The 133,524-nt window shown below is 39.6% G+C and overlaps 1 protein-coding gene across 2 annotated transcripts; it reads left to right on the forward strand.

The window, feature by feature from the left end:
• Positions 1–4,323: 4,323 nt before the first annotated feature.
• Positions 4,324–73,489, forward strand: slc38a4 (solute carrier family 38 member 4). 2 transcript variants are annotated; one of them, XM_041780741.1, is made up of 16 exons: positions 4,324–4,450; positions 34,770–34,977; positions 36,684–36,780; positions 37,848–37,963; positions 40,190–40,263; positions 41,270–41,362; positions 43,583–43,664; positions 43,751–43,833; positions 44,562–44,620; positions 45,931–46,191; positions 47,102–47,181; positions 48,813–48,913; positions 49,991–50,115; positions 66,631–66,775; positions 68,214–68,311; positions 68,504–73,489. In XM_041780741.1, exons 2-16 carry the CDS (start codon positions 34,853–34,855, stop codon positions 68,606–68,608), a joined length of 1,644 nt encoding a protein of 547 aa, XP_041636675.1. In that variant the 5' UTR covers positions 4,324–4,450; positions 34,770–34,852; the 3' UTR covers positions 68,609–73,489. The 2 variants fall into 2 exon arrangements, with proteins under 2 accessions (XP_041636675.1, XP_041636676.1); XM_041780742.1 differs by lacking the exon at positions 4,324–4,450 and adding an exon at positions 27,004–27,130.
• Positions 73,490–133,524: the final 60,035 nt, after the last annotated feature.

Consider the following 133,524-nt stretch of genomic DNA (forward strand, 5'->3'; position numbering starts at 1 on the left):
CCTGACCCACCAGTGGAGAACCACTGCCGTAAACAACACACAATACACCTTAAAAATGAGGCACATGCTACAGGTTAAAACAGCATTAAACTCATCGGTGGAATGGCATTTCTCTCTGTAGATCCCACTGAACAGTGCATGCTTTAAATAAGCTCAGTTTATTTTTTCAATGATGGCAATGGTCCAAAGCTCAGATATGATTTGCACTCTTTCTCCAACTCTCCTGCTATACTTTGAGAAGCTTTTCATTGGACCACACAGAAATGAAACACAGTTAAATCAAACTGCCAGTGGATGTGAATTAGATTATGAACATGGTTGGATGTCTTTATGCCTCATGAGAGATGCATGCTGGGATTGGCTCCAGTCTTTAAGCCTTCACGGGATAAGCAGGTTTAAATAATAGATGAATGGATGGAGGCTGTTTAAGCAATTAAGAGCCTAGTGAGCAGCGTGCTTAGCCCTGAAACATACTGTATATATACTGCACTGACAGTAGAGCTCTATCATCTGTTTGAACATCCTACAGGATATGAGGTCTGCTGTAGCGAGGTAAAAACTGTGGGTGGATGTCAAGATACCAGCTTCTTTTTTCCAGCTTTAAAAACAGGAGGAGAGATCATGCAGAGTGAAAGATGGAAGACAGAAGAAAAGGGTGTAGCCATTTTTGTAGAGATGATTTTGATTCTCAGCCATCCAATGAAGACTTATGCTCGGTATTACTTGTTTGGTGGGACGGCATAAGGAAAGGAAAACTTGCTTAAAAGTTTGAAGATAATTCTCTTTTCACAGCGATACATTTTTAGTGATTTTCCTTTCTGTATATGTTACTAGGAGATAAGTATTTATTTCTTCATGTTTTGTAATGACATGTGGGGTTCACCACATGTTTAAAATGGCACAGAAATGACTAACCATACAAATTCCTGTTTGGCAAATGGATTCTGGCAGCTCTCTCTCTGGAACAATCCTTGGGCACAGAGAAAGTGATGTGTTTTCAATGTGCGGTTTGTCTTGAGTAAACACAAGAGGAGCTGTGGTTTGAAAAGCACAAATATCCTGTGACTGAACAGACAAAGACCGGAGGGCCGACTAAAATCAAAGAAAATATCGTAGGACCACACATACGGTTTGATTAAGGGAACTCTGGGAAGTTTATAAATGTGGGAAACAGAGCGGGAAGGATTGCCCATGCTAAACCAGCATTCATAACTTATTTAGAAAAAAAAAAAAACTACTCCCCTTGGATGATTTTATTGAATGATTCAATCATGGTTAGTGCTAGTGCTTGTGCTAGAGTGGGGATCACCTGAGTGCAGTGAAGGTGTCTCAAGTTATTGTAGTATAAGGACACCTAGATCAGAAAGGTCCAGTCACTGGTAGTAAGTAGTAGGTGGGTAGTATTCCTGGCTACCATTACACCATGAAGTCAAAAGACCACCCCAAGCAACTCAGAGAAAAGTTTTTTGAAAAGTACAAGTAAGGGGATAGATAATAACCTATTTCAAAGGTAGTGAATATCTCCTGGAGTTCAGTTAAATCCATCAACAAGAAATGGAATCTGCCTAGATCAGGCCATCCTCACAAACTTAGTGACCATGCAAGAAGGAGACTAGTGAGAGAGACCACCAAGACACCAATGACTACTCTGCAGGAGTTACAAGCCTCAGCAGCTGAGATGGGAGAGACTCTGCAGACAACAACTGTTGCCCGGGTTCTTCACCAGTCAAAGATTTATGGGAGAGTGGCAAAGAGAAAGCTTCTGTTAAAGAAAACTCATTATATCTAGAGTTCACCAAAAGGTATAGGAGACTTCATTGTCTAGTGGAAGAGAGTTCACATCACCACAAACACACCATCCCCACTGTGAAGCAAAGTGATGGCAGCATAATGCTGTGGGGATGCTTCTCAGCAGCTGGCCCTGAAAGGCTTGTAAAGGTAAAGGTTAAAATGAATGCTGCAAAATACAGGAAAATCCAGGAGGAAAATCTTATTCAGTCTAAAGAGAACCCCAGCTTGGAAGAAGACTGATTTTCCAGCAAGACAAGGACCCGAAGCATACAGCAAAAGCTACACAGAAATGGTTTAAAGACAACACGTAGAATGTTCTTGAGTGGCCAAATCAAAGCCAAGACCTCAGTCCAATAGAGAGTTTGGCTGGACTTGAAAAGGGCTGCTACGAGGTGTAATTGTACTGCAAGCCTGTAGACGAACAAACAACCAGTAGAAAGGTTATCTTGGATGTAGCTATAGCGGCAATAAAAGAACCACACCAAAAGCTTGAGCAGTTTTGCAAAGAAGAATGGACTAAAATTGCAGTGCCCAGATGTGCAACCCTTATTGAGACGTATCCACACAGACTTAGTGCTGTGATTGCAGCCAAAGGTGCATCTACTTAGGCCCCGTCCACATGGAGATGAATTCAGGAGTATATGCAAAAGTTTTTTTGTCGTATCGGTGTTTCAACCACATGGAAATGGCATTTTGGTTGGCTGTAAACGCCACATTTTTGAAACCGGGTCCCAGAGTGAACATATCTGTAAACGCTTACCGTTTTGTCTCCATGTGGACAGCCAACCGCATCTTTCTTGAAACGATTATATCATACATAGCATAGCACACTTACTCTGCATGTGCTGTCGAACTAAAACAACAATGGCGGATTACAGGGTTGTGATCATGCTGCAGAAGCTATTGAGCTTATTTTGGCTTTTACATCAAAATCTGATGCTCCTTTACCACCACCGAGAACAGCATACACCAGACGTTCTTAAATCCACTGTGGATTTACGGAAAACGGGACATGAAGGGGGTGAATATTTATGCAGTCACTTATTTTTCATTCAGTATTTTTGTCAGGAGTTTCTTTTTTTTGGGGGGGTCAAAAATAGCCATATTATATCAACGATGACTGATTCATAAAATCAGCAAAAGGTGAAACATCCAAGGAGGCACTGAAACACAGTATGAACTTTGTACTGCAAAGCTTTGTTCTATTTAAATTAATAGACACAAATAGCTAACTGTTATCATCTTCATCTAGCTGTGGTCATTTTGAGAGAGCACTATGGATTTTGCATCAATTGCACCCACTTTCTCCTCCAACTCATTTAGCATATTGGCTTATGACCTCAAAGCTCAAACATGCCCATAAATCTGCTCCTTTTTTGGGTCTGTTTGTGGAGCACTCCATCCTAATGGAGCTTAATTCTTTCCACATGAAGGTGATGAGCTGGGAGATGACATTTCTTATTAGGAGTCTAGATTAAACAAATGTGATTTTAGTAGCACAGTTTCATAACAAAGTTCCTCCATGGATCAAGCTAAGGTATCTTGTCCAGATAAGATGCAACTAATATAAAATCATAACTTTCATGTGGCGTCACTCACTCATGGACCTGTATCAAATACACGAGTGAACACCAAGTCAGGAATCACTAGAGCCCTGCACAGGACTGGACAGAGAGGCTGCAGCCTAAGAAAAGCTCCAGTTCTGCAGAAGAGACACCTTCAAGCCAATGAGATTTTCCTTGGTAAATGCATTTAAATAAACAAAATAAAACAAATACTTCAAAGTGTGTCTCAAGGACTCAAGTATAAGGTCTGAATTACATATAAATGTCATTAAAAATCAAATGTAATTGTAATTGATTGGGCTGTTTTTTTCATAAATATCAGCATATTAGATATTGGCAAGAATCCAGCATTGTGCATCCCTACTAAAATTGTGTTATTTTGAGGAGATTGAGTATTAAATCGCCATACTGTTCTAAGCTTTTCTGTACAAAGTATTTTTTATGCTGGCCACATGACTTAAACATATGCATTGCTTGAACAGGCAAACAGTTTCTTCAAAACACTACATAAAAAATCTCTTATGAAAACGCTGCTGATTTCCCTCCCTACTTTCCCTTTAAATTATAACTGCGGCGCACGCGGAGTGTGAGCCTCCTTTCTTTCCCTACAACGTGGCCAGGCGGAATGTAAACAAAGGATCCCAGTCAGTACACGCGCACTATCATTAAATAAACCCGCCTTTTTTATCAGCGAGGCTGCAAAAACACCCCTGAAGCATGAATAAATATGCATACTGATTATTTTAGCTTATGGTAATTCATTTAAGTGAAAAAGTGGAAACAATTAAACCAAATTAAACCGCTTTCAACGTCAATTTGGCGCTATTAAAGCCATTTCCCTGTTTTAAGCGCTTGTTTGGTCGTTGAGTGCCTAAATGAGGGGGGTTGGGGGGGTTTGACGGAGGGAATCACGAGCCCCCCAGCAGTGCTCGGCGTTGTAACACGACGCTCGTGGAGTTGCCATCATCACATGGCAGATGGAAATTTCCACTCAGACTCCTTGCTTGTTAAATGGGAAGGGTCTCCAACTCTTGTCTTCACTAGTGCGCCTCCTCCTCCGCCTGCAGCAGCTGTCCACCACCCTCAAACACTCGGTAAGACCCTTACTGTTACTTTTACTGTTTATTCCTACCTGTGTTAGCTAATGCTGTCAATGCCTGCCACTATATTTGCCGCCTTTTACTAGCTTAATTCTGAGTATTAATTGCATTTGGAAGAACCGACTTGGGGGTTTTATAGCCGAGTTGGGAAATTTAACAAATTAAAAGCACATTTATTTCAGCTTGAGTTCAGTACTTTGAAAAGACTTCCCTGTGCTTTTAAGTACTTTTCTTTAAATAAACATTTATTACTGATATACTGAAGAGAGGGAGCAACAGTAGCCGTGTGCAGAGGGTGTTGCCTGCAGTCAATAGGAAGCAGCGTGAAGCGCCAAACACGCGTCTTTATTTATCCAAGAGCCTTATTTTGGCATAAGGTGATAATTTAGTGTCTGACTCCTGCTGTAAAAATACACGTTTCCCTCTCAAGGCACCAGTTGATCATATGTGCTGAAACTACTCTTTTGCATGTTGTGTATTTTGTATGTGCTTGTGCTGCTTTTCCGCCTTTACTGAGAGAAAACAAAGGCGGCTATTTCCAGTTTGCATCTTTTTTTGCTCGTTGGTGTTTGCTCCTAGTATGAGCAAGGTTGAAATAAAAAGAAGTAATTGAGATTTTTTTACTTTAAAGGCAAAAGCAGGGGACATATATGACTGTAAGGCTGATATTGATCATGGTTTATGTAACAGCAGACAGCAGCATGTTGAGGGTGGCCTGCAGTGCTCATTCAAGGCTAATAAATATGTTATGACTGCAATCACAGACTCAAACAGTTGCTACAACCTAGGGTTGGGCAATAAAGACCAGAATTACCTTGATATTTTTTTCAAATGAATGGTGATACCTTATATTTAGCTCAGTACTTTCTTGTTTAAATGTATAACAAATGGTCGTCACAATACCTGAATTACAAACCCGAGTTAAACTCAAGGAAAATAGACGGCAACAAAAATACAAGTCCTAGATGCCTACTGTTGGCTTTTTTTCTTTTTTTATTGATAAAATTGCAGAAAAACTCCTTCATGCTGTCTAAAATGCTGGGATTTATTTCACATCCAACACGGAAACAACCCATAAATAGTGTTTGTGTAGGACAGAACCTTTTAAAGAAGTCTTGGGGGGATGACTGTGCAAATATTCTGTCTCATTTATTACCACCCAAACAGCAACAAAACATACAAAGCTATAGGCGGGGACTAAACTAGATAGACCATGCTTAACAGAGGAGCCTGTTGGTAAATCAAACTTTCTAAAGCTGGTTGGAAGAATGGTATCTTTCCTACCAAGAAAAGCTTTAAGAAAGGATTTTTTTTTTTTTTGCCGCTATAGCTACATCCAAGATAGTCTCTTCACCGATTGTTTGTTCTTCTACAGGCTTGAAATACTACTTAACCTTTTCAAGTCCAGCCACAAATTCTCTGTTGGATTGAGGTCTTGGCTTTGACTTGGCCACCCCAGAACATTCACCTTGTTGTCTTCAAACCATTTCTGTGTAGCCTTTGCTGTATGCTTCAGGTCATTGTCTTGCTGGAAAATAAATCTTCTCCCAAGCGGTAGTTCTCTTGCAGACGGAATAAGATTGTCCTCCTGGACTTTCCTTTATTTTCCCGCATTCATTTTACCCTCTACCTTTACAAGCCTTCCAGGGCCGGCTGCTGAGAAGCATCCCCACAGCATTATGCTGCCATCACTTTGCTTCACAGTTGGGATGGTGTGTTCGGTAGTGTCTTGTCTGATGGGCAAAAACCACCATTTTGGTCTCATTGGACCAAAGAACTTTCTTCCACTTGACCATGGAGTCTCCTACATGCCTCTTGGTGAACTCTAATTGGAATTTAATGAGTTTTCTTTAACAGAAGCTTTCTCTTTGCCACTCTCCTCCTCTGAATGCTAGGGGATGAACAGTGCCTTGGATTTTTTAAAATCCATCCTCTGACGTATACTTTTCTTAAACCTTTTCTCTGAGTTGCTTGGTGTGTACTTTTGTTTTCATGGTGTAATGGTAGCTAGGAATACTGATTAACCGGTGACTGAAGACTCCTTTCTTCTGCATCTTCTTATTTGATATAATCCTTCTAAATGTTTATGTCATCCCTCTTATTTTCTTTTCCAATTCTGGAACAGTTGAAACATCCGTGGAATTCCCTGGTAAACAGACCACTATCTTGCAGTCTTTAAGGGGGATTTCCCTAAATGTGACCCTTCCTGGAAACTTTCCATACATCTGCCCACTTGTTGACACTCTCACTGCTATGATGCTTTATGCTCATCCTTGTCATAACTCCACTTTTAAAGCCAAACATTTTAAGCCACACAGCCTAATCCGGGCCTTAAACCCTGGAATGACTAAAAACAAAGTCTGGAGTCAGAGGGGAGACTATCTCCGCTTAGGCTTATTTCAACAGTGAGGTCGGTTTCTTTCATGGCTCCTCTGGCGGCTAAAAATACTCAGTTGCCACACAGTGACTGTGCGTGAACACTTTCAACCCCCCTCAGGTCCTCTGTGCACCTCAGTTATGTAACTGTCAAAACTGAAGAAATGTCCTTCCTTTAATGAGGCAACGCCCACATCTTTGTCTTATGGGTTCTAAAGTATCCACAGTTGTAATAACATCCATGACTTAGGTGATGGATAAGAGTTTAAAGTGCACAATCATAGTGAATTAGTAAACCATGCTCACAGAGATGAATGCTCTTTAAAGTAATGCACAGGAAAGAGAGACGTGTGTGGTTTGCTTCAAGCAGCCTGTGTTAAAAGATTTGAGATGAATTTGCTCTGATACAAGCAAAAAGTCAGACTGACAATGAAGAATGGACGTCAGGTATTATCATAGAGGCAAACTGCAATATGTTGTTTATATGTCAGTAGCTTTTAATCAGTGTTTAGTGTTAACAAATTAAGATATCAGAAAAAGGGTCAGATCACCCCTAGCTTAAGATAAGGTGTTTTTGATCGACTCTGAGTCAGTTCTAACAATTTATCTTCAGAAAGTTAATGTCAACAAGACGGCTTACATTGGCCTCCATAGACAGCCGGTTACAGCTCAGAGCCACAAGGGACCGTTTGCAAATTGTAATAGAGAAAATGTGATTTTAAAAAATACTTCACTCTGGATAGTTGTCAGAAAACCACTTGATGTAGAATTGATCACATGTTTTTTTAAATATATTTCCTGGTTTGGAAAAATATGGTTTTACATCATTTTGAAAATTTTTTATAGATAATTTTCAATAAGATCCCTTTAAGGACTTAAATGTGTCACAATATCTTGATTAGAAGCAATGAACTGCCCGCTGATTTATGAACAGCAGGAAACTTAAACACCCCTTTATGTACTTGTTGGGGCTGTTAGTGGGAGCAAAAATTACAACCAATTAAAGGCCAGAATTTGGTTGTAGTTGCTCACAATTTTGAAACAGGAATAAAGCATTACAGCAGCATGGTAAGAGCCATTAACTGGTGGCAGGTGGCTGTTACTGTTTAGACGGAGCATTTTGCTGGTAAGCCTGAAATGAGTGAACAACAGAATTAAGTTCATCGACTAGTAATTCTGGTGATAACGGCCAAGGAATTGGGCGTTTAATTAACTGTTGCATGCCTGTCTTACTGACATTTTTGGTATTTTTCTAATGCTGCTTCTTGTTTGTGTTGTGTGATGTGATTTTTATTTTTCTCTCAACATTGCTTCGGATCTGTCTTGAGCGGAGGTGTCAAACTCAATCACAGCAGGAGCCGAGATCTGAATTTAGGTCTGACCAGAAGGGCCCAACGGGGTAAACATTTAACCACTGACTCTAAACCTTATTTTCACAGGTAATTAATTAAGGGGGAGAGAAACTGATTATAAATGATGTTAAGATTTTTTTAATAAAGTCAAAATGATAAGTTTAAAGGCACAGAATCTGAGATAAAAAGTCAAAATTAGTTCAAAGGGTCAGAACACAAAATCAAAAGTCCAAAAAAAATAATTCAAAAGGCAATTATAAGATAGAAAGTAAAAATGCATGGGTTTAAAGGTCAAAATGTGAGATAAAATCCCAAATCATGTATGTAAATTCCAAATATGAGATAAAATTACAAATCATGACTTTAAAAGGTCAAAATGTTGGATTAAAAATCAAAGTTAGGAGTTGAGAGAGTAAAAATATGAGATAAAAAACAAAAATTTGGCTTTAAAAGGTCAAGATATGACTTGAAATTTAAGATTGTGAATGTTAAAGGTCACAACATGAGATAATATTCTAAATTGTGAATTTAAAAAGTCAAAATGTGGGATTAAAAACAAAGTTTTGACTTGAAATTTGACTTGAAATTGGAATCTTAAAGTTCACAATATGAGATAAGAAGTCAAAATCCTCAGTTTAAGTCAGAATTTTGAGATGCAAATTGAAAATATTAAATGAAAAAACTAATTAATTCCTCTCCCTCATTCCTTACTTTCTATCTCATTATTGTACTCTTTACATTTCACATTTTTAAGACTTAACAAAGGGTATTTTAAATCTTCAAGGCTAAAATTCCATACTTTACTAGTACTACTATACTGGAGGAAATCTGCAGACATCAGACCTGCAGACCAGTTCTAATTAAAATATGATATGATCTTGCAGGCCGGGTAAAACTGCCCTGAGCTTGACACCCCTGCTTGAGTATTTTGTGTACTTTTTTTTAACACTGGCTTAATGCTGCTTCATGATTTGTCCTGCCTGCATGCTTTTTTTTACATTGCCTTCACTGCTTCATGCTATGCACGAATGCATGCTTTATGTGACTAGGACTACTTCCCCGCCCACTCCAATGATGAAATATTAGATCTATACATAGATTTTAGCCAGTTTCAGTGCAGGGCGTTGCTTGCACTCACTTTTCTCGTTTCTTTAAGCTTCGCCTTAATTCAAGAATTTCTCCATGGATACATAACACTGTCTGGTATCGATGGCAGGCTCCTGAATCAAATTAAAATCATGTTGTGATAGATTTTGTGACATTGGAAAATATCTCCTGGTCAAAAGAATCAATATTTTATCATGTTGAGCCAAGCAAGCCATATATTATCAAACCTCCCAAGAAGTAAAGTTTATAATAAACAGTCAACACTGAAGCAGCAAAAAGTAGTGAAACAGGCTTTATGCTCTATGTATCCTACCCAGAATGCAACTAAACAGCAGAGTTAAATGCTCGTGTCTATAGTACTCCACATTCTGAATTTGTAAATCTGGGTTTTCCGTTAAGATTCTTAAGTCTAAAATGTGTCCAAGTCTCCTCCAGAGGCCTAAAAGACATTCCTCTGTTGATGCAGGGTGATGACTGAGACAAATGGCAAGTAAGTGGACCATCGCTGATCTCAAAAACTGTAGGGTGCCCCCTTCTTTTGCCTCAAATTACTTGTCCTTCACCCCGGGACTTTTACATAACTTTCTTAATGCTTAGGTGAGGGGCACCAGCAGCACGCCTGTCATCAGGCTCTGGGTTCTCGCTCCTGATTGGCTGCGCGGAGAGCTGAATGACACATGTAGGTCAGACCCTGCTGAGCAGCTGCAGGTCTGGATTGCTGCGGGTCGCTGGCTGATGTAACTTAGAGTGTGAATGAGCCAACGAGCAGAGAGCCAGATGCAGAGTCAGTTTCAAAGGAGTGGGTATCGCTAACACAAAGGCGGATTGAAACTCGGACACAAAGGAGAGAGGCAGTTGGCAGTTTTCCAAAACACTGTCAACACGTTGAATTGAAATCTGAGAAGGTGGTACATGGTTCAGCTTAAGTCTGGGCCTATTTTTACCAGCAGGATTGCATAATTTATTAACATGGGATGTACACTGGTACTGAGCATGATGGCACATACATTAAGGGTACTGGAGTTGATTGCCACTGGGAAAAGTCCACTTTTTCTTGCCACACATGGTGGTCAGAGGTCAGAGGTTGGCCGCAGGGGTTCAATGTCCTGCTGAAGATCCTATAAACATGGGGGGATGTTTGCCGACACAGCTGCTTGACCACCTTGTTCACTACACTGAACATTTACAACTTGTTATTGCTGTAGCACACTGGGGGTCCCGCTGCTTTCTGACTTTGAAAAAATATTATAAACCAGGGATGCTCCGATCATGCTCCTTTGATCAATGAGTAAGGTCACAGATCATATCTAGTGTTTGTTACAGCAGCTGTGATTGGGCAGTCTACTTAGCTTTGCAGTGCACTGAGACTTCCTACAGGTGGCAGTGTAACCTGATGAAAGGAGCTCAAAAGTCATCCTTATAGCCCAAGAGATCAATGCTTGTGTATCCAGTAATGGGGAAAGCTTGTCAGCGCCAATATTCGTTACCTTATTTGTGTATATTTACATGTTTTTAGATATGCTGTTATTTGTTGGTGTATTTGCCAGTAAAGTAATAAATACAATCACAATATGAATCATACTGAAAAACTGACCAATCATTGAAATATAGCTTGCAGTACCTGGTTGCATCTATTATTTAATTGTCTTTCCAACGTGGTGGCATGTCCAATCAACCAGTGCCAAAATGCTCCACAATGGGCCCCTGGTTCATCAAAGCATGCAGGGTTTCTGGTCAGTGATGCAACAGAAAATGAGGGGAGTCCCACATTGTTTAGTAAATGAACACAAAGAAGAGAGGTACATTTGTTATGAATCATTCTTCAGAGCTGAATTGATTCAAATGATGCATTCATGGATAAAAGTTTAATTCAACCTTAAAGAGATTACAGGAAGGGCTGTGGATTCTGAAAGTGAAATTGCTGAGGCAAGTTTTGAACTTTCTTAAACCTTCACAATTACAAAAGACAGCTACAATTGGTTAAAAACCATGTAATGCCATGTTTATTTGAAAACCATTCATTGAAAATAGAATTCTTCTTTATTGTAAATTCTGTGTTAGACCACATGAATTTGAGAACAGCAGCCGTGCTCAAAACTCATCAAAAAGTGCTGACCAACTCCCGCACACTGTTTTAATTGCATACATTTTTCACATGTGCAACTTCAGGTAACCTACCAAGAAAATTCATGAGTTGCATGTTCACACTTGTCCCTAACAGCAGGTTTTTCCTGCAGTTTGCCTGTCAGTCAGTGGAGGAGTGGGGGAGGGTGATATACCAGCGGGTAGCAGGGAAAAATTCAGGGTGAAAACTCACCAACATTTCGCTGGACTCAACAATCATGGATTTTGACATGTGCTGCCTTTGTTGAAACTTTCAAGCCAATTTTTAAGCTCAGGCTACGCTCGCGGTAACCTCCCTCTCCAACTTGCTGCATTCACACATGCTGCTCCAGATAAATTTAAGACATTTTCAGGAGTTCTGTGCATGTGTGAATGAAGCTTAGGGCTAAAATGTGTTGGTCATATCACTTTTACTGCTATTCTTTATAAGTTTAAATTCTGGTGTTGTGACAAACTGAAAGATGAAACAGAGTTCTGTATTGTTCTAGCCAGGGTATCAGTCGTCATTGTAAGTTTACATGACCAGGCAGATCAATACTACCTGATAAGAAGATAACAGTGAGGCTCTGCAGGAGCAAGTTCACAAACAAGGTTAGGACACGGCATGCTTATGAAGAGGCCAGAATAGTGTTTACCAAAGCCACCTGGCCTTTTATGTCACATGACGAGGCAGTTTCAGTCAATAGGTTTTCTGTCTTTGCTTCTGAGAACACTGTGATTTGTTTTTTGAACTAAAGTTTTCAAAGAAATCTTCTTTTCCCTTTTAAATTATCCTGGAATTACAAGGTATTAGATTTGTGCATTAATCAGATATCCTCATTCAGACCAAAGTCAGTGAATTTATCACAGATTTAAGACAGGAAACTGAAGAAATAGTTTTGATTGTGGGTTCTTTCGGTCATAAGAAATAACATGGCATTTCAAGTACAAAATCATGTCTGTTTTTAATGCAGTGTCGCCTGACGGCCCAGAGATCACAAGCATCAAATATTGACCTTCAGCCTTGTGCACAGAGACTTCTCCTTATTTCTGACTGTTTATATGATTTCATGAACTGTAGATGATGGGTTATTCAAAGTCTCTACAGTTTTATGTTAAGGAACATTTTTTGAATTGTTCCACAAAATTAAGACGCATTTTGTTGCAAATTGGTGAACCTCTGCCCCCATCTGGGACACCCTCTTAAATGCTCCTTTTATACCCACTCAGGTTACTGCCCTGTTGTCAATTATTGACAATTGATTGCAAAATGCTCCTCCAGCTGTTTTTCATTAGTACAACTTCCTTTTCCAGCCTTTGTTGCCTGTCCCTACTTTTATGTGATATGTTGCTGCTGTCAAATTCAAGATGAGCGCCCCAACTTTTTTGGAATTACGGTCGTACCAACTATGACATTCAGCGTCATCGTTACTTTGTTATATTTTGTGTTTCATCCTGCTATAAAATGAGTTCAACAGAGCTATGTACGGTGGGTCAAAGGACCCTAAAAGGTCACAATGCTCCCTGTAAGACCCCGTCATGGCTGCAATGTCAGCGGTTCAACGTAACCCAACCAATCATTGTTGCCACTGAAGCATGTCATGTAGAACAGATTTACAGCCGCTGCAGTCACTACTTTGACTTATGTGGCTACTGTGCTACGTCATAATATGTAGCACTTGAATCCTTGGGTGGCAAATGTTGGAGCTGCAGTGAAACGACCACATCATAGAGACGATAGTTAAACACATCTGGTTTAAAGTGAGCCCACGCTCCTCCAGATGATCCTCCTGTCTGTGCTTCATATGGAAGTGATTTAATATATGTGGCACTGTGAGACAACTCACTTTCTGTTCCAAGAAATAAATAGGTCATTTCTGTACAGAGGTTTGATTTAAAAAAAAAAGCCTAATATATCCGATTGATTCCAATTTTGAAGGAATCCAAAACACCCAGGCTACAAATTCTGATAGAGCAGCATCTTTTGATAATGTGGGTCAAAGTTTCGATGCCTAAAAAGTCTGAGGTCTACTATTGGCTTGTTTTCAACTGCAGCATATTTCTGATTTTCCAGTTGAACTCTTGGCTCAAAAGTATGCACACGTGGAGTCTTTGCAAATGTGTCAGACAGGGTCGTCAGTTTTCTCCTGACTGGTCCCATAGGCAAGTTTTAACACCTTATATTCCTGTCTGTCAGGCTATTTGATATAAAAAGTTGGCAAAGTATGACTGTTGCTCTGTGGTGTAATTATGTCTTTTTTTTAGAACTTCTATTGCAGTCTATGCTACTTCTACATACTCAATTCCTAAACTGAAGGAAAAAAAGTCATAGAAATTGGTGTCTTTAGTTACCAATCACTTCAAGACAACACTGCAGAGTATCAAACATGACCATGTCCCAACTTTTTTGAAATGTGTTACCGGCACAAAAGTCTAAATGGACCCTCAGCTTGTAACAAAACAGTGTTTGTCCATCTATTTATTTGTTAACATTTGACACGGTGTCCCAACTTTTTTGTAAATTGGACTTTATTCATGTGTCTGTATCTTAAATAATCACTTTTTTTTGGATGAGTCGCATTTATCTTGTGGACTCACAGGCCACCATAGAAGCTATGCCAGGCTGTACTTGGTGCAAAGCAGAGCTAAATGCTAATATTAGCATGCTCATATATTACAGTGCTAGCACTTTGATGTCAAGCATGTTTGTTGTCCATGTTCACAGTCCTAGTTGAGCAGGTGAGCATACTAGTGTTAGCCAATCAGTTTAAATGTTGTGGAAGCAAAGCGTGCCTACATGTAGCTCATGCATGTGGAAGTTGACACGCAAAGGGCTGGAGTCTGGTCTTACTAGCACTGCTAATATTAGCCATAGGGATGCATGATATTAGATATTCGATACGGCAATATTTCCAAACTAATTTCAGCCACCCCAGACAACCATGTTAACCTGATGGTACACCTTTTGCTGCCATTTAAGGCCAATTTATGATTTATGCTGCCTATATGGACAGCTTACAACTGGTTGTAAATACTGGCAGAAGTGTTTATACCTGCTGATACCACTATTTAATTTTAGATTCTAATATTTGCCACATTAATCAGCATACTAATATGACAGTGTTTATCCGCTTGTAGTTCAGTTTTCAGTTATCCAGCCAATATTTACAAATTCACTTCAGCCAATACCAGTAGGTTCTTTGCAGTTGCGTGATCCGGATATTGCGCAAATGTTCATTGGGGGTCAGAACATGGGGGACAGCCATTAGGCATGAATGGGAACAGAAAAAGTTAAGGCTCTAAGTCAGTGGTTCTCAACCTCTTCAGCCCAGGACCCCCAAAATCTAGGTGCCAGAGACCGGGGACCCCCACTGTACCTGGAGGTGGTTGAACACAGTCAGGCACATTCAAGAATAGTTATGTGGAGACAAGGCTGCCCATAAGGAGGGATAAAGTGGAAGGTTTCTGGGATCCAGCCAAACTGGGGGCCCATGGAGGTCAGCAAAATCATGGTCCATTTGAAAGTTAAACTAAAAATAAACTAATTTTTGTTAAAAACAGATTTAAAATGGGTAAAAGATTGCTTAAATTAATGAATAATGGCAAAAAATGGTGGAAAATGAGTTGTAATTGGATTTTTTTAAAGAACATAAATGGGTTTAAAGAGGAAAAAATTAGATAAAAGTGGCCAAACAATAACCAAAAATGGATTAAATTGGCAAGAATGGGTACAAAACATGGTAAAAATTGATCAAAAAGTGGCTGAGATGGCTTTGCAGTGCAAAAAATTGAGGGAAATAAGGTGTGTGTGTGTGACACCTCTCATCAAGGCTTTTTCAAATTCCTGCCCGCTGCTGTTTCTCCTGAAGTTTTTATAAACTTGTTCTCTTCATTTGTAGTAGTTTAAGAATTATGAACTTCTTACTTCTGCACTTCAGATACTTTGCGTAGTCGTAAACAGCTCAAAACATTTCTGCTGCTGCGTGACGTCGTCTGTAAAGAAACTATATGGATACTGATATATGAATGTAGTTTAGACCAAAACCTTTAGTCCCAAAAACACACAAGCTGAGCCGCTCAGCTGTTAGCACTGCCTCAACTCCATATACTTATTTGAACATGATGCTGATATTAACAGACAATATAGGCTGAAATTTACTGCTGATATTGGCAGAAATGTTGATATGGATAATTAACTTTCTAAGCCAATTTCATGCAAACAATATTGTGTATAGCCAATTAAATTTGGACTAAGAAAGTCAACTAACAGCATCCCTACCTGGCTTGATCTCCCTCCCGTTCTGCCTCTGTTTCTACCTTTGATCCCTGGCAATGTGTAAAGGGCTCATGGATCATCATGCTGCTAGCATGGCTTATAAAACTATGAGGAACTTCAAGAGGAAGCCTTTGCTCAACTTGAAACAGGAAATGAGAATTACAATTTTAACTCTTCTGTGTTTGTGATAACTTAATGTTTAAACACTTGAAATGCAACAAGTCAGACAGAGAGCTCAGAGAGCTTTAAAGAGCTCAGTGATCCAGCACATGCTTTTAGGCTGAGCCTGGAAAGGAAAGATTTATGGAGGTATGAAACATGAGCACCAATGATAAGGCTGCAGAACTCCTCAGAGAAATCCCTGACAGGATAACTCCTTTTCTCTCCCACCCTCATTCTGTTAAGTCTACTTATGAGAACATGGAATTTCAGAAAACAGACAAAGGGATTGTCATAGTACCAGAGTTTCTTAGTTTAACTTCAAAATGATGATAGTGAAAACCTAGTAGAGGTGAATGGATTGGTTGTAAATTAGACCAGTAGTCACAAGATTTCAGTTTCCCATGAACAGCTGCATTTCTAGCTCCAGTGTGCTTCATTACATTTGCATTTTTGGCTTATAGTTGAGGACTGTGATTGCAAGCTGCAGCTCCCATGTTGTTGGTATGAGAGCCAGTGTAAAAGAAGCATGCCTTCAGATGTTACCCTAATTTTCTAAACACTCAATAATGGCTATATGAATTAGATCCTGGCTCTAAAACTGTAAATGCAATAATCTCTTTCAAAAGTTAGACATAGCAAAGTTATGCAAGCATCAGCCTCTACAAATAACAATGACATGTAGTCACATGTGTCACGTCATTTAACAGTCGCCTACATGCAAAGAAGTTCATGGAGCTGATAGATTTTACACGCAGGGGACAGAAATATCTGCTGGCTCAGACTTGTGAAATTCTTTCAGATGCCATGGTGCTTCAAAGCATTCATTACATGCAAAATGTAGCTTTGAATCAGCAGACTGTTGCTTTGTCCTTTAACATGAGTCCTATAGAGAAGTCGAATGGTTATATAAGCAGATTTTGCCTCTAGTTCCCATATATGAGAGAGCTGCAGTAACTCTGACTCAGTGGATAACTTCACTCATGATGCAAATGTTTCAAACATTAAAAACAACAACAGTCCACCAGAAAATTACCAAAAGACCCCCAGCAGGGATCACTCTGCCCAAGGGCATGATGGGGAACTTCACCCATACATCCACCCAGATTTGACATTGCAGTGGGTGTCACTTACATCAGTTGACTCTTTACAGAATTGAGCTATCACTTCTGGATCAACACTGTCCAATAACTCTGACACTGAAGACCACATGAGTTCTACAGAGAGGTCTAATGGTTATTTAAGCAGATTTCATCTGGCCAGTCATTCAACAGCAGTCACTGTGTGGTGTTTGCAGACAGTCACATGGGATGGGAGAGGTAAATTAGAGGTTTTTGAATTCCTGTTCTTAATGATCGTTAACTGAGAAGCTGGGCTGCCTGTCTGCACCATGAGAATAAAGGCAGAGTGCTACTAGACGCGAATAGAGTAGTCCAGATCACAAGAGTCTACTGTGTAGTCAGATTTGATTATAAGCCATGATGGCATAATCTTTCAAGGTAGACTTACCACAAGCTACCTGAATGTGAAACGATGATATACAGTCATGAACAAGACATAAAATTATATTTTATCCTCTTCATTTTAAGAAAAAACCCACAATCTCGAGCAAGTCAAGCTCACCTTTACATGTGAATCTTACTTGTATTGCTGCTACAATTGAATATAATGCTAATTTCTTGACAAAAGGCAGGTTTAAACATGGAAACAACAATATATGGTCAGCTGGTTTAGTGACAGGACACACTACCGCCTCCTTAATGCCAAATTATGACCCAAATTTCTTTGATTTTTTTTCCATCGTAATAAAGTATTTTAAATGAAAAATGCCAGAATTTGGACTTCAGATGAAATACAAGATCTGATGGAACAAGAGATGGAGGCATGCCCTTCAAAAATACAGCAAATCATAGAAATTTGCCTCTTTTTTCCAAGCACACATCAGCCAACTGCAAAAATGGCTTCCTAACCCATCAGTTGAGAATGAAGGATGTAGAAGACACAATCAAGTATGTAATTAATAGAGGTGGACGACTATTGAGCTCAAGTAAAAGTACAGTTACTCTGGTTACATTTTTCTTAAGTATCAGTGCTGGTCTATAAATCTACTCAAGTAAAAGTAAAATGTATTTAATTTGAAGTTTATTCTACGAACTGAGTAGCTACAGAGGAGTTGTACAGTCAAATTAAAACTTTCCTTATTGGAAAGAACAACAACAGAATAGATCTCTGAACAGGTAAAGTCACATTTCTACAACAAATTTTAATACACAGCAAGATTTACAGTGTTAAATTCGTTTAGAATTAAATGTAACACTATAAAAGTGTGTATTGATCCACACTTTATTTACATAGGTAAACTACACTTTTGAAAGTGTTAAATATTGTACAATGTGACAGAGCTACAGTAAGTCTAGCTCAGTTGATAACTTCACTAATGGTGAAAATGTGTCGAACATCAAAAATAAGAATCCACTTGGAAAAATTACCAAAAGATTCCAATTTTATTGTCCAATTTTGATAATATCATAGGGCCCAACAATATGGCCAGTACCATCAACAGACTTCAGATACTTTTTTAGAAACCAGTGGATGACATCACTGCGTCCATGTTTATTAAGTCTTATTTTCTATAGTCTTTATTTGATTGTTAAATAAACAACTACGGATCCCATTTAATGAAATAAAAAGTGAAAAAGAGGTGCATTGTTTAGTATTATAATTTAGCAGGTACTCCATTAACCTCCTCTATGTATGGTACACAGTGCAGTAGTTAAGCAACAATTAAAGCAGCCTTTTTAAACTTAAACAGGGTTAGCAGCATTTCTAAAAGTCCTCCTTCAGGCTCTATAACTGTCAGAGTGATGTTGATGCTGTGAGATAACTCAGCAGTTGTATGCTTTAAATAGTGAAAGTGTTTGAGCTGTAGTCTGGTTGGGTTTGGTTTTAGATGAGATTTGTGTGTGATTGCTTTAGTGTGAAGTTTACAGTGTCACGTAACAGGTGTTTTGGTCAAAAGAAAAGGGTAATGACCCCATGATCTATGACGTAAATATCCCCCTTGACCTTGTGTTTACCTGCTGATGTCAACACTTTGTTGTTGTCTGGCATCAGGAATAACCACATTTATGTCCCCTCCATAGAAACTAGTTTGATGCTAAAAAAGAAGATGAGGAAGACATTTTTTACAGAGTTAGAGAATGGTTTTCAACTGAAGATTTTTATGACGTCTCACTGAACTTCAAACAAACGTCACAGAGGTCTAGTGAACCAGTTTCCTCAATGATCAGGGGCTCTAAACTGGGTTAGAGTGAAATAAGCAAACAGTCTTACATCATCTCTGATGGTTATTGGAACATTACTAAACCCTCTGACAGAACCGAACAGAAAACGCCGGCAGATTTTCACTGCTCTGGAACTTTCTTTGGAAAATTGATCTGGGGATGAATTGAACTTTTCATAACAGTCCAAATGTTTAGTCAGGCTTCTGCAGGAGGTGGACACAGTCAGGAAGATGACACAGTTTTACCAACACCCTCCTTCTGAAAAGGGGAGTTTAGGGCACCGATTAAGGGAAAACCTGACCCCCATTCAGAAAAGAGTGTTAGAAGAACACTTTAAGAACAACGGACACTAAAAAGCTGTTTAAGTTTGACTAACTGACATTTAAGTCTTTTTAAGAAAGGCCTTTAATGCTGAAATTAATTTGGATGAGGCAGATACACCCTGGTAGACAAGTGACTAGCCAGAATTAGACAAACTAGAGATTTCTGTTGCAAAGAAAGACATGATAAGCAAATAGTGATAATATTTATAATGGTGATGTTCTTGGGCAAGTAAGTACACACCTGATTAAACCAGAGGGATCTGGCTGTAGACCGGAGATCTCATATCACATCTGCCAGACAGAAATACAGACTAAAGTTTTCTAAATTGAATTGGATTTAACTTTAGGTTAGGTTAGAGTAAGGGTTAAGGTTGGGTTAGGATACGAAAAGTTAAATGCAAAACCTAATTATGTTTAATAGGTTTAAATAAAGTCAAGTAAACAGTCTGCTCTTCCTCAATGAAACATTCTAATGTAAGTAACGTAGATAACACAGCTACATAGATAACAGAGCAAAAGCTTGTTAAGCTCACAGATATTCATGCAAATGATGCTAAGAAGCTAATGTTAGCGACATAGGCTACTTAGTGTCATGTAGCTATGTAGCTTTGCAGCTTATGGCCCTAAATTAGATTTAACTACTTTTGCCAAAGCTCACGTTACTAAAACTAACTTAGCTACATTGGCTTACTTGGCGATCTTAGCTATGTAAGTATGTTTGCTTTAGCTAAAGCTAACAAAGCAAAAACAAGAAATCATGTATCTACATCTGAAATTGGTTTATACATAATTTACCCCCAGATTAGACCTTTGGTTTTATTTATGAAATGTTTCTTAGTCTGTAATGTTTTCAGTGTGGTTATTTCATGAATTTCTGCAGCCAGAATGTCTTGGATTAAAGACAAATTGTAACTGCATTAAGTTAACTAAAGCCAAGAAAACGCACAGGAAGCTATTAAAAATGCACATTAAATTAAAATGCGACCAGAGCAGCAGTTGGAAAACATTGCCATGCTGACATAAAATAAGTACCTTTGGCCTCCAACTTCTAATCAGTTCATCCTTGAATCCAAATGTAGTTTTGAGTCAAATTTGACAAAAATCTCTCAAAGAATTCTTGGGTATTGTGCTCACAAGATTTTAAGTCACAATGAATTGAACTCTGCACCTCCGAAAAGTATTAAATCCGTTCTTGACTCGGAGTGGACACTGGTGCAAAGAAGGAAGATAATCCTCCAAAGCATTCTAGAGATATCACATTCATAAGAGTAGCCTGGAAAGACACGTACATACGGACGAACAACTCCAAAACACAATTCCTAGCGCTCAGACTATCCTCAGTATAGAGGCAAAACATCAGGAAGTAAATTATGAAATAAGAATGTTTCCTTTTTTCTTCTGCTACCCTCTAATTCACAAACATACAGAGGTTAAATAAACCCCAAACTGAGCTGCAGAGCCAACAGCGTCTCATTTCCTCTGTGCTTTTTGCTTGTTTTAAAGGATCCCATGCTGACTTTCTGGGTAAAATTCTAAATGAAGCTCATATGATTGTTAAGGAAATAACCGTTTAACGTTTCCTCCCCTCAGCGGGACCCTTCAAGTCTTTTTGTTCTCATGTGTGCTTCCTTTGACCTCAAACGGTGAGCTCCTCTCACTTCTTTGGCTGACTGCTGTTCCACTCAGAAGTTAAAGACCTTCTGACCCCCGACCCCCCAAGCTAACCCTGGTCCTTTTTTGGTGTGTGGCAGGATTGGCTCACAGCTTTCTAGTCACAGGTTATTGGCCAAGTATGTGTTTTAAGCCCCACACAAACTTTAATGACCATGATGCCATTTAAGGAATGTCCCTGCAGCAGCAGAGGGGATCATGGCGACGAGTTTATGATTCTGGGAATTTAGCTCTCCCTGCTAACGTCAGGCAGGGTCATTTTCACAAGCACTTCCTGTACGCAGAGTCACAGCTTTCATGTGGCTTCCTTTTTTCCCTTTAAGTACCAACAGCAAGTTCATTAAGAAGGTTAAACTTCAACTCTTTGATTATTTAGTTCTGACGGGGTCCTCTAAAAGTTACGCTTTGTTAGCTAGCAGATTGGTTTGATGCAGCTAAGATACTAATAATTTATTCTCTTCTTACAGATAAAATTATTAACTTTAAAGAATTTATTATTCCTCCAATCAATAAATTAGAATTCATGAATCATAAATCTCTCTCAATGTTCAAAAAATCTTGGTATGACAGGTGGTGGCTAAGGTTAGCATATGTTAGCAAACTTAAGAAAATAATTACACTACTAATATCAGATCAGTTTTCTCTTTTTATGTCTGTTAATATAAATGTTTCAAAGCATCAATAATCCAAACTATGTTTTTTAATGGCATGAATGATTGATTTAACTGACAAGCATCTTATCCTGAAGATGTTGGTGTACCATGAAATAGCTGTAATATTGGTGTTTTCTGGACTTAATGGGAAACTGTAAGTACAAAAACTGAAAATTTAGTTTGATAAAGAAGGAAAGACCTCCTCAATCATGCTTATAATCACTGGTACTTTACTGTCAAAGGTATTTCCTTCATAGAGCACTTATTGAAATACTTGCAAATTTAAATAGAAGCCCTAGAAAATTATTGGTGGGCATCCCAATACTTTTACATTTGTCATGTATATTTTTAAAATTATTATGGTTAAAAAGTGCACGTATATTGTTCCTTGCTCCTATATGGTGAAAAAAAAATCCATAAAGTGTATATTAAGATGTTAGGAATGGAAAATAAACACATAGAGTCTAATAAGTATTTACTAGCATGTTAAAGGGCCATTTAAATACAAAATATTAATTTATAAAACATAGTGAGGTTGTTTTTAGATTCTGACCTCTTTTACATGCAAGACATTACTGGCTTCAGAAAACTGTAAATAATGGAGATACCAGTTTTATCTTATAATTCCAGCAGGACACCTATAATGATCACAAATGTTAAATTACTCAGTGAATTTTGGCAGTGATGAGGCTTACATTAAAATAAAAACTGATTTATGCAATGTAAGTATTATAACAATGTTCCACTTTCGTAAAACTGACTAAAATAATATATATTTCACTATTATAACACTTATTTTCTCTATAATGCCACCAGAAAAAAAAGTAATATATTATATGTCTAATTACGCAGAAAAAAGGCTCACAGTAAAGATTAAAACTCATATGATGCACATAAGTATAATTAAACTGTTAAAATGATATAAAACTGATTGAAAATGACACCTGTTTTACTATATATACCTTGAAGATGTCTATAGATCGGTTAAATTTACCACTAAGTCAATCTACAAATATGTGGCAACATCTAACTACATGACTTGGTACTGTTATTCTACATTTTAATGAGCTATTCATTAAGGAAATACAAGTATGGCTTCTCAGATGCCATGTTTTAACATTGATACCATTTTACACCCCTAAATGGGCATGCTCCAAATATGGTTCTCCCATTTTTCACACAATAATGTCAGTAATTGCTTTTTCACCTGTTTAATGTGAGTTTTATTATTTGACCATGGTTAGTTATGATTATAGGACCGTTTGTTTGGGACAAAAAGAGATATTAAACTGCTTTTTCAAGTTCTGGAGTAAACAGGAAGTTGGAGACACTCTGGGCCACTGCTGATTGGCTGAGAATAATCATTCTGCTTCTGCTGTATCACAGAGAGTTGGGGGAGGCCGTGAAGGAAGTTGACTGAAATCACTGTATATGGTTCCTTGCCCAATAAAGGGTTAAATACCCTGTGGTTTAATGATGCTATCTAAAGATCTAAAAAATCTTTTTCTTTCTCTGATATTATGAGATGAAAATAAGAATGTCTCATTTAAGTCTGCTGTAATGCTTCTGAGGCACTTTTTGAAACTTTTAACAGATACAAAAAATATACAAAATATCTATGGGACACATGATATGGAGCCTACTCTAAATTGGCTGTAGGTGTGAGTGTGGGCGTGCCTCATTGTCTATCTCTATATGTCAGCCCTGCGATGGACTGACGACCAGTCCAGGGTGTACCCAACCTCTCGCCCAGTGACAGCTGGGATAGGTTCCAGCCCCCCCACAACCCCCAACGGGATAAGTGATATAGAAAATGGATGGATGGATGGATATGGAGCCTAACAGTCTGGTTCTAGAAGAAAAAAAAAACAATTTTTCCACAGTAAATAAGATTATCAGCCATAACTTGGACTTATGACAAACTACCAGAGTGTGAACATCATGGACATTTGTGGGAAATGACACTTTTCCTGATGCACTGGTTTCAGTCATTTAAAATGATTTAACAGAAATAATCAATTTTACTGATTTAAAATCTCACAGGAGCTTTAAAAACATTACCAAAAGATTTCAGAGTCATGTTAACCATTCAGAACTTCTCAGCAGCTGATTTGTGAAAAAAAAGGTCTTTGTTGCTCACATGCTGCATGCTTGTGTTCCTCCACTTAGAGAGCATTTCGAAGTAGACAGATAAAGACTCATCCCTGACACGAGTAGACCTTGGGCACAGCGACATCCCCGAGGCTGTCCTCTGATTGGTCAGCCAGCGGCACAGCCTCCTTGTGGAACCACTGACAGTTGCCCACAGACTCTCCTGAACATCTGCATGTGTGGAGCTGCATGTGCAAACAGTAGTGCATGTGCTTTTGTTGGTACAGAGGAGGGAGTACAATGAGTGACAATAGAAAATGTTGTTTTAAACGTGGGAGATGGGAGTGTGTGATCAGTCTGCTGGGGCACATAGGGTCAGCATGCAGTATTTAGTAGCACTGGTGAACTATGACATCAGTCTAAGGGGGAAATGGTACAGTTGAAATTACTGGTTTCTTTTCACCTTTTTCCACCAATAATAGATATATCTTTCTACTTTATATGTTTTTATTTATAGCCGTATGAATTTAGGGTTTACGTTGTTTGTTATAGTCTTTTAAAGTTTAAATTTTCTTAGTTCTGAGAAAACTCCAAGTCACATCTCTTCTATGTTTACTAGAGCCAGGCATTATGGACCAAAAATCCAATCTCAGTATTTTGTACTAAACACTATCAAATATATCTTGATTTTTCTGTAAAGAAATAAGAAATGGCCAACATAATACCAAAATCAGAACTTTTGATATGACTTTATGAAAAAAGACTAAAAATATCTAACCTGTTTGAGACCACAGCAACAAGAAATGAAGTCCTAGAAACCCAATATTGGGCAATTTTGCATACATGCTGTCTAAATTGTACAAAAAACATTGGCAACCCCTCTGTAATTTGAGGCTTAAAATAGTCACCATTATTTTAATGATAATTGGTATCAATAAGTGCAGAATATCAAGAATCTTCATGCACTTTGTTTCTAAAAGAACAGGATCATCATATCAGTTGCACAAATACGTTGGCAACATTTAAAAGTGGATTAACCACAAGGAGTGAGGGTTTAGAGTTTGTCTTTATTTAGTTTTCAAAAATTGCGGGCAGATACATTGGCAATACTTGGAATAGTTGGAGGAACTGGCTAGGAGTGGAAGAAACCCTTGTGTTTTGCCATTTCCACTCACTGTTCTGAAAGTTGCCAACAGATTTGTACAATTAGACAGTGTACAGGAGTCTATCTGTAATATCTGATGATTTGAGAAAAATGCACATATATGTTGGCAGCATTTTAAAAGTGGGCAGAATTGGTGGGGATCCCTACTTCTTAGCAGTTCTGCTCCCCCAACTATTCCAAATATTGCCAATGTATTTGTGCAGTTTAGACATTGTTCTGGAATTTGCCTGCAATTTTTGATATTTAAAAAAATGTACAGATACATTCATGACATTTGTAAAAGTGGTTGAAACTTGAAGTGCATGCACTTGCTCCTTTGCATCAATGTATTTGTGCATTTTGGACAATGGGCAGAAGTTTGCCAGCAATTTTGGTAAGTAATAAAAATGCACAAATATGCTGGCAATTTGAAAAGTCAGAGCAACTGGCAAGAAGGGAGGGTTTTCCATGCTGCTTACCAGTTCTGTCCTATTTATAAGTGTAAACCCTTGCTTTTTGCCATTTTAACACCCCCCCCTTCCAAATGTTGTCAATGTATTTGTGCAATTAAGTAAAATTCCTGCACATCATGTGCAGAAATTTTACTGCAATTCTTTATATGTGATTAAAATTGTACAAGAATGCTGGCAATGTTTTGGAAAGTGAAAGCAAGTGGCGAGAAGTGAGGGTGTAGCTGTTCTGACCAATTTTTTACAAAAGTTGGCAACATATTTTTGCAATGAAGACAGTGGGTAAGAGTTTTTTTTCTTTATTTGATAACCAAAGAAAATGCACAAATAGATTTGGCAATATTAATAAAAGTGAATGGAACTTCCAAGAAGACCAAACCCTCGCTTGTCACCAGTTCCACCTGCAATCCCAAATGTTGGCAATGTATTTGTGCAGTTTTTGTAATGTAATAAATTGCACAAATAAGCTCGCAATTTTGAAAGGTCGGAGCAACTGGCAAGAAGGGAGGGTCTGCCATGTTGCTTACCAGTTCTGTCCTATTTATAAGTGTAAGCCCTCACTTGTTGCTATTTCAACCCACCCTTCCAAATGTTGTCAATGTATTTGTGCAATTAAGATGATGTGCAGGATTTTTCCTGCAGTTTTTTTATATGTAATTAAAATTGCACAAGTGTGCTCGCAGTGTTTTGGAAAATGAAAGCAAATGGCAAGAAATGGGAGTTTACCAGTTTTGTCCAATTTTTACACAATTTGCCAACATATTCATATTTCTTTATTTGATAATCAAAGGAATCGCACAAGTAGATTTGGCAATATTAATAGAAGTGAATGAAACTTGCAAAAAGTGCAAACCCTCGCTTTTACCAGTTCCAACTGCAATTCCAAATGTTGTTAATGTATTTGTGCAATTTTTGTAATGTAATTAATTGCAGGCAATATTTTGAAAAGAGAAAGCAACTGGTGAGAATTGATGGTTTGCCCTGCTTTTTACCATTTCCGCCCAATTTCTTCAGATGTTGCCAACATATTTTTGCAATTTAGACCGTGTGCAAGAATTTGATTCTTTTTTGAAATAATCAAAGTTTCCTGATATTAGATGTCTAGGACTTGTGTTTTTGTTGCCAAAGACGACAATCAATCAGACATTCAGACTGAACATTTCATAGAGATCATCTTTGGATCAATAAGTATTTACGTGTTAGTGTTTCCTACTGTGAACAATCATTTTAAATCAATATAAACTGTATTGATATTCACAATTTGATTTTACCCTTTATCTCATTTGAAAATAGTTAGAACTCCTCATGTTGTCCGGCCCTACCATGTACTGCTTTGGCCTTCACGGTCACTAGTGTTGCCTCAGATGTGTGTTTGTGCCTGATTTTCTGTGTATGTATTGGGAGAGTTACAAGGGTGCTTATGACCATGCTCAAAGAAGGTGGGATCTTAGTGAACCATGCCCATCCTCATTGGTTGCCAGAGGCCCTCCCTCGTCCCTTTTAAAAGCCTGCTTTCTCACCTGAGTTACAAAAGAGCTTCAGCTTCTCAGCCACTCACTTGTCCATCATCTCTATCTCACTATAAACACAAACATTCCAAAAGAATATAAGGGACAGGCAATCCTGGAACAAAACCTGGAACACCTTTAAGGAACTCTAGATAAAGTAAGTACATGCTTTCTCTGCATAGAAGCTGTTATTTAAATTTATGCAGGACAAGAAAAAAAATATGAACCTAAAATTAAATCTGCTAAAGGGATTGTCAAAAAAGAAATAGGTGAAGTTTTTGATGCAAAAGCCTTCTCTTGACTTCAGTTTGCAAGCAGCTGCAGGGTGTGTTAGAGGAACACACAGTTTCTTATTCAGTCACAAGTCAAGTAGAGTGAGTTTCTGCTCTTGGCCGTGCTAGAAGGAATTTCTCTCTCAGGTGGTGGCTGATGCAAGACTTTGTTTGGATGAAGGATGTAGAGTGTAACCATGAAGGGTTTAAGACTGATGTGTTGGAAATCAAGTTTGAAAATGGTCTTTAACTTTAGAAAATGCAGAAATTACTTGCATGTCTGAGCCTCTTTTTGTTCTTTTTAGTGCCTGATTCAATGTTTGATACATTATGTAACACTGGACTGTTTTGAAAAGAAACAGCAAGAAAGAAAGTAAGAAATCAATTCAAAACTTTAACTACAACTTTTTTTAAGATTGTGGTTCTAAACGTTATGTATTCGTGATGAAGTTAAGTACTTTTGGTGTGCTGTTGTGGGATACCTGACAAAACTGCAAACAGCAAAAAGTCCAATCACAAAAAAGTTGGGCTTTTCCTGTTTTCTTATTTCAACTTTTCCTGTTTTTATGTTGGTTGTGAAAATCCTTCTAATTCTCTTTTGACCCATGTTTGCAAAGCAGACTAGTCGCTTTGCACGTTTGTACACGTTTGTATCGTCCATTTTAGCAGAGATTAAGGTGGATTTTGACATGGCAATTGCCTTTATTCATATTCTTCTAATGCAAAGTTAAATAAAATTGATGCTGGCTACTTCAAATAAAACTGGGTATCTTTTTCCAAGACTGCTACACTTGCATATCAAGATGGGGTCAGAAAATAGACAAGACGTGCAGCCTTGAGCACAAAGAATGAAAATTATTACAAAATAAAGTAGCTTTCAAGCTTGTTTTGTACTCTAGCATTGAATCCATGCTAATCATGAGCATAAAATATTTATGCGCTGGTGTGTTTTCATAGCCTGGGAATACTCAGACTGAATGCTAGTTGGTAGTGCGATTGTGCTTTTTATATCACTGGTTTCTTTTTCTGCCACATTCTCCACTTATTTTTGTACGGTAAACCATGGCGACAGAGACTGGTTTTTGAGCTGATAAATATTAAGCAGAGGTAGACTCTACAAAAAGTATTGCAAAGAAGAAAAGAAGAAGCATTAGCGCTGGAATGTTGTAAATGCGGGAAATATGATGCTACCCAGTGGGCCAATCGCAGGCTTGCAGTATGCATCATTTCAATGCGTATTAACAGTTTTGAGTCAGTGCATTTTGGGCTAGTACATAGGCTTCTGCATTGAGTCATTGCAAAAGTATACATCAAGCAACCAGAGAACGACTCAAACATGTGGAATCCTGGTTCCTAGGCCTGGTTTGTCCTTCTACGTCAAATCTGCATATAAGTGACCTACAGTGTTTACAGCACTACATACTAGTGTGTCTGTGTTTCCGTGTCTCTGCAATGCTTTGCCCAAACACTACTCAGCAAAGGGCCAGGCAGTTGATCACAATTAATATTAGGTTGCATTGCTGCAACTTTCAAATGGCCTGAAATGTTTCACAAAATTCTAGTTTGATGCATTTCTTGTGGCCAAGATGTTATACAATTTTTTTTCTACAATAGTTGGTAAAAGTTGTACTTTTCTTGTTTTCGTATATACTTGACTTTTAAAAAATGAGAAAAAATTATTGCCTAACAAATTGTATCCAGTTTGCATGGAGCCAAAATAATTGCAGTGAGATACTTTCACAGAAATGTTCAGCCTTCATCTACCAAATACTGTCGTCACTCTAATATGGACTGATTTATTGCTTGTTTGTTGAGAAATGCAATAGATGAGGAACTTGAAATATAATCACATATTAAATAACAATCTTGGAGGAAAAATTGCAATTTGATTATTTTTCCAAATTGTTCTGCCCTAATCAGCAGTGTGATTTTTCTGCCATTTCCTGGTGCACTCGCCACATTTCTCAGTTGTTTGTGCAAGATGAACCCTGGCAGCTGAAACCGTGCATATTCTACCGTGGTTGGATCTGATAAATATTTTTGCAGCAGTTGATTGCTGCAGAAATATCGTCAGAGGAGATGGAAAGTATGACCGCTGGTTCAGCAGAGGGAGATGACTGGAATTTTTGCACTCATTTGGCCAGTGAGAGGCATGAATATGAAAATGTGTGTCTGACATTTTTGGATGCTGGCTGTAGATTTGACCACTTGTATGAACTATCTGTGGTCCTTTATCTCACTCAAGAGTACACACGAAGACATTCTCAGACACTGGCAGTCCCCCAGTGCTACCTAGTGGACCAATCACAGGGCTTGTAGCCTGCCTTGTTTTTCAGGCACATTACATTCTGAGGAGATGCATGACGATTTGTGCCTATGGTTCAGGGTTATGTGAATTATGGCATATGTTGCATGAATAAATTCAAAAATATTAAGTATAAGTGTATGAGATTGAAAAAAATGCAGTTTTCCTGGGAAAAATAGCCCTAATTCACAGTTAAACTAAAGTTTTTTCCATACATTTATCTACTAAGGCTCTCTGGAAAAAAGAGTACCAGTTCTCCTACAAAACACATTCCAAATGTACAGTTTTTGGTATCTTTTTAACACTGATTTTAAAGAGCTAAAAGAAGTTTAAATGAAGAAATTTCATGAAATTTCCTGGAGGAGTTGAATAGCCTTGTGCCATTGCTTCAGTGAAATGGCTGCAGAAGTTGAACTTCTTGTGGCTGTTCTGACTCACACTTAGCATCACAATGGGCAGCAGAAAACTCAGGTGTGAACAAATCCCAGGACACTTAGAGCAGACAATGGCATCTAAATGCTCCGACCACTTACGTAAGTGATCAGTGACTTGGTCGTTGGAGTGCAGTGCTCACTTGGCCTCTGTAATGTGATTTTACATTTGTGTCTAGCCGTTGCGTTAGCATTTCAGCTTTCGTGAGAACTGGTTTTTATTTAGAATGCAAATGGTCACAGCAGGCTGACTGTACGACTGAATGGTCGCTTGCTAATTTTTTTGCTAGTTTCTTCCTAGAGGCAAGCAGAGAAAGCTCCAAACAAAAGTTTGTCCTGAATTTGCTTTCCTGCATTGATTAGTGATGTAGTGTGAGCTGCTAGATCTTTTAGTATGAAACCACGTAGGACAGGGTGATATTACATGAAAACCGATACACAACTTATGTTTGCGTATTTTGGTTTGTTTGGTATGTTGGGCTTTGCAAATCAATAATGAATGGTTGCCACAGACTTTGCTAAGATTCTATTTTGTTCTATCAACAAAAATCCTGGATTAAATACTATAAATAAAGTTGTAATTCCCCATCCAGAGCAAATATTTCAAATAGATGATGTGGTGGTTCTTAAGCTTATTGATGGTATTTTTACTGTCTTTCTCATCAAGTATAAACTACACTGATATTAGTGATATTGCCTAACCTGTTTTGTAAATTGAAAATCTATCACTGTATCCTAAAATCTCGATATATTCCCCAGCTCTAATACCACATCAAAGCTTTGTGTGTCCTTGGTGGCGCGCTGCCATACGTGTGTGCTTCTGTGTTATGGCTGTAGCAACGGCAGCATTAAACTAGGGAGCTGGTGAAGTTAACAAAGTCAGACAGGTTAATCCTCTTGGCGATGAAAAGTGAAAACCATTCTTCGTTTCACTCTCGCCACAGAGCAGACAGCGACACACAGAGATTCGGGTGTATTGGTGTGTGTGATGTGGTTTTGACGGTGATGTAGCCTCTTAATCTCTGTTGGCTCAAAGAAGTCGGGTTTTACTTCCGAAGAGTGGGATCACAGGCCAAAAGACAGCGTATCGATGACTTAGATCATGTTTAAAGGAAGTTTTTGTCTTGTGAGTGAAACTGCATGAGGGTGGAGAGTTTTGACACCTTTGGCTTGGTTTGTAGCTGAAGATTTTGCAGCTAATGGAAATTTTTCTCTACCTGGATAGTGGCATGTTCACTGTAAACATTGTGACGCAAAGATCCTGCTGTGAAATAACATGCTACATCAGGATCAGCTCCCACCAGTACCTTTACTCCAGCCCCTCCTAACTGCACACGCTTTGTTTTCTGAGACACAAATATTACTGAGAAAGCATGTGTGGAGTCACAGAGTAAAATTTAAAAGCCACCACTGTTCATTGTGTTTGGCAAAGTCACTCATACTGTAAGTCCTGATGTCGCCAGTCATTTCAACAACAGTTAAACCGTGAAACTACAACATATCTGCACATCAGACACAATATGTGATAAAAAATGTGAGGTGTAATTTAAATTTTGTTAATTTGTTAATTCAGGATAATTGGTATTCGAAGATAAAAGCTGAAAAAAGTGAATTAATTCAATTGGTGGACATGAAGCTTTGCACTGATATTTACTCCAGATATACCAGCTATAAAACTGGTTTTGCATTCTGTAGAAAATAACTACTTAAAAGTCATCTAAAATTATTTAAAGAACAAAAAAATTCTAAGAGCTGATGAACTGTACACCTGAGGTTAGCTTGATGCTAAAACATTAAGAAGTGAAATCTATTGGGTAACACTTTATTTAGTGGGCTCTTACTATCTAGCAATTTCTCAAGAATAAGGTAGTAACTGCCTGGTAATAAGTTGGCCTTTTACCAAGTAACTTGATAAAATGAAGGAAGCATTGCTAGTGGTGATGTATTAATTATTAAACAATTCCTTGTAATATTGTGGCGATTCTCTGGTTGAGAAGTTAGTATTTTCCCCGGACCCTCAAAATCTCACCCTAACCCACGTAATATTGTTGTAATTCTCTTGTCATTAGGTGGTGTCTTACCAAGTTATCTCTTAGAAATAAGATGATGATTTTCTATACAACTTGCTTGAAAAATTTGTTTTTTTTGGCCAACTCAATTAAAATGAGTCCTTCCTGAATCACTTCAAAGTAATTTTTGGGTTAGGGTAGAGGGCTGGGTTAAAATACCACAAAATTTCCAGAGAATGCCCACAATGTTATTAGAAATTAGTTCATAATTAATATATTATCATGTGGTAAATACTTCCTTAATATACAATATATAAAACTGGTAAAAATGCCAACTTATTACAATGCAATTCCCCCTGTATTCTTGAGAAATTACTAGCTAGTTGACCTCTTACAGTGGAATTCCTAGGTTATTGGGGTCCATTAAAATAAAGTGTTACCATAGATTTTAAATGGCTCATTTGCATAAAAATGTTTAGTAAACTGGATTATTTCTTATGTTGAGTGCAGTGAGTGTTTATGATGTAGTCGTGTTGTAAGAAGATGAAGAAAGTGTTGAAACAGCAGCATACAATGCTCCTTTTTTGAGATGTGGCACACTAAAATTATGCTCTTCTACCTGCACTGTGGCTGTCAGACAGTAAGTAGGTAGCTGTAGAAATTTTTCAAAGGTTGGGCTTAGTGAAACAGGGCTTAAAGAGAGCTGAAAGTAAACACGACTCCAAATGAATGGTAGTGTTCCTCCATAAATGCTAGATGTGTGTACAAACAACATTGCCAAGGGCATGTTTTATTTCTGCTGCCTTGTGTTTTGGATTTTCTCAGTAGTCGTGCTCCAGAGGAGAGATTTTCTCCCCTCCTGGAGACATAACATAAACAACCACACAGTGGATATCATTCTGCCTTTTTCCTTCATACGCCAGAACATACGCACAAGGCAGAGCACAGGGGAGAACATATAACCACCACTGTTGTTGGTCAGTAAATTACACCTCCATCGCTGCAGGAAGAGTTTCTCATACTCTTAAATGAATCATAAACCTAACAGTGATCTTACCTATTTACACACTCCTAAAGCATGTGTGAGAGACTTGACCTTGAATTTACCTTGGTAGCCTACATGTATGCCCAGTATGTCAGCTACATGAAGAAGAGTATAATCCCCTCAAGCAAGAGGGTGATAGTGCTTATATTCTGTGATCTGCAAAACTGCTTTAGCAGAATTTCTGTTCGTCACTACGTTCGCCACTTTTTTGTTGATTTTGTGAGTATATTGCGTTACCTGTAGAGGCAAAAAGTGCCACTTCCAGCAGGGAAAGTCTCACTTTGTGTTACAACAAACTTGCGAGGATTTCAGGGGCAGCCATTTAGGGATTTACAAAATTTAAAGAGTGCATACATTCAGACTACTTTGAGTCTTTACATGACATGCTAATCTCAGCATGCAAACCTGAAAAATGTCAAAGGTCTGTTGCATAAAGACTGAATAGAGGTAGTAGCTGGCCTGGCTTAGTCATTTTGACATAAATACACCTACTGGCAGAAAAGACAGAGCCAAATGTCAGTGGTTTCTCTTTATTTTAGACTTTAGACTGTTGTGCATTTTTGATATCTCCTATTTATTTGGCATTACTAGGACCTGGTAAGTATGATATCTAAAAATTCTATCTGAACAAGTAGTTTTAGAAAAAAAAGTTCTAATATGAGGACAGTGGGTCTGTTTCACTGTATAACACATTAAAGACACCATTGTGTAACACAATATGGGCAATTCTACCAAATTAGTGCAAGAAAAGAGTTGGGTTCTTGGTGTTTCCTCATTTGAGATTTTGTTCTTTAAACTTTGCATTTTAAAACTATGTGGGCTGCATTTCAGAGTTACGTATTAACCCCATAGTTTTCTTATATGGCGCTGTTGTAGTGATTTTATGCTCTGCTGTGGTTTATACATGTTGTTTTTATTGTATTGTTTGTCAGTGAATGATGCCTGGGATCTTTCCTTCCACACTATGAAAAAGCGATGAACAAATATGGCTATTTGTGGCATTGAAATATCTTTTCCAGTGTCTTAGCTCTTAACTCAGTGATGATTGCCACTGATGGAATATGTAAGCTTGTTTCCCCATGCACCACTGTTGGTTTTTACTTCAATGTCAGTGGGTGAGGCTGAGTAAACGAACTAGATATGAACGAGGCAGTCTGTTGATGGAGGCAGTCAGGAGGCCTCATGAACTCGATGCATCCTTGACCTGCTTTCAGGGTTTGTTGACTTAAGTCGTCAACCTCTATGTATGCCAACACTGGTTGTCATAATTCAAAATTGTCTCAAATGTGGCATCAGTGTTATTTTAATGATTACTGTATTTTAAAGTGGTTGGAATCAAAGACTGATGTTGAGACCATAAATCAAGCTGGTGTAAAACGGACAATGGCCATAAAGCTAACATTGGCGCCAATGTTGTATCAGCTTTCCTCTTCAAGGCAACATGACAAATAGTCCCTAAGTTCCAGGAAATGGGATGGACTGGTTTGCTGGCTGGAGGGCCCCATGTCTCTGAAGTGTTCTTCATGAAGGCTGAAAGGCTCCATAGAGGCAGATAAGGCCAGACAATACATGTTCCTGGCTGGAAATGTGCATTCCAACGGTGAACTTGACATTTAGTGAAATTTGAATACTTTGGGAAGTCACCACTGTCGTTTCAGACCAAAATAGACAACTTCAAAAACATCTGAGTCACTGAAACTTACCGCTAATGTTTCCTCTGGTTTTTTTTTACAGGCAACAAAGGTCTTGAAGAATTCCTTTAAACTCTGTAAAGCCTGAAAAAAGCGTCCTTGTCTCTCACATTACTGAACGCCACCATGCCAGGAGTCGTGGATCGCATGGAGCTGAGGAAAGTCTCCACAGAGGCCGATGACGACAGCACGGACAGCCTGGATGACCGCTACACGGAGCCAATCGACTCTGAGAAAGCAACCATCGACAGGTCAGCAAATGTGAAGTCAAGGTTAAGAGATAGCACTGCCCAACATTATATACCATGGTAGTTCGATTTCAACACAGCTCATTTTTACACAAGACAAACTCAATAGTCATCTTCATTTCTGCAGTTGAGGCTTTAATTTATGCCAGAGAATGGAGCACATCTTATAACCCACTTAGCCCTGAAGAGTCAATGCTTACTTAGCAAACACATTCAACCTGTCTTCACACATTAACTGGGTTAATTATATGCATGCAAACAGCGTTTGTTAGGGGGGCTAACGGCTAAAGCACAGTGACTTGAGCAGCTTTTTCCTTGCATTAAACTTGCATTAACTTTTGGCAACCATAGGTGCGATATCAGTATGTCTTCATTGACAACAACCAATCAGACTCTTGCCCATACATCATTTCCATGGCTCTTTTTCTTATCATGGCTTATATGCTGCCACAAGCTAAGAGACTAGCAATGCTTCTTTAAAAACTTTTCTACCTTATTTTATTGTAAACATGAGGGATGCATGATGTTGGATTTTTGCTTATATCCTGTATGCCAATATTTCCTAACTCATTAAAGCCAACGCCAAGCACCAAGTGCCTCCTGTGCAAAGAGGGGTTTCTTCATGGCTGTGGAAATGAAGATTTACACATTACAAATTGTAAACTGTGTTATGCATAAGATGCAAGGCTAATTAAAGCTGGTATAAGATCAGGCACTTGCATTGAAAAACTTAAGGGAAAGGGACAGAAGCGCTGTGCATACCAAGAAAGCAGCATATACATTTGGACAGTACAATTTAAATAAGTAAGTAAAATAAAGCCGTTTTTACACATAAGCTAAAACCAACTGGAAGAGAAGCACCATTTATAACCTTTATGTGTCTAAACTCTAACAGTCTATTTTTTTTGGATAAAAATGCAAACGAAAAGCAGCACTGACTATAAAAATGCACGACTACCTTAAATTACAGAGATGCTGATTCGCATGGGATTAGCATTACCAGTGGACCTATGTGTGCACTGATATATGGTAGGCAGTTTGACCTGGAAATTTTACCCCACAAATCACAGACATGTTCCTTTCACACAGGATTAAAACACAGACTTCTTGCATGATTATAACAAATTACCACAGGTCCCTAGGTAATACTAGTCCTGTGCGATTGGGCATTAGATAAGAATTGTTTCCCATCATCAGTATGGACAGTATGGATTATATACTGATTGAATTTTAAACATACTGGGAAAAAAGGCTGTTTATTGTTGTTGGCAATCAAAATTCAGCTATCAGTTTGTAATTTTGAATTTGATTAGCCCTAGGTGATTTCAGACATTGCAAGAACTAGAGGAATAGTTTTGTCATCATTATGAAACGACCAGCATTATTCTGGGATAACAGGATGATAAGATCAAGAGAAAATGACTAAAATGTACTTGTTATGGGGAAATAGAAAAGGTAAAATGCATAAATGTTTCAGGCTTTCATACAATGAGACTGGGATGTTTTCTGTTTTGTTAAACTGGAAAATAAATATTTGAAATGGGACAAAAGCCTGAACTCTAAGAAACTTCCTAGAATAGTTTTGGCATTGTTTCAGTTCTTTGTCCTAATTTCCATTCACTTTTTAGGGTTTATACTCTAGTTCTTTGTTGTTCCTTTCATCCTCTGAATGTAATTTAAAACTTATTGCTGTGTTTTTGTCTTTACAGTCAGTTTCTTGACGACAACGATGATGGAGAAAGCCAGAAGTTCCTGGCAAACGGGATGATGAAGAAGAAGAAATTTGAGGAATACCATGAAGAATATGTAAGTGGACTTAAAAACAAATTACTGTGAGCTAGAGTAAAAGGTTATAAAGCACACTGGGTTTGTTTTTTAGATAAATACAAGATACTAATGCTCTAATGGAAGGATAAACACTCAGTGAAGAGACCCCTAATCTCAGTCACTCTCTTACGTGCTGCTGATTAGTTACATAACCCATAAGCACCGCCTTCTTCTAAAGACCAAGAATCTGTACATAAAAGCTCTGGGTAGTGACAATGCTGATGCCCTACCGCATGGCCCCTTAAGACACAGCTATGTAGAGTGATGAGGTGTAAAAACATTACATGAGTCGTCAAGTGGGAAACTCCCTTCACAGATGTTTCATCAAGTCCTCCCATGTCGCCTCAGGGAGGGTGGACAATGAGCCCCGGCATCCTTGAGCCTTCTCCCCCTCCATAAACACTCACTGCCTGTCGTACCAACAAAGACCTTCTTTATCTTACCACCCCTGACAAAAAAAAACAACTCAAAAGAGAGGCGTTTAGCTGATACAAGTAGATTATTTTCAGTCAGATATGATCATAAAGTTCATTTAAAAATACTATTGGACATTATGTAATAACAATATGTGATGTGGACTAAGTTACACAAGCTGATTGAGTAATATTTGCAAAATAAATAAACAGTCATGGTATTCAGACTTTGTAAGTGATGTCTCAGAAAGTATTTGAATTAATGTTTTGTCTTAGTCACCAGCGCCCTATATTTAGAAGAGTGTATTTGGCAGTCCTGCCACATGATGGAGCTTGTGAGCTGCAGTAAGGATTATTTAAGGATGGAATGATGCCATTTTATTTAAATTAACAATATGGACAGTATTTGAATGCATTACTTTTTCTACACTTCTTTAACTCCTTAGTTATAGCTTGTGCAAGTACTTTAAATAGAAACTGGGGTGTTTTTGGTTTGCTGCACACTGCCAGATGTTTGCAATGCAAGGGAGAACCTACAGCAGATACATTTCAGATCACAGTTATCTGTACATTTTAGGTGAAAGGGAGTTTGGTCAATTTATCTTCCTTCCTCTGTTTTTTCTCTCTGTACAGCATCCCGGTCACACTTCCTTCGGGATGTCCGTATTCAACTTGAGCAATGCCATCATGGGCAGTGGCATCCTGGGCCTGTCCTACGCCATGGCTAACACTGGCATTGTTCTCTTTACGTAAGTACTGCTGCAGGAGAAACCATCGTGATCCACGTGCATTTCAGGGTGTGTGAAAGAAAATACAGGACAGGACAGGCAGGACTCTGTCACAACTTTTACTTTGGGATTTATTACACACAGAGCATATTTGTTCTCAGGGCTTTTGACCTGTCAAAACTTACTACCAATATTAGCTTTGCTAGGGTTTCAGTTGCACAATCACAATCAAATAAATGTCTGTTAAAGTTTAATTAATGATAAAATTTTTGCAAAAGCTCAAGTCATGGAAGACTGCTCAAAAATGAAGCAAGTGCACTGCACTCTGCAAACAACTTCACTGCAAGGGTGAAGAAAATGTTGAGTAGAGTTGCATCATACTGGGTGGAACCTGTTTGAAAGAACGCCATGACGTGTAAATTAGGTCACAGATACAGAACAGGTGATGAGTGAAAACCTCTTTCCATGATGATGATAAAACAGGACAGTCTGTTTATCATGCTTTAAAAGTTGATAAACTACATACCAAGATTAATGGCCCAGTTATTTAGTAAACAAAACACAGAAGAGATTTGTATTTCTCAAGTGAATGCCGTACACTTTAAAATTGCCTTTGCAATCTCCTAGTATAATGGCCTTACTAATTAAGACATGCATCTTTTATTCAGTCAAGTACAGATCATAAACTCATGTCTGATGTTTGTACCACAACAAAAGGCTTGAAAACTCTTAAAGGTTTATAGACTAATGTATATCTGAATTATGGATAGAGCTCTCACTGACATAAAGCTAAATAAGCTTTGGCTACAGAACTTTCTGCTTTGGCGACCCATTGACATTCACTCCTGAGAACAGTAGTAGCCCAGGCAGCATATACGTGAATAAAAGGGGATGATCGTAATATAAAAGACTTCAGCCATGCCCGCTGATCTGTTTTAACTCTAGATGCTTACATCAGAGATTTACTTTTATCAATTAGCACTGAACAAGGAGAAGAACAGGTAGTTGCTCTGTGAGCTTGCATTCAGCACAGTATGGCTGCTAAATGCTAATCCATGCTCTTACAATAACGCCAACATGCTAATGTTTGTTTAGCTTTATAATGTAGAGTTAAGGCCCAAAAACATCCATTATACGCTTGTCCTAAAAACATTGTGCTCACCCTGACATAGCTGTACATGCATGCTAATTTTAGCTAAAAGCTAATATTATCATGCTACCGCTACATTTACATTGCTAGGGTCATTTGAGGACTAAATGTCCACCAGCTAAATTTAGGGTGTTACTTTGATCTGTTGGCACCAAACAAGAAGAGTAACTACTAAGAATTATGATCAATTTTTGCAGGTACTCGTTCCTGAATGGAAGAATTTGACAAATTAGACTGGTGTTTTTATGTCCCAGTGTTACAGGGGGTCCGTGAATGTGTGAGCCAAATTTAATCAAATAGTCGCATTACCACTTTGAACTGAGAGCCGCTCTGCCAGAGAAATGTTTGACCTCTTGCCCCCTGTCCCCTGAGTTCCTCTGGCATCTATCACTCAGCTCTGTCTGTCTGGTACATAGACTACGCATTAGCAGCATTCATGGGTGACTACCAACATTCAGCACCCTCAGTGTCACCCTACACCCACCCCCTGCTGTCTACAATCTCTGCTGCATGGCACTTTATAAGCATAAAAGAAAGTAAAGGTGTCACTGAAAAATCAAACTAGAGATGCAAAAGTAATCTTTGCCTCAAATAAAAATGAACTGCGTGAAATTATGTGTGTACACTTTAAAAGTCCCGCTCTTTTCCAGTGTCGCTGTGTAGACAAACTTCATGTTATCTTAAGAATGCAACAGGCAGATGCCTTGTCATAGCGTTGATGTTACATGGCACAGGTCATGCTAGAACCACAAAATAGTCACATGTCTCCTTCAACAACCTTCCCTTCAAACACTCAATAACAGAACTCACGCACATGCCCAGCAGCTGCAGCTATTTTTGGGCAGAGAAATAATTCAAAGCTGCCACATCAAACATGAAATGTATTTTTTGCTGAATCTTCCCTCTTCTCATCTCATCCACTGGTCAACATGGCCATCTTGACTTTTCTTGTCTTTTTTCCACACATCTTTTATATTCTTTAGTTTCAAATGATCAAAAAAACACCAAAGCTCACTACCTATCAATGTTTATTATTTCTGATGACAGTTTTCTCCATCGTTGCATTGATATCTGACCACTGCTCTCCCTCTGTGCAGAATCCTTCTCATCGGTGTGGCCATCCTCTCCCTGTATTCAGTGCATCTGCTCCTCATGACAGCTAAAGAAGGAGGTTGTTATTTAATTTTCTAATTTTCAGGGAGGAAAAACAATGTACATTTTTGAAAACTTGGTGTTAAAAGCCTTCAATTTTTTGTTATTTTTCTCATAAAATGTGGTTTAACTTCACTGTTCTGACACCTTTGGCTGGTGCCCCAAGAACATGTATGTAAAAGTGATTTTTTTAAAGGGGTTTGAGACCAGTTGTCTTAGTTCTCAAATTTTGCTCCTCATTGTGGGGTAGTAAAGATCTGGCGTGGTGCAAGGCAACTAAAATAATGATATCATAGTTACTGGATAGTTTATTCAAAGGTCTGTTCATAAATGCTGTTGAAGATATGTTTCCTTACTCAGATATATCAGACTACTTAGTCAGTCATATTTGTAATTCAAGTTAAAAGGAAAGCAATTCAAATTGGTATTCATTTTGACAGAAATTTACCACCTTTTTCATACTTTCTTGTAAAAACAAGCACAGATGTTAGGAAAAGGGCTTGAACCAATGCACAATCAAACTGGAAAAATATCAGACTAAGAGATTTCTGTACTGATGCACCCACCTAGTGGTCATTGTTGTTCTTATACATACATACAGGTTATATGTGATTAAATCTTGTGGCAGTTTAACATTATATTTCTCAACAATTGCTAACAGACTCTACCATCCTTCTTAAGGGGTTTTATTTTCAATGACCACTATATTCATGAATTAGCAATATACAAAAAATAGCACCAACTGAAGGAATACAAAGAATTTCTGCTTTTTATATGCACTGTTCCACTGTCTTTTCTGTAGTTAGTCATATTTCATTCCTAATTATTTATTTTTATAAGTCTTGATGACTCACATTATTTTAATCATTATTTAACAAGGGCATTACTTGATTTGAAAGAATGAAAAACAAAAGTATCTGAAGAAAAAAATGTACTTTCCAATTTTTTATGCATGTTTTATGGACTCTTCATTCTGTAGTATCAGTGCTGTTTACTAATCGTGCATCACGTCTCTTATCTGACAGGATCTCTCATCTATGAAAAGCTGGGAGAGAGAGCATTTGGTTGGCCTGGCAAAATCGCAGCATTTGGATCAATTATTCTGCAGAATATTGGAGGTAAGCATGACTTTTTTGTGGGTTTTTTAAATTTATCTTGTCTGTTTATGTGGTTTTCTTAAATTATTGATCAGTTCTAAACTGTATGAGAAATAAATTTGGTAAAATCCAGTGTATAAGACACACTGTGAATACTTATTATTCATCTTAAAAGTCATTGGTGCAGCAGACTTACTAGTATAAAGCGCTGAGATGGGCCGTCATGACCACAAGAGCATTCGCCATTTTTATGCATGCACAAGCCCTGACATGGTTGAGAATTCACTTACATACATGTGTACTGCAGGCATCTGAGATACTGCATGCTGAGATACATAGCAACACCAACCTAAGCAGCCTGTTCTTGTGCCACTTGTAACCCTTTATAGCAGCGGTTCACATTGTTCAAGCCTCAGGACCCACCAACAGCTGCTCAGTTAAACACTGCAACCAAAGTTTCTAATATTTTTCACTCAATCACACTTACTTAATGAAAAATAGTACAGTTAAGACCTCAGACACAAGAGAGACATAAACATATCAAAGAGACAGGACAAAACAAGCATGTTTTCAAAAAAGTTTCATGGACTTTTTGGTGCAGTTTTTTCCAGGTACACCTTCATGACCCTCATGTGTCTACTTTTGGGTCCTGACCCTCCAGTTGAGAATCACTTCTTTATAGGATACTCATTGAAATACTTGAATATTCAAAATCTAAGCCCTAGAACATTATTGGTAGGCATCTCAGTATTTTTTAAACTTGTGTCATTTATCAATATGTTGTCATTTTCATGGTGAAAATCAAGGCCAAGAAAGTGACCATATATGGTTCCTTGCCAAAAGTTCCATAAAGTGTCAGTAATTGAAAAATAATGTAGAATCTAATGAGTATTTATGTGCATATAAATTAAGTTATTTAAGTTATTGAAACATAAAATATTAATTTTACAAGACATGGTGATGTTGTCTTTAGTTTCTGACCTCTTTTAGAGTCAGGACATGACTAGCTTCAGAATATTGTGTAAGTAATGATGGTGCCATCAGTTTATTTTATAATTCCAACAGCAGACTTATAATAAACATACATACTAAGTTACTAAGTGAATTTAAGCAGTGATCAGACTCACAATAAAAATAAAACAGATTTATGCCATTCCATTTTTGATAAAACTGTTGTAAAACTGACTTAAACCACTATATTTCACTAGTTAGACCACTTATTGTCTTTATAATTCCACCAGTAATCGTAAAAAGATAAAAAATATCAAACGTCGAAATTAATTTAAGCAGAAATAAGGCTCACAGTAAAAAAAATGAAACACGATATTAACCATATAAATATTGTAAAAATGTTAAAGTACTTTTCATATCTTGAAAAATTCTATAAATTTGTCAAATTTACAACTGGATCACTATTTTTTACAGACTTATGGCAACATCCAACTTAACTACAGAGTGCTATTATCCTGCATTATACTGATTTGCAGTATTTGTGAAGAAAATGCCCTTAGTTATACAACATTTCACACCCCTAAATGGGCGTATGTCCAAATATGGTTCCCCCATTTTTGACACTAAATTGCTGTAATCGCCAAAGTCCTATGCAAAGAAACCTGTCATGGCAGTAAGCACTCCTATTCACCTTTATACTGTTTGAGTTTTATCAACTTATCATGGTCAGTAATGATTCTTGGGCCATTTTTTGGGGGACCAAAAGAGATGCTCTGGGCCACTGCTGATTGGTCATATGCTGTGATGTCACTTTCTGTAACACTGATTGGCTGAGAAAAACCATACTGGTTCTACTCTATCACAGAGAGTTGTAGGAGGCTTTAGAGAAAGTTGACCTATATGGTTCCTTGGCACATAAATGGGTTACATTTCTTCTTAATTAGATCAGAACCCTGCATGTAAAGAAAACTGAGGTGTACTGATAAGTAAATAACACTTGTGAAGTGCTGTTTGGTTGAAAAGGCTCTTTAATTACTGTATTACATCTAGCAGAGGTGCAAACTCTCCTTGGCATAAACAGTTGGTAGTAAAAGAGCAACAGAGCTGCACAGAAATTTCACATTTTATACTATAATACAACAGAATTGTCGTAAAGGATAACTCCTTCACTTGGAAAGCCCTGAAAGAGACTGAGGCTCGTATACCAGTGTTACTTATGATCAGGATTTTAAAGTAAGAAAAACTTTCAATTTCTTATCTTTTCTTATTTATGTCTTTTCTGTTTTACAGCTATGTCAAGCTACCTCTTCATTGTCAAGTATGAGCTCCCTGAAGTGATCCGAGCCTTCTTGGGCTTAGAAAAAATCTCTGGGTGAGTTTGCATCCTTTTAGAGATAAATATTTATGCTTTCAAGCTTAATTATATAACAGTTGTAACCTTATTTTTTATGTTTTCAGTGAATGGTACCTGGATGGAAACTACCTGGTTGTGTTTGTATCAGTTGGAATCATTCTGCCTTTGTCCCTTCTTAAAAACCTGGGTAAGGACTCTCAAACGTTAGCTGCTTTGAACTTTATAAACTGTACTTGGAGAACATTATTGAGTCTTAAGAGGAATGTTCCACGTCAGTTCCTACCCTCAGAGGACAATTTTGTTCAGCATTTCACACCAGTGTTCTTGCAGCTGTCTCCAATCAATTCCACCAAACCAAAACGTTAAACTAAGCATGCTCTTAGTCAGCTTCAGCAATTAGCAGTTAGTGTAATGCAACACTGCCATCAGACCTTTAGTCAGCTCCAGCTCTCTATTTATGAGAGCATGAGTCAGATCCCCCTTGGCTGGCTCAACTCCATTGAAGCTGCATGCCGAGCCCACTGCTCAGATTATGTAATTAAGACTTTAAGACCAAAAATCAACTAGTTAAAAACCTCAGTATCTGAGTTTTATTTGATAATATCAGCAAAAGCTATGAGTTGAGTCTCTTTTCGTTGAGTATTAAACTGGGTCACCATTCCTTCCAGACATTAGAGGCTTCTGTCACACTTTATCTCATGTCTGAACTCTTGCTCTGGCTTAATTTCTTTGGTCTATTTAAGGAACTGGGTTATGACCTATAACACGATGTGATCCACACTAAGAATAGACTTCAGATTGAAATGATGCCAGTATTAAAAAGAACAGAGTCAAATGCTGCAGAGCAAGAATAGAAACTAAAACATAGCATTACATCAGGATCTGTCATGTTATAACTGACTGTCATCTCTTTAGGCTACCTTGGCTACACCAGCGGATTCTCCCTTTCCTGCATGGTCTTCTTTCTTGGTGTGGTGAGTTCAGTTTTACTAGATCTATCTAAAATTATTGAGAAAACTGTTGGATAAGGACCTAGTACTGTGCAAAAAAGTGGACCTGGTCCTGAGAGAGACATGGTTTATTGGCAATCTTGGGTAAAAGATTGCCTTTTACCCTGTTTCAACAATGCATTACCAGGATTTTGATACATTTTGGGTATTCAAACACCAAGTAGTAATCCTTACTACTTTTTTTGGACAAACCTCAATGCAAAATGAAAACTCTTTGATATCCCGGCAACAAAACCAACAGCAAAGGCACCAAAACAAAATCAACAAAACCCCACAGTGGAAAAACTCAAATAAAAACACAACCACATGACCGCATTAGAACCTAGACATCACAAGACACCTTAAAAAAGAGAGACATCATATGATTTCATAGGAAGCCAGGCAACATAGGAACCCAGCTGAGACCAAGAGGACCAAAGGTGTAACTGGATGTAAACAATTAGACACAGACAAATAAGAGCGATGAAAACAATAAAGGAAAGGTAGAAGCAATAAAATGGGAAAAGTGACATAATAGAATAAAATCAGACACAGTTAAACATATAAATAAAGGGGAAGAAAAAGTAAACAGGCAATGGGAAACAACAAGAGGTACAAGCAATAAAAACAGAGAAACACAATAGTGTAAATAAAGACAATCAAAGGAAATAAAAACAATATAAATGGTTGATATGATTTAGCTTTTTTGACCAAAAGAAAATTACAAAAAAAAACTCTTTAATGTCAAAGTGAAAACAGATTTCTACAAAGTAATTCCAATTAAATAAAAATATGTAATATAAAAAAAGTGGTTGCATAAGTATTCACCCCTTTTAACGTGACTGACTTAATTCAGCAGAGGGTTAGCCAATTTGTGCTAGTAGTCTCAAAATAAGTGAAATGAGGATCACCTTAGTCCAGTGAATGTGTCCCAAATGACTATAGTGTAAAGATGCCTGTGTCTGGAAGAATCAGTCACTTGTTAATCAGTATTCCCGGCTACCATTACACCATGAAAACAAAAGAACACTCCAAGAAACTCAGAGAAAAGGTTATTGAAAATTATCGGTAGAGAGGGATCCAAAATTATTTCTAAGGCACTGAGCAGCCGAGAGTTTAGTTAAATGCACTGTCAAGTAATGGAAGGAGAGGGATCTAAATGGCCAAAATGGATCATCTATGCAATTATGATGCTCAAGGCCCATGTCATTAGAATATATTATCTGACCTATTCATTGGCCGAGTTTTACTTTTAATACACAACTTTAAAGACTAAAGGTGTTGTTCTCTTCCAGGTGATCTATAAGAAAACCCAGCTGCCCTGTCCTCTTCCTTTCTTCTACCACCACTCGTCAAACCTCAGCATGAACACCTCCGACATGTCGGGGTTGTACCATCCGCTGAACAACTCGGCACAGATGGATTTCTCCCGAGCCGATGTTTCTCCGGCTGTCGTCGGCAGCAGCGACGCCCATCACGCCAGCACTGTCCACTACGAGCCTCACCCTGACGATGAGGAGATGTGCACACCCAAATATTTTGTCTTCAACTCACAGGTATGATGGAGATGGTGGCATGTAATGATCGGCTTCTATAGAGGGTTAACCTCTATTTACTTGAAGGCTTTTGTCCAGCTTGCAAGGCTGAGTTTCATGTGTAAACACAGACTCTGTTTAAGGGTGTGATCTTGTGGTGTTTTAGAAGGTGTGTACTGATTGGGGTGGTGGTTTCCAACACAAAATCTTGGCTGCAAGACCAAGAAACAAAACCAGGGAGAGTGTTTTTTTTTTGCCAAGACAAACCGTTGAACGAAGCGATCATAACCACAGTGTTCATTTGCACAATAAAAAAGACTGCTGTTACTACACGTGGTCTCTTACAACCTACAAATCCATCAGAAAAAGAATGCCAGGCATTCGCAGAGACATGTTTGGCCAGGGTGTAGTTTTAAGGGTGTGTTAGTTAAAGGATTTGGTCTTGAGCTTAAAAAAAAAGAAACAAGTGAATGACACATAGCAGAGAAACATATAAAACATGCAAAGTGACAACTGGCTTCTCAGGTTCAGTTTTTTTAACAACAAATTGTGAGTTACGACTGAGATTAATTTCAACTCTGCAGAGAATTACTGCAGTCCTATATTTTGTGCTATGCCTATACTACAGGATGCATACTGACTGCATTGAACCAGTTTTGACAGTTCTTTAAAATTATTTGTTTTTAATGAGGGGAAAAACCTGCAGATATCGCAGCAAAAACGTTTGCTGAATGCCACCACCACCTGCCAAACCTTAAATCAGATTAGCGCTGACTAATAAAACATAAAAAAGAGAAAATATAATATTAGCATGTTGAGTAACTGTGAGAAAGCATTTAAGCAGTTGCTATTAAGTCAGCTGTGCTGGACTAAACACGTTTTATTGCTTACTGTCAATTTGTGCTAAACGCTTTGTTTCTTTCTACCTCAGACTGCGTACACTGTTCCCATTCTTGCCTTTGCATTTGTGTGCCACCCTGAAGTCCTTCCCATCTACAGCGAGCTGAAAGAGTAAGTTCTCCTCTGCATATTTTTGCGTCAAGACTGCATAATTGTCACCACTTCTTCGAATAAACTTGGGTATTTATCTTTCCATTACTGGAACATCATTAAGATAAAAGCCATGCAAATAATCGGTAATGTGCATAGGTTTGTGGACATCAGCATTTTGTTGCCATTCATGTCACAAAGTTAACGTAGAATCCAGTGTGTAACCTGCACCTTTGATGCCTATTTTTTTCATCTAAAAATCTGTCTGTGGCTTATATGCTGGGGTGACTTATACGCCAGTATAAAGTGCAAAGAACTGCCCAAAGTATTGGATGAAGTCTGAGTAACATCACCATTCAGTCCTGTTGGATCCATCTTTTCAAATCAATTTGTGGCAGGCACTATGATAAAAATGCTGTCTCAAAATGACACGTGCCATTCAGAGTTAAATAACTTTTGAACTATAAATCATAACCTTCTGTTGTGTTGTTCTAATGACACTATCCATACCTTCGCAGCTCTTACAGAATTTGTTCTTGCAAGCCTGGAACTTGGTTGACTTTCCAGGGTCTCTAAAGATTAAATTTACACCAGTAACCTGATATTCAATGTCTTTTTATTCAGTTATAATCCATTTTTTGATCGTTCCTGCAGCTAGGCAGTTAGCCTGTCACCATATTGTCTGTTTGTGTCCCAGAATGCACTGGGACTGGGCTGTGACAACCAATAGCAGGCTGTTCTGCCGTCATTACATGACGTGTGTCAAGCCACAGGGCTGAGGAGAACAGCGTGGCCGGTGAATGTGGAAATTGCGGGTCAGCCTCATGGCTAACAGCTACAACATGGTGGCTTGTAGCCACATCAGCTATGATCCTAATTATGCATAACCGGTATCCTCTTTTCTTTAACCAGACTGTAAACGTGCTTGTTACTACTGTAAAAATAGTCATTTTAACATGGGGTGTGTTTGTGACTTCCATTGTTACTGCAGACAGTTTTAAGATTGCAGTCAAGTAACTGAGCTTTTTTAAACTTCTGCATTGGCTTTATTATGCTGCACTCCAGCTCAGCTCAGCAACAAAAGCTGACTCTTTTTCAGCTTCCAAATTGTTCCATTTTGACTTTTATTAAATCAGCCAAATATAGCAATTTCATATCAAACTGTGGTTGATATGTAGGCATGTATTCTTCTTAAATTTTCCATTTTACTTGCATAACCTGTAAGTCAAAGTGATTTATGTTGTACCTTGTTGTGCCTTTGGCCAAGCATCTGAGAGGAGATCTTCCCTTTTATCCATTTTTATGTTGTGTATCAAATATCAACAAAAGGGTGGAATAAAGGAAACCAGGGAGCTGACTAACACATCACCTCTTTTCCCCATGACACTCTCCTGATAACATAATGGAAATGACTGTGCAACATTTCAGGGGAAAATAGTCCATATCCAATGGAGATGAGTCACTGGAAGATGTAAACCTTCAGCAGAGCTCCTAGGGTTTATGTCTGGACATGTCCATGAGTGGCAGGGACGTAAAAGGGGCTTAAATCTGCCAAAATGCATTAAGAGTTTTACTGCAAGTCTCAAGTGTGACATCTAATCTATATAAAGCAATTTAATCTTTCTAAAAGTGATGTTTGTGTTCTTTTACAGCCGCACCAGGAGGAAGATGCAGAACGTCTCAAACCTGTCGATCATGACAATGCTCGTCATGTACATGCTGTCGGCGCTGTTTGGCTACCTCACCTTTTATGGTAAGAGAAATGAGACACAAAAGGAGTAGATTTAAAGTTAAGCAAAGCTAAAATTACCTCAGTTTTGTTTCCTATATACTCGTACAAAAGCAAGCATTTGTAAAGACAAGATATTTGACACTAGTACTTGAAAAGGTCTTGTGTTTTTTTTAATCAACACCCTGCTTTTAGCACTAGACAACTGTTCTTACATTGGGTCTAACTTTGTAATGATAAAGTTCATTCAATCATTGACTCTTTAATTTTTATAAATGGCTTTTTATACTTAGAACCATCATGTGGGTGAATTTTGCCCTATAAGAAAGTTTTTTTCACATCAGCAAATAAACTACATAAACTATAGGTGTTGCCATGGAAATACCTTCTCTCTATTCCTGCACTGTCTAATCTAGTGTTACTCAACCCTGCTCAACCAAAGAGCCAAAAAACTGAAGAAGTACCTTTGCAAGAGCCACAGTTCAAACCTTCTTTGGAGATTAGACTCAGTCGTGATGACTTCATGTACTTGAAGGGGTAGTGAGGCAAACAGCAGAAATGGGATTCCCCCTATCGAGTCTAGACACTGGTGGTGGTGTTGATGAGGGATGCAGGATCAGATGACAGGTAGACTTCTGAGAAGCTGGACTATTCAACCAATAAAATAGTTTAGATGAGGAGACTTAGATATGTAGGATGAGATGAGTAGAAGACTTGTGAGGATGTGCATGCCAGATGCTGATGAACTGAATGGAGGTGGCTGGGGTGGAGGAGGGTTGCAGAATCCACACCGAAACAACAAGCTAACTGCAGGAGAAAGGATGACAGATTTAAAATATGACTGGTGCATAATGATTGGTCAAATTAGGTTGTGGCAGAATCTGATTAGCTTAGTACTTAAGAGAGTGAATGCCCATAATCAGCTGATCACCAGAGCGGGAAAAGGAGGAAGGAATGGAGAAAGGGAGAGATAGGAGCTTTTGCTGAGCTCCATTAGTCTGGTTTTTAATAAAGCTCCCTAACGGTTCTAGTGTTCTATATTTGCCACTTTTTGCTCTTTATTTGAATCCTAATATCTTTTCTTTTTCATTCTGATAACAGAAAACGTAGAGGCAGAGCTGCTTCACACTTTCACAAAGGTTTATAAGTTCGACACCATGCTACTGCTGGTGCGTTTGGCTGTCCTCACCGCCGTCACCCTGACTGTCCCAATTGTGCTGTTTCCTGTAAGTACAAAAACACATGACATGTCACTTTAAGAGCTGTTTTACTTAAATAAGAAGGTGTCTCCTTACTTTAAGGACTCCTTTTTAGGGCTTTTATTTTTAAGATGGGGAGCAATGGCATCTTCTACTCCAATAAATGGAACCTAAATTGAGCAATAATGTAATTTGACACACATCAGAGCATATAAACATGTTCTTTAAACATATACCACCCATACATTCAGCCCACTGACGCAAACCAGCGATTTGTTAAACTATTCATTCAGACGAGCCCTGCTGCAATTTAGTGTCACTCTGCTTACAGAGCATGTTTTGTGTTTGGTGCAGAGTCAGACTTTTTGGACGCAGTTTGGTGAAAAAAGAACACACTGTTCTGTTTAGTTCTCAGCTATGTCGTCATCCAAAATTTCAGAGAACAGGCTCAGGTTGTAAACTGCCACACCTTTGAATTACTCACAATCACAAACAGTTCTAAATCTTCACAGCAAAGCCCTTCTTCCGCTTTCAAAAAGGGGGTCAAAAGTTAGTCCTTGAGTGACGTCCAGTAACCAAAACTTATCGCATTCATTTGCACATACGCTCTGCTGACTGCCTTTCCCTTATATGTCCATGTGCTACTTTTAGCTCTGCCCTCGTATCACATGAGGGGAACAAAAATGGCTGCCAGCCAGAGGAGGTTTCATGCCCCCATTTAGCCTTCATGTACATGCACACAAGCATTTATGTAAAGAAAAGCAGCTGCCAATTTGTGAATAATGTCTGAGGAAGCTGTAGGTACCGGAGGCAACCACAAGGGGGCAGCAGATGCATTGCGGGAAAGTGCTGACAGACAATGATGCAGCAATGACTGCACACCAGGGAAACACGACTCAACACAGCATACCAGCACTCTTTAAAGCAAAGCTTTACATTCAAACTCACAAACGTTCCTTTTTACCACTACCTTATTTGTACCAACATTTTCAGTCATTATTATTTGGACTATTTTTTTATAATTTAGCAGATACCTGCACTCTCTTGTGTACCTTTTACTGTCAGCGCGTGCACATCCACCCCCTCCCTCAGCAGACACTGCTGTTTTTTCTGTCTGCGGGAATGTGAGAGAGGATCCCCCCCTCTCTCTCTCTCTCTCTCTCCCTCTCTCGCTGCAGTGGAAGTTTACAGCTTCACAGTGGACAGTGGAAAAACCCTCACCCTGACTGCCAGCTTCAGAGAGATAAAGAGGTGGAGTCAGTGAGACAAAGAGGAGGGGGATGGAATAGTAGAGGATGTAGACAGAAAGACAAACCTTTTCCAGGGCTGCAAAATTCCTGAAAAGTATTGTGTTGTTTCAGGAAATGGTTTGATGACTGCGTCTGTATCCAGAGATGGCTGGTATGAGTTTTCTAGCAGGGTTGAGCATTTCCTTTAAATGAAGATAAAGAAACTATTCTTCGGATAACTTACAACATATTGTTGTAGTGGAACCTTAAGAACAAGGCCGCCTATAAGGGCAGATAAACAGGAGAACCCAGCCACATGGAGGGCCCACTGAGGTCAGGAAAATCATGGTCCATTGTAAAAGTAATCTGCGATAAATAGCCTTTTACAAAATGCTAACCCATGCCAATGATGTATTCAAATGTCAGGGTGCCAGAACAGTAAAAGAAGTAGAAAGAACTGATAAAACTTGTAGATTAAAAAAAAAAATAGAGGCAAACATAAAACCTGGAAGGTAGCAGAAATACCATAAGAGGTAGAAATGGGCTAAAAGGGGCAACAAGGGGCAAAAGGATGGGTTTAAAGTGGCAACATGCAATAAAAGATACAGAAATTGGCTAAGAAAGGCAAAAAGGAGTGGAAAATATGGTAAAAAGCAGTTAAAAAGTGGTATAAATGGGTTTTAAGTGGTAACAGTGGGTTGCAGTGGCTACAATGTTCAGAAAATGGCAAAAATATGGCTTTAGTGTTTAAAATATCAGCCTAAGGAACATGAAGCAGTTTTTAAAGCTGCTGTAGTTCCTGTTGTCTGCCTCTGTGGGGCTGAATACAGACAACTGTGTCATCTTAGCAGAGGGAAGAATTGGACTTCCTTTCAGACGATACTTTCTAATAAAGATAAGCTTAAAGTTAGACTGAACATGTGTGCATGTGTCTGTTTTTTCCATGTAATCAGACACAAACATAGCTGAATGTAAATTACCATCAATTAACTCAATTCTAATCAACACGGAGAACTCAAGGTCTACTTAAATAATAAATGCTTATAGAAAGTGAGGGGGATTTAGATTACAGAGGAAAAACACGAGACTGAAATGGGACGCCACAAGGCAGCTGGGGTGGCATGTAGTCCAGTGAAAAGAGCAAAGCAGTGACACATTCAGGGTGAGGGGATCAGATGACGCTGCAGACACGTGCAATTGAAACAGAACTGCCTTTTTAAATAAAGTTTGTTCTTGTAGCTTTTAAAAATGTCAAGCAAATTCCTTCACACAAGACTTTCTATAGAACTGGTTTTCAGCCTGTGTATACCTGCATTAATACCTATGAAAGTATGAGTCAAAGTTTGGTTAGCGTGAGTCATTCAGTACTTGTTAGTTCACAGTAAAGTTGACTTACAGTTAAGGCAGTATAGCCGGACTACTGTTCTTGTTCCAGCATAGATGCACAAAGGATGGATGGATTTATTGACAGGGTCATGTCCACCTCGCTGTGGTAGGTGGCAATATGCCTCCTTTAAGAGAGTTACTGAACTCTGCCTAGTACTCTTTGCTTTACTGTTGGTACAAATGTGAGGAATGCTATACATTTAGCTTTTCTGAAGGCAGACGATAAGACATCTCCTGCTGTGCTGAGTGTTTACGCTCTCAACCTCCGAATTAAAGACCAATTCCAAGACTTTAAGCTATGCGTAGAACTCATTTTCATACTTTGCATTTGTGCAAGAGGGACAAATAGTGCGGACCTTTTATAAAAAAGACCTTAAGCCCAAAATTATTCAAAATATAGGCATTTTTATATGTTTAAAGCCTATACTCAAGTCTTTAAAAACTCCCTGTATTATTATCCTTCTGCTCTTGCCATAGTCATCCCTCCATTCAGGCCATGCTCTAGAAGGCAAGGTCTCAAGAATGCTTTGACAGACTTTTACGAAACTTTGCATGAATGTTCGCCCTGACTCCAGGATGAACTGGTTAGATTTAGAAAGTCGAAGGCCAAAGGCCAAGGTCGTTGAGCCTCGTGTTTATGCCTTGCTTTCCAGGCCATTCTTATGAAATCATCTTTAGAACAGTGAAAGGAACTTCCTTTAGACTTTGCCAAAATTTTTGTCCTGACTTAAGGACCAACTGATTTGATGTTGAAGGTTTAACCTCCTGAGCCTGGAGCTTTTTGTTTGGAATTTAATTTTTCCCAACTTATTTGGGATAACTAGTACTTGATATGTACGAAGCCCTGTATTTGAGCAGGAAGTAGTTTTCACCGTAAATGATGTCTGCTTGTGAGGAACATAGACCAAATACAAAGCAAAATTATTGTTGGAAGCCATTGTGATTTCTGCAATAAGTTATTGAGGTCCTGGAAAATCTCCTTTAAATTTCTAAAACCCCAAAAATCACCTAAAATTCCCAAGATGTTTTCAAACCTTTTTGAAATCCCATAAAAACAAAAATTCCATAAACCTTCTGAGAAAGCTTAAAGATTTCAATGAAATAAATACATGAAAATTCCAGAAAAAATTTCAAGGAAGTTCCAAAAAAATTTAAAAGCAAATTCCACCCAAAATTTTACAATCAAATCCCTGAAAATGTACAAATAAAGTCCATTGAATTTCATAGAAAATTATGAAAGTTTCTGCTCAAATTCCTCCAAACATCATCTCTAAAATCAACAACAAAATTCACAGACATTTAGAAGGAAATTCCTTCCAAAATGTCCAATTAAATTCCCTCTCCCTCACAAAAACATACAAACTAATCCCATTTAATTTAATTTAAATAATGTCCTCATATACACATTCAGGGGCTCAGGAGGATAAGATGAAGGTCATGTGGCTCGTGTGCATCCCTTGCATGTGAATGTGATATCTCAAGATTGCTATGAGGGATTTTCTTCACACCTCGCAAATAATGTCCACTGGGGCTTAACGATTTGACATTGCAACAGAAAGGAAAAGGAAAGAAAACAGCTGACTCATTTCTCCATCAACTTTACAGAAAAACTCATTGAGTTAAGTAAATCCCTAATGGTGCTCAAAGTTATGTGTTGTTTTTCTATTACTTGAGGTGGCTTGGTTCAACTTGGTTTGACTTGGCATGGCAGCTCAGTGCTGCAGGGGATTTGCGTTTGCACCTCAACAGAGCTATCCATTTGAGGCTGATGACAACGACATTTAATTGCTTCGCTTCAGTTAGCATTGCTTTGGCCATTGTTTCTACTTCAGCGTCTCTTCTTCTTCTGTTGTCTGTAATCTGGCAAGGTATTTCAAAGTTTGTTGCAGCGGTTGTTACTTATCTGCAAGGCATCCCTGAATAAGGATGAACCGCTGTGACGTCTCTGCGCTATGCTTGGAGGCAGGGCGTGCATGCTTGGGCGTGCATTCTTGGGCCCTTCTCCAGGCACATCTTTGGAGCTATTGGATAAATTATCAGCAAGTCAGTGCCGTACTGTATATAAATGAGCACCAGGATGAGGCACTAATGTTAACAGAAGTACAATCACATAAGGTCATATTTGAGCGTCTGCCTTGAGAGTCATGCTGGTGTATCTGTGACAGCCTGTAGCTTGAGTGTCAGTGCAGGAGATACACAGACTCTGTCTGCAACGGGTGCTCCATTCTCTGACTTCTGACGATGATTTCAGGCAGACTTCAATGTAGATTAGTCATGAAACAGCTATTCCTCTTAACTTACTGTACTTTCACTGTCTGGTGGTTGGAAACCTTTCAGAGGCATGTAACGGCCAGGCTGTGGTTCTAGTTTTATATTGCAATATATCACAAAGAGAATGGATATTGTAATGTCACATTTTGTCAGTATCTTTTAATGTCTTTGTAGGGAACTTCACTTAGTGATTTGGAAGTCACACAAGGCCAGACATGAATGATCAAACAGGTCAAATGATCACAACTTCAAAATCAGTCAAAGTAGCAGCCTTAATTCGGGGTTTAAAGTGGTGATTTAAATCACTACTGCTGCTGTAAATTCATCCTTATGGTCCTAAGATTGATGAACTTGGATGCACAGGCGAAGCAAGTTACAAAGAAGCACTCAGTCTCTCGGCCAAGTTTCCAGTTGACATTTGAGAATCTCGCCTTGAATCCGCCTGACCTTCATCCTGCAGAGTAACGCCGCTGACCTTCAGCCAGAGATTAACATTAGCTTTGTCTGTGACTGTCCTTGGCTGTACCGGGGAAGTGCTGGTCTGAGAGAATGGAGATAGTATGTGTTGGATTGTGCATGCAGACACGTGTTTAGACATGAAAATGTGGGTGAAGTGTGTGTGGGTGTTCAGTCACGTGAAGTATAGAGGCTAACAGAGGCTAGATCACACAGGGCTTTGCTAGGATCCTGTACATAATGAAAGGGCATTATGGGGAGTCAAACATGCCCCAGTTCTCAGGCTCCAGCAGCAGATTGAAAGCATGGGAGTGGGATGCTGCCGAGCTGATGAACAGCACCATTAACATCTTAATGTCTCACCTTCATGATATTAAATTAGCCTCTTTATCAAGACCTTTGTTGTGGAGCACTAGCTTGACCACAAGCCACAAAAGCCTCGTAAATTGGCAGTTATTTCCCACTCAAAGTAGGTCAGTTGTTCTGAGTCCAACTGTATCAAAGGCACCACCACCTGCTTGTTGTCTTGGTGGCTGTTCACAAGTGCTGTTAACTGTTTCATCTACACAGCTTCAGTCTGGTCAAAAGAGGGAGAATTTTACTTGAACTTTGATTTTCTCTGCTTTCTTAAAAAGTCAGACAATCTTTTTTATGTTTTTATTTTAGAACTTTATGTTAATATTTACCCAACCAAAGCACAGAATGAAGTAATAGAACATTGCAATTGAAGGAAGAGTTTGTCTGACTGTGGGATCCAAAATCCAAACATGTGTATGTCTGTAGTCAGCACATAATTACATGTATCTTTAACCTTATGCTCACTTTATCCAAAGAGTGTTAAATTTTTTCAAGGGTGCCATGAATATTGGATTAATAATAATAATAATGATAACTTTTTTTTGTATAGCACTTTTTAAAACATGGGTTTACAAAGTGCTTTGACATGTGCAGAACCAAGCAGAATAATGCTATGGTAGATTTAATTTATATCTGCAACGAATGTGGTTGTATCTCTTACCAGGTGATTCCACAGACATCCATCAGTAGGGGTTGACATGTCAGACCATTGAGTGAAATCATTCATGATGCCTTTTTATAACACACACCCAACAATCCCGCTATATTTTGAGAAGTTTAGCAATGTATCGTCCTTTTTTTGTTAAGTGAAATAACTTACTGTAGGACATTTCAGCTTGTAAGCATAAGCATTGGAGTTTAAAATCTGTGTATTGGCATTGTTGTGGGCTAAAGGACACCATACCCTCAACTATGACTCAATACAGCAGGGGTGTCCAAACTTTTTCCACTGAGGGCCAAATACAGAAGGCCACTTTCATGTATCTCACATTTATGATACTGAAGTCAGTGAATCCAGCCTAATTTAGGTAAAGATGTGATTAGTGGTTGGATATGCTTAAATGGCAAGTTGAAAGCTGACATGGCATATAGCCAGTCATTTCAAGGATTTTAAAGGCCATGTAAAGTGAAATCCAAAGTTTGTGTCTGAACACGCTAGATGTTGGAATAAGTTTGCTGTAAACATGTGAAAACACTGAGACCTGCATGTGACTGAATTTTGGATTTAGACTGTTAGAAAGTTTTTCACCTCTTTCCTGGCTTGGTTTCATGTGGACGGGGCCAATATGTGGGCTCATGATGTCATGAGTAATGAATGACCCCACCCCTCTTAAACTACAATATAAAATCACAGAGCAGTTCATGTAAGTACAGTCTGTTGTTAGCAGATGTCACTGCCTTTATTGAAAGTTAACAGTCAGTTAAATGCTGTTTTTCTGTTCATTGTGAGGTAAATTTGCCAAATCTATCAGCCACAGTGGTCTATGGATCATTTAAAGCATCATAACAGAGATTTTAGACAGAAAACGGACTTTGTCTCTTCTCTTGCACAGAGCCAGGCAACTGATCATAAGGTCAATGTAAGGTCAGGGCTAACAGTGAGAGCTTGAGGATAGTATTTCTCCTGAGTGGGCGTGGCTTCAGCACATTCAGCAGAATGCCATCCTGGATAGGATTTTACCGCCTCATTTTTCATGATTTTGAAGCTTAATTTTATAAACTTAGAGATGTTGTATTTGACTGAAATTTGATCTGGGGGTTCATAACACAGTGAGCTGTCATACAACAAACCTAAATACAGATTCATTTTCACTTTAAAGGGGCGTTAAGGAGGCCAGTCAGATTTCAGGGTAGCCCCCGTCAGAATCAGTGACAGGACTCAGAATGAGAATGACGCTCCATGTGCTAGAGATAAAAGCACATCAATTAATTGTCCTGTCAAAATGTTTGTTTACAGAGTTAGCACAATATTGCTGCCTAGTGCTCAAACCAAAATATACATTAAGTCAAATAAATTCATACCATCCTCACAAATTATAGTTTTTTGTGTCTTCTTATTGACAGACAAGTGTAGTTTTGTGTTACTTTCTCTGACGAGCCCCCAAGGTAATGGAAAACTATTATCATCTGTCAATAAGAAAACACAGATAAAATTTACAGTCATGCACAAGCTTCATGTTCTAATGTGGGCCATTTTTCATTTATGTTTTGGAATTTGCTGTGGGCCTTTTAAAATGGGCCAAGGGCTGCATTTGGCCCCTGGGCCATAGTTTGAACACCCCTGTCTTATAGAGTCCAAAGAGCTCAGCTAGCTACACCTCAGTTGGATATTTTGGCTTTACTTTGAGCATGCACAACAGAATCTTAAGGCCACTCTACCAGCTGAAAATACATCTCCTCACATTGGCTTTTATCCACCTAAAGTAACTTTGTTACTGTTGTATTGTATCTTGTTTTATTTTAGCTCATTGTAGAAATTTTGATGTCGTTGCTCTTTTACTTTGATGTTTTGTAAAGCACTTCATGACCTGCTCTGTGAAAGGTGCTCTACCACATAAACTTTACTTTACTCTAAAAGATAATATAAAGGATCTGTAAAATACAAGAACTTTAAATTTTCACGTTTATAAAGGCAGCAATTCACAAAAAAACCCACTCAGAATATCCAGGTTTAAAAAGTATAAAATTCTTGTTTTTTTAAGTCGAAAATTTACAGTAACCAAAACTTCATTCCTGAGATTATATAGTCAAAAATAGCTGATCAGTATTCCTGGCTACCATTGTACCATGAAGAAAAAAGAACACACAACAACAAGCAAGTCAGAGAAAAAGTTATTGATAAGTATAAGTCAGAGGATGTATACAAAACATTTTCCAAGGCATTGAACATCCCCAAGATATTAGTTAAACCCATCATCAAGAAATAGAAGGAATATGGCACATATGTAAATCTGCGTAGCTCAGGCCATCCTCACAAACTGTGTGACCATGCAAGAAGGAGACTAGTGAGAGAGGCCACCAAGACACTCAGAACCAAAATATTTGTGGATGAATATACTCTAATTTTTACTGAGTCCATCTTTATTAATCCAGCTTCAGGTCATGACAAACATAATCTCAACACAGTTTATGAAAAGATCAGGTTTAACCAATACATTTTGTTACATTTTAAAATGCTGCAGTTTTAATAAAGAGCGCAATATAGTGTCAGTCCTTCCAATAGGTCTTCTAAGTGCCATCTACAATATAACAAAATCCTTTAAAACATAAAATAAATGTAAAACCCATTTAGTCTCTGTCTTTGGCTTAATATATTCATAATTTATGTCATGCTCTTTGGTCCAGAGAGCTCTTAAGCTCTGCAGATCACTGGAGTAACGTAGGAGGGAGTGCATTAAAGAAGGAAAATTATAATTGAAGTGTCCTAATGGAGGAGTATTAACACTTGCTGAATCTGGCAACCCAAAAAAAGGAAAACTTTAAAGGTACACCATACAAAAAGTGCAGTAATCTGCATGACTCTTCCCTCCATAGATACATCAGACTAAAGATACTGCAGGGTGCCAGTGTCACCACCAGAGAGCTTGTATTTGCTTTGAGCCACTGTAGCTCTGTGTTTGTTTTGGTTTCAATCAAATGAAACTCTTCTTTTTTTTCTCACCTTTTTTGAGACCAAAACAGAGTTGTGGTTTTGTCGCTGATATTTTTACTGTGCATGGAGGGACTTTACCCCGCTGCATGTAGTTTCAGTTCATACTCCAAAAGCAGATGTCAGGATTCAAATGAGCAGCTCTGCAAAAACGAAAACAACTGTCCCAGTTTCACAAACTCAGTTTCTAGCTTGAAGACTCATATGTGCACAAATCTTGGCTTCAAATGAGGTTACAACTTTGGTTTGTAAAAAAGAAAAAAAAAAGTGTGCACAGTGTTTTTTTTTTTATGCTAATATGAACACATTTCGTGGCATATAATTGTGCAGCAAACATCTTCTTGATGCATCTTAAAGTGCATTTCCACCAAGCAGACACTCCCTGCCCCAGTTTTAATCAAATGAAAAACCAAAGCAATGCACTATTCTCCATGAAAGGTGCAGCTTCATTCAAAAGGTCCAGGCAGTGAATATGGTGCAGTTTGCGTGCACTTCAAGTGTCCATTTCCAGCCCCCCTTGGTGGTAATGCTGAAATCAAAACTAGCAAACACAAAGTGTAGATACAGGCTGAAGATAGCACTGTTGTGACCTACTTAAGTGAGGAACAAATATGCCCTAGTACACCAATGTTATTTGTGTTGACTCGTGTTATATAATAACTTTTGTAAATAAAACTTTGGTTGATGTCGATAGACATGATTTTTAGGGAATTTCCAGGTTGTTGTTGCACTGATAAATCAGTGTGTACCATGAGCTTACAGGATTTGTGGTTAAATTTGGAGGTTGAAAATATGGTCTCCCTATCTTATCCCTGAGTTTGTTGCTACCTGGCTGATCCCAGAAGTGGCTGGTTTAATCCGGCTGCCTTTAAACAACAATGCCCAAATTCTCTGTGTGTGTGACAGGTAGTAGGAGGTGTGTGCAAATATCACACAGTGAACTCCAAAGGCTCCACGCCAGGTAACAGCCAAGTGCTAAATAGTTTGGAGCCTTGGAGAGAAATGCTGCGCCTAGGCTCAAGTTTTCCAAGCCGGTCTAATTATGCAACAGCTGGTGGGAAGGGGAGGTAAAGCAGAGGAGGAGATGGACGCTTTTAAGTTATCTTCATTATCTCCCACTATAAAGGAGTTTTGGCTCTAAGTGGGACACTTTCTTGGCAGTGGGCGGAGGAGCACAGGAGTCATCCCAGTGCCTCCTGACAGTCATGATGGAGGTCACTTGGTTCAATTTGACAGCGCAGAAAATCCAGTTAATGTGATGTTTTCCCACTGAGCCATGCTAACGGGACATAAATCTGTGCTTAAGTCAGACTTGAAAGGAGCCAAAGAGGGTCTGTAGTAGAGCTGGACGACAAGGATCAAAAATCATATCTACAAGATGTACTGCATTTTTTTACTATCATTTCAGTAAAGAAGTAACAAATGGTTGTCACAATACTAGAACTATGAACTCTCAGATGATTCTAGTAAAAACTAAACAATGCTCAACTTGTTTGATCAAACATCAACAAAGAAGACACCTGATATTGGACAATTTCATCTTTATCAGGCTAGCTCCTGCACACTGTCTAAATTGCACACAATATTTTCAACATTTTCATTTATTTAAGTTGTCAAAAAATATTAAGTTGATAATGAAATTATCTGATGAGCTAATATGAACAAAATCATCTTAGTTGATACCAATATATATCGTTAATAATGATGTGCATCCCTACAAAATACTGTGTGTTTCAAAATGATCAAATCTCAACTGTTGTAATGATCAGTGGTATAAAAAAGTACAAAAACTTAATAATGATGGCCTTTATATTTTTTAAGAAAAAGAGAGCAGGAACACTGTCTGAATTGCTCAAATATTTTTGTAACACTTGAAAATGTGGTTGATGAGTCACTAGTTCCACCCACTTTTCCACTGCTGCCAACGTCCATCAGTCCATTTTATATACCACTTATCCCATTAGGGGTCGCGGGGGGGCTGAAGCCTGTCCCAGCTGTCATTGGGCGAGACGTGGGGTACACCCTGGACTGGTCACCAGTCAATCGCAGTGCTGCCAACGTATTTGTGCAATTTACACAGTGTGTAGGCATTTACCTACAATTTTAAATTGCCAAATTTTAAACTACCCAACATCGAGTGTCGATGACTTCTATTTTTGTTGCTGCGCTGTCAAAAAGGTGTTAATTTTGGGGTTTCCATACAACACTTTAAATAGGCATTCTTAATAAAGGTCAATCATTACCATTATTTAAGGCTGATGCCAATTATTGGTTAGTTATGAGACTGATAACTAATATTTAGAACTGGCATGAATTCACTGTAAAAATGAGCCAGTTTCACTAGTTTTCACTATGTCAAATTTAAGATTTACAGCGTGATAAAGCATGAACGTAAACTAGACTACTTCAGCACTAAATACTAAAGATGAATGTGTAACAGCCAAAAAGGTGGGCTTTTATCTAAGAAAACTGCACACCTTTTACAGCCCATGTATGTATTTATTAGTGTACAAATGTAAAAGTAGTAATACCACTGTGTAAAAATACCCTGATACAAGTGTAATTCTCATATTCAATGTCAGATTTATGCAATTATGACAAATGCTCTATGCTCAATGTAGGAAAAAATTGCATTCCAGGGTGACACTGGACAAGCATTGATGTGTTCATTACTTACATGATGTTGATGTAAAAGTCGGAGATTTAGATTTAGACTGAGACTGTAGAGAGTGAAAGCAAAGCCAGAGAAAAGGACACATCTCACAGCAGAGCCAAAGTGTACTGCATTTTTTAAGTAAAAAAAAAACAAAAAAAAAAACAAAACATAAATTTACAGTTAAAATAAAATAATACAGATAATTGGCCAAATGCCAAATATTGCCAACAATATCAGGTCAGGCTCATTATCAGTGGACCCCAGATTTACAATTTGCTCATAAACAAAAACCTAACAGGAAACTGCAAATTCCTCAAACAGAACACTGAGATTTGCACGTTTTTACTCTTGAGGAAGGTACAAGGGTTGACACTTGTTCTGGCACTGTTCGTTGGTGTCTTCCCAGTCTCTCCCAGTCTCTCTCCCAGTTTTGCCTGTCTTCTTCAGCTGTCCTATCAAAATAAAGGCAAAGGCTCTTCTTGTTGTCAATAATTATATTACTGAGCATCAGGCCAGGCATCATTTTTTCCTCAAATCATCATAAACTATATTGATATAAACTATATTGTCTTATCCTTTATGTTGTTTAAAAATCTATAAATATTTCTAGGGGTGCACGATAACTATTGGGCTGATAATTATTGGGCCGATAACAGGAAATTATTACGTCATTCTGATAAGTCCGACGACTAGCCCCGATAACATATATATTTCTGTCAGCACAGCAGTGCTGGCGTTTTTTTTCTTTCTCACAAGACTACACATTTTGAAACAGTAGGTGGCACCGCAGTACATGACCCGCTGTTAAGCACCAGAGAAGAAGAGGAAGCAGCCCTTGTGCTAAAATGCTAACAACACGGTGGCGTTATTCAGTATTTACAGGGAGGATAACACGACCGTGTGTGTAGAATTGGCCCTGCAACAGTCACAAAGAGTAGAAGGAAGTCCTTGACGGATCGTATAAGTCACTTAGGAGTCATCATCCTAAGGACGTTAAAACGAAGCGGCAGCAGCCACTAGCCTCAGCCGCGGGCATTAGGACCAAGTCAGCGGCTAATACCAGTCAGAACGCTGATTGTAAGCAGGCATTGAAAACTGCAGAAAGTTTGCCAGAGCCAAAAGGCGCAACGTTATAATAACAAAATCAGTCTAACAGTCTCCTGATCCATCGCTACTTTCATAGACGTATACCTGCCTGCTCTGTTTGACGTGCTTTCATTCAGTCTGATCGACGTTAGGAACAGAAGTTTAGCCACAGACCACGGTGGAATTTTCACATTCTTAACCTATCTCTGATATGACTTATGTCAGTGCATATTTTTAATCTTTATGTAAAACATCAGCTCGCTTTAATTCTGGCTTAAGCAGAAGAAAAAAAACCCAGACCCCCAAATATCTCCATTTGTTAAGCATAACAGCCTGTTATCATTTGGTTTTATGGGTCAGTTGTTTGTGTATGTTGTACTTGGTACACAAATGTTTACCTAAAAAAAGTTAACTATAATAACAGTTATAAAGTATGAATAGTTCTTTGAAAAATTAGTTATAAAATTAGTTATAAATATCTGTGCTCACTACATATGAACCCCTTCTTACCCCCAGATGTGCATAAACACATCAAACAAACTTCTTTTGTTAAATCAACAATTGAAAAAAATATATCGGTTATTATTGGTTATCAGCCATCAGGAGTAGGAAATTATCGGTTAAAAAACATACTTATCAAGCATCACTAAATATTTCCAACAAAGTTTGATGTATTGCCCATCCCTAGTCTGCACTATTCTGCAGCAACTCTTACACTTGTTGCAACTTTTTCTGGCTGAAATTACAAGAAGTAACTTTCTCTGAAATTATCTTTGCACCTCCTATTGTGTTCTCTAAATATGCTCTCAATGTGATGTGTAGGTAGTGTTTAAATGTGCTGTCACTGTGTCTAGAGGCCCTGCTCAGTCATAATTAGAGACTTGTACCTTAAAGAGGAAGGAAGACAGGCTGTCAGTGAAAAAAAAAGTGACAACAGCAGTTTCATGTAAAGACACATCCTCCCCCTGCTGTAGGCAGGCCCGCCCTTCTCAGTACCGGCTGATGCAATCCCATAGCTCCATTGCGCTGTAGGAGATAATCCCTAGCCTTTTTGAATGGACGCTGTAAGCTCCGCCTCCTTGTAACCTTTCCCCATGTGGCCCTGCGAGCTCACGGTGCCTTGGGTTTCACCTGACAGTTGCAACCTTTCACCCACTGGAGACTTGAATGGCCTGCCTGTGGCTCAGCAGCTCCAGGAGTCTTAGCTGGGATCCCCTCCGTCTCTTTCGCTCAGTCACATAAATACACACACTGGCCTCATAGAACTTGACACACTTCAGTCAGCAGCCAAGTGTGGGAATCAGTCTGAGTAACAAGCCGGCAGACATGCAGACTGTTGCTAATTTGTTTCCGATTGCAGACCCCACTGTGAGTGTGCTGAAGAATAGTAACATTAACATTATTATGTTTGCCTTTCTAGTCTTCAAATACAAGGCCAAAAAACAAAGACTTTCCCCAAATGCCAAAGTTATGTGCTGTTTACAACTGCCCCAACCTTTCAAATTGCAACAAAACATTAACTTGAGCTTCTTTTAAGTCCTGAAAGTAGTGGCACATTCAGGGAAGGAAGTTTAAAAAGCTCAAGGAGAAACAGACATGGATTAAAAGCATACATCTAAATTCTGGAGGAGCGGAGTAAGACAACGCCCACATATGGTCTGTTTTGGCTCAGTTGACTTTGTCATAGTTTGGTTGATCTTGCTTGTGATTCCACAGCAACTGTCTGTTCAGCCTTGCTCTTTGCCATGGGAAATCTGCCTTCTTATAGAGATATGACTCATTAAGCTAAGCTCAGTAATCATGGCAGTTGTTTAGCTACCAAAAGGCTCTTCATTTGGTGTTTGAAGAAATGTAAGAAAGGGCACTGGCTTTTAAACAGGAGCAGTGGTTCACATAAAAGAGCAGTTTTAAAGGCCAGCTCATTCATGAATGCCACGTCATTACTTCCTTCCAAGGTTTATTTGCTTGATAGTTTATCACCAGTTCCAGTAAAAGCATTTTTATGACAAAACATGGTAGAAAAGCTGTCAAAGAGGCCTCTTGGCTCAGTACAAGACTGGTCAACACTCTTGTTTCCCTTCATCTGGCTAGACATGTAGTAGGACGTTCGCTAGTTATATGTGATATTGATCACCTCCACACTAAAGCAAATTAGTCAACCCTTGGATTGAAACACTTTCTTTTGTAAAGTGCATGGATCGTACTTAATGAATGTGCAAGTTCTGCTGACTAACTTTCCTCCGTTTCCATACCATCATCACAAAAAAAATGGAAACTTATCTTTAAATTTGCTGGAGAGATGCACTGATTGAACACCAGGTATAGCTGTGGGCTGGTTTCTTCTTATGAAAAAAATACCAGAAATACTACATAAAATGTTAGTTTTGTAAGAGGCTGTCCAATTTTTATGGTACTTGTGTGGTCATTGTAATCATGTATGGTTGTACGAATTCCCAAGGCCCACCTTGATTTGCCTCAAGACACACCAGTGTGCCTCGCCACACCATTTGAGAACCACTGCTCTATAGCTGCTTCCCTGATATGCAGATGACACACAGCTGTTCTTTTCTTTTAAACCTAGTGAAGCCCTTAGGTTGTTTGGGCTCCTAGACTGCATCAACGCAATTAGGAACTGTACTACAGATGACTATCTGCACCTAAATGACAACAAGAACAGCACTTCTAATTATTGCTCAAGACAAACATGTTCCTATAATCAAGCAAAACATTGAGCTCTGTCACCAAAAGTGCACTCCACTTGACCTCCATGTGAAACAGCTAACCAGATCAGATTTCTGTCAGTGATGCCAGTGTGAAACTGGTGTGTGTGGTCTGACTGCATATCAAAGGGATGTAGTATTCATGCTGTCACCCATTTTTTTCTGCAGAGAAGCTCTAACGCTTATTATGGTAGTTCTTATATTGGAAATGTGGTCAGAGATTCCACAAATTTATGTAAAACTCTCAGCGTGAATGTGATTGAAATGCATGAGTCATTTGAAAGAACCCCCTCTATACAGTGTGTACAGTGTGTACCAATAAAGACATGAGCTATCTGGACCAAAACGGTTCATGTACCAGACTGTAAACATGTTTTTTTCTGATTTTAAAAGCGACATTGTAGTATGAGTTTTAGTAGGGCTAGTGGGACCACTGCAACCAGCTTTTAGTGGACACTAAAGGAAGTGCAGTTTTTACACTTTTGCATGTGGAAACATGCTAGTACAGAGTTAGTAAATGTTAAAAAGCTAATACCCATTATTTGTATTTTAACTTTTGAATGTCTTTGTGGTCAGAAGTTGACCGATGTGTTCTGATTGTCACTTATTCCTCTTTTCCTCACACAGCTGATGGTGAACTTTATACAGTTTTTATTATATTAATAAGCTTATTTTTCCAAATCCAGAAAAATCCCAAAAGACTTTATATTTGCTTCATTGTGTTTTTCCCAGATCCGCTCCTCCATCAACACACTGCTGTTCAGTGGGCGAGAGTTCAGCTGGACCCGACACATACTGATCGCCTCTACCATCCTCGTCTTCAATAACTTGCTGGTCATCTTCGTCCCAACCATCAGAGACATCTTCGGCTTCATTGGTGAGTCTTTTCGATACTGATTTTAAAAAAGAACGTGTGAAAAGATGGAAGGAGCCACAACATGGCCAAACAGGAGTTAATAAAACATTCAGAGCAGTAGTCTAGGCCTGATTAGCACCTTTGGTTCAGGGGTCATTTTATTGAGTAAAGACGTGAGAAGTACAGGAGCTTACAGTGTCAGGTCGAGTCAGCTGTGCGGTCTCGTGAGCCCTGTGAGACTGCTGGATCTTAACATTCATGTTCTTAATGCCAACGCACTGAGAAGCATACATGCTGGGTCGTCTTTATGACATTTAGCTTAGTTCTTTTTGGCATGTCAAACATAAAAGTTAATATCAGCTGTTTTTGTAAACAGTATTTTTGCTTCTTATTTCATAGAGTAGCACTGATTCATGCACAAAACAGTTATTAGAAGATTTGATGTTTTTGCTTTGTGTGGTGTCCATACAACCCCAACCCCATTTCGACTCTAGAACAAAAAAAAAAACACATTTTGCTGGATGTTTTATTTTATGATGTGTAACATGTTTTCTAGCTGTTAATTGCACCCAAAGCCATGCTGTTGTGGTTGATGCAGTATTTGGTTTAGCATTGTCTTTCCTGAAAGAGACGGTGTCTGGATGGGAGCATATGTTGCTCTAAAACCTCTATATACTTTTTACCATCCATGGTGCCTTTCAAGATGTATAAGCTGCCCACCCCTTAGGCACTAATGCGACCCCATTCCACCAGAGATGCAGGCTTTTGAGCTGTGAACTAATTGTTGGTTTTCCAAAAAAAAAAAAAAAAAAAAAAAAACATTCCAAATTAGGATTCAGAACAGAACAGTTTTCCTAAGCTCTCGACTAATTTATCTTGGCTGGTTTTTCAATGAAAATGTGTGAATTTCTCCAGAAAACAACCAAAATTTGCATAATCAGGGGAAATGGAGCAAAATAGAATGTATGAAAGCTTGTCTTCCATGTTTGTTTTGTCCTGTCTCTGTTCAATCACATGATTTTTCCATTTCCTTAAGATCCAAACTGCATTATTTCTCAATAAATACGTCTGAGTGGTAGAAAAGTGACAAAATTTAATAGCATTTTGTGATCAAGGAGGTGGTCTTGCGGTCAAACAAGTTGGGAACCTCTGTTGCAGAGGATCAGAGAGTGGATGGATTGGGAAACTGGGGTGAGAGTCGGGAATGTCATGCAGCAAAATGCCAGTGGTTGAAGAAGTTGAACATGACAAGTATCTAGACTCAAGGGATGCTAGCTAACATAAATATATTTTACAAGATTATTTTACACAAAACCTAGTTTTGTGTTGTTTGTTGTAAATTAAAAGCAACTAAAGAAAATTTTGTAAAATTATCATAATTTTTTTTAAATACAGATTTCTGGATGTTTAAATATTTGGATATATCTGAAGTCCCACTAACCTTTGCTTTCTCTTTCAGGTTCCTCCGCAGCCACTATGCTCATCTTCATCCTCCCTGCTGCTTTTTACCTCCGCCTGGTAAAATCTTTGCCGCTTCGCTCCCCTCAGAAGATCGGGGTAAGAGTTCGAGCACACACGGACACTCTACATCAACATTATTCTCCATGTATCACTTTCTCACTCTTTACCACGAGACAAGGCTAACATTTGCAAAACGTGACTCGTTACAAATTTCAGCAAACCCTCCGCTGTGTGTGATCTTGACATTCAATCCCTTCTCCGTCTCTCTCTGCGCCTCTCTCCCTACAGGCGGCCGTTTTTCTAGTCGTGGGGATCGTCTTCATGATTGGCAGCTTGTCACTCATCGTTCTCGACTGGATCCACAACCCCCCGGGCTCCAGCGGGGAACACTAAACCTCTTCTTCCCCAAGAGTGCAGCAGACCCTCTACCATCCTGCTACATCCCTGTTTTTTTTTTTTTTTTTTTTTTTTTTTTTTTACCTCTGCTGGTCAAACATCTAGGAACATCCGTGGTTCCTTCCCTTTCTTCAAATCCCAACACTGATCATAAAACTCAAACATAAGGACATATTATGCTGCATTTGGATAAGACAAATTCAGCTTCCCCCCCAAAAGAGGGGAACCTTTTTGCCCAGTTGCATTTTTTTTTTTTTTTTTTCCTGTAAAATTTCAGATGTGACATGACAGAAAGGAGAGAAACCAGGAGATTGGGAGAAACAGACTCCGGTTTAACGTGCCTCTAAAACAGCCTGACATCACCATCATAATCATGATCTTTCCCAGCGGTGAAGAGATGGATCAGACTATACAGCCTTCACCTGAAGCAGATCTGTGAGCTGCTAACTCACAAGGCTGGAATGGCGATGCCAGTCCCCCAGTCCTCTGCGCACTTGAAGGAAGGAGACATTTGGAGTGTATCATCCTCCATGAAACAAGGAGCACTTCTAGCATTACATCTCATTGTGTGTAGAGCTAACACACAAAAAACACACATATCAACACAGTTTAACAAAACTACACCAGCATTATTAAGCAGCTTTCTGTAAAAAGATCCTAAAATCATCATGCAATCATCAAAAACACATTTGCCCAGGTTTATTTTGCTGCTCTGCTAACCATCACATTTTGTGCCAAAGTCTCATGCACATACAGTTTAAGCTAATTTGGATGATACGGGCTTCTTTGCCGGCGCTGTAAACGAAGTTAGGAGACGCTCCCAGTATTTCTGTTACAGAGGGACTGGAACATACAAGGTATTAATGTACATAATGAAGTGTCTACTGAAAATAAGTTGTTGTTGTACATAAAAGCCTCAAAAAGACCTTCAGGTTGTATGAAGTTCAAATTTCAACGCTTCTCCTTCATTAACTTATTAGCTACTTTGAATAGGGTTAGACTGCTAGCTACAAAACAAGAGTGTATTATTTCTCTAAATAACTTGCAAAAATGTATAAAAAATATATGCTCCATGCTAAAATTCGGGCAAGTTAAAGAAAAACAATCACAGTCAGTCAATAGAGATGAATGATATTCGGCTATATTGTATAAAATGTTGTAAACTTGTTCCATATCACCTTAAATGAGGATAAAAAGTTCCCCCTTTTTTCTAAAATGTTATTTAAATGGAATATAATTAGTGTAGGCTTTTGACTAAATAATAACATGGATATTTTGTTGCGAGATACATGAGTCGATTGATGTCACTGTTACCCTGCTACTTCAACAGAAAAAGACCCTGTTTACACCTTGCATTAACACAGATTTACAGACAGAACGTTCATCCAGTCACCCTCCAAGTTATTTTTTTCAAGGCCCTGCCCTTTCCCAAACCCTGTTTATCGAAGGTTTTCCAGATGGATGTGTGAACAAATCTATCTGGCGTGTCAGGTTAGGGGTTTAGCCCCGAACCGAACCGAGACCTGCGGACTATCAGGTGTTAAAACGACCTAAAAATATGTGGTCCTAATCCATTTTCTGTGTATTCCCTACACTAGTGGTTCTCAACTGGTCCAGCCATAGGACCTACCACTTCGTCTGTATGTGAAACTACAACTGAAACTTAAGGCCTTTTTTTATAGTTAACTTGATAAAGAAAATTTTGCAATTTGATCCTTAAATCGAACTAAACATATTACTGATCAAAGAGACCCACAAAAACTTTAAGATGTTTTGGTCGGTCAAAACTTTAGGATGCATGCAATCACTTTGCTTCACTCTGTTTTGCCATTATAACATAAATTTTGTTTGTTTTTTGAGGTCTCAAGAAATTAAGATTTTATGATGGGAAAACCAGCTTTTTGGAAGATATTTTCATCCAAGACAACAGAATTCTTAAGTCAACTACTCAACTGGGTAAAGCCCAATAGAAAAATGTAGATTTCACAGAAATATAATCCATAGGGTTTATTTGCTAAAACGTGCATGACTGTTGTTCTAAAATCATGTTTACAACAAAAAAGAGAGAAGCTGTTAAAGAGGCACTTAAAGCCTCTTAGCTTGCGGCCAACTTGCAGCTATTCATTTGTATTCCAGCAGCTACACTCACTTAATCGATAAAAATGAAGCCCAAGAGCTGCCAAAAATTATGTATTATTTGCGTAAAATGCGGGCAACTGAGTTCAATTGCAGATTTTCACTGAAGACATATTACTAATACACACATATGAAGTGCAGTCAACTTGGTAAAACAGATGTCAATGCAAGGTATAAGCAACGCTTTATTTTTTCTAACTCCTAAGCTGGTATGTAGAACTTTCTGTGCTGCTTTCTAGCTAACGGTTCCCAGACAAATAAAGCTCAAGCTTTATCCCACAAGCATGATGGTATCAACCTTCCCATGTGGATCTCGCCAACAAATAGAAAGAGGTTCACCCTTAAGAAATCAAAATTTTCCTTGTAATAGTAAATTTCTGAGATATAAACAAAAGGATGTAACACCAGTTTGGACATGTGGTCTACCCATTGTAAGGGCAAGTACTAAATCAAGCTCTGAAACTTAGCTTATGTAATCATTTCTAATTGTCTTTATATAGTTTTTAGGTAACATTGATTCGCGTTACTAACCCTCAGCATCTGAATTGTGTGTTTTTTAGCTGAAACAAAAGGGTCTTCCTGCTTTGATAACAGGATCAGCTTATCATCAGGTAGTTTAAATGTGCCTTTTAGATTATCCGTATTGTAATTGGCTCATGTCTGCTGGTGCCTTCAACACCAAAACCTCATCTCAGCTCTCCTCTGATGCCGATGCGTGTCACGAACACATCCAGCCAAAGTGGACAACCTTTACAGATCCTTTGTGGATCTAAGTTCATGAAACAAATAGATATTTCAAATGAAATAGTGTATTATGTGCATGTTTTTGGATTACAAACTTGGTCTTTTTGGACATTTGTATATGCTTTGTAAATATTCTTTATTTTATGGTACACTGATACTTGTTGTGAGTGGGTTGTTTTGGGGATTCTGCTTTACAAGTCTTCAGCAATCCAGCGTTTGTTTTAGAATATATATAAATATATATGACATGTATTAGTTTTTTTGTCTTGCTGTATGACAGTAGTTTTTCTTTATATGATGCTTGTATATTTGTAGAAATTTTGATCTCTATATATCTTTTTTTTTCATATTTTGACTTTATTTTGTCATATTAGAATGAATTCACCAACGGCATACTTCATAACAGGGTGAAACACAGCTGAAAGTTTCACTAGCTTGTTGGTTCCAAGTAGCCAACACTAGACTGCAGTTAGTCGTAAAAGTCAACCATAGTTGAATATTTTTGCCGGAAACAGTTCGCACATTTAAAACAAGCAAAACATTATCGTCTGGATAATTTCCCAGCCATACTACAGTAACAAAAACCCTTGAAATGATGACAAATGCCCAAGAACCCTCAGGTTCTGAAGCTCTCCTTGGACAATCGTATACCGTTGCTGTTCATACCTTACCGTGGCTCATAATGTAGATCACTGCTGTCATGGAAAACCTTTGTACCCTGTTTTGGAGAGGTTTGACTTACTTGAACTGAAGCATGGCATGAATAAGCTTCATTACGAAGGGTCTCTACAGTGCTCGCTATGAATGTGGTAAAAGCGTTTTTAATCTTGTTATACTCTCTTGTAGGGTTGTCAAATTACCATAATTTTTAAACCTTTATACCACATTCTCATAATCCAATGAAATTACTGCACAATGGCTAAATAGTGCAGTATATTTTGCCAATTTACAAAGCATTATCTTTCATAATCTGATTAATGTTGGCTACACAGTCGACGATTTTAGACCAGATTTTAGGCCTGATTTGCCTTCGATCCCCTCCCTTCAACAATCATGGCCCAATCAAGGCTTGTGTAACCGCTGCAAGCAAACTATGCCTCAGTTTTGCCAGCTGATGACGGTGAATGTCCTCCATATTTGTTATTCCCATAAAGTGACGATTGTTTACACAAGTTTCTGTGAGATCTCGTATCCCATAATTGTGAATTTGTTACTTCAGAAAGTAGTGGCAGTCTCGTGGGCTGGCCGACTAACTAGATTGTGCATTCGAAGGATTTTAGCCAGTTGAAACTCTTCTTATGTCTGTCATCTCCCTTGTTTTCAAAATCAGATAGGATTTAAAAGTAGTCTTGTGTGTAGCCAGTCCAAACCAACCTGTGGATTTCAGCTGCTCTCTTTGTCAGGCAGCTTTGGATCAGATATGTAACTAAAGATCTGTACTTTTAAAGCTTTTATATTGTCAAACATAAAATCTCAGACAGCATAATTTTAAAAGTAATGAAAAGTATCAAAGTACTGGGAATGTTGACAACCCTTCCCTTAAACTTAACGAATGTTGATGTATACCTACGTAGCCTCCTAATGCTCTTAAACTCTCACTTCCTCTCCCTGTAGCCTCTCAGGTATTCAGTCTGAATGGATTTTTCTTTTCACTTTTACTCATCTTCACATATCTCCACTCTTTGCATGATTGAGCCAATCTATGACATGCTGTTGTATATTGTGAGAAGTCATCTTGTGGATTTATTAAAGTCCCCAGCTGATTCTTGAACAGTGTTTTTAAAAAAAAAGGAATTGTGCAGAACCACCTGCCTTATTTTTCTATGGACCCTCAGCCGTGGAGAAACACTTGCTCGATGTTACTGTTGTTCAGTGTCTCTGCTTCCTGTGGATCAGGCTGAACATTCAGATTTGTAATTATACCCACACAAAGGGGATGTTTTTTGTATCAGTGATGCTGTTTCATTATGATGACAAATAAATGTGAAATAAAAAATAGTTTGAGTTTTTGTACTTCTTTCAGATTGCTTTTGTTTTGAAATGTACAGTGCCTATAAAAATTGTTCACATCTTTGGATGTGTTAGCTTTTGTTGATTTTAGAAATCAACCATGGTCAATATGTTTAGTGACAAAAGAATACAAAAAAAATGCAATTAAACAAAAATATGTAGTGTCAAAGAAGTGACTGCATAAATATTCAACCCTTTTAAAGTCACTAACCTAATTCAAACAAGCTCCAGCCAGTTAGTGCTAGTAGTCTTACAATCAGTAATATGCAGATCATCTTAGTGCAGCCAATGTGTCTCAAGAGATGGAAGTATAAAGAGACATGTCTTGAAGGGCTAGTCACTGGTTAATCAGTATTCCTGGATACCATTTCACCATGAAGACAAAAGAACACTCCAAGCAATGCAGAAAAACTGTTATTGAAAAGTATAAGTCAAGGGATGAATACAAACACATTTACAAGCCACTGAATATACGCCAGAGTTCAGTTAAATTAATCATTAAGAAATGAAAGGAATCTGGCACATGTGTTGATCTGCGTAGATCAGGCAGTCCTCAAACCTGAGTGACCATGCTCGGGGATCAGTGAGAGAGGCCACCAACTACTCTGAAGGAGTCACAAGCTTCATCAGCTGAGATCCTGCTTAACCCTGACCGGTCTCTCAGTCCCTGCTGCTGAGAAACACCCCCACAGCACTATGCTGCCACCACGATGCTTCACCATTGGGATGGTACTGGGATTGTTGTCCTTGTGGAACTTTGTCCCATCTCTACACAGGACCTCTGGAGCTCATACAGTGACCATCAGGTTTTTGGTCACCTCTCTTACTAAGGCATTTTGCCCCTGATTGCTCAGACTGGCTGGGCAACCAGGTCTTCGAGGAGTCCTGGTTGTGCCTTGCAACAACCCCATCTCTGAGCTCTACAAGAAGTGTGATGTAACAGTTTTTGTTTTTAATGAATTTGCAAAAAACAAAATGTAAATGCTATCAAAACCTCATCTCAGCTACGTGACCTTGTAATTGAGCATTATCATAAAATCCACAATAATGTGTGTGATAATGCCTGAAAAATATCCCTTTTGGTTGCACCAAGCCTTACATAACCCATCTCTGTCCCAGCTGGCACCTCAGGAAGTAACAACCAAAGCCATATTTCTGACATAATGATCAGATGTTATCAGGCCTCTGGTAATAAAATAGATCCTCCTGTTCCTCTGTAGCTAGCATCTACTGCTGACATGTAGCACCAGCTTGTCATGTTCCCAGGACATCAGACAGAGGAGCAGGAGAACTGAGTTAGGTAACCTTTCCATTTCTGTCCAGATTGGTAACCTTGACTTCAGAATCAAGCTGGACAAAACATACAGAGGGCAGAGAGAGAGAGAGAGAGAGAGAGAGAGAGAGAGAGAGATAAACTACTGGGGAGGATCAGTCAGCAGCAAAACAATCTGAAAAAAAACAGTAATTTAAAAAAGATAGTTTATCGGACAGATTTCTAATTATAGAAAAAAATTATAATGAAATAAATTTTTAAACATGACAGTTGGTTAAAGAAAGGCCAGTAGACTGTTGTGAGACCAGGGGTCTGGGGCTGAATATCTCAGCTCTGTGCTCTGACCAAGGCCTGATGACATGGCATTACATGATATAGTCTATGATAATTATTTCTGTAAAGAAATAAAAGTGATGGTCATAATACCAGAATTCTAAACTTTGATATGATTCTGGTAAAATCAGACGATATAGATTGCAAAAAAAAAAAAAAAAAAAAAATCACTGGCGACATTTCCTTTCATTAAGGTTCTCTATACTCTTAAATACCATGTTTAAAAAAAAAAAGAAAGAAAATCTGCATTGTTTTCATGATCCAGGAATCAAAAAGCACTGAAACTAATCAACTCCTGATTGACCAGAAGTCCAGCCAATTGGTGCTAGTACTCTCACAATTAATGAAATGGGGATCACCTGAGTTCAGTGACTGTGTCTCAAGTGATTGTAGTATAAAGACACCTGTGTCTGGAAGATCCAGTCATTGGTTAAGCAGTATTCCTGGCTACCATTACACCATGAAGACAAAAGAACACCCCAAGCAAAAAGTATAAGTCAGAGGATGAGGACAAAAAAAATTCCAAAACACTGAACTTCCTTCGGAGTTCAGTTAAATCCATCATCAAGAAATGGAAGGAATATTGCATGTTTAAATCTGCCTAGATCAGGCCGTCCTCACAAACTGAGTGACTGTGCAAGAAGGAGACTAGTGAGAGAGTCCACCAGGTCACCTATGGGAGAGACTCTGCATATAACAACGCTTGACTGGGTTCTTCCCCAGTCAAAATGTTATGGGGGAGTGGCAAAAAGAAAGACACCATTGAAGAAAACATGTTAAATCTAGACTAAAGTTAGCCTAAAGTCATCGGGGAGATTCCATGGTCAAGTGGAAGAAAGTTCTTTGACCTGATGAAGCCAAAATGGTATTTCTGGCCATCAGACAGGATGCTATGTTTGGTTGCCACCAAACTCTGCACAGTGGTGGCAGCATCATGCTGTGGGGATGCTTCTCGACATGCAGCCCTGGAAGGCTTGTAAAGGTAGAGGGTAAAATGAATGTGGCCAAATATAGGAAAATCCTAGAGGACAATCTCATTCATTCTGCAAGAAATCTATGACGTAGGAGAAGTTTTGTTTTCCAGCAAAACAATGACCTGAAGCATACATCGAAAGCTACACAGAAATGTTTTAAAGACAACAAGGTGAATGTTCAAATGAGAATTTCACCTGATTGTAGAAATCTGTTTTCTCTTTGATATTAAAGAGGTTTTTTTGAAGGTTTTTGCCAAAAAAGAAAAAATTTATTGACCATGACTGATTTCTAAAATCAATAAAAGGGTAAAACATCCAAGGGGGTGAATACGTTTTATACACACTGTGCTTCCACCTGAACAAAGGTAAAAATAGAAACCCACCACTCAAAAACATGTTGCGCAACTGAGGTTAGATGGTGATGTTTGTATGGCTGAAGGTGCAGGTGAAACAGAGGTATCTGTGAGGAAGAAGGACATAAAAACAGGGCGCAGCATCATTAGATCAGGATGCAGGTCACATTTCAGCACTCGGTTTCGTTGTAAATCTGGTTACACAACATGGTGTGACTCTGACCTCTGGGTGATACCCACTGTATGACCTCCGAGCCCGGGACATATTTAACACATTTATATTCAATGTTCTGACTCGCTCTCGTATATAGCTTGTTACCTAAATCAGATCCCTGCGATACGTGACTGGGTTCATTTAGACGCTGTTATTTCCAAGGAGTCCCCTGTTATGTTGACTGAAATATTCATGTGTAACAAAGAAAGGCAACACCAGATGCTAAAGTGTTAACTGAGGTGTGTCACACTGTACACAAAGCAGCTACGTCAATGAACCATCATGAGTGCAGCAATTAAAGTAATTACGGCAAAAGAACAATGGGCCATGCCACAGTTAAACAGCCTGTAAAGCTGGTTTATTGTCTCCAAATGTCCAAAAATAAAGCTAGAGTGGCAGGAAATAATCCCATAATTTAAGCACCACAAAACATGATTCAAAAGTCACCGCCCTCCTCTGAAAATTATTTAAACTAACCTGCCTCTTCTTCCTGTTTGATTACAAGAAACCGTCTTCTGTGCAAAAACCCCAACCTTCACTTCCCACTGTTTCAATTTTTAATGCCCCTTCACTCTGCTATTTTCTCCTCTGCTATACTCTTTTCTCTCCTCTTTTTCCCATCATCATTCCTCTCTTCTTTTCTCACTTCTTGTCCTCTCAACCCCCTTCTTCTCCTCAAGCGTTCCCCCCTCCATCTTCTTTTATGAGGATTAACTGTTATGCACCGTGGTAGGAAATTCCAGGAATACGGTCACTGTTAATAACCAACTATCTGTGTGGGAAAAAGCCTCTGCGGCAGCACAAATCTGCAGAGGTTTTCAGTCCAACTAGACATTTGTGTGCTGCAGAGAACAACCTCCTTCAAGTCCTTTTTACTCATGCAAAACACATTAAACATTTCCTGAAAGTGTCAAGGTGAGCTGCATTTGTGAATGCAGGCCAGCAGAGGCCTACATTTCTTTCCAAAGTTATGATAATGTCACTTCTGCCATGCATTTGAACAGAGTCAACAACCTGGTAACTGCAGCTCTTTTCGACAGAGGCGTCATGTCAGCATACTGCTTTTTCTTGCACTGCAATAAGCACCCAGTGTGAAATAGGCAAAGGGGGTATCACCCCTGGATCATTTGGAGAAGTTTTCAAAGACAATGTGGTGTTCCGTCTCCTATTCAGTTCATTTGGATATATGAAATGAAAATCAAACTGTGTTTCAGAACAAAACAACAGGCCTGAGATTCCTAGGATGGGGTTATCTCAGGTGGCTTTCAGTTGAACCCTGGATTAATGGCTTGGAGTGACAATGTAATTGGACCAGCAGAGCAAACAACTGAAATAATCACGCTCCAGTACCAAGTCAGGAAGTAGCAGCAATAGGTTATTTGTAGATGACGACATGCTGCAGTAGAGAACTCCCCTTGGGGGGCAAGTAGTGATTTCTGCATGAAGAAATGCTACCAAAAAGGCCATGTTTTCAGCTGTTCACGACTAGTCAAGTTTTCCAAGTGTACAAATAAAACCATTCTCAATTCCTAAGCTACTTCTGTGTCCTAAAAGTAGTGAAATATTCAAGCGAGAAAAAAAAGTTTAAAAACTCAGAGAAAAGTGGTTGGCTCCCAAACCACTCTTCACTGAGTTCCAGTTTGTGGATTTAATAACAACAAAGGAAGGAGGAAAGGAAACTGTCACAGCGAGTGGCGTGGAGGTATGTGATCTGCCATTAAGCACAGAGAAGAGGCAACAATAGCTGTGATATACACTATATTGCATTATAACGTATTCACTCACCCATCCAAATAATTGAAATCAGGTGTTCCAATCACGTCCATGGCCACAGGTGTATAAAATTAAGCACGTAGTCAAGCAGACTGTTTCTACAAACAACTGTGAAAGAATGGGTCGCTCCCAGGAGCTCAGTGAATTCCAGCATAGTACTCTGATAGGATGCCACCTGTGCAACAAGTCCAGTCGTGAAATTTCCTCGCACCTAAATTTTCCACAGTCAATTGTCAGGGGTATTATAACTAAGTGGAAGCAATGGGAACGACAGTGGTAGGCCACGCAAAATGACGGAGCAGGGTCAGCAGATGCTGAGGCATACATGCGCAGATGTCACCAACTTTCTGCAGAGTCAATCACTACAGACCTCCAAACTTCATGTGGCCTTCAGATTAGCTCAAGAACAGTGCGTAGAGAGCTTCGTGGTAGGGGTTTCCATGGCCAAGCAGCTGCATCCAAGCCATACATCACCAAGTGCAATGGAAAGCGTCAGATGCAGTGGAGTAAAGCACGCCGCCACTGGACTCTAGAGCAGTAGAGACGCATTCTCTGGAGTGACGAATCGCTCTTGTCCATCTGGCAATCTGATGGACGAGTGTGGGTTTGGTGGTTCCCAGGAGAACAGTACTTGCCTGACTGCATTGTGCCAAGTGTAAAGTTTGGTGGAGGGGGGATTAGGGTGTGGGGTTGTTTTTCAGGAGCTGGGCTTGGCCCCTTAATTCCAGTGAAAGGAACTCTGAATGCTTCAGCATACCAAGAGATTTTGGACAATTCCATGCTCCCAACTTTGTGGGAACAGTTTGGGGATGGTCCCTTCCTGTGCCAACATGACTGTGCACCAGTGCACAAAGCAAGGTCCATAAAGAAATGGATGAGAGAGTCTGGTGTGGATGAACTTGACTGGCCTGCACAGAGTCCTGTCCTCAACCCAACAGAAGACCTTTGGGATGAATTAGAGCAGAGATTGAGAGCCAGGCCTTCTTGTCCAACATCAGTGTGTGACCTCACAAATGTGCTTCTGGAAGAATGGTCAAAAATTCCCATAAACACACTCCTAAACCTTGTGGAAAGCCTTCCCAAAAGAGTTGAAGTTGTTATAGCTGCAAAGGGTGGACCAAGTCATATTAAAACCTATGGATTAAGAATGGGATGTCACTTAAGTTCACATGCAAGTCAAGGCAGGTGAGTGAATACTTTTGGCAATATAATGTATTTTATCAGGCAAATCAGCAACAGGACTTTAGGTGTGTGATTCTGTATTGAGTGATGCACTACTTTTTGAGCATTACCTGGGTTCTTGAAACACTATGTGGACAAAAGTATTTGGCCACACCTGATAATCATTGAATTCAGGTGTTTCAATCAGATGTGTATAAAATCAAGCACCTAGCCATGCAGTCTCTATTTCTGATACAAAATGGGTCGTTCTGAAGAGCTCACTGACTTCAAGCCTGGTACTGTGATGGATGCAACCTTTGCAACAATACGGTTCATGAAATTTCATCCCTGCTGGATATTTCACGGTTAACTGTAAGAGATATTTTTGGAAATTGGAAGAGTTTAGGAATAACAGCAACTCAACGACTGCTAAGGTGCATGGTGCGTGAAAGTCACCAATGCTCTGCTGACTCCATAGCTGAAGAGTTCTGAACTTCCACTGGCATTAAAATAATTGGTTTAGCAGATGCTGGGAGAATGTTACCTGCCTGACTGCATTGTTCCAACTGTGAAGTTTGGTGGTGGAGGGATAATTGCATGGGTCTGTTTTTCAGGGTTTGGGCTAGGCCCCTTACCTCCAGTAAAGGGTAATCTTAATGATTCAGCATACCAAGGACATCTTGGGCAATGTTTTGCTTCCTACTTTGTTGCAACAGTGGGGAAGGTCTCTATTTGAGCACCAGTGCTCAAAGCAAGGACTATAAAGCCATGGTTTGATGACTCTGGAGTGAAGGAATTTGACTGGCCCGCACAGAGCCCTGACCTCAACCCCATCGAGCACCTCTGAAATGGTATTGGTTCAAAAAATACTAAATTGAGAACAGTTCCCTGTTTTTTGGAAGTAAACATGAACGATGTTGGTTAGAATTGGTTATGAATATCTTTGTAACTATGTATTAACCCCTTTATGCCCTGATATGTGTCTCTTTATGTACATAAATAAATTAGTATAACAATAGCTATAGACTTATTGTACATTACTGTACTGTACAGATTATTACTGATACAGGCACTTGCTTGGGAGGAGGCCTAGCTGCCCTCTAAGCAATGATAAAATACAGCTATTAATCTTGAATATAATTCAATAACCATCAAGCAGAGGTGCTAAAGGACGTCCTTGAATCCTGTATCTTCCTCTGTATATTACCAAAGGTGTAGCACTGTGTATATTTGCTCTTATGTAACACTGATTCAATAACAGCTGAGTGCAGTCAGACACAGTCTGCTCCCTCTGAATAACAGCATCAGCTAAATGCTCCTAAATGTCACCACCACCACTGAAGACTATTATGTTCTGGATTTATGATGGAGAGAAATTATTTATCGTATGAGTGTTCAGACTGGCACTGTGTCGGGTTCAGCGTTACATAAGCTCAGGCTGCTGCTGGTTGGAGCCGCTGGATCCTCTGAGAGCAGCATCCGCATACATTAACACTGTAAAAGGGTCACATGTGTCAGACGTCACACACATGCATGCCGTCACACACTCAGGCGCTCCCACTGAACACACACACACTGAGTGAGACATAAAGCTGTTGCAATAGTAAACACAGGTTTCAGTGCTCCACTAAGAACAAGGTGTGTTTTGTTGTGGTCATGTGACTTCCAGGATCCTATCAGCCTTGAACACATTGACACACCCCTGCAGCTGAATGTCACAGAGCAGTAATTGTCAGGTACAAAAGAAGGAGGATATAAACAAAGTGAAAACACAAAGACCTTCAAAGTGACAGCCATGATGAATCACTGAATATCAGGCAGAATTTTCCTTTAAAAACAACACAGGATTTTAGACTCTTGCTTCTTATTAAATATGTAACAGCTTTGCAGTTTGTATGCTGTATATTTCATGCAGTTTTCTGTTATATAATCCCTTGTATCTTAAGTATCTAGCTCAAAACCCCACAGAATACAGTGCCTATAAAAATTTTTGGATGTTTTACCCTTCAACTGATTTTACAAATCAGTCATGGTCAATATAAGTTGGCTTTTTGTCAGGTTTCTACGAAGCAATATCATTTAGACAAAAATATGCAAGGTAAAATAAGTGACTGCATAGATATTCACCCCAACCAATTTAGTATTTAGTAGATGCACCTTTGGCTGCAATCACAGCGCTGAGTCTGTGTGGATAGGTCTCAATCAGTCTTGCACACTGTACACTGGACACTGTAATTTTACTCCATTCTTCTTTGCGAAACTGCTCAAGCTCTTTCAGGTTGCACAGAGATCAGGCATGAACAGCCCTTTTAAAGTACTGCCACAAATTCTCTACTGGATTGAGGTCTGGGCTTTGACTCTGCCACTCAGAACATCCACAATGTTGTCTTAAAGCCATTTCTGTGTAGCTTTCACTGTATGCTTTGCATCAGACTGAATAAGATTGTCCTCCGGGATTTTTCCTTATTTGCTGCATTCATTTTACCCTCTACCTTTACAAGCCTGCCAGGGCTGGCTACTGAGAAGCATCCCCACAGCATGATGCTGCCACCACCATGCTTCACAGTTGGGATGGTGTGTTTGTGGTGATGTGTATTGTCTGGTGTCTGCCAAACATAACGTCTTGTCTGATGGCCAAAAAGCACCACTTTGGGCTCATCAGACCAAATAACTGTCCTTCACTTGACCATGGAGTCTCACACATACCTTTTGGCAAACTCTAGTCTAGATTTAATTTGAGTTTTCTTCAACAGTGGCTTTCTCTTTGCCACTCCCCCATCAAGCTTTGACTGGTGAAAAAAACCCAATTTTTTTGATAATGGATTTTACTCAACCCTGGGGGATGTTCAGTGCCTTGGAAATGTTTTTGTATCTACCCCGATTTATACTTTTCAAAAACCTTTTCTCTGAGTTGCTTGTGGTGTTCTTTGGTCTTTGTGGTGTAATGGTAGCCAGGAATACTAATTCACCAGTAAATGGACCTTCCAGACACAGATACAATCACTTGAGACACATTCACTGAACTCGGAGATCCCCATTTCACTAATTGTAAGACTACTAGCGCCAATTGGCTGCACCTCTTTTAAATCAGTTTAGTCACTTTAAAAGGGGTGGATATTTATGCAGTCACTTATTTTATATTACATATGTTTACTCAATTGACAATACTTTGTAGAAACCCACGTTCACTTTGATATCTAAGAGGTTTTTTTTTTTTTTTTCTTTGTCAAAAAGCCAAATTATATTGACTATGACTGATTTGTAAGATAAATAAAAGGGGAAAACATCCAAGGGGGTGAAAACTTTCATAGGCACTGTATTTTGGGGGTATTTGAGCTATGGCATTTAATTTCTTTTGCTTGTAATACAGTATATGTGAATACAATCATTGATTTTTTTTTACAATTTATTTCTATAGTACACAATAGTTAAGAGCTTTTCTAAAATTTATTTGAGGACTATTTTTACCAACCAGAATGACTTTCAGCTGTGTACAATACCCTCAGTGTGAAGCAGGATTGAGGTCACCTCCTCTCAGGTACATGGCAGCTCCTTAGACGCCCTGGGTGTCAGAGATCAGAGCTGGCTGTGTGATTTGGTGTGTCTTGCTGGAAGGTGCTGCATGACAAACCCAGCCGAGGCAAAGATGGCGACACGGCGAGAGAAACCACATTCTGGTGTGAGAGGGCAGCCGTGCCAGCCGATTTTACACACCAACACAACTCACAAAAACATGATGGTCTTGATGCCGACCTCTCTGGAGTGTTTTGGACAACCTAGCTGATAAAAGAAGAGAGCAGCAGGTCATAGGTATGTCAAAACAGCAAAAACACAAATAACCAACATTTTTAAAAGGCAACACCTCTACCTATGAAAGAGCTCAGACCATAAATAGAGAAGGCGGTGAATCCTGAAGAAAGCAGAACAAAATTGATGACATAAAGCTGGAAGAGAATCAGTGAACTTCAGGTGAAAAAGGGACAGAAAGTGAAGAGGCTTTTGAAAATCTTGTTTCCTTTTTTGATGCCATGGATTTGGTCTAAAATGGAGGTTGAGTACTGTCAGAGGGAGATGTCACACTGACCTGTTTTAACCCTTACATCTCAACCCACTGCTCCACTTGTTTAGTTTCTCCCTCAGAGCACATCACACCCTTTCCAAGAAAATGTCAAACGTTTGCTATGTTTGCAAACACTGAGCTCTGACCCAGCAGTTTCATATGTCCGTGTGAAACATACAGAACTTATATACAGTATGCCAGGACCATCCCATCCTAAGCACCTCCTGTTCCTCTACACAAACAGAGACTTATACATCTCCCCTACGCTTCCTGTTACCTTTAACTATGTTTGCTTTGAGGGTAAAAAGATTTAAGTTGAAATTTTTATTTTCATGTTTTATTTCCTTAATAAAAATCCCTTCTAATATCTCATTTTATGTTAGATACATTCATAATTAAAACTCGTTCTTGAAGAGTAAAGAAGCTTGAAGCTTAAATTTTCTATAACAATAATTAACCGAGGCGTACCACATGGTTCATTTCTGGGTCCTCTATTTTTCATAAACATGAACATGCCTCTACATGCCAAGTTATTCATATACAAAGCATTTTAATTATTTCTTTGCAGATGAAAGTCCATAATCCCTTCCCAACCTTACTTAAAGAACCTTACTAAAAGAAGAGACAGGTCAGTAAACGTTGAATAACTTTAAAGCAGAAATTGTAGCTACTTACTTTTTCCTCTGAAAGTCCTCTGTTTTGCTGTTGTAATGATGCCATCCATACCTTCTATAGCCTTTACGGAGGCTTTTCTTCTTTTTGAACCTTGAACTTTGGTGACTTCCCAGGGCATGAATCCATACTAGTGACTCTGATATTGATTAATCAATCCATTTTGGGTCTTTTCTGCTGCTAGCTTAGCATGCTAACCCAAATTGCTTTGTGACTGGCTGTGACAACCGATGGCAGGCTGATCCACTGTCACGTCATACTTTGCCAAACTGCACGCGTCTTTACACTTACCCCATGCAGGAGATGGCCTGAATAGCTCACAATGGAGCGAAAGAGAGACAGAGAGCCTGTGATGTGGCCCTCTGTGTCACTAAAAACAGGAAATACTTTGAGTAATGGCACAAAACAGCCAACGCAAAAAAGCGCAAGGATTTCTTTGTTTATATTTTGAAGACTTTTTGTTACTGGATGATTATTTGTGCAAACAAGTCTTAGCCATTATTGTTATTTTGTGTCACATCAAAATCTTTAAGTTTTCATTTCCATTTAATTTTTTTTTTCTGTTGTCTTTATAGTCCTATAACGTTCTTAAAATTCAAGTGACACTACTGCTGCACAAGAATTCTTAAAGTCAAGGTTGCCCTGAAAAAATGGAGGTTTAGAGCTTGACTGTGAACCACAGGGTTGATTTTTTTTAACAAATTTTTTAAGACAATAAGTCCAGGTGAGACAAAATGCCAAAAAATTGTTTGGGACTCAGAAGGTATAGCTCTTAGACTATACAATGGCTTGTGTTAAAATGTTTGTCATTTCTGAGATGAATGTTAAACTGTGGCAACTAATGAAGAGATTAGCTCATGATATCGCTCACAGAAGGATGAAACACCTAAATATAACATTATTTCATATAATGTATACAAGTGAAGTGACTTAATCTCATTAACTCTGTGTGTATAATTCCATTAGGACTGGTCTTGTTCTAGGTTTCAATAAATCATGTTAATAAAATGGATGTAAACACATAAAGGTATTGCATGATTACTTGTTCTTGGGCCAAACTCTCACATTAGTACATTGTACAATAACGGCAAGAGCATCACTGCGAAATAACGCGTGATTCAAGGCTGCTGTGTCACAACAGACATCCTTCTAGTACCTTCCTATTTTATCTACAGCGGTTTATTCTTATCACAAAGAAACACTTCAAACCATTTACAACACTTCGCTAAACATCAGCTATTTAAGTGTTGACATTCCTAAGATTACTTCCACCAGATAAGAAGCACATTCAATAGTGTGTATAAATGCTATGACTCAACATGTTTTTGAAATTTTTACAAACTATAAAAGATTGCCAAACAATAAGTCACCTTGAACACAATGTTCACTCTAATGTCCAAAAGGACAATATTAGGAAATCCCTACATTTCCAGAATCTGCTTGTAAAAATAACTTAGAAAAGGTCCTTCAAAGATATTTATATGCTGTTTTGTCTACAAAATCCACTTGGCTGTAAGTGCTTAAAAATACAACATCAAATACAACATCAAGTTAGTAAAACTGACCCAGATGCTGATTGGCACCAAAACCAAACCATCAGCTGCAGCTGTCTGGTAAGCAGCAATCTAAAATCAACAAGAGGAAAAGATTCCTCTGTGACGCATTTAACTCTCATGGGTGATTATTATCCATTGTCTTTCTGTTGGCTAGGAAGTCTGAACTGATCCCAACTTTTACTGACCCACATCCCATTGCCAATACTGTTCTAACACACCCAGGAATACATGACGCTGCAACAAGAATTACAGCAGGTTGTGAGGACGTCTTGAATCCCTGTTGTTGTGTTGACACTCTGGAAAAACATTGCCTCATGTCCGCTCTAATTCTACCTCTCTCTCTAACTCTATGCTTCAGTGGACTTTAGATAGTAAAATCCCTGATATCTTTGTAAGGTAAAGACAAGCCTTTGTACAGTTGCTATTTCTTAAAGCAGAGTGTGTACCTTTTTTATGCTGTTAGTACTCATAAATCTTAAGTGATTTATTGTGAATACCAGTGTTGGACATAAGCGGCGCTACAGAAAGCATCATAAGAAGCGTCACTACATTTTTTTAATGTTTGTGGTAGCGTTGTTATTTTTCAAACCAAAAAGCTTTTCAGTGGCTTTGTAGATTGTTTTTTATCAAGTAGTGTGGTAGCATGGTTTTTTGTCCCTGTTCCTGCAACATTGTTAATTTTTTTGTAATGACACTATGTTTTGTGTTTCTTTGTCAATTTGGGTGTTGTTATTTTGGAGAGAGGTCTTGAGTTCAGATCACATATGAGCCCCCATCTGTCACAACATGCCCCGTCGTCAGTTTTTTTTTTTTGTTTTGTTTTGTTTTGGGTTTTTTTGTTTTGTTTTTACCATTTTGCAACATTGTTAAACTTTTGTAATGACGCCTTCATGGGATCTGTTTGTAAAGTCAGATTTTGCTAATCTGTCAATGTGGAGAGAAGTCCAAGGCTAAGACCCAGGACGAGCCCCCATATGTCACAACCTGGCTTGTCATTGTTTTGTTGTTCCCATTTTGCAACATTTTTTATTATTTTGTAATGATCTTATGTTGCAGATTTTTTTGTAAAATTGGGTTTGGTTAATTTGGATAGAGGTCCTGTGTTCAGACCTCAGATTAGCCCCAATTTGACACAACCTGACTTGTCGTGGATCTTTGTTTCCATTTCACAACATTTTTTATATTTTTTGTAATGACACTATGCTGTGTGGTTTTGTTCATCTGTTTATTTGGGGAGAGTTACCAGGTTTACATCCCATATGAGCCCCCATTTGTCACAACCTGGCTCGTCAATTTTTTTTTTTTTTTTTTTTTACCATTTTGAAACACTGCTATCTTTCCTAATGACACTTTGAGTGGGTGGATCTGTACTGATTCTCAACTGTTTGGTCAGGACCCAAAGGTGAGTAATGGAGCTGTTTTAATATGTGGCTAAAACAGAAAAATTTGGCAGAAATCAGTGGTGTACAAAAGCTCTAAATGGACATTATTCTGTCCTCACAACTGCGTTTTCTTGCAAAGCTAGACAGATAGCAAACAAAAACTCCAATAAAGCCGTTTCTTTGCTCAAGGAGGCTTTACTGTTGGTCATTTCTGTAAAACTGACAAATACAAACAAGCATCTTCGTGTCAACCAAACAATATTTTCTTGAAATACAACAAAATTATGCATGAAGGTTATCTTTTCAACAAAAATAATGTCTTACTTACGGACATATCAACTTCAGGCTCAACAAAAAGGAGGTAGATTGTCTGCAGGCACATGGCACAGCACAGTGAATAAGAAGTGAAACTAAACCAGTGGAAAATGAAACTTAAGAATACAAATACTAACTTAAAGTGTCCACAGGGGGGCAGTGAGTGCAGATTGACCTCATCACACATCATCATAATCATAATACTCCCCGGCTGGTATTTAAACATTTATACCACTATTAATCAGTCTTTCTGTTCTTTGTCTGACATGAGAACAATGACCTCTGAAACAGACCTGAGGTAAGTTTTGGCTGTCCCATGTTTCACGATTCTGACCTCAACCTTTCTTACTTTGTTGTCATCACTTGGAATGGCCTTCACTATTAGACCAACAGGCCACTCATTACGCTTCACGTGACTGTCCTTAAGGAGGAGACATCACCTTCTTGAATGTTTGGCCCTTCACTTCTCCACTTAGGCCTGTATTGCAGCATTGCAAGATATTCTTGCCTCCGTTTCTTTCAGAAACAGTCAGCTAGACTCTGGACCTGTCTCCACTGACTTTTGTAGAGATCTCTGAGCTCGAAGTCTCCAGGAGGAGCTGGCGCAACGCTGGCTTTCTGGGTCAGAAGCATAGCATGAGAAAGAACTTCTGGCATTTCTGGGTCGGTAGAAAACGGGATCAAAGGTCGGGCGTTCTTTATGGCCATAACCTCTGCCATAAGAGTGGTCAATACCTCGTGAGTGAGACGTGTGGTAAAGGTTTTCAGTAGTAAACCATCAAGAATGCGACGAGCCACTCCTATCATTCTCTCCCACAATCCTCTAAAGTGAGATGAATGAGGTACATTAAAAGTCCATGTACATCCTTGGTCCAGTAAATATCCTTTGATCTCTGGATCCTCAACATTGATTTTGAGCTCCTTGCAGGCCCCCACAAAATTTGTGCCTCTGTCTGACCTGAGGTGTTTGACGGGCCCTCGAATTGACAAGAATCGACGCAGAGCATTTACAAAGCTCGAAGTTGACATCGACTGGATGACCTCTAGATGAACTGCTCGGGTGCTCAGGCAAGTAAACATGACAGCCCATCTTTTGTTTTCAGCACTACTTCCTCTAGTGCGACGTGTTGTTATGTTCCAAGGTCCAAAGACATCAAGACCTACATGAGTAAATGGAGGATCAACAGCAACTCTGTCTGCAGGTAAGCTGGCCATCTTTTGCTCCTCCAGTCGTCCTCTTAACTTCCTGCAGGTGACGCATTTATGGACGATGCTGGACACAAGCTTCTTGCCACCAAAAACCCATAGTCCTGCTGTGCGTAGAGCGCCTTCTGTAAAGTGACGTCCTTGGTGAGCCACTTTATCATGGTAATGCCTGACTAACAGGGTGGCTACGAGATGATTGGCTGGGATTATCAGAGGGTGTTTTTCCTCTTCAGGTAGCTCAGCTGCTTGTAAGCATCCTCCAACTCGAATCAACCCCTTCCTCATCAATAAAGGGATCGAGTTTCTTGAGTGGGCTTTGATGTGAGACCACTTCCTCTTTCAGGAGACGTTTGAGTTCGTTGTGGTAATCTTCATATTGTACACAGCAAATAATGACTGTCTTTGCCTGAGAAAACTCTGTTGTGCAGATTGTTGCAGTGGTGCCAGCCTTTGCAGTTTTCTGAGCAAGAAGTCTGAGAAAATGACCTTACGACATGACAGAGTGTTGCCATACCTCTGATAAGGTACTTCCAGCTTGAGAAGCATCAAAACCTCTGTGACCCAAGCACCTGTTCTGTAGCCTTAGTGACAAGGGCAGTCACTTATGGACAAATCTCTTCATCCCTTGAGGGTTCCATAAGCTCAAAGGATTCAGTCTGCTCAATTTCTTCCTTATCACCCTGTCTCAAAAACTCAGGACCAGAGAGCCAACTGGTGAGTTGCAGATGGGCAGCTGGAATGAACCTCGTCCCATGATCTGCTGGATTCTGGTCTGTATTGACATGGTGCCATTGATCCGGTTTTGTGGACTTCCTGATACGGTTGACTCTATTTGCAACATACACATAGAATCTGCGAGTGGTGTTGTGAATATAGCCCAGGATCTGTGTAGAACTTGACTCCATGCAGCTCTATGTCACACTCATCTGTGATCAGTTCTGCCAGTTCAACTGCTAAGACAGCTGCACAGAGTTCTAAGCATGGCACAGTGTGAGCAGGATAAGGTGCCAGCCTAGCTTTGCCCATGATGAATCCCACATGACACTTGCCATCTGTGTCCGTGACCCTGAGATAAGCAACCGCTGCTATAGCTGTTGTGGATGCATCTGAGAAAATGCAAATCTCTCTCTTCTGTGAGTCTGACAATGAAACAGGGACATAGGATCTGTGGATTTGAAGATCCTTGAGATCAGCAAGGGAATCAGTCTACGTCCTCCACTGTGTTTCTTTGTCTGCAGGCAGAGGTTCATCCCACTCATACTGTTCTGAGGTAAGTTCCCTAAACAAGGTTTTTCCCTGCATGGTGATGGGGGCAACGAATCCAAGAGGGTCGTATAGAATATTCACAGCAGACAGCACTCCTCTACGTGTGAAGGGCTTAGCATCCTGTGCCACTTGAAATGTAAAACTGTCTGTCTGCAAGTTCCAACTCAACCCAAGGCTTCGCTGAGTAGGCAGAGGGTTTGCACTGAGATCTAGGTCTTTCAGGTCATTTGCTTTCTCCTCTGAAGGGAATGCATTCATGACCTTGCTGCAGTTTGAGGCTATCTTGTGAAGCCTTATGTTTGACTCTGCCAACATATTTTTTGTGCTCTTCAGAAGGTCAATGGCTTCACTTTCACTGGCTACAGAAGTCAGCCCATCATCTACATAAAAGTTGCCTTGCACAAAATGTTTTGCGTCTGAGCTGTGCTCCTCTTCACCCAGTTTGGCTGCTCGCCTCAGGCCATAAAATGGCCACAGCTGGAGACGGGCTGTTTCCAAAAACATGCACCTTCATGCGGAACTCAAATACCAACATTCCTCACCACGTTTCAGAGGTGGTGCCAGTTCTGCTTGATCGTTGTCAAAGATTTTTTGCATAAACTCAACTTACTATTCTCTCATGACTGCCTTTTTCTGAATAGTACGTTGCAGAGCAGCAAGACGTTTCTTGGCTTGCTCTCTGTTGTTTGGAAGAGAGCATTGTGGTGACCGGAATGGCAGAGGTGCCACCCAGTGATTTTTTTCATCAATGTAGACATCTCTGTCCATTAGCTCAAGAAAGATGCAATCCTCAACAGACAGAGCTGGTTTGTCATCATCAGGGTTTTTTTGGAAAACCTTGCTTTCAAGGTTGTCTCCATCTTTGACTGAAGTCGTTACCTGAGGAACAAAGGGATCGCTTGACTGTGGTTGCTGTGTGAGAACACAGAATTTCTCCTTTATGTGGATTGTTGCAGGACAGGGCTTGAGAAATGAGGTGCGTCCGTTCTTCAGCACATTTGTCTTGAGGACATTCACACTGGAAGGCTTGTGTGCTCCTCCAAGACAGACTTCCCCCATGATGACCCAGCCTAAATCCAGACACTGAGCATATGGTGTGTTATGTGGGCCACTGTACTGCTCTCTTACTTTGTGAACGCTCAGAATGTCTCGCCCTAGCAGCAGCAGGACCTGTGGGGTCGAGGGGTGGTATTTTGTCTGCAACTGGTTTGAGATGAGAAAAGTGTTGTACTATGTCAGGTGTGGGAATTTCAGATCTGTCATCTGGCATCATATCGCACTCCAAGAGAGAAGGAAGTGCTACCTGAGTTTTCCCATCAAGTGATGCAACAGTGAAATTGGTGGCTTTCCTGCCTGCTGTCTCCATTTTGCCTGAGCATGTCTTGAGTGTGTAGGATGATGACTCTCCGCTGATGCCAAATATGTTGAAAAACTTTGACTTTACCAGGGACCGATTCCTTTGGTTGTCTAACACAGCATACATCCTCCTAGCCTCATCAGGATGGAACTAGGGAGATCTTAGAGCAGGATCTTGTCCCAGGAGTCTTGCTGCAGATTGCTGTGCATTTAGATGTCACCTCAGAGCTGTCTTGCTCCCCGCCATGCTCTTGTTCCTTTTCTGGAGTATCTATTGACCAAGGAGCTGGGCCTGGGTGTAATGCAGAGATATGCTTATCACTGTTACACTCCTTGCACTTCACACCTGCCTTACAATCCTTGTAAGAAACTGAATGGAGGAAAGGAAACGTGATGGTCTTCTTTGTACTCGGAGCCTTTTGTGACCCAGCATTCTTGAAAACTGTAGGGCAGCTTTTCTACAATGGGATTGACTCCTTTAGCAGTGTCAAGATATGTCAAGCCAGGTAGCTTCCCACTTGCTTTTGCCTTCTCTAGCTCGAGGAGTATGTCTCCTAATTCTCTGAGACAGTGATTGTCTTTGTTAGAGATTCTGGGGAAATTCTCCAGTTTTTTAAGCAGGGCGTTTTCAATCATCTCAGCACAGCCATGGTTCTCTTCAAGTCACTGCCAAATCATTTGGGCCCCTGCAGTAGGATTGTGGACTTGTGCTGACCTGATTCGCATTGCTTGGGAAGATGACTCTGGACCAAGCCACTTGGTAAGTAAGTCAAGTTCCTCTCTGGCTGTTAAGTTGAGCTCTCTTGTAACATCTTGAAAAGAGGATTTCCAAGCCCAGTAGTTTTCTGGACGGTCATCAAATTTTAACAGCCCAGAACTCACCATCTCTCTCCTTACCAAGTATTTTGCCAAGTCTGTCATTTGTTGGTTTTCACATGCATGTTCTCTGAGGCTGGATGCGTGAGACATTGCAGGAAGTGGATACCAAGAACAGCCTGCTCTTTGTAAGTCATCTGCTTGCTCAGCTTGAATGCTGAACTTTTCTGGCTTCACAGGTATACTACTGTTGACTGGATTTTGCTGAAGACTTTCTGCATGTGAGCCTGAACATACTCACTGGTACGTAGAGCACGATCTTCCAAGGCAATCTGAGTTAAGTCACCAAGAGGTTCCTGTTCCATTTCAGCTGCTGCTTCATAGATGGCAGCTTCAGCTGAGGCCGCAGTTGCGCTCCTCTCTTTTTGTAGCACATACAGACTGGCTTCAACCTCTGCTTTGCGACATGCTGTTTCAGCTGCGACTCTTTGATGCTCTGCCTCAATTTTAGCTTTCTCCCTCATCATGGCAGCCTCTTTTTCTGCAAAGGAGACCTGTATACGAGCTGCTTCAGCTTTAGCTCTTGCTTTTATTGCTGCTGCACTGGCTGAAGACCTGCTGGTTCTCCCAGATGATCTACTGGAGACTTGTGACCTGGTCTCATATGTTTTCTGTGTCTGATCAGCCACGTTTCTTTGTTCCATGATGTGTCTGCATACTTGTTTGTAGAGAGCTGAAGTGTGCTTTATTCCAAAGACCCACTGTCTTCGCCAACTGAGTGTTAAACGTTCTTTTACTATTCTTGAAATACAACAAAATTATGCATGAAGGTTATCTTTTCAACAAAAATAATGTCTTACTTATGGACATATCAACTCCAGGCTCAACAAAAAGGAGGTAGATTGTCTGCAGGCACATGGCACAGCACAGTGAATAAGAAGTGAAACTAAACCAGTGGAAAATGAAACTTAAGAATACAAACACTAACTTAAAGTGTCCACAGGGGGGCAGTGAGTGCAGATTGACCTCAAAACACATCATCATATTCAAAATGGACATCCCTATATTATATTGTATTCTGTTTTTCCATGATTATAAAAACATTTTGGTTGTTTTCTCAAAATCTCCACTTATTTATCACTTCATCTTGGCCAGCCCATTTTTTCCCATGATAACGTGCTGATTTCTGGACATCTCTAGAAAACAACCACATTTTTCAGTATAACAGAAACTGAGTAAAATAAGACGAATGCATGTATGTCCTTCAAGGACTTCTGTAGTGATGCAAGTTTTGGAAAATTAGGGCCCCAATTCATTCTTAAGGAGGTGGTGTTGGGAGGGAGACTAGTTCATAATAATTCAAACAAGGAAAAACAGCTAAGTGTAATGTATCTGAATATGCTTCATTTTGAATGATAGCGCTCTATTAAACTTTGGCTTAGGCTGCAGATATGGTGACAAACTTACAGCAAATGGATGGTGTTTCATTTCACTTCATCTGAACTATTCACAGACTTCCTGGTAGCAGTCCGCAACAAGTATGGACATGAAATGTTTGCTGATGAAGCAGAAAGTATGAGGAGTTAATGACCTGAAGGATTTTAGCTCACTTGTCTTGTAGTTTAAATGTTTAAATGTGTCTTTGATAACTGTGTAAACACTTCTTGGCTTCACTGGAAATAAATTGGTGGAGCTGAACAAATAAAACTGGTTTAAACATGTGTCAGCCTCATTTAAAAAATATTCATACGCTGCTTTCTCTTCCTGATGTTAAAAGTGGCAACAGCTTTAAGTCTGCTCAGGGTTACACTAGAGATGTTTGACCCTCTACATATGTAATATTTTTATGCATTTTTATGTAGTAACATGAGCAACTAAAACAATGTAGGAGGAAAATATTGCAATCTGTCAGTACTCCATCATTAAAGTTATCATGTCTTTACAGATTAATTACTTAACTCATAAAATGTATCCCATGTAAAAATAATTCCACTCCAGTTAACTGATCATTATACGGGCATTAAAAGGATATTTTGCTGTCTTTGGTATACAGAGTTAAAATTCTTGTCCAGTTTCTTTTAATGCCTCTGCAGCCGGCATAGGCAGGGGCCAGAGGAATTATTTTGTTGTCCATCCATTCATTTGTGAAACAGAACAGTCCATACATCTGGGCAATTCTTATGAATTTAATATCTTGAAAAATATAAACATGGGTGTTCATCAGCTTAAATTTTGAAGGTTTGGGAATAAGGTAAAGCCAATGGGCTCCATGTACAACCCTTTTAACTTTGGTGGATTTTCTCCAAACTTTGAACAAATGTCCTCTCTGACTCAAGGAATAACTGCTTAGATTTTGGAGTTAGTGGGTCTAAGGTTCAATCATTGGGCCTTATGTTTATCCCTTGCTTTTAAAAGCAATGTCTCATGAATGCTTTGAAGGTTTGATGGCATTATCTAAAGAACACTTTAAGGGATTTTCTTTAAACCTTGCACATAGGTTCACTACAGCTCCATGATTAACTGATCAGATTTAAGAAGTCTTACTGTAGGTCTAAAGTCAAATTTATTGGGCTCCATGTTCATCCCTTGCTTGTAAAGGCAATATCTCAAGTGTGCTTTGAGGAATCTTCTTCAAACTTTGAACAAAAGTCCACTCTAACAGAAGATGTAATTGATTAGATTTCAGAGGTTTTTAAGCCTCATGTTCATCCCTTGCTTGTGAAGGCAATAACTTTAGTATGCTTTACGGGACTTTCTCAAACTCTGTGTTAATGTGCACTTGAATGTAGAGTTAGCTGAAGACAGCTGAATTTCAGAGGGACAAAACAACTAAAGCCCTTATTCTTAATCCATCACTGTACTTTCTTTTAAAGCCTAGTATACACTGTGCAATTTTTGGGCAGTCCCAGATGAAAGATAACCAATTGTGGCGATATCTTGGGTCGTGGCACTAAAACGGTGGACCTACATCGCACTGTGAGACAGGCTGACGGATGGCTGTCGCCATGGTATTGTGACCACAGATAGTCAGGGAAAAATTTTTGTCCATGTCAAAAATTTAGGATGACTACCTCACAATGTGACTGCTGCTATGACCTACGTAAACTAACAAACCAGTTGGAATGTAGAAAGAAATGACATCATGGTAAATGTGACACTGGCGCAAACAAACAAGTTAGAATAAGAATGGAAACAGTGCCAAAACACAGAACGCAGAAGTTTGTAGGATTCCAAGAAAGTAAAATCTTGATCTCAGATGTTTTTTTCTAAACAATTATAACGCCTTTGTTGTTGCTTTGCTTCATCATTTACCATGACGGCATATATGCACGCTGTGGTGCACACTGACAACGTTTATTTCTTCATATTGGCGTATGCTGTAGCATGCGATTCAGCAGTGTTTAGTGGGAACTCTCAACTTGATGTCTGATGGGATTCATGTCACACAGTGTAGCATGCCAGAAACGTATAAGATTACTAAAATGGTATGGAGGTTTTGGAGGCATATATGTGGTAATGTCTTAATTTTGCACGTCTTGTAAGGTAGGTCAGGTATGAGAGCACATGTCGGTTCATCAACCTTGGCCCTGTACTATTCTAGCCTCCTGATGGCCATTGTCCAAGAGAAGTTATCACCAGGTGGCGCCTCTGGCCATCACTCAACATCCAGGCATCACAAGAGTATAGAAGGACCGTAAGGACCAAGGACGGTAAGGGTCAGTCAGCATTTATAAATGATTATAGAAAATACAAGAGTTGTGTTTTCATTGGTTTTTATTGTATTTTCGGTATGTACACATGTAAACTAAGGCTATTAACTGTATAAATATATGGAAAAGGTCAACACAGAGATCCACCGTATGAACGAGATGGTCGAAGCTTTATTGTCACCTCTGATGACACACTATTTATCAGCAATGTGTGATGATGAAGAACAAGCAAGTGGGGTCTTGTATCTTAAGGGAAGGTTTTCATCCCTACCCCTTACCACTCTGTTTCAAGGGCCAATGGGAAGGGGTAGACAAAGGTGAACGGTTAACCTCTGATTTCTACATACAGCATCCGCGCCGCAATCCGTTGGCGAATTGTACTGCAGAGCCGTTGCTCCCTCTCTAGTCTATCAGAGCATTTCCACAGCCAGCACTACAGTCCGGCAGCAGCACGTGCCTGGAGCGCCACTCCGCTCTGCTTTGTTCGAGATATGCGGCAGGTCTATTTTCAGTGTTGGCCGCTGCCAGACCGCGTCAATACCCATCAGTCAGAAAGCTCCAAAAAGGAAGTCACAGGCTTAGAATATTAGGTTCTTTTCAAAATACAACACAATGCACGGATTCCCGGTCACAAATCATCGCTATACGGACATTGCGTCTCATCCTGCAGCGAGAGCAAAGGGTCACCAAGAGGTCAGTGGATCACAGAGCTACAATGGTGCCACTGACAGGGAAAATTTAACTTTTGAGGACATTTAACCAAAGAATTGTACATAAAACCACAGATCCTTTAAGCAAACATTAACCTTTTAACTTCCTAATGTAGTTACCCAATGAAGCAATAATATCATGGACTTACAGATCTCCCATGATCTCTGCCTGCTGATCAGGGCTGCACGCCATGGCGCAGTGCTCTAGACACGCTTCCAGTGGGCAAGGTCGCTTGCCTTCGGTCAGAGCAAACCCACAGTGCTTCAGTGCACGGCGCAGTCGTCCTATTTATAAATTGCGGGTAAGGGACAGAAATGGGATTGGCCCATAGACTCTGACTTTTGTTTGTATGTTCAGATTACCGGAAAGCCACTCCATCTTAAGCAGCAAACCCATCGGCCAACGTAGTGTCATGCCTTTTAATGCTCATACAGCTTTTTAAAACACTGTTTAGCATTTTGGATGGTTTTACGTAGAAAAAGTGTTGTATGAATAAGCTTGCATTGGTCTTGCTGCTGAAACATCAATACATCAGCAGTAAATATTGACACCAGCTGTTTTGATTGCAGAACTTTTTGTAGAAATGACCACTTTTTTTAACTTACCTACATTTTAAATTCAAGCTTTTGGGGGTATTTACCAATTTTCACACTGTTGTTTTGACTTTAAGTAAGGATCAGACTTACTTATTAAACTTATTTCAGGCATACCACTGAGTTTTTGTACAGTAATGACAATTTAAATCACACACATATGAAATACTTCCAAAACATGCAACTTTAAAGCTTTACATGCTCCTGTTTTGTCCTTATGAATTTATTCCAGACATTCCAGGATAACTTCAAAACGTGAGGCAGACACACATCACAGACAGTATTTAATCCCTTTGACGCAAAAACAATATCAATAACAATTCCAAAAGGGCAGAGGGTTTCACTAGAATGTACAGTAGTCATATAAAAAGGCTTAGTTGTGTTGTTTTTATAACAGAAACGGTCACGGTCAGAGGTAATATGTAAGTTATGGTACATGAAGACTCAGACAGGGTCAATATGGAATTCATAATGTAAACCCACAGAGCATCCGAGCCTCTGATGGTACTTTATTAAAACAAAACCATGAAAAAGTACACATAATAAAGCAGTTGTCTCTTATGAGTTTGTTCCCTTTGCTCGGCTGAGTTTCCTTTAGGCGCTTTTAATCCTCTCATAACCTGGCATGACTCGGCATAATTCACTGAAATGCTTAGTTAATTAAAGTGAAAAATTTGAATCAAGCTTGAAGAACAAAAACCAGATTTTATATTGTTGACAGAATTTGTGGCAAGTACTCTTAGCGTCGTTTCACTTCACTACACTCAATCCCTCGTACGCCAAATTGGGAAGTTCGTCATGGTGGTCGGCGCGATGTCTGTTTATATCAAAACACGTAACGGGGTAAAAATCTCTTCCTCTACACTCAGGGAATTTACTCAGAATGAGTCAGACACAGAGGGTAAGGCTAAACTGGATTATAGATGAAACGCTACGATACAGAGGAGTTTCTGCTGAGTCACTGTGCCTCAAAGATAATGACGGATTGGACCTGCCACACACATTTCAGGGAGTCTTTCACACCTTTCTTCAACAGAAGTCAGCCTGTGGGTTCAAATATAAATCACACGAAACAATGGGCTAGCTGGATATTTGAACAATGAGAGTAAAAGGTATGCTATTAATTCACTAACAATAATCAGATAACATTAGGTAGCCAAAGGTTAATACCGTACTTATGGCAAGAAATTTGAGCCGTTTCTACTCATGCACGCAGAAAATTTCAAGGAAAATGTGATGAGAGGCTGCAGAAATCCTCCTGATTTGCCTGTTCACTTACCTCACAGCAGGAGATTTTACCTGTCAAATAGAGGGAAGCAGGATATGACTTAAAAATGGCAATGAAGCAACAACATGAAGATGACAGTTTAAGCCCTTATACCAATGCTTAGTAATTAGATATAGTCACACCAGCCCAGTTCCCCGGACTAGGGGTTATGTCGGCACCATGCATATTAACTGTTCCTGTGGGTTTGAATTTGACCTGGGACTCCTTTTCCATATGGTAGTCCCCACTCTCCCTCCCTGATTTATTACAGAACCCACTGTCCTGTCCTCTTTGAACAAAGGTGAAAAAATACAACCTAAATTCCAAAATAGTTGGGGCTTTTTTAAAATGTAAATAAAAAATTTGAATGCACTGATTTGCAAATCTAAAAAAAACAAACCCTTCAATGGAAATATTCAAAGCGCAATTGTACTTAGTTGAAATTAAAGACATATTGTGTTTATTTTGTGAAAAACTGTAATGGAAACACAGCTATTGGCACACTTTGCTGCATCAACCTTGGTCCTGTAATGCTCTGGCCTCTTGAAGGCCATCTTCCAGGCCTGCAGCAGGCCCCCAGCTAATTTAAAATAGACTGAGGCAAAATGGAAAACTGTTCTGCGGTTAGATGAATTCTTTTTGGAAACCATGGAGTCTGTGTCCTGTGGACCAAAGAGGATCCATCCGGCTTGTCATTAGCGCACAGTTCAAAAGCCTGCATCTCTGGGGAGCGCAGATGGTCGAGTGGTTTGGGGCGCTACCCATATTCGTGAGCGGCCTGGGTTCGAGTCCGGCCTGTGGCCCTTTGCCGCATGTCTCTCCCCACTCTCTTCCCTGTTTCCGAGTCTGTCCACTGTCCTTGCGCTATCAAATGAAGGCTAGAATTGTACATCAAACAAGAATGGGACAATATTCCTCTCCCAAAACTCCAGCAACTGGTCCCTTCACTTCCCAGAAATGTACAGACTGCTGATAAAAGGGTAAACATGGAAAAAATGCCCCTGCCTCTACATTTTTGAGACGTGTTTCTGCCATCAAATTCAAAATGAGCTAATGTTTTTCATGAAATGCTAAAATGTCTCAGTTTCAACATCCAATATGCTGTTTATGTTCAGGAAAATGAACTGCTATCATCACACATAGCATACCATTCACCATTTGAAGGTTTATTTATGCACGAAAAATGACTTTATATGACATTTATACTAACATAATCCAGATTTAACTGTGGGTATAAAACAAAACAGGGACAACTCAAAGGTCCCTTGAAGTGCAGCTGCCAGTATTTTATTTATTTTGCCTACATTTGGAGCACTGCAGTATACCATTATACATTGTGTGCTGGAGTGTTGTGTAATGGTGCACTTCAGTAACTCTTGGGAACAGGAAATATCATCTGATCCTGTCATATTACAGAGGTATTTGGATTAAGGTGGCCATTAGTCACAGGCAAATATTTAACTGGCAGCGTACAATAGAGAGAGGTACAGCAGGATGTCAGTGACGGATGGAAAAATGAACTACTCAGTTCATCCATTGTGATTTACTTTAAGAAGTGTTTTTACAGTTTACTCAAAAAGCACTAAATATCACTCCTCCAGGATGAAAGAGATAACCTTTTAAGGAAATTGTTTTGTTTACTTTTATTTGAATATGGAGTTGCCCCCCTTTTGTATATATATATTTGTGGCCATTCATTCCGTAGAGCATTTATGAGGTCAGGTTGGATGAGAAGGCCTGGCTCGCAATCTCCGTTCCATTTCATCCCAAATGTGGTCAGTGGCGTTGAAGTCAGGGCTCTGTGCAGGCCAGTCAAGTTCTTCCACACTTCACTCATCAAACCATGTCTTTATAGTCCTTGCTTTGTGCACTGGGGCACAGTCACATGAAAATAGAAAAAGGGCCTTCCCCAAACTGTTGCCACAAAGTTGGAAGTATAGCATTGTCCAAAATGTGTTGGTATGCTGATGCATTAAGATTGGCCTTCACTGGAGATAAGGGGCCTAAACCAAACCCTAAAAAACAGCCCCATACCATTATCCTTCCTCCACCAAACTTCACTGTCGGCATGGCGCAGTCGGGCAGGCAACGTTCTCCCAGCATCTACCAAACCCAGACATGCCCATCTGACTGCCAAATAGAGATCCGTCACTCCACAGAACACGTTTCCACTGCTCCACAGTCCAGTATCAGTGTGCTTTATACTACTCCATCCAACACTGACATTGCACTTGGGAATGTGTGGCTTGCATTCAGCTGCTTGGTCATGGAAACCCATTCCATGAAGCTCTTTTTGTGCTTACATTAATGCCAATGGAAGTTCAGAACTCTTCAGCTATGGAATCAGCAGAGTGTTGGTGACTTTTACACGCTATGTGTCTATGGTCTTTCTCTTCATGGCTGAGTGCTGTTGTTCCTAAACTCTTTCACTCTTTAAAATTATCACTTACAGTTGATGCTGGAATATCCAGCAGGGATGAAATTTCACAAACTGTCTTATTGCAAAGGTGGCATCCATCACAGTACCACGCTTGAAGTCACTGAGCTCTTCAGAACCCATTTTGTATCACAAATGTTTGAGAATGGAGACTGCATGGCTAGCAAGGCTGGATTAACCATTAGGGCAACTGGGCAATTGCCCAGGGGCCTGAGACCCACAGGGGGGCCCACGGCAGTAGCTGCATGACCATACTGCAAACTTCCAACCGTATAAATATGATTGCTCAGCACTTTACATAATCCTGTCCTCTAATACTCACTGTAGTTTTCACACAGTGGCACTAGTGGCATTGTGAGTTGACATACCCCTCCTTATTGGCCAGGGGGCGGGTCAAAGGTGACAGAGGAAAAACCAATCAATTTCAGTTATACTATGCAGTGAAAGGATGCCAAAATGGAGTAATCGGAGAGACAGCTAAGTGGGATCGCCAAACAAAAAATTTAAAAAGATCGGGGCATCAGGCATATCGAAAACTTATGGAATACATAAAAAATAGGGAGCTTCTTCAGTTCACTTACTAGTTGCCTGGCTCAGGGAGGAGATGACGCAGAGGATGGCTCAGTTAGCGAGAGAGCGTCTTCCACCTGTTAGCGAGAGAGTCTTCAGCCATCGGTGAGACAGCTAATGTTAGCTGCTGCTAACATTATTAGCAACTTTGGCACCAGCATCCACGGTGCCTGAGCCTGTTGAGGTAAACGATAGGCCACCCAACACCACGACCAGCCCCCGCGCCCGCACCTCACTGCTAACATTGAGATCTGCATTCATTCTCATTCCAGAGCATGCAGGCACACAAAAATGAGCAAAACTGCACTTGTTTATGTTACAATTAGAATTCTAAACTAGTCCTGACAGGCTGTTTATTTTGTGTAAGAAAAAGAGTTATAAATTAATTAAGACACAATTGTCATCTATTCCAATTTTATAATTCCATTTTTTGTCTGTAAACACCCATGCACTGAAATTTTTTAAAGTGAAATGTTTTGAGCTGTTTTCAGGATCAGTGTTCCTGATTAATAAGCTTGCTTTACAAGTTGAGCTAAGTTCAAGATATATATATTTGAATAAGTATTTGAAGCATTCAGATTAGTTGTTTTATTTGAGTGAAAAAGTTTGTTGCTTTCTATGCAACTTTCACTTATAGATTGTTTTCAATGTTGCCATATGATAGAGAACTGAGGCTGACATGTTTACATAGTTTGAAACGTTACTGAGTTGCTTTGGCTTGACACAGTGGCATGCAAGATCTCTTACATACATCTAAGAAGCCAGATTGTACAGTTAGGCATGAGTTCTTAAATAAATTGACCACTCTTGGATATTTATACCAGCCTAAACCAGACTGTGTGCTACAGTTCCTATACTAATTCTGTGGTTTGGGGGGCAGTAAGTGCTTCAGGATTTAGTAGGCAGCAGAATTTTGGTGGGGGGAGCACTTGAAAGACCTTGCCCAGGGGCACTTTGATGTCCTAATCTGGTCCTGATGGCTAGGTGCTTGATTTTATACATCTGTGTACATCAATGTGTTTGATTGAAACATCACATTTCAGTGATCAAAAGATGTGACCAAATACTTTTTTCCATATAGTGCACATGCATGTGATTCTGCTGGGTAGTGAGAAGGGTTAAAAATTGGACTTAAAGTTAATCAGTTATTAAAATACCTCCCTCTTGAATCTGTCTTGTTCTCTAAATGCGGTTATGTATACAAACATTGTTTTAAGCCAATGAGCCTTTGAGTATTTACAGAATTCTTACCTGGAGGCCAGTTTGGGTGCAAACAAAGAACTTTCACACACTTTTACTTTCTGTGCAGAAAAAAAATGTTTCTTTTAAAAAGAAGATAACTGTAACAAATATGACAAAAAGAAGAACATGTAAGTCTGACACATACAAGCATATGTGCGATAAGGACCAATAACATGGCTCCTGACCTCATGAGGTAAAGTACTTAGTATGAGTACAACTCTAACCCAGGGGTAATTGGACTATAAACAACTGTTGTTTGGCACTTGAGGAGATAGTTTTCTGAGTTTTGCAACATGAAGACATTCAACCAGTTTCATCAAGTTCTGGAGCGGCACACTCAGTGCCTAAGTTACTGTTATGCAACAGCAAGTTAGTTTAAATTATGCAACACTGATAATTACAGCAGAGGAGAAGGTTGGAGTTGAATCCCACTTTTGCTGTACTAAGAGCATGTGTGGAAAAATAATCTTTGTATCTATAAACAGAGCTGTCAGTCAGTGAAGGACTAGTCTGTCTCATAGTATGACTCAGGTTGTAACCACTGATTACATAAAAAGAAATGGATCAGACAGCTTTAGGTTTGCAGGCATGTGACTGTTGATGTCTTTGTCTGGGGACAAGCTTTCCCATATTACAAATAAACTTCTCTTACAAAATGGTTAATATATAGCTTAAGCACGTCACTCACACAGCTTATTCATGATAATGTGCCACAGTTCAGCTAAAGTCAATGATTTCCTAAAAATATCTATCACTGGGGTGAATTAAAGATAAGAAAAATATATTTTAAATGAGGTATCAAAAGTTATCAATAGGGTTTGACTCATTAGCTCGGATGATTATCAGGGTTTGATATTAGGCATTCAATTTCACAGATCAATTTTAAAAAGTAATTAATTAAAAAGGTGTACCTTCCCCTTTAGCTTGGTTTTCACTCTACAGTCTCATCTACTGCCCTGGAAAGAACATTATAAGACTGAGACAGTGCCTATAAAAAGTAGTGAATGTGCAGCTTGTGTCTTTCAAATGACTGCAGTATAAAGACACCTGTGTCTGGAAGGTCTAGTCACTGGTTAAGCAGTTTTTCTGGCCACCATTACACCATAAAGACAAAAGAACACTCCAAGCAACTCAGAGAAAATGTTGAAATGGATAAGTCAAGGGGGTGAATACAAAACAATCCAAGGCACTGAATATCCCCCAGAGTTCAGTTAAATCCATCATCAAGAAATGGAAGGAATATTGCACGTGTAAATCTGCCTAGATCAGGCCGTCCTCATGAACATGCAGTTGCAAGCTTCAGCAGCTGAGATGGGAGAGACTCTGCATACAACAACTGTTGCCCAGTTTCTTCACCAGTCAAAGCTTAATGGGAGAGTGGCAAAGAGAAAACCACTGTGGAAGAAAACTCAGATTAACTCTCGACTAGAGTTCACCAAAAGGCATGTGGGAGACTCCACAGTCAAGTTAAAGGCAGTTCTTTGGTCTGCTGAGACCCAAATGGTGCTTTTTGGCCATTAGACAAGACGCTATGTGCAGAGGACACTAACCACTTCACATCACTACAAACACACCATCCCCACTGTGAAGCACAGTGGTGGCAGCATCATGCTGTAGGGATGCTTCTAGGCAGCCGGCCCTGGAAGTTTTCCAAAGGTAGAGGGTATAATGAATGTGGCAATATATAGGAAAATCCTGGAGCAGTTTTGCAAAGAGGAATGGAGTAAAATTTCAGTGTCCAGATGTACAAGCCTGATTGAGACCCATCCACACAGACTCAGTGCTGTGATTGCAGCCAACCGTGCATTTACTAAATACTGACATGAAGTCCACAGACTTAACCTTGCAAATCAGATGGATTGGCCACATTCCATGTCTTTCATTGGGCAAATCCATCTTGTAAAGCTCTAATCTTGCATGACTGTGCCTGGTCTGAGAATGAATCTCACCAATCAGTGACATTTGAGGAGAATGAGGCAGTAGCTATCCACAGGTGTAGCTGCACTGAAAGCCAATAGTAATGGCTGACACCAGCAAGCTAGAGATGAACTTGGATGTAGTAACAGTACAGTGGCGATTTTACTAGAACTGGACCACATTTCTCCATTGAATAAAGGGCAAAGAACCGCACTGAAAGCATTTCATGACAGAAAAGATGTTTTTGCACTTCTCCTGCTTCAGCGTGAGTCTTATCCAACAACAAGCTCCACCATTCATAAACTAAAACATCTGTCTGTCAAGCTCAGGTTACAGCGAGAGCTGTGCATGCCTACTTCTTCATATTGTCTTGTCGCTCTGATTAGACCATCATGAATGTGACAGACAGAAGGTTCACCCAATCAACCATCGAGAATTTTTTGAAAAGTCCTGCCCTTCCCAAACACTTTGCATGGGAGGTTTCCAAGATGAATAGGAAATGTATCCCCATGCAGTGAATATTAGAAACAGTCTATCTGGTGTGCCAGATTACCAAAGACTGTTGGTTTTGAACAGCACTCAATGTGGTGGACTTTACATGAGAGCACGCAAATGGAGTGGATAGGGTGCAGGGAGCAGTTTGAAGAAGGCCTAGTCTACTCTTGATGGAGTAGATTTCAGTGAAGCTGAAAAGAGTAGATCAACCCAAACAGGAGGATCATCTCTGCTTTTTGCAGATGATGTTGTTCTGTTGGCTACTTCAGCCAAGGACATCCAGCAGGCGCATGGGCAGTTCACAGCATCAGCACCTCCAAGTCCGAGGCCATGATTCTCTGCCGGGAAGCGATGGATTTCTCCTTCCAGGTGGGTAGAGTGTCCTTGGCCCAAGTGAAAGAGTTCAAGTATCCTGGTGTCTTAATCATGAATGAGGGTAGAATGGACAGCGAGATCAACATGCAGATTGCTGCTGCATTGGCAGTTTTGCAGACATTGTACCTGACCGTCTTGGTGAAGAGGGAACTCAGCTGGAAGGCAAAATTTACAGGTTGATCTTTGTCCCAACTAACACCTACAGGCATGAACTTTTGGTGATGAACAAAAGAATAAGATCCTGGGCTCAAGAGGTGGAAATGAGATTCCTCAGGAGGGTGGCTGGACTCAGCCTTAGGGATAGGGTGAGGAGCTTGGATATCCAGATGGATCTCCAAGTAGAGCCAGTAGAAGCCAGTTGAAGTGGTTGGGGCATCTACTCAGGATGTCTCCTGGTCGTCTCCCTGTGGAGGTCTTCCAAGCACATCCTGCTAGAGGGAGACCTCGAGGCAGACCCTGGACTCGGTGTAGGAATCATATATCTCATCTGGCCTGGGAATGCCTCGGAATCCCCCAGGAAGAGCTGGAAAATGTTGCCTGGGAGAGAGATGTCTGGGTGGACTTCACTTAGCCTGCTGCCACTGCGACCCAACCCCAGATAGAAGAAAATGGCTGGATGGATGGATGGACCCAAACAGGAGGCCAAACACAAAAATGTAAAGAGCAGCCCGTCAACTTCACAATAAAAACCCCATGTACAGAGTGCCAACCGTCCATCCCAGCTAAATGACAACATTTGCCAGTAGGTGAAGGTGTGTACCAACAAAGCAACACTATGACACAACAATTGTGTTGCACACGAATCCTGCTGGGTTGTTTTCTTTTTTTTAATAGGCAGGAGACACATGACGTGTTAACATATAACACAATGTGCTGTTCCACCCTGCTTGCTTCAGGGTCAACATTACCACAGTCTTACCCATCCTACCTCTGTTACACATTGTTGTGTAGACACCAGTAAGATGTCAGTGAAAACTTAATCTACTACTCTTTTACAGAAAAATTAACCTTTATTACCTAGATTTCCTAAAAATGCAAAATCACAGTTCATTTATTCTCTTTTGGATTATGTTAAAGAAGCATTTATGGAGGCTTTGAAACAGGATACAAATGTTCTGCTTCTTAAATTCTCTGTTAAAGTGGATAAAGTCTACATACATGGAGAACAGGACACAAAGACAAAGATGTTTTCACCTCGAGGCTGACAGCTCTGTTTGGAGAGAGAGATGGATGAAGCTGGTAGTTCCTGGTTTTGATAAATGTGTGTTAGATTCTTTCACCTGGCTGTCTTTGTATCATACATTACATAACTGTGCCAACTGTGCAACACTCCTTAGCACCTGGTGAGCCAACTCTACTTTCTCACCCCTCCACACAGTCAACAGTCCCAATACTTTGGCCCACTGCCTCACTTAAGGGACAGTAAAAGTTATAAAGACAAACAGTCTGTGGAAAACCACGAGTAGACAGAGGAAATGGATGTGGAAACAGAGCTTCATATTGTACAACAGTGACGCAAAATGTTGCAGTAACGGATATGAGGGTTTACCTGGCATGCAGGTCCTCACATCTTCAGTACGTCCTTGTTTGTCTTATCTTTTCTTCGGGTTTTTTCCTTTTTTTAATTGCAACATAATCACAGACAGCCCTGCAGTAATGCACTCAGAAAGGTCAAGTATTTGGGAACAACTGACAAACAGTGAATAAGCATAACCAGTAAATCAGCATTTATCTAAATCATTTACAGTGTCATGGTGAGTATAACAACTCTACAGGTGAAACTCCCATCCAAAGCCTACTGGCCCATGAGTCAGCAGAATTTAACAAACTTTGCTTAGTCACTGTAAGTAGCCATAACAAAGATGGAACAAAGTGTGATTATTTTAAACATTCAAAAAACAGCATTTTAGCACAACCTTTATTTATATATGTTGATGAAAAAAGAAAATCTTAAAACTTATGACCAAAAAATGTCAGGACTATTCAAAAAGTTAAATTGTCATAGTGATTATTCCAAATAGTTTTCTCACTCCCCAGTATTTCAAATGTTAGTTTGTTGTTTTAAATGTCAAAAAGCAAATTTGAGCTCCTGTTAAAAGTCCCAAAATTATATATATACTCTAGTATGGCGGTGTAGTCTGGCATGGCGTGTAGAAGATGTGAACGAAACTGTGCTCTAGCACAGGGAACTGGACTGTAAGTAGGGTTAAAAGACATTTAAACATCTCAAGTCTCTTCAAAAACATCATCCATTAACGTACTTCATTCTCTTAGCTGCAAGGTAGATGAGTAAGGAGGAAGAGTGTTGTTAGGGTGTCTCCGAAATAAAAAAAAAAATCACAGTGGCAGGATGGACCCTATTGTCCACAATTGTCCATCATGTACTGTACACGAGTGATTCATGACCAAATCCTCTTTGTCATCACCATCATAGGGTTACAGCACAATAGAGTGGTGCAGTTAAGACGTAATTTTGCAGGCAAACCCAGAAGGTAGCATTGCATGGGTTTCCTTGTCGTCGAGCCTATGGGATTTTTCAATGGGTTTTTAGATTATTGCTGAAAATAAGATCTGTGTCCAATAAAAGTTTATGAAACTTATGTTTTGTTCATACAGATAATCTTCATAAATTGATAATATAAGCATCATATCTGGTTTGTTAATCTAACTGACAAGAGTAAATAGCTAATGTCATGCTATACAGAACTACAACACGGTCAACGGAATTTAAAGTCATCAACCGTGGATACAAGTGAACGGCAGGCTCAGTTGCCGCGCTTCGGATAATGACGTATAGTCTTCCCGACAAATGTTGTAGTCCTTGTTAGCTATCTTTTAGCAACCGCCTTTATTAAGACGTGAAAAAATACACAATTAAAAGGTGGGGCATGTTTCAAATGTATTTTATGTTGTAGGATAAAACGTCACCACAGAAAACTCATTCAAAAATCCTACAGACTTTCAGACGACGGAACCGGAAGTGCTAAAATGCTAACTTACTTCTGCGACTCATTCTTGCACCACTCTATTTCACAAATAAACACAAACATGCTTTTGCTTGCTCAGTCTTATCATAACTAAGCTATTTGCTGAGAATAATTAATTTTTCATGACAAATTTTGTCCCTACAGCCTTTAATTTCTCAGGTCATGTAGCGTGGCATGCCCTGCTTACGTGCACAAATGATGGAAGAGAGTTCACAGACTGAAGTTTTCATGTGAAAAGGTAAAAAAACAAACAGATGTAGTAATTTACAAAATGCAGAGCCTGAATATGAATATTCCACTCTGAGAAAATATTTGTTGGTGTTTATAGCCTATCAAATCAAGATTTTCATTTCCTATCTGCTTGCAGTATTCTAAAGCCAGCTGTAACTTGCCGAGCATCAGACGATCTTGTTGCATCATGAATCTTTGGCCTGAAGTGGGCTTAAGAGGCAGTCTTGCCTAATGTAAAAGAGCCTGTAATAAGCCCTAACACACTAAGCTGAGGTGGTGGAGCAGGTGCACAGGTTTAATGTATGGTTACAATGGGGGAAAGCTTTCAATAAGTGCCATTTGTATTATGTGTTACAGCCATTTCTGAGCAGTGAAGCCGAATTTACCTTTTGCAGCACACAATTAATGGGGACAAAATTTTCAAACGTATTAGGTCTCATGCTGTGTGTGCCAAAGGCATCTGCACACACTTGCATTCATGCCATTGGATATCTTACCGCTAAATACTAGTATATGCATTGGCCTGGTATGAAAACTGCAGCCAGCATTTTAGAATAAATAAATATGTATAAAAAGCGTGACGTATACACTGGATTTTACAGTGACAGGCAGGATTGTGTAATCAATACAAACTAGCGTCTAATAGGGTGCAATATACACAACACATAAATGATGAGTCATATCCCTAGCTCTATCACTGAAGAGGAAAAAGAGACAGTTTGGTACCAACAAAATCACAGATATGATCAGTGTAGCAGGCATGGGAAAAATACTGATTTAGAAAGTGCAAATCCTTTAAAATTTCTTGGTAATATTTTTTTTAATTTATTTATTTTTATTTTCCATTCATTGAGAATGAAAAGAATTGCTCCGTAAAGACATTTAAAAAATCACCTCGTATCCAAACTCAACAGCAACACCTAGATAGCCTCATTAATGTCGGGGTCTCATCTCAGTCTGATAAGTCACACAGATGTAAGATTTTGGTCACAGAGGTTCGCAGTATCAAACGTGGCTTTTCAGTGAATTCACACCCGTCTGAAAACAGGTCATGTCAACCTCCGGTTTCCTCAGAAATCAACCCCTCTCTTTGTAGTTCAGCCATACTAGCTAACAGTAGTCATTCTACTGACTTAGATCTCTCTGTTTATTTCAGGCTGTGTGATTGAGGGAAGTCAAATACGGGAACTGTTTCCTATTTTTGCATTAAAGCTGCTTAAATGGAATAAGGAAATACAGACATTTGAAACAAACATTAAAATCTCTGCTTAGCCGACAGAGCTTATAATTAATGTTTGAGGCGGCCATTGTTACCTAACGTGTATAATAAAGGATTTGAAAGAGTTAAGTCTGAGAGTCCACTAAGATTTCAGAATTATAATTATTGCTTTTGCGAGGCCATTTTGACTTAAAGTCACTTAAAAGCTTCAGACAATCTTCCAAACCTCCCACGTTGTATATATTTACTGAAAACCCAGTTTCAGTAAATTAACACAGTGCAGTTTCCCTCTACGTAACCCTCAGCAGAGCTGAAACATTACATAACTTTATTCCACTGTCCTGTTAAACTAACATCTCTCGAGTCAGTCTAGCAGCAGTCCTGTAGATGCAGAGAGCAATCTAGCATGCAGACTACAAATCAATAAGTCATACATAGTGTGTCTCACTGCTTCGCCAAATACCTGCTCTCGTAGTAACACACATCCACAACAAACTGTGTTGACTCACCACGGTTAGAAAGTAATTTCCAAGAAAATTTTCTCTGAACTAGAATGACCCCCTTTAGATGAGGTACGAGTCTTCAAAACCAAAATGCTGTTTTTTAATTTATTTAACCAAAGTAAAAATTTGATTGAACACATGAATTATCTTGTAAATTTATGGCTCTTTAGATATTTACAGGCTAAAGCTTTTGTGTGTTTTTACTGCTGTTTCGATACAGATACTTCCACACAAGTGTGACGTACGAACGATACTAATCCAGTACACTTCAGGAAAGATCCAGTAAACATTGCCTCAGACTGCTCGGTGTCCTGGAAGTATTTCTAATGTATTTTGGATATGGCTGGTCAGTGGCAGTCAGTTCTTAAAATCACAATAAGCCACTGTAGTTTGATAGTTCATTTACCCAATTATCAATCACATGTTGAAAATCCAATCAGTTTGTATCTAAAGGTAAATTTTAAGCCCATATTGACACATGTGGCACTTCTTACCAGCATCAAATTTTGAATCAAATGAAGTCAAAGAGATGCATTTTATCATCTTGACTTTCAGATTACTTAAATGAGTGCTGCCATGCTACACCAGTGTGGACTCAAGCCATGACTTTGAAGTCCTTGTTCTGTCAGTTACACTGTTTAACCCTTTAAGGATGATTGTATCATCTTTGAATCACAATTTTGTGAGACCTCTGTCCAATCAACATGATCTGATAACTGATAAAAAACAAGTCCTCCAGTGGATTATCAACTGAAAGATATGCATAATGCAGCAAATGCAATACAAATAATTGTGAATTTTTATGGCATTTTTCCTTTTTTAAGGATTTCAGTAGAAGGTAAAAAAAAATGTTTAAAAAAATTCGAATTTTCTGGCTATAATTTGAGAAATCTGGCTTTAAAGGGTTAATTCTGTTATATATTAAGAAATATGTAGGAGTGCATGTACAAAATGACTCACTGACTTTTGGTAATCTTCAATTAAAGTGACAGCATATTACATTTTTTAACAGTTTATAATTAGTCGCTTTCTCTAGGCAAGAAACCAACAATTAAGACAAGAGATTATATAAAACAAACTTTTCTCCATTATGATTTTACTGTATAATGTCTATTACCTTAAGCTAGCCCCTTGTGTCCTCTTCTGTATGTGACTGATTTCGGTATCATCGTAAGCACATGAATGATGCCTCCTTAAGTCCAACACAAGGAAGGGCACTTCTTTACAGATGATAGAGACCTTACAGTAGCCACCTGTTGTAGCCACCTGTAGCCATGGGGACTTTTTCTGTCTATTAATCATGCTTCTCTCTTTAGCAGTCAGATTGGCAAGAAGTTTGGCAGATGCCAGGAGAATGTTATGACTGACCGCACTGTGCCAACTGTAAGGTATGGTAGAGGAGGGATAATAGTATGGGACTGTTTTTCAGGGTTTGGGCTAGGCCCCTTCTCTCCAGTGAAGGCCAGTCTTAATGCTTCAGCATACCAAGACATTCTGGAAAATGCTATGCTTCTGACTTTGTGGCGACAGTTTGGAGAAGGATCTTTCTATTCCACGTTGACTGTGCCCCAGTGCACAAAGCAAGAACTTTAAAGACGTGGTTAGGTGAGCTCGGTGTGGGGGAATTTGACTGGCCAACAGAGTGCCCTGACCTCAACCTCATCAAGCACCTTTGGGATGAACTGGAGTGGAGAATGTGAGCCAGGCCTTCTCATCCAAATGCTCTACAGATAAATGTTATAGCTGCCAAAGTGGGGTAGCTCCATATTAAAGTACATGTATTTGAATACACTGTCATTACAACAGATGTACATAATGTTCTGAACCTCTGACTCAAGAATGAAGAGTCATGGAGTCATGGATTTCTTCAAAAATGACACTATCAACAACTGTCTGCCTTTTCACCCTCAAAGGGAGGACAAGACTTCATCATAGAGAACTCCTTAACCTTTTCTCACATCATTTCCCTATATCAACAGTTCTCTGATTGGGACTTTGGTGTTTATTTTTATACTATGAGTGGCCGGAGGGAGCAACACTTGATGTCAAATACTATTTATGGTCACATTACCCTCAGATAACCCTGACACATGCTGAATATCTGAATTAGTACGCTAACTCAAAGTTCTACCATGGTAGATGCATGTTTTTAAAAACTTCACAGACCACTGATTCTGGAAAGTTGGAGCTGCTGTCAGCCTCAACTGCCACTGTTTACCTCATATCTATGGACGTAACTGGAACATTGTCTGCCTCACTTGGCCTCACAGCACCGCCTTTTCCCGACATCAAGACTGTTGGCATCCTCTTCACCTCCAGCTGCAGAGAGGAAACCGTCACAGCAAAGGCATTTTATTTCACTTCCTCTGTTTGAAAGACATTACCATAGAGAGGCAGGCAGAGACATGCACACCAGACAGGAACTAGAGGTTAGCCTGAACTGACCAGTCATTGTTTTTCACTCAGAGGTAATGTGAAAAATGTATCTCCTAACAACATGATGTTTGTGCAAGAAATGGAAAATGAGCCTTTAATCAATTTTCATGTTTCCTGTGGGCCTATATCTCATCTACAAAATATGTGGATGGGTATTTGTATGAACTTCATGTCTCACTTTGTAAAATGATGATAAATCAAACCTAGTCATCATTAATTTGCTGAACAGTTCATGAATTGTGGCTTTGTTAAAAGTCATTTTTCTGCATTCTGTCTTTCAGGCCTACAGTTTGGTGCTACAAATCCACAACAGTAGCATTAACTCCCAAAACATTTAGTAGATTTGTGTCCTCCCCAGGAAGAGCTGTACTCTTTTTGTTTTGGTGTTCCCATAACTTTTATCTTGTGGCACAACGACATCCAATTTCACAGTTTCCATATAATTGAATTATTTTCAAATTCCTTTAGAACTATTGTTTTTCTGGGTTCATATGGCCTAGCAGTTAGGTCACGCCCTATGTACACGGCCAGCCCAGGTTCAAGTCTGGTCTGTGGCTCTTTTCCTGCATGTCATTTCCTGATCTCTCATGCCTGTTTTCGACTACTGCCCTACCCCACTCCCCTATCTCTGTAATAAATGCATAAAAAAACTATTCTCTTTCTTGTTCTGCCAGGGTTGTCAAGTGGTGAACTCTCTCTGCCAGTGTTTTGATCAATTAGTGCCAGCCCCACTTCCAGAAGGCTTAACAGTGATCTCCAGATGCCCAGAGCCATCACCCACCACGCCCATAGTGACAATGCTGACCTACCCTAGCACAGCTCGAAGCTGCAACCACAAAAGGACAACTATTCCTGGCCCAAACATTACACATTAAATTACAATAAGACCGCAAGAGAAAATAGGAAGAGGAAAGTGTAAAGAGAGCTTGGCAAGAGGAAAAGGGAAGCACAGATTTTATTAGAGGTCCTGACTGGGGCAAGCACTCAACCCCGCCTGACTGTGCTTGAGGCTCTACCTCCCCTGACTCCCTCATTTTTATGAGGGAAGAGAGAAAAGAAAAGACCAGAGGAGTTTGAGGTTTTTTGTCAGACTTTATTTTGCTCCTTAGGTAGCATTTTTCCTCATATCCAAATCCATTGACTGGGTTGAACTGCTCGATCTGACAACTTCCTACCAGTCTCCCCAAAATCCTATCCCTGCAGTCCCAGCTCTCTAAGTAATGAAACTGCTGACGTCACTATAAACCCTCTACATTCCACTTCTTCTGGACAAATCCTGACTGGACATCCATTCTGTTCAGCTTCTGCTCCACAAGTGATTGACATGGTTGCATCTACTGCCACGCACTGTATCGGACTGTGTCCATGCTAAGGTGAGCTTAGGCATAGGACAGTGTTACTGAAGGGACAGCAGACCAGAGGGGCAGGAGGGGAGCAATCGCACTCAGCCACTGTACACAACTAATATGAAAACACCCTAAAACAATGATCCCTTGATCACATTTAAATCTGAAAGAAAGCATTTTCGAGGGTTGTGGTACAGCAAATTGGCTATTGCTTGAGGGGATTTCTTTTCCATTAAATCTGAAATCCTGTTTTACCAATTATCCAATGATCCTTGTACCTTGTACTGTGCTTTTAAACTGACATGCCAGATAACTGTTTCACATGAATCTGTGAAACCTCCCATACAAAGTGTTTGGGAAGGGCAGGCCTTTTCAAAGAATTCTTGGAAGGTGATAGGACAAACCATCTGTCAATCACATTCATGACGGAACAAACAGAGCAACAACACAAAATGAGGTAGTAGGCATGCACAGTTCCGGTTGTAACCTGAGCTTGACAGGTGGTGCCGTAGTTTATAAATGGTGGAGCTTGTTGGTGGATAAAACCCATGCTGGGGTCAGTTGTGCGAAAAATATTTTCTGCCAAGAGAGGTTTTCGGTGTAGCTCTTTATTCTTGTTTTAATAAAGAAATGTGGCCCAGTTCTGATAAAACTGCTAGTATACTATAGCTACATTCGAGCTAAATGCTGCACCAAAGGCAGCCATTGCTATCTGTGTCCAGTACAACTAAATCCCGCCTAAGCCCCTGTCTCAATCTACTCAAATGGCACAGATTGGTCAGACCTGGCACAAACATTGTAGATTGGGGCTTCGCAGGATGGATTTGCCTGACGACATCCATGGAATCTGGAGAATCCATCTCCTTTGCAAGGTTACTGTGCTGTATATCAAAGTTTCTCTGTTTCTTCCTTCTGAATGCAGTGCATTAGCTTGTAGACTTGCAATGGTTATTCTTCACCCTGGAAGAGTTTCTCAGTTGGTGCAGGGTCTGGAGATTCCTAGAGAGTGTCATAACATGCCAAATGGACTGTTCATTTCATGGAATATATTTTTCATCCATCTGGAAACAGCCCAGACACCATGTTTGTGAAGGGCAGAACCTTTCAGAAAAGAGGACTTGGACGGTGATCCCACAAGTGATCAATGGGGTTGAGGTCAGGACTGCTGGCAGGCCATTCCATCCTCTCCACTCCCAAATTCCGGAGGTAGTCTCTGACGAACCCTGCTCTGTGGGGGCGAGTGTTGTCATCTTGCAGGGCGGAGTTCAGTCCCAGACTTTGGAGATAGGGGATTGCCAACAGTTGATCACACTGTCTCATCCAAAAGATGTTACTCATTCGGTGCAGCAATCAGCATAGCGTTCTCCGTGTCTTCTCCAGACTTTGACTCTATTATCCAACTGCCATAGGAAGGAATGATCTGAATGATCAGGTTCCAGCATATGTTGGCGACACCAGTGTCAACAGGCCCGATGGTGAAGGGCAGCCATGGCAGGACTCCTGGCAGCCCTATGAGACTGGAGATTGGCTGAATACAGTCTGTTCTGGATTGCCTTGACAGAGGGCTGTCAGTCATACCATCCTGCAAACCTTATTTGCAAATCTGTAGAAGACAGCCAATGGTTCCTAAGTGTTGACAAGGTGAGGAAACGGTTTGGGGGTGCATATCCCCAGTTATGGAACTTGGCTTTCACTTTAGAGTTGGTACTAGGGCTCACTCTAAATAATGCTGTATCTTGGTTTTGTAGAACACCAGCTTGAAGTTGCCCTATCCCACGGCCTATATCCAGATCAGTCAAATGTGGCATGTCGATTCTTGGAGCAGACACCTACTGACCACTTAGTGGGGCCCATGCTCACAGGTGCCAGTGTGTTCTTCTCCACTATTGTTGATACTATGATTGTCAAAGCATTGGTAGAAAAGGTAACTGTGTTATTATTGCATCATACAGTTCAGGCCGTTGTTTCGTTCGCCACTTTGTCGTTCTCTTATGCTACCTCATGCCTCCTGTAGATTTTCTGCACATATATAAAATGGTTTGTATTTGATTTTGCTTATTTTAAACAGCACAGAATGGAACCAATTTTTTTGTCTGTTTGAATTATTAAGGGCTTCAGACCCTACATTATACTATTTGTCCCCAGTGAAGGTTGCTGTCCATGACCAGAGAGGAACCGGATTCAGCTTCATTAGGGAGGAAAGTGTACAGAAAGCTCAATATCAAGAGTCACAAGACAGCATGTCCTGACTTTGACTCTGCATGTACGTGCCTTTATGTCTGCATAACAGAAAAATGTCTACTTCATATACTGTGGTCTGCAGAAACAAAAGTGGCTTTTCAGGAACAACCTTCACTCTGGAGAAAAGGTACAGTGAGTGTGTGTGTCCTTATAATCCTCTCAGTCACTACGGCTCAGCTAATTCCAGTGCCCCAGCAGTGCCCTAACTTCACCCTGCACTGTGAACTGAATTACCTCCATCTGCCCTCTTTATTTTTTTTTCACCCTGCTGGTAGTGTGAGACTCTCAGGCTCGATTCATGTTTCAGAGCTTAACCATCACATATAAATACACAAATACGCATGTTCTGTTCGAACAGCTGGAACACTACGAGTACTGAAACTGAGATAACTAACATCTCAGTTTTACTTCTTTGTCAGGCCAAAGATCCTCATGATGCTGGGGTGAAATGCTTATATCAGTTTTTGTCCAAACACAGGAATGCTTAAAAGAATTAAACAAATGTGCAGAACATTTTGCACATACAACATAGTTCATGCACAAATATTTCTTTGGTTTCAGTTTCCTGTGTTGGACACTGAGGCTGGCTTCACACAAGCTGACTTGCAAATATTTATCAATCTTAAAAACATGGGAGACCACAGCCATGAGGAACATTTCAACTACATCTCAGTTTTACTTCTTTGTCAGGCCAAAGATCCTCATGATGCTGGAGTGAAATGCTTATAATAGTTTTTGTCCAAACACAGAAATGCTTGAAAGAATTAAACACATGTGTAGAACATTTTGCACACACAACATAGTTTATGCACAAATATTTAGGGATGAACCGATACAGCTACCAGTATCAGGTATCAGGCCGATACTGCCTTTGAATACTTGTATTTGTAGTCGTAAAACTTCTCTGATACTACTGCACCGATACAACTTTACAGTGTGATGTTAAACTCTCATTAGCAGGTAAGCCGAGGATGAGGTATGCTGGCTGTCTGGAGATATTTCACCATTAACAAGGACGACAAAAGCAGGGCAGACTGCAAACTATGCACTGCAAAGCTGTCAAGAGGAGGAGGGAAAACTTGCTCCTTTAAAACGAACAATTTGATAAAACGTCTGAAAAGCCAACTCGTGGTGTTGCAAAGTTTTCTAAAGCTAGCAGTGGGAAACAGCCACAACCAACTTTACAGCAAATGCTGGAGAAGTGAGAAAAAATGTCAAGCGACAGCCTGCGGGCAATAAAAAATCACCGAAGCTCTTACCCAGTACATTGCTCTTGATGACCAGCCCTTGTCCATTGTGGATAATACAGGATTTAGTCATCTTGTTAGTTTACTGGAGCCCAGGTATGAGATTGCCAGCTGCCATCACGTCACAGAAACAGTGTTACCGAAGCTGCATGTCTCTGTGAAGAAACACATCCATGGCCTGATGCAGGACATTTCAGCTTTCAGTTTCACCACGGATATTTGGACAAACAGCATCAGCCCAATGTCTCGCATCAGTTTAACAGTGCAGTGGGTTGATGAAGATTTTACTCCTCAGCAAAACAGGTTCGGGGCTTGCGTACAAGTTAAGATTTTAAATGGTGGAGTGTGGGTGTGTTTCATGATGTTAAATACGTGAAGCATCCCGAAAAGTTCGGTTCACATTGTGCTTCAACATAATGCCAAAAACATGATCAAAGCCATGAGTGACGATGGACTCCCCAGCCTGCCTTATGTTGCTCATACTCTTCAGCTAGCCATTCATAAAGGACTTTAGCTCAGAGGAGTGTAGCGGATGCGGTGGCAGTAGGACGTAAAATAGACAAACCATCTGTAGCTGCCTAGCTTTGTACATTAATCTGTAGCTCCTAACATGTTATAAAGAGAAATTAATGAAAACTTTGAAGAGAAAACAAATATGTTTGACCATTTAAAACACCCTCACCTATTTTCAATCAATATAAAGCAGGTATACTGACACTGCAGGCTTATCCATTATTATGTTGTAGAAGATATAGTGTGTCTGTGTTTCTTAGGTACAAGGATCGTTATTTCTCCAACACTGACACTGCTTTGGGAGCCAAAGAGATGATGGTGCTGGAGCTTCAGAGGGTGGCAGGAGTACAGGCCAACATGCAGGACGATCTGGGGGAACCTAAAGAAGTCCAGGCCTGCAGCAGTCTGGACAGCATTTCTGACGAGATTGCAGATGAGCAAGCATCAACAGCTCAGCTCTGGTGGGTGCTACAATTCAATTAGAGCCATATTTTGAAGAGACCACAACTTCTCCTGAAGTACTGGGCGGTAACAAAGTTTGGTTTCCTACTCTGGCCCAGATGTGAAGGAGATACCTCTTTGCACCATGCAGTAGTGTGGAAAGCGAAAGACTGTACAGCTCTGTGTCACAGATTGTAACCAGAAACAGGCTCACAGCTGATAATGCAGAAAAGCTGCTTTTCATCAAAAAGATCCTGAATCTTACTTCTCAGAAGACAGTCCTCATAGTTAGCACTAATGCATGAAAATGCTATTCCGAGTGTTCTACTGTTATCTTTATTTTGTTGTGGGGTTCAAAAATCCACAAAACAATGGTAACAGATTATACAAAGATAAAATGTAGTTTTTTTTTTAAAGAAAAATGGTTGACTGTTAAATGCCAGCAACAACTGCAATTTCATCAATTTGTGGCGTATGTTAAAATCAGACAATATCTGATTAAAATAAAACTATTTCAAAGACATTTTAAGAGCTGTTATATTTTTAAGTACTCGGTATCGGTCTTGCTGAGTACTCAAATCCAAGAACTCATACTCGTTTTGGAAAAAAGTGGTATTTGTGCATCCCTACAAAAATTTCTTTGGTTTCAGTGTCCTGTGTTGGTCACTGAGGCTGGCTTCACACTAGATGACTTGCAAATATTTACCAATCTTAAAAACATGGGAAACCACAGTCATGAGGAACATTTTAACATCATAATTCTCTGAATGAACACTAAACCAGAGATCAAGACCACAGATCTGCCTTCTGTTTCATGATTTCACAGTAGCAATCTAAATGTAGGAGATCTTACAGAGAATATTGTAATGAATTGGGACTTTAGACGACACTTGTTTTATTGCTTAAATTGCACAAGCTGCTCTTTTACATTACGCTTGGCTGAAGGTACAGTTGTCCGTATGTTTACCGCCATGTTTATGTGGTGACAAAGCATGCAACATCCACTTGGTAATGCTTCCCAGTTTGCTTGATCTCATCAGCAATTGCAAGTGTTCCATCAGAGGCAGCCCAATTTGAGATTGGGGAGGCCCTTGAATCAGTCCACAAATTGGCAAATTGGCCCCAAAGTTGACCCTAAAATCCTTTAGTGACCAGCTGTAAGTAACAGTTCAAGGATGAGATTCAAATCATATTCTGTTAAAGACAACAACACAACAGTTAGAGCTGTTTCAGAATGGGTGCATGAGAGCTACTGTTAGGCATGGTTGTCACTTCAACATATACAAGTCAGGGCTTTCAGACTGCCAGCGAGAGTGCTGCCTCTTGTAGAGCTGATACATGCAACTCACCTCCATTTTTCACATACAGCGACTGCATCGCTGATGTGATCCGCTGGCGAATCGTACTGCGGAGCACATCGCTCACTCTCTAGTCTATCAGAGCATTTCCACAGCCGGTGCTCCAGTCCAGCAGCGGCGGGTGCCTGGGGCACCACTCCGCTTTGTTCGAGATAGGCTGCAGATCTATTTTCAGCGCCAGCTGCTGCCAAACCGCGTCAATACCCATTGATCAGAAAGCTCCAAACAGGAAGCTACAAGCACAGAATATCCGGTTCTTTCAAAATACGACACAATGCAAGACTCCAGGTCGCAAATCATCACAGTATCGTTATGTCTCATCCTGCAGCGAGAGCAAAGGATCACCGAGGGGTCAGTGGGTCCCAGAGCAGAACTTTTAAGGACATTTAGCCAGAGAATTTTACTTAAAACCACAGATTTAAGCAAACATTAACCTTTTAACTTCCTAATGTACTCACCCAATGGTTGAAGCAGTGACATTATGGACCTGTACCGGAAAGGATGATAAAATAACCCCAACAGGTAAAATAGTCTGCTGTTTACATACTATTCCTGCGTGAACTCACAGTTCTCCCGTGATATCTGCCTGCTGATCAGGGCTGCGCTCCATGGCGCAGCACTCTAGACATGCTTCCAGTTGGCGAGGTTGCTCGCCTTTGGTGGGAGTAAACCTGTGGTGCTTCGGTGCGCAGTGCAGTCATCCTTTGTGGAGATTGCGGGTCACACACCAAGAATCTAGAGAATAGGTTTGTCTGTGTTTACCTCAGCTAAAACAAGAAGGGTCTTGCTGCAGATCGATTAATCTGAGACGCCATTTCTTTCAGAGCAGAAATACAGGCTAAAACATTTGTAATAAAATCAAATTAGAATAGATTTAGGGTTAGGGTAAAGGTTAAGGTAATGGTTAGGATACTAAATGTTACATGTTTAAAACCTGACCCACAAAAGTGATTACAAAACGTTTAATAAAGCCAAGTAAATGGTATGCTTACAGGAAAAACTTGTCCTCCTTGAAAACATTCTAACACAGCAAGTGTAGCACATGTAGCCCCATTAGCTTTGTAAGCCTCATAGATAATGAGGCTAAGTTGCTAATGCAGCTAAAGCTAAGCTCACAAAGCAGTTACATAAAGTACATAGTTCTCTACATAGTTTACATAACCACTTTGTGTAGCTGATGTAGCTAAAGCTAAGCTCACAAAGCTGCTACATAAACTATGTAGCTACATTCGCTACATAGCTATGTAGTTTCAGTTATGTTTGCCAAAGCTCATGTTCCTAGAGCTAACTTGGCTACATTTGCTTATGAAGAAACATTTATTACCTAACTAGTGTTGCTATGTAGTGTTAACAAAAGCTAAAGAAGCTAAAGCTAAGAAGCTAAACTAAGCCAGCATTTATGTAACTACTTTTATAATGGATCTATAGATAATTGAATCTGGAATTAAATTACTAATAAAAATGACAATTCTCATTAAAGTTAACACAGACATAAATTATAATGTTATGAGCTACTTTTAGTGATAAAATCATGTTTCAGTGAAATATATTTGTTGTATATTGTGATTTTGTAGTTTGTCCCGTGTCCTGCCTGTTCACATGGAGGAGGCTGAGCCTGTGACCTATACTTCAGCCAGTCAGGAGCCTTTATTTCAGGGGGTATCCTGTCATCCATCTTTTATACAGTCTATGATAAGGAAAATTTAAAATGTAACTATAGAGATTATGTTCTATGGTACTAATATTGTTTGAGTTTAGGACTGTCCAACTTAGATTTTTAACCCTTTACAGCCAGCAATGAAATGGTCACTGTGTTGAACATGGTTAATCAAAAAATGATGGATGGTAAAATCTGTTTTTCTCTACTAGTTGGAAAAATAATCTATTTAATGGTTAGTCGTTTAATGACCTCTGACACATTTCCCTTCTCTCTATCTGTCTTCAAAAAAAATGTGTATCCCACAGCAGTCGTCAGAGGCGAGCAGGAGTCAGCGGGTTCACCAAGGTCCATCCTGGGTGGAAATTTTTGGGAGAGTGAGACGAGCGGCCTCCCCTCCCCTCCTGGGCCCCTAAGGCTAACGTGATCCCCCCCATTTGTGCTCCCGTCATAAAGAATGCGCCCGCTAAACCACTTTCCCACCACTAAGAGGATTACAAAGGTAATGCTGCAGAATCAAGAGATGCTCTGGCACATCTAGATATTAAGAAGCCGAGTTTAATATTTCATGTAGAAAGATGGAGTAAGATTTTAAGGCTGTGGGGTCAAAGTGGGCACCAAACTCTGATGTCTAAAAGATGCTGGCTTTCTTGTCATCCAAGACTATGTTAAATTATTCCCCAGAGATCCCACTCAACAACAGCCAAGAGTCCCCAGTGCTGCTACAAGAACATGATCCCTAACAGGCATCCCAACAATGAATACTGGTGATTTTTCTCACTGGAAATCCACAATTAACGGAGTGTTGCAATCAATTAATCGGTTTCATCAGTGTTCAGCATTTATCAGTGACTTAATTTTAGTGACTTGATCCTTTATAGAATGGATCTGAAGACTGTTTACATTTCAGTGGTTGGTTGAAGCTGTCCTATTTTAAAGGCTCCTTCTAATGCAACACACAAAAGCATTCCACTTTTTCCTGATCAAGAGGTATGCATTCGGTGCGGTCCTGAAGAATTTCAGCCATTTAGGGCAACTACCAGGCATTTGCTTTAGATAGCCATATCTGTACATGCAGTCAATTGCAGAGTATACACCAACTTTAACACATGAACAACAGCACTTAGCTTCCCATTTGTACCAATAGTGCTGAGTTGGCCTGTTAGCACAACAGCTGCTACCATATCTTAGCAGCTTACAGCAGCCAAGTTCAAACTCCACCAAAAACACTGACAAATCGTCCAAACAAAAACTATCCAGTGCTCCGCTAAGTAGACACCAGCTTGAAACTCCACATTACAAATATAAAAATCCCATATTAGTCATCATGAACTGATGATCTCAACTGTAACCTCGGTTAAAAACAGTAAAATTCAACAATCGTTGGTTTATTTGCAGTAAAGCCAAAAGCATCCTCTCTCTCATTGATGGCTTTTCTCATACTGCTGCTGCTGGATGCCCCGAGCATGAACAACTAAGTGAGGCAGTGGTCTCGCTGTCAGCCTTAATGATCCGTGCCTTCTGCCTGACATGATTCTGTGTAGAATAGAGTTCAACTACACCTGAGAATTGGTCATAGGTAGATTTATCTACCCATCGAAGTCCACTACAGCGTATATCTCATCTGGCCTGGGTATCCCCCAGGAAGAGCTGGAAAACATTGATGGGGAGAAGGATGTCTGGGTGGACTTGATTCACCTGCTGCCTCTAAGGATAAGCAGAAGAAAATGGATGGATGGATGGATGGATGGATGGCTATCTTCTAGGTAATACAATACATGACTTGCAATTATTTGCTATAATTGGCATATTTTTCAGCTGGACATTATGGCTGTTAATATTTATGTCTGCTGGACCGGATCCCCCTTAAAAACTGGCTAAAGACAGGTAAATGCCGGCTTACTGACACTCTGCTCAAACTGTTATCCACACATTATCTAGGTGTGTTATTCAGGCTTCAAAATATTCCATCTAGTATGATTTAAGTCAGAATAACAGTCCAGTTTTAGTCAGACAAATGCAATAATTTGACCTTTTTTAACTGCATGTAAACACACTGAGTGACACAAAACTGAAGGAAACCTCTTGAAATTTCTGGGATGCATGGCAGAATTTGTCATTAACTTTATCCAGTATCCTCGTAAATATTCTGCATACACATAGCAGGTAATATTCAGAAGAATTCCCCAGGAGCTAGAGGGATGGATTGTCGACAATTAAATCCAGAAACCGGCACAACTTGTGTGATCTTTATCTATGTATTGAAACTGATTTATTACTCTTCTATTACTCTTGTTTTTCTTTGATTATCTGTGTGCCGTTCTCCAGGTACACAGATATATTTCATCACAGAATCAGACCTGTTTCCCGTACACCATTCTTGTGCCTTTATTTTTATGGCATGTCTTGACAGGGAGAGTTGTGAGCTGTAAGGTGCATGACTAAACAGCAACTTCCAGAGAGGCCTGTCTGAAATTTTCAGGAGAGAGGTAATGAAGAATATTGGTCTTTGAAATATTTCAGGAATAATGTAATGATATGGAAATCAAATAAGCAGTGTGAAAAGGGTAGCTCATGACATTAAATTCATGGGTTCATTTTTATATTTTGATTGTACAAATTACCAGCTTTTATCGAACTTTCTATGTTATAATTTAGATGCAGCACTTTAGAATTGACTGACTCAAAATAAGGAGAATCCAGACTCATTACTTTATTGCTCCCTTGTTTTAAAGTTGTAATGCACGATCAAACTCTAAAACAAGATGATAATATCATGAATATCTATCTGAAACACGACCGTGCCAAACCTTGCATAGAATCCAGAGATGGCAGAGACTGAGTGGGTTTTCCCACTGTGTTAGGAGGTCGTGTTTAGCTAAGGATTGTTTACGTAGTGACCGTGATGCTGTCGCAGGCCTCACGTCTGATTAGGATCAACCATGCCTCTGTGTGCGTGAGCGACATGACAAGGTTTCCAAAAGATAACTCACTTCCTCTTTGGCGACTTGTTTGCTTTTCAGTCTGATGACCAGCAGCCTCCTTTGTGTCACCAGCGTCGAATGGCGGTCACATTCACGCACCCGTTTTTTTGTCTGTCAAAAAAACATACACAAACTAAGACATATGTACATCTACTTAACAAGGAAAATAGGTATCAAACAGTGATTTTCTAGTGTGTTCTTTATCTTTATTTCCTTATTGTTAGTTTTCTGAGAACTTTTCACTCTTTGTAGAAGGACTCAGTAACCTCTCACACATTTGAATCCTCTAAATCATCACTTTTACTTTTTCTTCACACCTTAAGTCACAGGATAAAAACCCAACAACCTTTATTTTCCTAATAAAGCTCAGCAGATCATGAGATCTCCTCCTGGATAAGGAAAGAAAAGCGCTGTCCGTCTATATTGTAATGAAGATCTTCTGTACAGGTTAGCTTTTCCAAGAACTACCACAGCAGGGATGGGGTGAGCAAGGTTGAGGCACATGAAAATCCCCGCTCTAAAGTCAGTGAAAATGAAAAGTTAATAAGTAGAGGCAGGGGGGAGGTGGGCAGGCAGGGAACGGCGTTGTTAGCGATCTGGTCCAGACGCAGGAGGGGGGCCCAGTGGGAGGTTGGCACAGTTAGATATGATGTCCTGGGAGGCAATGGTATGGTCAGTGGGTAATGGATTTACATAAGAAAATGGACCGCTGCCGAGGAGGTGATAAGCTTTGGGGCAGGGGTGGCTGGGTACAAACATAAGACGATGAACTATTGTATGAACTAAGAAATTCAGCAACATAGTTTTTTAAACTGGTGTTCGAACTGATATAACATTCACAGTCTGAGTTTGGTGCCAGCAACATGCTCCAAAAAGATTGGTACAGGATTAGTTTATCACTATGTTGTATCAACTTTTTTCTAAGTTTTCCACTGGTGAACAGGTCTGGACTGCATACAGGCCAGTCTAGGCCCCCTTTTACTGTGAAGCCATGCTGTTGTAAATTGCATGTGTCTTGAACTTGTCTTGCAGGGACGCCCCTGAAAAAGGGTTCATCTGGATGGCAGCATATGTTGCTTCAAAACCTGAATGTACCTCTTAGTAAGAATGTTTCCTTCACAGATGTGTAAGTTAGCCATGTCATGGGCACTAATACACCCCACACCCTCACAGATTCTGGGTTTTGAACTTGGTCCTTGGTCACAGGGTCCTTTTCCTCTCCAGCCTGGAGGACTCAACAAAGACTACTTCCAAAAACAGTGTGGAGTCTTCAGAGCACAGCACACTTCACCACTTTAGGTCAGTCCATCTCAGATGAGATCAGGTCCAGAGAAGTCAGCAGTACTTCTAAACGTTCATTTATGACTTCGGCTTTGCATTGTAGCGTCTAAATTACACATTAGAACGGTGCCTTTAAAGAGTATTCACCCAACTGGATGTTTTACCATTTTATTGATTTTATAAAACAATCAGGGCCAATATAATTTGGCCTTTTTGACACATCTTTCCAAAAATAACAATGATTTGACACAAACCTAGTTAATAACAGAAGCTTTCAGAACTGTTTCTGATCATACACACAAAAAAAGACCAAATTCTTCAAATATTGTAGTTTGGTGTTTAAAATTCTCAGTTTTGTCAAAACAGAATTGATGCATTTGGTTTGACTTCCACCTGGAGTTCCTTTTATCTTTAAATCCCAGGAACAAGTCTATTGAAGAGCTAATCCTTCTGCCTGTCACAGCATGCTACACAAACAAGCGTGGGAGACAAAATCAGCTTAATTCTATTGTTTCCTAATAGATCAATCCTAACAACATGCCACCATGCAGCTTAGTGTGGTGCACTGTTTTTACTCCATCACCTCGCTTTAGTTTTCCTTTCTGTGGCTTGTGTTGACATGGACAGGGACAGAGGAACAAGGGAGTTTTACAAGGTGGAGGGAGTGTCATGAAACAATTTTTTCCTTTACTTCTCTTAATCAACAGTATGCTTTAGCTTCTTTTTAAAAGTGAATGTAGTGGTGCATTAATAATATTCATGTCTTTAATACAAATATTAATCTTCAACTTGTGTCAACACAGAGGCAAAACTAAGTAACAGTTGTCTTAAGGTGACGAGCTAACCTTCAGCCATGGGCTCAGGCCTCCTGACCCATACTCACTGTCGACCCAGTCAGCCATTGAACCAACTGAGGGCTTACTCATAGTAGGGTCAGTTGTCCCACACCACATGCTTGTCTCTCCTCCCTAGTCTTCTGCTGGCCAACATTCACACGGATCCAAGGCCAACCAGGCCTGTGCATGGATATGACATCATATTGCAATTTGACAAAGTTTACAAGAGCCCCACAGTGTCCGGCCAATGGAGAAATACAGAGACCATGACAGCAACTTTACTCATTTTGTGGCTTATTTTGAGTCATTTTGGTCACAAGCAGACCCTAACATTCTGTCATTGTTTCAAATGATTGTTCACTCGTGTTTAGCACATGCCTGAGTAATTGTACTGGCCCATTTCTTCTTTCCATTTAAGGGTCCATGAAGTGTCAAGTGCTTAAGCACAGTATGCAGCACTCACACTGGTCAAACAAACTGGACTTTGGGGCTAAAGTGTGCTTGGCCACAGTACTGAATAGGTTGTGTGAGAGCACCATAAATGGGCAAAGCTCAAATTAAAAATGTCTTTGATTCCATAGCTCTCCAAAGGAAAACCCTTTGTCTGATAACCAGCAAGACCAGTATGACAAGCACTGACCAAGATCAAACCAGGATTGACAAGCATCAAACCAGCATCAAACCAGCGTAGACTAGCATTAAACCATCATTGGCCAGCATCAAACCAACACTGACCAGCATCAACAAACACTGACCAGCATCAAACTAGCATTGACCAGCATCAAACTAGCACTGACCAGTATCAAACCATAACTGACCAGAATCAAACCACCAATGATGAGCATCAAACCAGCATAGACTAGCATTAAACCATCATTGACCAGCATCAAACCAAGACTGGCCAGCATCAACAAACATAGACCAGTATCAGACTAGCATTGACCAGCATCAAATCAGCACTAACTAGCATTAAACCATCATTGACCAGCATCAAATCAGCACTAACTAGCATCAAACTAGCATTGACCAGCATCAAATCAGCACTAACTAGCATCAAACTAGCATTGACCAGCATCAAATCAGCACTAACTAGCATCAAACCAGCATTGACCAGCATCACACCAACATAGACCAGCATCAAACCAGCATTGACCAGCATCACACCAACGTAGACCAGCATCAAACCAGCACTGACCATTGGAATTACGTCTCATAGCCTATTTCAGTATAGATATCAATCTTTTCATTTATTAATACAATGAATAGAGACAATTGGTTAATTTACTTAATTCTCCTTACATAAATATTTTGAACATGTTTAATTACAACTGGTTCCATCTGGGGCTTACCTTGAAAAGGCTATCTCCAACAGAAAAATAAAAAAGTAAAGTTATTCTTCTGTTATACCATTATTTTCCCTTCTTTTGTGGCTTAACCAATAGCTGTGAATGGATTTTTTATCTGTTCTGATGTAAGCTGTTGTAATTTGATCTGTTTATGAAACACAATGGATAAACTTGATCTTAGTCTAAAGTCAAAGTTAACTGATTAAATATGTTGGGGGCCTCGTAATACTTTTAATTTTTTAATTGGGCCGCTGCATTCTTATGTTTAGCAATGGCTGCTCTGGGTTATTAAACAGCTGCTAATTTTTTTACATAACTTAAATCCATTTAATTGATAAAACAAGAGATGTATATGAAGCCTCATATTTGAAGGTTATGAGCAACTGCTGGAAAAAATGAGCGTCCTGTTTGGTTTGAAAATATCTTTAAAAGAAAATAAGTGACACAAAATAGGATTTTTTTCCCTTTGTTTTAATCTTTGCTGCTCCTGGTCTCATTGCTGTTACTGCTGGTATTTTTTGTGGTCTTGGTCTTTTCTTTTTTAGGGTGTTCTGTTGCCTTGTTCTTTTGTTTACTTCTGCACATGTAAAAGGATGTTGTACACCCTTGTTTTTAAAAGTGCTGTACAGATCAAGTCATTATAACCATTCAAACGAGTTGTGTAGTTTAAGGGTGTGGAGAATAGAAAGCACATGGTACAACCCAGAACCACAACAAACCAGGATCCTTAAACAAACCGAGTCACTCATCCTGCAAGTTCAACCAGCTCAAGACTTCAACATGCAGATGTTGTTAATCCTGTTCCTGTTGGCCTGGACTTTCTCTGCAGGTAAATGTTAGTAGTGTGGGGTCATTCTGTCTATACGTCTGTCCCTAGTATCTACTTTATCTTAAAGGTTCCCACAACAATGAAACCATGGGTGCAGTTTGCTCTCTTTGGTTTCAGTGTGAAAAAACATTACTTGGAATGGTTGTTATGTTGTTTTTTTTAGTTTATTTCTATGTGAATATCTGGCACAAATGTCTAGTACAGATGAGTTGAACCTTTGTGTAGGGGAGGCTGGAGGAAATTTCTTCACCACCAAAATATTAAAAACACTTCCTTCCTGCTACATCCTGTACCAGCACTGAAATGAGGACAATGCTGGTAAAAGTATGCTTGTTTGCAACACTAACGGATGTCTAAGGTGGTTGTGTCATGATTTCATTCTCTTACCAGAATGATGTGCTTAGTGACTTCACAGGACATTATTTAGTTGTAAAACCTTGAACTATATTTTTGATAAACTGTAATTTTATAAAACAATTAATTAGAAATAAACTGGTGGTTATAAGTGCCTGTAAAAAGTACTGACCCCCTTTAATGTTTTACCCTTTTAGTGATGTTATAAATCAGTCATGGTCAGTATAATTTGATATATATTTTTTTCCACAAAAAAGCCTGTTTAATGTCAAATTGAAAACATTTTTACATAGTAATGTCAATAAAAAAAAATATGTAACGTGAAAAATAAATGACTGAAACAATATTCATCCCCTTAGAGTCAGTATTTAATAGATGCATCTTTGTCCTGAGTCAGTCTGGGTGGATCTCAATCAGGCTTGCATATCTGGAAACTGCTATTTTACTCCTTCTTTGCAAAATTGTTCAAGCTCTGTCAGCTTGCACAAGAATCAGGTGTGATCAGCCCTTATCAAGTCCAGCCACAAATTCTCTTTTGGATTGAGGTCTGGATTTGACTCGGCCACTCCAGAACATTCCCCTTGTTGCCTTCAAACCATTCCTGCGTAGCTTTCGCTGTATGCTTGGGGTCATTGTCTTGCTGGCAAATAAATCCAAGCTGTGGTTCTCTTGTAGTTAACGAGTTAAGATTGTTCTCCAGTATTTTCCTCTATTTTGCTACATTTATTTTACCCTCCTTCCAGGGCCAGCTGCTGAGAAGCATCCCCACCATATGATGCTGCCACCTAACCTTGCACAGCAGATGGATACGCCCATTTCTCACTGGCGAATCCATCTTACGAAGCTTCCGTCTGAACCCTCTGCACCCGGTTAGAAAGTGACAGGAACAATCAGCAACGAGGGGCAGTGCTTTCGGGCACGGCGGGATCATGACGTAAGCAAGCAGCAACAAGAGGCCGATGCAGATATGGTGGAAGACATTAGCATGGATGCTGCTAAGGCGGAAGTTTTATCAGAACTTGAAGACAATTCTTTGTTAAATGAAGAACAAAAACAACAGCACAACTGCTTTGCTTTAGTAAAAATAAAATAAATAATCTTCCTTTCAACAGCCCACTGATATGAATATTTATTAGTTTTAACAGTTACAACAAACAAAAGAAACCATTAAAGGTGCTTATTTTTAATGGTTGCAAGCTAACTTGTAAAAGTTAGCTGCTTCATTTCGATTCTTGTTTTTATGCAAGGCTATGCTAGGCTAGTTCTCCATCCTAAGGAAATGTTTCTGAATTTTTTTTTCTCTCTTTTGCCAACATGGGAAATCCCCAAAAAGTCCAACTCCTCAGACTTCCTTTAAAAACTAAAGTTGAACAAATCTTTCATTGTGTGATTACTTACGTAACATTAAATCTCTCCAGTATAAACAAACGTTTAAATTTCGATAGCATCCTTATTGGCTCTCTTCTTTACCTTTAGTCTTCATGAAGAATTTTTTTATGTTTGGTACTTGCTCATTTGCATATCCGTCTCCTCTTTAGTTTCAGTGAAAGTGATTCTTATCTAATTTCTCTGAACCAACTGTTGGTTTCCTTTGTGTAACAGGAAGTGTTTCATGTGACAAGGAAAGAGAAAAAAGAGAGAAATTTTAAGACTCTCCACTTGTTGACATCTGCAATGCAGAGAGTTCCCCTGCAATTTTTAAAATCTACCTTTTGAATCAAATCATCAGGAAGCACACATGCAGCCACATAATCCTCTGAGTCAGCAGAGTAGCGCTGTTGTGGGTTTGCAGACAGAGGAAGCTCATTAACACGGTGCAGGCAGAGTTACAGTGAGTGCCTTGTTTCTTCAACTTCTCAGAACTGGTGGTTAATGTACTTCAGAGCCTACACATGACAACGAGGGCTCTATTTGCTGCAGTGGAAAGTTGTGGTAGTAGGGCCTGGCCTAATAAAAACAGAGTTGTATTATAGATTCAGCTGAAGTAAAAGGTGTTGCAGCTGAACCATGCCTGTTCTTAACCTTGTAAAGCAGATGGATTCACCCGCCTCTGTGTTTCTCACTGGTGAATCCATCTTGCAAAGTTCCCATCTGAACAGATTGGGCCCTGTAAGAAAGTGACAGGACCAATCAGGAGTAAGAAGCAGTACTTTCGGGCAGAGTATCATGGTGTATGGAAGCAGCGACAAGAGGATGGTGCAATTATGGCGGAAGAGATGAGTGTGGATGCTGTTATAGCATCAGTTTTATCAGAACTTGACAACATTCCCTTGTTAAAAGAAGAACAAAGAACAGCATTGAGTTGTTTCTTTTCAAAAACAACATGTCGTGTACAGACATGTCTACAGTCGTCATGGTGCGCGTTGTGCAGTCTATGGAGTTTACTCCTCGGTAGCGGCGCATACCTACAACATCACGTGTTTTGTTGCTTTGATCGGCCCATAAAGATGTGACAGACAGGACGTTCATCCAATCACCTTCCGAGTTTATTTTTCAAAGGCTCTGCCCTTTCCCAAACACGGTCTATGGGAGGTTTTGCATCTGGCGTGTCAGGTTAGCCTGTTCTCTCAACCTTCATAACTGCTCTCATGACATCTTCAACATGGATACCACAGACCACAAAAAAGACAAGCCTTCCAGGCTGGTTGCCAAGAAGCATCCCCAATGCATGATGCTGCCTACACCATGATTCACAATCGGGATGGTGTGTTTGTTGTGATGTGCAGTGTTTAGCGTCTTGTCAGATGGCCAAAAAGCACCATCTTGGTCTTATCAGAATAAAGACCTTTCTTCCAGTTGACCATGGAGTCTCCCACATGCCTTTTGGCGAACTCCAGTTGAGATTTAATCTGAGTTTTCTTCAACAGCGGCTTTTTCTTTGCCACTCTCACATAGAGCTTTGACGGGTGGAGAACTCAAGCAACAGTTGTTGTATGCAGAGTCTCTTCCAATGGAAGCTTGTAACTCCTTCAGAGTAGTGACAGGTGGCCTCTCTCAATAGTCTCCTTTTTGCATTGTTACTCAGTCTGTAATATTCTCCTGACTTATACTTTTGAATAACCTTTTCTCTGAACTATTTGGAGTGTTCTTTTGTCTCTGTGGTGTAATGGTAGCCAAGAATACTGATTAACCAGCACTCAGGTGATTCCTATTTCACCAATTGTGAGACTTCTAGCACCAATCGGCTGGACCTCTGTTGAATTAGGTCAGCCACTTTAAAGGGGGTGAATATTTATGTAGTCACTTATTTTACCTAAAATAGTTTTATGTGATTGACATTACTTTGTAGACATCTGTTGAAATCAGAGATTTTTTTTATTTTATTTTTTGTCAAAAAGCCAAATTATACAACATTTTTGAATGCATTCTTGTAGCATCTTAAAGTTTTGTACTCTGAATTTCAGAGTTCAGGATGTAAGTTCAGTATCAAACTTCTTTAGCTGGCCAGTTTTACCATTGCTATGACACTTATTACAATGAAAACAAACCCAAACAGTTATATTTTTTCTCAGGTCCAATAAAGGAACCCCCTTCACTGTCTTCTGGGGTAATTAGTCCCACTTTCCCCCATCTGCAGCGCCAATAACTAGGGGGTAAAAAGGCACCAGTGGTCAGAACTGGCCCCTCCTGCACCCTCTGCCCCTGCTCCACTTTCCCTGATCCGTCTTAGATCTGCGGGTCGAGCTAAAGCCCCAAACAAAGACTCGTACACAGAGAGCCAAACACAAACTTACTCATGTGTGACTGAGGGCAGAAGAATGCACAATATGAGAGAGTGTGTTACTGAGTGTGAGTGTGTGACAGCGAGATCATGAGGAACAGAGAGAGAGCAGAAGTGTCCTCCCATGAATGTGTCGCCATCTGAGTGATTCATTCCCTCTCTGCAGGCATGTGGATGTCTGTGGGTGTGTTTTGTGTACATCGCCCTTTTCTCTCTCAGTCACATGTAACACTCAGGGATGAGAATGCCTGCATTCACCTGCACAATAAAAGTGGAGCAAACTATGAAATGCCTTTAAATTTCAGCACAACTTTAAAGGGCAAAATAAAGTGTCTATATGTTATCTTTATGATAATAGCTACGTTACAGAGGACATTGTTCTCCATCAACATTTTTCACTACACATGAAACCAGTTATTCCTGTTTGGTTTTACCGCCTCTTTTGTGACAATAAAAGGGAAGTGTC

This window comes from Cheilinus undulatus, linkage group 23 (genome assembly GCF_018320785.1).
Source record: "Cheilinus undulatus linkage group 23, ASM1832078v1, whole genome shotgun sequence".
NCBI classification, from domain to species: domain Eukaryota; kingdom Metazoa; phylum Chordata; class Actinopteri; order Labriformes; family Labridae; genus Cheilinus; species Cheilinus undulatus.

Coding starts and splice junctions, on each gene's coding strand:
- slc38a4 (XM_041780741.1), top strand. CDS start 34,853: ATGCCAGGAGTCGTGGATCGCATGGAGCTGAGGAAAGTCTCCACAGAG. Junction 47,182..48,812: donor ATCTACAGCGAGCTGAAAGA/GTAAGTTCTCCT, acceptor GTTCTTTTACAG/CCGCACCAGGAGGAAGATGC. Junction 66,776..68,213: donor AGACATCTTCGGCTTCATTG/GTGAGTCTTTTC, acceptor TTTCTCTTTCAG/GTTCCTCCGCAGCCACTATG.